Source organism: Abramis brama (genome assembly GCF_963993115.1).
Source record: "Abramis brama genome assembly, chromosome: 9".
Lineage (NCBI taxonomy): Eukaryota > Metazoa > Chordata > Actinopteri > Cypriniformes > Leuciscidae > Abramis > Abramis brama.
The window spans coordinates 15,269,731-15,406,486 of record NC_139971.1 but is presented as its reverse complement, the minus strand read 5'-3'; the positions used below and the strand labels follow the sequence as shown (position 1 = coordinate 15,406,486).

General features: G+C 40.4%; 1 protein-coding gene across 1 annotated transcript; it reads right to left on the bottom strand.

Annotated features, from left to right (window-relative positions):
- Positions 1-61,784: 61,784 nt before the first annotated feature.
- On the bottom strand, positions 61,785-135,144 carry mthfsd (methenyltetrahydrofolate synthetase domain containing; the record flags this gene model as incomplete). Its single annotated transcript, XM_084125136.1, has 8 exons — positions 61,785-62,087; positions 102,122-102,247; positions 122,455-122,567; positions 122,653-122,743; positions 122,826-122,939; positions 123,062-123,175; positions 132,466-132,571; positions 134,972-135,144. The coding sequence occupies 8 exons, from the start codon at positions 135,142-135,144 to the stop codon at positions 61,869-61,871; spliced, it is 1,056 nt and encodes a 351-aa protein (XP_083981262.1). The 3' UTR covers positions 61,785-61,868.
- Positions 135,145-136,756: the final 1,612 nt, after the last annotated feature.

Here is a 136,756-nt window from a genome sequence, read left to right as displayed (position 1 = left end):
ATAGTAAAACTGTAATACTGAGAAACATATATTACATATATTAACATGAATAATACTATAAAAACACAAACTAATATTCTCACCTGTGAAAGGTTATCCCATTTCTTCGGGAATTTAAATATTGGCGGTTTCACAACCAAATGCTGCGCAATGATTATTTTCAAAGTCCCTTAAAGTCTTTGTTCTTACTGTGAATGACGACACGCTGACCGTTCCAAGATGTCGGGTGCGCCGACGTGTCTGGAGCAGTCGAATGTGGTACCTACGTACACATTTCTATAGCGCGGCTTCAAATGTCTTCTTCTTTCGGGGCTGGTTTGGCGTTTTCCTCAGCTTAGGCACACAACGCCACCTGCTGTTCCTTTTCTAACATGGATATGTGTTTGTACCATAGACTGTAAAAAAGAGTTTGTTTTGTACAAACTAGAGTAGTAGTTAAATCACTAAAGATGACAAATCCTACGCATCTGATTGTGCATAACGATTATATAGAACAACAAACTTGCAAAAGAACACACACACACACACACACACACACACACACACACACACACACACACACAAAAACAAACACATTAAACAATAAAACAAAATAACTATAGATAAATAAAACCTAAAAAAACAATAATAATATTATATATATATATATATATATATATATATATATATATATATATATATATACAGAAGTGAAACAGCTTAAGGGCTTTTATGTCTTTAAAAAAGTTCAAAAAGTTGCTCAAGAGTTTAACCTCATTCTCCAAAGTTGAACTTTAAAATATCTGCACTTTGGAACTTAGGTAAAGTGGGCTGTTTAAGCTTTATTGAACTGTGCTCAATGGGTGTACATTTTCCAAGCACAACAATAGTTTTTAATTAAAGAGACTATTTCTTTAAATGATAAAATAGTTTTGGCTGATGTAATGACACTGTTGGGTGTGGCCAGATCTCAAGATAGAAAACCCATCTAATTTATAAGGTTGCTCACTAAATGCAAACACATATTATTGTGACAGTTCCTGTTTGGTTTGTTACTACAGTTAATAGGGAATGAAATTCAAATAATAATAATAATAATAAATAAAATTAGTTGCCTTGTAATGTGTTTAAATATTGCTGACCCACTTTGGCTAAACGTGAGAAAGTGGATGACCTTCAATCTTCAGTAACTATACCCAAATTCATTAAATAAACTGACATTCACTGGTTATTTTATAGTTTACGTGTGTAAATGAAGAAAGGAAGGTGGGGCATGAAGTCGAATCTGTGGAATGAAGAATGAAATAAGAGGAACAAAATATAGATGCAGAGCATAAATCTTTAAAATATGGACACAATTAAAATTAATTTAAAGTGTTCAGAGAAAACAGAAAAAAATGGTTAACATTTTAAATGTTCTAGTTTTTTTGTTAGCCTGTTTGTTGTTTGCATGTGTTATAGTCACATTTTTAATATGTTATAGAGTTCATTTTCATCAATATTATGATTTCTGAATTTTACACATGAATTGAGTAAACTTATTTTTACAGTAACAGGTACAGAAAGTGTGCTCCTTTATTTGAGAGTCACACTTGTGTTCTTTGTGGTCAAAAGTGGCCCCCTATTTTTGTTCAATAATATTAATAATTTATTATTATTCATAATTTTATTTAACTTTAATTTGAAAAAATATTTTGAGTCTGCGCAGTACGCTCAGCCATCAGGAAAGTGAGTGCTTCTAATTGACTTCACTTTTCTCCGTTGAATCCAATGGGGTCGCTGTGTCCATTTCTTTTACTGTCTATGATTTGTATACTTTCTGCCAAGGCAGGTTGCCATGGCAGAACTTTATGTGTCTTGTGTCAACACCATAGACATAATAAAAACATAGACACCCTATTCACCTTATTTTTAAACGGAAATTCGGACGTAGCCAGTTGACGGTGTTTTGTGTGAGACTTCCAGTCAGGCACTTCCGGTCACTGGTGAGCTAACTCACTTTTCACCGTAGCGGTTAATCAAACAAGTCTTCGTAACAGCTTACTCATCATTATGGCTTCGAGGAAGACCGGGATTGTTTGTGCAGTTAGAGGTTGTCATAATAACTGATACAAAAGAAAGATTTACTTGGAGCAGGAGTGTTTTAATCATCGAACGCGTACGAGAGCTGAATGTGGATGCGAGGTACCCTACGACCTTTACCCCCCGCTGAAGAATGAGGAATCCCTTCGCCTGTGGTTAAAAGCTTTAAATTTTAAGAAACCACCGAAGCGACCGTATGTTTGTTCTTTTCATTTCGTGAACACAAGACCTAAGTTACAGAAGACCACCCGATACCAGAAAAGTGGCTGGGCTACGAAGTCCCAATGAGACGTGGCAAGAGGTTAGCAGACACAGGTAAGTTAACAAATGTTTTATTGCTACGCAAGGTAATGTTAACTCTTGTTAGTTCTCAGTTTGTGTCCCTCTTGACAGTTAATATATGCTCTCACATAAAGCCAACTATCTTTTAAGTTTGGGTAACGCTTTGATTACAGCCTGGAAAGTACTGCGTAATTAAAGTAATTTTAGAGTGTAACTTTCGGTAATTATAGTGTACCTATGAAGTACTTCCATGTAAGTATAAGGGAACAACATGTAAAGTTTGGGGAGTAAAGGGGTAACAGTTCCCTTAGTTCTATAATACTTACAGTATACATTTTTTTTTCTTCATTTTTTTAAATAGTTACCTCCTTTATTCCCCAAACTTTGCATATTGTTCCCTTATACTTACATGGAAGTTCTTCATAGGTACACTATAATTACCGAAAGTTACGCTGTAAATTCGTCTTAATTATGCAGTACTTTCCGGGCTGTAATCTAAAGCGTTACCTAAGTTTGCTCTCTCTGTATATTTATTGATATATTTGTATTTTTTTCAGCCCTGCTAGCCCAGGGCATTTGTAAAAATTGGAAGCAATGTATGCAATATGATTATTTGAATGAGCACTAATACAGGTGTTGCTCTTATCTTGGTGTTAACGTAGTTTTAAGTAGTCTAGGTATGTTTTATGTTGTTTGCTAAACTGGTTGTGGGCTTATGTGGTCTTGTGTTTGGCAGATGACAGCCACTGTGATGAGGCGGCTGACCAGACCGTTCCACTGTCAGAGTCACCAATGCATAAAGATGCTGACACTCAGTGGGAGGTTCAGATCACACCTACATATTAGGAGAAAAGATGAAGGATGTATGCGACAGAGAAACACAATGTGGTGGAGAAGAACCCCTTGCCCATGCCATCCTGAAGAATGACACTAGCTGTGTGTTGTACACAGGCCTTTCTCTCAGTGGCTTTTTTGATCATGTTAAATATCTGGAACCGTTCTATAAAGCAAACTTTAAGATGCACGTAATGGATCAAATATTGATGACCATGATGAAACTTAAGTTGAATCTACTCCAGGGTGATCTTGCAGAACGCTTTGCTGTGTCCCAGGCAGTGTTGGTCAAGTTACTTGGAAATAGTAATTAGTTACTGATTACTGATTACTTCTCCAAGAAAGTAATCCAGTTACTTTACTGATTACTTATTTTCAAAAGTAATTAGTTACTTTACTAGTTACTTTACTAAGTTACTTTTCAAAAACATGATGCACGACCTGAATACGCTATAAAGCAATAGACCTTTCAGCCTAATTCTATTCTTTCTGCATATTCCATCATCTAAAATTTAATCAAATGAAACATTCTCTTTTTTAAAACTTGTTTTATTAGTTTCAATATTTTAACTTTATGCACATTGCATCAAGCAAAAATTTTATTAAATGCAACAGTCTGAGACTTGAAGAAAATTGTTGAACATTTAAACCTATTTTCTGCACATTCCACCATATTTTAATGAAATAAAGAAAGTCCTTCTTCTGTTAACTTATATTTCTGCATATTCCAGCATATAAAATAAAATGTTTTTTTGTAAAATCCTTCATTCGAATAGATGTAAATAAAATACAGCAATAAAATAATTAAAATTAAAGTCTCTCTTGACTGTATTTCAAATTATTAACATTTACGTCTTTTAACAGTAAAGTGCAGAGAGGCGTAAAAATGAGTTTACCAAAACAGAAAATGCTGTTGCATGCCACATTTAAGCTGTTAGTCCAGTCTCATTTTATGGCTACCCTGACAAGGCCCTATGTTTTTTTGTTTTCTTTCGGAGTGAAACAATGGTTATATCGCATCAGCAGAAGCTTCTCAAACCTCCTATCACACAGTCTGTTCCTTTTCGGGGAAAGCACCAATCCACCTAAACTGAACAGCCGTTCCACTGGTGCACTGGATGGAGTTGGAGTGTTGTATTTCATGTACATCTTTTTGAGGTTTGGGAACTGATTCAGAATCTCAAGCTCATACCCTGACCTTAAATAGTCAGTTACTTCATTTTCAGCTGAGAAGCTTTCTGTGGGCTGGTTCTCAAAATCAAAAAAGTCCATTTCAACTGGGCTGGCTGCCAGTTGGAACACATTAGCATTGTCAGTTGCAGGAGCAGTTTTACGACACTCTGTTGTCAGAAGCACCTTTAAATGCTCTCTCCTACGCTCATCTCTCAGCCATCGAAGTTTGAACTTGGGACAAGTGGCCGCTAAAAGAAGTTCTTCTTGGCTATCCAGTACAGCATCAAAACGAATCTTGATGGCCTGTAAAATACAATATGATATAACTAAGAATATATTTATTTTACCATATAAATTGGCTATTTTAACTATTTTGTGGGCTCTACTGACCTAAACCATCTCATGTGCTATCAATACTGTATGAGATTTAATTTTGGTTGAGGCTGTTTTGACCTCTTTATTTCAATCTTCTATTGATGTTAAGATTAATATTCATGATTAATGATGATCAATTTCCCTGATATTGAACAGGGGATGAATAATTGATCTTTTATTATATTCTATCATTTTAATAATTGTACTCACTGCTTAAAACAAACAAAGTGTACGATCTGCCCACCATGAATGGTATAATAAATTCAACAAATCCACCCAAATCAATTATCAAATAATAATCTTACCTTTACAATAACATCTGGAAGGCTGGCTGTCATTCTAGAGAGGTCATCTTTCAGGGCAAGTGTCTTTGACATCAGGCTTGTGAGTGTTGGTAGTAAAGCCCCATAGGTGCACTCATCCCCTTGTAAGATGTCTATTGCTACGGTCAGGGGCTTCATCATGGTGCAGTACTCTTGTAAGAATAGGTACTCCCTTTCATTAAGGCACTTTATTCATAGTTTTACGCACAGGGGATTCAGCTCATTCATCGGAATTGTGATGATTCTGGAAATGGCCTCGTACAGGGAATTCCACTTTGTGGATGTGGGTACCATTAGTTTCCTGCGGCTGACTTCCTCCACCTGTTCAGAGGCTAATGTTGATCAACTTGCTTTAGTCCAAAGAGCAGAGAATTTTGCAATACTACTCCTATATACAGCCTTGGTGTCTGCACTGGAATTTAGATGTTTGTCAACATCGCTTGTTAATGAGGTTAATTGTGTGTGATGCACACCTGTAGTGTGGAGGGAGGCTAAACTGTCCATCACCAGATGCGGTTGAAAGAGCTTCTATGACATCTGTAAAAGTCGGTTCCTCATCATCACCTTCTTCTTCATTTTCAGGTTCAGACTCCAAATTACAGGGCTGACACACTCTGAATGCTTTGGCAAAATTAGATGCATTATCAGTTACAGTGGCAACAACTTTGCCATGAAGTCCATATGATGAATGGATTTCTTCAATCTCTGCTCCAATTACATCATAGGTGTGCCTGCCTCTAATTCTCTTACATGCTAGGGCAGCCTTGTTGCGCTGTAAAGTGGAATTAATCCAGTGAACTGTTATACCCATAAAACTTTTGTTATTCACCGTCCAGATGTCAGCAGTGGTGGAAACAAAGTCTACTACATCTCCGAGTGCAGCCTTCAAATTAGCGTCCATTATTTCATATTCTCTCTCAAGGTATCCTGCAAATGACTTTCTCTGCGGCAGCTTGACACTGTGTTTGGTCTGTATTTTTTCTACAATGCGTCGGAACGATTCAGAGTCAACCGTGGAAATTGGCAGCATGTCCTCGACAATATAGCCAGCGACGAGCTTCTTCAGTTCAGCGGCACTAAGTCCTGTCGCTTTTAAGTCTATTTTCACCTGTTTAGCAGGAGAGGGGCCCTCGGAGGTTCACCCGGTGGAATTGGATGTAGCCGCAGCGGTCATGTCAGTTGGGGGTTCAGTAAGTTTCACATTCCTGTGCCGGCTTGCTAGGTGCTTGCTCAGATTTGAGGTGGAATTTTTTGCTGTAGATAAAAGTTTTCTTCCCACGCAGAGTGTACAGCGGACACTGATGTTTTTGTCACCTTTAACCGAGTCAAACTCAAAATAATGTCGGTACTTCCAAGCATTAAACGCTGCATGGTCCTGCTCTCTCCCGCGCTCCATGTTGTCTCTTGTTCAACACCACTCTGGCGTCGTGGGCGCGGCGCTCATACGTCATTGTCTCTTACGACTCACGTCACGTCACGACACAGTCTCACGAAACAAAATCACAGTTAACGCAGTAATGCAGCCTGCTTACGGGGAAGTAACAGTAATCTAATTACTGTTTTTGCAATTGTAATCCCTTACTTTACTCGTTACTTGAAAAAAGTAACCGGATTACAGTAACGCGTTACTTCTAACGCGTTACTGCCCATCAGTGGTCCCAGGGGTTAGTGAGCAGGATATTCTCCTACTGGATAGACACAATGGAGGAACACATGAGAATCTACATTCCTTGGCTGCCACAGGAGACAATCCGGAGCACAATGCCTCAGTGCTTCAGGGAGAAGTTCCCCAACACCACCTGCATCATTGACTGCACTGAGACCACCCTGCAGAAACCACACAACCTTGACTCCAGAGGCGAGTCATACAGCCATTATTATTCCAGCAATACTATAAAGTATTTAGTTGCTATTGCCCCATGTAGGCTTGTTATGTTTATTTCTCCTGCTTATGGAGGCAGGTGTAGTGACAAGTTCATCACTCAGGAGTCTGGCTTCCTGGAGTATCTTCGTCCCGGCGATGAAGTGATGGCAGACAGAGGCTTTACCATCAGAGATCTGCTGTTTGAGAGAAGGGTTAACCTTGTTTTACCAGCGTTCACTCATAAAGGAGGGCAGTTGTCTGATGAGGATATAACTGCCACAAGGAAGATTGCAAATGTGTGCATACATGTGGAAAGAGTCATCAGGAGGCTCAAAGTGTTCAAGACTGTACCCATCAACTTGGCACACAAAATGGACAAAATCCTCAGAATCTGTGCAGCCCTTGTAAACATGCAGGGGGAAATCATCCACAAGGATGCTGATTGAGCATGGAAGTTTACATGTCAAAAAGATCCTGATTTCCACTGTAACTTAATATTTGTAAATAATTATTTGACAGCCTGCAGTGCCTTGATTGTACTATCATTTGCACATATGATTTGTCTTTAACATTTTATTTTTCAGGTATCTCTATTCTGCACTGCTGATTAGTTATTTTACAGTGTAAACCAATGGAATTATAATGCACAAGAATGTGTTTTGGATCTCAGGTTTTATACTAAATAGTTCTTATGTTTGGCACCTTGATGTTTTTAATTTTGTAATGACTTTTCAATTTTGTAATAACTTTTCAAGTATTGTATAATATTAACTTATTTTTAGACTATTTAAATGTTTACAAATACAAAAACATGATATTTAACTTGTGTCCAACTAAAATATTATTATTAATATTATTAAAATGTTAATAATGTGTATTATTAAAATGTTCAATCTGTTTTAATTTTAATTTGTTGTATTTAGTCATATTTTGATCAAGTGGATGTTGTCCTAACCACATGTAAATAACTAAAAAAAAGTGTATTTTATGTACATACACTGGCAAGAAGATACAGTATTTCACTAATGGAATTTATTAACACGTCATTTGTTTACATTGAATGTAATTACAATTATTCACTTTTAAAATGGTAAAACATCACTAAATTTAAACATTTCACTTATGGCATTATTTGTAGGCCATTTAATTTATTATACATATTAATTATAATCACAATTACTATTAAAAAGGTAAAACATCACCTTCATGTGTAAAACTGAGCACTAGCTATAAAAAGAAAAACACCAAGGAACTAGCCTAACAAAGCTTCAGCGGAACAATTATTAACAGTTAGGTATCATCACACATCAACACAGACACAGGAAAGCTGGTGTCTGGCATGCCCATACAGCAGGTTAAAGAATAGAACCTGAGCCTATTTACACATATGTACATATTTATGGCACAGTATGAGTCTGTTTGACAGAAACTCATCTACAATCCTTGGCAGCATGTGACTAAAATAGAAGGACTTGAGTTTAGGTAGAACTTGTGAACAATACTCCAAATCAAATGGCACATCAATGACAACTTTCTCAGATGGAGCCCAGACAAGCAGCTTGCATCTCTCTAGTCCTGTACAAAACATACCTAGTTGGACTTGAAGGTAGTAACCACGGGATCCATTTGGTTGCAGCTGTGGAACCCCGTCCACCATCTTCACATCTGTGAGCTTGCTGGAAAACACTTCAGCCAGAGATGCACAGTTCTTGGTCAGAAGAGGACATTTAATCTCCAGCAGCTCTGTGGTGTTAACCACGCCATCTGGGCTTGCAGAAAGCCATGGTTCTGTGACACTTACTACAGTGCCTCTCTTCTCAACTATAAACCCACAGCTCTCCATCCATGCGTAGGCCACCTCCTCATTCTCCTGGCCATACCTGGTTGCAGTGTTCCCATGGAACATCGGAAACAGGTGCTCTCTAAGAAAATTATCTGGCTTAGTAGATGCATGCACAGGGACCTTTTTTGCAGAGCTAGCAGTTACTCTTAATTTACGTGCATCAAACCACAAGTGGGAGGCACTCTGCATTTTAGTGAACTTTTCCAAACTGGCACATTTATCCCCATCTAATTTAATGTACATATCATAAAATGACATGCATTTCTGGCACTGTATGTCCGTTCCATGTTCACTATGGGGCTGCTGGAGCTGTGTGGGAGCTGCTGGAATTTGATCTGGTTCAGCAGAGATGCATTTGTGCAGAAGGCTGCCCACTGGAACATTGGCGACTTCTAAGCTCATCATCAGTGCTTCATGTGAGCTGTAGCCAGGGGTTGGCGGTAGAGATGGAGAGATGGGCAGGATGTTCTCAGAGACATCAGAACTATCTTTGTGGTGCCTGAAACATATTGCTCAACCTTTTGGGGACTAAATTGCGCTGTGTCCCTGAGTTCCAGTGGCACTGCTCATCTGTGCAGGACAATCCAGTCAGACCTTTGGACACTGCAAACTGCACCTTTAACAAAGTTTAAATAGAACAGTTACATATTTTTTATGTATTACAGTCCTTGGTGTCACAATACTTATATAGAAAATATGGACAGTTTATGGTGACAACTATAAACTGTCCATATTTTTCAACTTACCTTGATGATAAATTTTATTTCACAAATGCCTTAGAAGCCAATGTTTTCATCAGCTCTTTAGCACTGATACCCAAACAGTACAAATAAAATAGAAATAAACTTGAAGCTTCAATGTAAATCTAGCTTAAATTTTAATGTAAAAAACTTGCATCAAGAGCTCTGTGAATACACATCAGATTGGTACAATGTGTCAAACTTCAAGCCTAAACATTATGAGGGAGGCAACAGTTCAGTTAACGTTTTGATATCAAATTTTGACGTTAGTTCAATCCCAAACATTTAGCATTGCTATCTATGTAAAATAAACTGACTAGCAATCTAATCTGCCCTACAAAGGCAAAAGACCTTAACTCGCTAGAGTGTGGAAGTGAGAAAAATGACTTTAAAGATTTTTAGTTGTCCCGCCAAATTAATTATAGGTAGGACACTGGAAATCTTGAGCTCAAACTTTTGAGACTTTTGACCACTATTTTAAAGTTACTGTACTCTGCCTACGTATTGTCAGCAAAAAGTGAGAAGTCATGCCAAGGCAAAAGGCAGTAACTTCCACATTTCTTCATATACTTAAATATTTGGTTGCTGATCACCATTAACAAAATCATTATAGTAACACCTGTTTAAAATCTAGTGATCATGGCATTTATTTTGTATGATTTACAATTATTTATAGCCATCTACTTATTGCTATCCTGTGGTTTGGTTGCATTCTGATGGCAATATTAATACATTTGATATGACAAAATACCTCCATAGATATATTAGTCCAGCGTTGGCTCGACCGTGTTTAGGGCGGTGCTGAAGGAGTGTTTCAACCAGCTCCGGTACCCAAACTGGGTGAGGCGGGGCTTTAGTTCTTTGTTGTATTCATCTGCTACGGCACGTGTAACATTTTTCTGTCAACTCTGCATAATCCTTCGCGATCGATTAGAGGGACTGATGGCAACTGTAGGCCTACAAAGTACACAGGCTACAAAAATATAAATAACTAATTTTCGACCAAAAACGAAGTTACGGTCTTTTGCCTTTGCAGTAATCACAACGAGGCAACAGCTAGTATGTTATGGCACTGAACCATAGACAGTATATAAAACAGACAACTGAACAGACAATTCATTAGCCTACCTTCCATAAGATCGCCGCTGCGTGACTGCAGGACTTCCCCTGACCTGCGACACAGGAGCACCCGGCCGTCTCAATAGTGCCGGTTGATGTAGTCAGGATCCATGCCGAGTGAACGTCAGACTTGCTTTGGCTTGGTTGGACATCAGCCTTCATGAATATCAGGTCATCGATGTTGTTATTGATTAACACCTTGCCAACTTTTCCACTGTGGAGGTACTGATACGCCTCTGTACTTTTGTAATTGCGCATTGTAGACCCATCCGCACCAAGTGACAACACAAAATAGTTAAATATGTCCTCGTACGTTACATGAGGCCACTTCTTTATGTCATCCTCCCACTCATGAATATATATCGAAATACCTGCCATTTCGATTGTTCAGCGATTTTTGGAAATGTTCCCACAACATAGTTCACCATTTTAGTTAAGCTAACGTTAATTAGCCCAGGGAAGCGAGGAAACGGAAGTGCCGCACAAAAACCAGAAATTGGACCCATATTTACTTCTGTGTTCGAAAATAAGGTGAATAGACCTTATGTTCCATTTTACACTGTGTGTCAGCGGAGCACTTCCGATTGCCTTTGAACTTCCGGTTTACGCGGCTAATCACCGGAAAATGCTAAGTAAGAGTTAGTTAGATGTGAGTGTTCTGTTATATTAATTTATTTTGCTATTCATTTCGGAAATGTCAAGTGTTATGTGTTCAGTTAGAGGGTGCCATAATAATTAGAAGAAACGAGGGAAGTTTTTAAAGCAGGAATGTTTTGAACATCAACCTCAACTATGATGTGATTGTACCTGTGGAGCCATGTACAACCTGCATCCACCTCCGAAGGAGAAAGAAGCGCTGCGACTCTGGTTGAAGGCTTTGAACCTGAAAACCCCACCCAAACGTGCTTTTGTTTGTTCCTTCCACTTTGTGGATGGAAAGCCAACTGAAGAACATCCCTACCCTGAAAAGTGGCTTGGCTATGAAGCTCTGTTGAAGAAGCCATGTCGGGTGCTAGTTAGGCAGTCAGGTACGTCGTAGTTATGTGTCGTTCACGAATGAGCTGGCTGGGGCGGGACTCTTTATTTGGATGGGCACACTATGTGGCCAATCACATGGGAATACAGACTAGGATCAAACCATTATGTGAAAGAACTGGGACACACACACGCTCCGAAGATAGTGAGTGCAGTGGTACAGGCCATGTACACAGAGCGACAGAGAAGGGGGGGGGGGGGGGGGGGGGGGGGGCGGATTTAAATGCTAATGTTAAGACTTTTGCCTTTATTTATTTGATTTGTTTGCTGTGGTTCTGCGTTTAATTGTTCAATTAAAGTTTTATTAAAATGTTAAATAATAGTAACTGTGTATTTTTTATTTATTTTTATTAAAAAATGCATAAAAATAAGGCTTTAATGAAAACACTGAAAAAAATATGGCTTACCAACATACAAATCATTCACAATTGCAAAATTGGTATAAAATTGAAGGCTCCGAGTGATACTAAATGAAGAGCCATTTTATTATTTTACTAGATGACAATGAAATACTCAGCATGGAGTATGAGGCCACTGATCTAGTGGATGTGCCACTGGATGACTCCCATAAAGATGTTGGGACCCAGTGGGAGGACCGCTCACTTGGTGACCATAACTACTGTTCAAGTCACCCCCTGATGCCTTTGACCACCACTACTGGCCAGGGAACACAATGTGTCAAACTTCTCCACAAGACTCTGCTTAGGACCGAAGCTCTCTCTTTGCTCCATACAGGCTTGTCACGTGCTGCCTTTTATTCAGTAGCTGAACACCTCATACCTCTCTACAAAGGTAACTTCCAGCTCGACCCAACAGACCAGCTTCTGTTGGCTTTGATGAAGCTGAAGCTTAATCTGCTCCAGGATGACTTGGCCGAAAGATTCAGTGTGTCCCAGAGCGTCGTCAGCCGAGTGTTAAGCTACTGGATTGACCTCATGGAAGAGAATATGAGGGAATACATTCCTTGGCTTCCAAAGGAAACAATATGTGCTACAATGCCCCAAACTACCCAGGCACAACATGCATCATAGACTGCTCTGAGACCCCCCTCCAAAGGGCCAGGAATCTTGATTCCCGTGCAGAGTCTTTTAGCCATTACTATGCCCAGAACACAATAAAATACCTAGTGGCAATTGCACCCTGTGGCCTAATAATGTTCATCTCCCCAGTTTATGGAGGTAGATGTAGTGACAAATTCATAACATGCAACTCAGGGTTCCTGGAGTACCTGCGTCCAGGAGATGAGGTCATGGCTGACCGAGGCTTCACCATCCGTGATCTACTGTCTGAAAGAAAGGTGAAGCTCACGATACCTACCTTTACTAAAAGAGGGGCACAGCTTTCTGAAGAAGACACCACCAGCACAAGGAGGATTGCTAATGTGCGAGCCCACGTGGAGCAGATAATATGCAGACTAAAGCACTTCAGAATTATTTCACAAGTTGTGCCAATCAACCTTGCTTCAAAATAGATACAATTCTGAGAATCTGTGCTGCCCTGTGTAACCTGCGAGGTGACATTATCCATGAAGATGCTGAGTGAGACAGATTGACGTTGTCAACAAAGCAACGTAATTGTAACGCTGCTGGCTGAATGATAGGAGGAAGCAGGATCCACATGCAGCAAACTTTATTTAATAAACCAAAAACTAGACAAACTCAGACTCGGGAAACAGGACACAGGAACCAAACAGCCAACATACACAAACAAGAACCCACAAACACTGAAACAAGATACAGGGTTTAAATACAGAGACTAACAAGCTAAACAAGATAACAAGGGGGCGTGGCTAATGAGAAACACCTGGGGAGACTAATCAACATAACGGGGAACTGCTAAACAAGGATGAGACAGGGGAACACAGACATGAATCGTGACATAGCCCCCCACTTAAGGAGCGGATTCCAGACGCTCCTCAGGATAACAGTTCAGGAGGGTGGTGGAGCGGAGGCGGGTCCGGGGGTGGGATGGAGGGCCAGGCCCGTGGAGCGGAAGCGGGCCTGGAAACTGCAGTAGGACGAGAGGCCAGGGCGGATCAGGCTGTGCAGGCGACCAGGGCGGATCAGGCTGTGCAGGCGACCAGGGCGGATCAGGCAGTGCAGGCGACCAGGGCGGATCAGGCAGTGCAGGCGACCAGGGCGGATCAGGCTGTGCAGGCGACCAGGGCAGAGCAGGCAATGCAGGCGACCAGGGCGGATCAGGCTGTGCAGGCGACCAGGGCAGAGCAGGCAGTGCATGCGACCAGGGCAGAGCAGGCAGTGCAGGCGACCAGGGCAGAGCAGGCAGTGCAGGCGACCAGGGCAGAGCAGGCAGTGCAGGCGACCCTTCGGGCGGCCAGGGCGGAGACGAGCCTTTGGGCGGCCAGGGCGGAGACGAGCCTTCGGGCGGCCAGGGCGGAGACGAGCCTTCGGGCGGCCAGGGCGGAGACGACCCTTCGGGCGGCCAGGGCGGAGACGACCCTTCAGGTGGCCAGGGCGGAGACGACCCCTCAGGCGGCCACGGCGGAGACGACCCTTCAGGCGGCCACGGCGGAGACGACCCCTCAGGCGGCCACGGCGGAGATGACCCTTCAGGCGGCCACGGCGGAGACGACCCTTCAGGCGGCCAGGGCGGAACAGGAGACCACCCCTCTGGCGGTCCTGGCGGATCGGGCTGGTCCGGAGGTGTATTGCCCCCCCCCAAAATTTTCTTGGGGAGGCTCCCCGGTAAAGAGTCCTGGACCAGCGATGAAGAGGGCTTTGAGCTGGGCAGGACCAGCGGCGAAGAGGGCACTGAGCTGGGCAGGACCAGCGGCGTAGAGGGCACTGAGCTGGGCAGGACCAGCGGCGAAGAGGGCTCTGAACTGGGCAGGACCAGCGGCGAAGAGGGCTCTGAACTGGGCAGGACCAGCGGCGAAGAGGGCTCTGAACTGGGCAGGACCAGCGGCGAAGAGGGCTTTGAGCTGGGCAGGACCAGCGGCGAAGAGGGCACTGAGCTGGGCAGGACCAGCGGCGAAGAGGGCACTGAGCTGGGCAGGACCAGCGGCGAAGAGGGCACTGAGCTGGGCAGGACCAGCGGCAAAGAGGGCACTGAACTGGGCAGGACCAGCGGCGAAGAGGGCTCTGAGCTGGCGTGAAGCTCTTGATCGGCAGAAGTGACGTGAACAGTCTCTAGATCAGCAGAAGTGACGTGAACAGTCTCTGGATCAGCAGAAGCGACGTGAACAGTCTCTGGATCAGCAGAAGCGACGTGAACAGTCTCTGGATCAGCAGAAGCGACGTGAACAGTCTCTGGATCAGCAGAAGCGACGTGAACAGTCTCTGGATCAGCAGAAGCGACGTGAACAGTCTCTGGATCAGCAGAAGCGACGTGAAGAAGCTCAGGTTCAGGAACAGGCTCAGACTCAGGAACAGATGCGGTCTCAGGAACAGACAGAGGCTCAGGAAGCGTGGCGGCGGCCATCCTTGGAACCAGAATCAGGCGTGGCCGCCTTCTTGGCTGGAGATTCTCAGACAACGTGGTGGCGGCCATCCTGGGAACCAGAATCAGACGTGGCCGCCATCTTGGCTGGAGACTCCCCAAAGCTGCTGCTGGATCCATTAAGTGGTGGGTTCTTCTGTAACGCTGCTGGCTGAATGATAGGAGGAAGCAGGATCCACATGCAGCAAACTTTATTTAATAAACCAAAAACTAGACAAACTCAGACTCGGGAAACAGGACACAGGAACCAAACAGCCAACATACACAAACAAGAACCCACAAACACTGAAACAAGATACAGGGTTTAAATACAGAGACTAACAAGCTAAACAAGATAACAAGGGGGCGTGGCTAATGAGAAACACCTGGGGAGACTAATCAACATAACGGGGAACTGCTAAACAAGGATGAGACAGGGGAACACAGACATGAATCGTGACAGTAATGCTTATGCGTAAAGTGGCAAGTAATGCCATTGGAAAGGTTTACTTGTGTTTTATACATAGGCCTAACAAGAAATGTACAATGAAATGTTCAATTGTAACAAAGTTTATTAAATATATTCATTTAAACAACATTACACAATAAAATTGCCTTTTTAAAATAGAACTAGCCATTTAAAGGGACAGTTCAACCAAAAATGAAAATTGTCATTTATTCACCCTCAGGTTGTTCCAAACCTGTATGAGTTACTTTCTTCTGCTGAACAGAAAAGAAGATATTTTAAATAAAGTTGATAACCAGACAGTCGACAGTCGACAGTCGCCATTGACTTCCATAGTATTTTTTTTCCTACTATGGAAGTCAATGGGGTCCATCCACTGTCTGGTTATCAACTTTCTTTAAAATATCTTATTTTCTTTTAAAATAATTCAATATCTTAGACCTGTTAATTTAAACTCTCCAGAGGTACAGACGACCCAGAGCACTGCATTGCATCCTAAATTATGAGAAGATTTCTAACTTTTACAAAGCTGCTTGTACCCATCACTTAATGACAACATGCCTGCCTGAAACTCATTGGCAATGTGAGGCAGCATGTATTTAAAATAAAAAGCCTTAAGCCTTAGCACAATGTCAGCACAGAAATCTGCATCATATTTAACATTGATCAAGGCTTGCTGGTATGGGGTCCAGATGAGCAGCTTCGAAGTGGTCAGTCCAGTACAGAACATGCCCAGCTGCACCTGCATGTAATAGTTACATGGACCATGTCGTTGAAGTTGATGTGCCCTGTAAGCTCATGCTCGATCGGCCCAAAACCGGCATCCGACCAGCGCGGAAGGTCTTTACGCGTTACTGTCTTTTCTCGAGGCAAAGTATTTTTTGATTAAATGCAATACATTTGAATATGTATTCTCTCGTTATTTCATCTGACTCCAAAAAATGAAGAGGTTTTAATGATATCTGTGCATCATTAAATGTGAGCGAATGTTTGACTATTCCTTTTAACTCTTTAATGAAAATAATGCCAAAGTCAGTTAGAATAATCAAATGTAACAATTTATTATGTCAGGTAAATGTATCATGCCAATTTCATAATCAATTCAAAGATAATCGATACAAAACATCAAATGCTCTGGAATAGAGAGAAGATGCAAACCCAACATTAAGATATACATGAGGCTGAGAGGTCTCACTCTCAGGCTCACGGGCTAATCTGAGGTACAGAAAGGCCCCAAATCCCCTGCTGCATTTCATTATATAGTCAGGACCTCTTTCACTTGGAAACATCTTTTAACAATGGAAATTTGCATTCAGAAGTTACACCTTTTGGGGGGGTAGGAAACCATTTGTCTAGAGACCACCTTTCTTTGTGTGTCAGTTATCCCTAAACTCTTAAAAACCTTATTACCTTTGGTTTTACTTATTTGGAAATGAGACATTTGTACCAGTCGCAATGAGACATTTCAAATGATACTAAATATGTATAATACTCGATGTTAATCATTCACATTAAACCATATATTCTTGGGCGAGTCCTTGGTGATCTTCGCATTGGGGGAGAAGGAGAGGGGGATGAGGGAAAGAGATGTAGATTAGGATGACTCTGAGTTGAGACTTTCGTCTCAATAGTGCACGAGGAGGAGTTCAAATGTTAATTTCCAGAGAGGTCCTTTGTCCTCTCAGGGTCTGGTCGCTCTTCAACCAGACTGTCTGGCATCTCCTAATTTCTCAATTCTTACAGCCCCATCCACTATCTTCACATCTGAGGTCTTGCTGCTGAATAGGTCTTCCAGAGACTCAAAAGATTTTCCCAAGATGGCTCTTCTGTGCTGACCACAGTACCTCTGTGAATGACAGAGTAGCCGCAGCCTTTGAGCCACTGGCAAGCTTTGAGCTCACTCTCGTTCCCATAGCGTGTAGCTGCATTTCCGTGGAACCTTGGGTAGAGATGCTCATTAAGGAACTTTTTAGGACTGGCTCTGACTGGAACCCTCTTGGCCAGAGCCGTCGCAATGGGGTAGGCAAGGTAGGCAGCTGCCTAGGGCCCCCAGCTGAAGGGGGCCCCCGAAGGCCGCACGGAGTTTAGGTTGTGTATCTGCCCTCGTCAAACAGTATCAACCACTGTAAACAAACCACCACAGTGAGACAGCGCTATCACTCTCCAGTACTGCTCCGTGAGAGGGGCCCCCCAAACTATAGGGATTCCCCCTATGCAACGACAAACACTATGAGTGCCCTAATCACTGTAATGTTGAAGTGACATCCACCGTCGTGCACCCCCCATCAGGTCCCCCACTAGCTGTCAGTGGAAGAGAAACTGTCGTTCCCACACTCAGCGCTACGCGGGCATTTAAATTTAAAAATGTCATCATGAAGCGCTCATAACCTTCAGGATTTTCTAAAAGACAGATAAAGAAAGAAGAAGAGGAAAAACGCCAAAGACACAGCGGTAAATAAACCATTATTATCTCCAAATACAACTGTCTTGACGTGTTTTCACATCTCTGCGAACATAAACCTTGACATCAGTGACCAAACACAACGGTAGATGTGAGCGTTGTTAGAGGGTGAAAAAGTTCAACTAACGTTAATAGTCATACACAACTTTGTTCTGTTTGCAGAATTTAAGCATACAATACACACTAGACAACTTCTCGCCCCTTCACTGTTGTAGCTACTAACTGTTACAGCGTTCGAAAACTTCCTTTGCGGTAAATCCTCTTGATGCAAAAGCTAGAGAAGTGTTGTCACTTAGGCTACTCTTGACGGCTGTCTGCCCGCAGCTGCGGTCGGTCACGGTAAAAACTTTGTCAATTCCAAACAAAATGAGTTGGTCCTATGACTTCCATGCAGTTAGGTCCAAACAAAATAATCCATCAAGTCCGGTTACATTTTAGGTGTAACGTTACGCAGGCTATCAGTTTCCGTTGGTGATGTTTCTATTCCATCTGAGAAAAATGCCCTTTTTCCTTCGCGTTTGTACTTCTATTCTTCTCCATCAACACATCTCAACACTTTGTACCATACGCAACAGGTAGTTTTGGGTATGACGTTACGTCTGTGGCATAATGGGAAGTGAAGTTCTTTTCCTGTAAAGTAAATATCGAATCCTCCAAACTTCACTTTCATGATATGCTATGAGAATAACAATAAACTCGGATGTAAACAACGGCATGGATTGCACTGTTTATGTACTACTGAACACATTTTACACTAATTTATGATGTCTAAACAATGGAAAAAAACACATGGAAGCTGCAAAATCATATAGAGAAGGACTTAGTAAGCAGGAAAGAGTGCGAAATTGACAAACTTAAGTTAATATGTGGTAAAGATCCGAACGAGCTAGCTTCTCTAGTCCTTACTGCAATTCTTCCTTCTATTTCTTATCCCGACATTGGCTACGTTCAGATTGTCAGTCCAAACAAAGCACATGAAATCCGTTTCAAGCTACATCCATATGTGGTTTGAAATCCTATTCAAATCACATATCAGGAAATCCACTTCAGTCTGAACGCTCTGATCGGATTTCGCGTAGTTTATGTGACTTTCTCACGCCACGTAAAATGTAAACATCAGACGTTGTTATAGGGAACATGCTGAAAGTTGCTGCCGAAACAAGGCTGTGTTGTTTCAAAGTGTCAGACGAGCAGAAAATTATTATTTTTTAAACGTATTTTGAAACCGGCGCGGAAAAAAGAGTTGTGCATACCAGCCTCCTACAGTTCTGCAGCAGGCTCAAGATGCAGTAGTCCAGCACGGTGGCTACACATTTCCATGTTGTAAAATGTAACCCCTCCATCAACGCAACGTCATTGCCGTATTGTCAAAGAGCGAAAGTCTTGCTTCAACCATGTAATCAAGGTTGGCAACCATGGCCATCACACTACTCATTGTTAGCATATGCATTTACACCATCAAAATTAATGATCACTTAAATAAGAGGAATTTAAACAATATGAAAAATACAATCGTGGCTTGCTGTCAGACAATACAGACTTCTAAGGGCATTTCATTACATATTTCACACAAAGAATGTTCTTGTTCCCATTTTTTTATCATGCCATTTTATCACATTTTATTTAGTTATTTAATTTAGTTAATATTATCATCTAACATTTCAAATTGTAAATATATTTTAACAATCATCAACAGTTTCAATTAAAACCAGTTGAACGAATGTAATTGAAAATATGAATTCAAATAAATGTGCATTCTTTATTGTCACTAAAGCATATACACAAGACATCAAAGTGAAAGTCTTGGATGCAATTATGTTGCAAAGTATTTTCATGATATACATTATTATACAAAATGCACAATTACAAATACAGAATACATATTTAAAATTCATTTACATTTTAAATGATGCAATGATCCTTTGAGCAGTTCCTGTTACAGTACAAGTAATAAAAAATGAGAATTCTCTCATCCTTTACTCACCTTCATGTCATCCCAGATGTATATGACTTTCTTTCTTCACTTAAACAAACAAGATTTTTAAGGAAATAATCCTTCTCTGTGAGTCCATATAATACAAGTGGATTGTAACCCATGTACCTATGACAGTTGGTCGGAAGTGATTTTTAATAGTTAAAACAGTTTACATTATTAGTATTTTTCTTATCTAGCCTATTGTTTCACTTCAGAAGGCATTGATTCATCCACTGAGGTCGCATGGACATCACGGCCACTATGTGTGGACTCGCAGAGATGGATTACTTTCCTTATAATCTTAATTCATGTTTATCTGTAGAAAGAAAGTAAAATGCATCTGGGACAGCATGAGGGTAAAATAAGTGAGAATTTTTATTTTTGGGTGAACTATCCCCTTAACATTCATATGCTGTTGGTATGCTAATCCAGCATAGACTAGAAAGAATAAAGTAAAACCTCTTGTGTACTTGTGAACTGTGTTTGTTTTAATTGATAGCTCCAAAGAAATTTAAATATTTGCTATTTTTTAATATTAAAATAAAATAAATCAGGTGTCTGAAGATCAAGATCTCAGTCATTCAAAGGTGATGCGTCTCAACAAAGTAAGATTTTTGTCTGATGGAGACAGTGGATCTCTAGTACTACCACTCCATCCTCTGTGTCAGCATCACAATTTTGTTTATAGAAAAGTTGCTCCACTCCCTGGAAAAATGAGAAAGGAAATGTATTATACTCTAACAATACAAACTGCTTTGAACTCCCACATACAGTTACACATTGTTGGCTCCACCTGAAAAAGCAAGTACTGTATTATAAATAGTATTAGTATAGTATATTAAAAATCAGACTTACCACGAGTATCCAGTATCCTGATAGCGACGATGACTATTGATAATGATATCATTCGTCTGTACTATTCCTTCTATAAGAAATCATCGCAACAATGTAGTATATCAGCAAATAAATAGAGATATAAACTTTATAGCAATAAATTAAAATAGAAAGCAGCGCTTACAGACGCTCACATCCACACATAAATATAACACTGACGTCTTCACTTCCAGGTCAAGAAGCTGTCAATCAAAAACTCAGTAGCCAATGAGAACACACTGCTGCTAGCCCCGCCCCCACGAGAGCTATGTGCCAGAACAGGGAACGAAAATTGTAAACGAAAACTTCAGAAGTGTAAATGAAAACTCTGGAAGCGCATTTGTAAGTTCAGATCGAAAGATGAAAGAAAGAAAGATGAGAAAACGGTTAGCAAAACGTGCATTTTATTAAAAACGAAGTAAAAAAAATTGCCTGCGATTTATTCTTTTTCAGTTTCAAAGATATTTTATTCAGTTTCAATTTATATTTTCATTAGTTTCTTGAAAAGTTACGTTCATTATTATTGGCACAAAAGTAATTCGATAAGCACCCGGTGATCGCCTGGATCTCACAACTCCGAAAATGTCAGATCAAATTTTTAAATAGGCCCTGTCTTAATAAATAAACCACAGATTTGAGCTTTAAACAACTACATTGTCGACTGAAAAACTCTTAAAACTACATTTCGTGACACAATAACAGTAGTATTTTAAAATTTCGCGGCCTTTCTCCTCTGAAAATAAAAATAGTAAATGAAATAGTGACTAGTACGTACCCGAAACGAGTACTTGTCATAAAAGTCGGTTTTAAGAAAATATAGATGAATATTTAGATTTCAGGAAATTTACTTTATAATATAAAATATAATGTAAGCTAAAACTATAATATAAATCATGTCAACTCATGTTACAACTTTCACAGCTAAGTTAACTAGCAACATCACTAGCTATTTAAGTCTGACTGACTCCGGAGCTGTTTTTGAAGAGGTAAAAAGGGTGTTGTTTTACACAACCAATGAGGAATTTTAACCAAAGTATGTTACAAACTTTACATGAAGACCCTAAAGAATCATATCAACTTGTGGATAATGGGCATCCGATGACCCCTTTAAAATCCAATTTTCCACCTTAAAATTTTCCACTTTAAAATCCACCACGCTATCCGGTGAGAGAAAATAAAATAAAACATGTAATTTTATAGCGTAACCACTAGATGCCTCTATAGCTCTCTTATAGAGAGGCTTGTGAATTCCCTATGAGTTTTTTTAATTTCAATCCCTTATTTCAGTCTTCTGACTCATTTTTGCTGGATGATAATAGACCTACCAGTTCATTTGTGTGTATAATTGTATGTGTGTGTGTGTGTGTGTGTGTGTGTGTGTGTGTGTGAATGAGTGTGTGTGTGTGTGTCTGTTTTGCACTCTTAATGTTTTAGAGTGTAACTCCTTCCTTGCTGTCCACTTTTTTACTGCATTGTGGTTGAATTATCGATTTTATTTTACATATTTGTTCTGCTACAGTCACACCAATTCATTGGTGTGTGTGTGAGTGAGTGAGTGGGTGAGTCTGCTTTGCACTCTTGATATTTTAGAGTTTCACCACTTCATTGCTGTTGTGCCTTTGCTTTCCAGCTAAAGACGTTGAATTTATTCAGAAACCAGACAGGTTTATCGTGAACTCAACTTGTGTCTTTACTCAGTTTTTCTTTCTCTACATAATGACGTCACACGCATTACGCTTAAGACATGACATCTCCCCTTTGTGTGGAATTAAACATGCCTTTGAGAAAATTGCATAGAAAAGATTGTAAACTTATTCAACTGTCATAATCAATATAACCTATCAACTTTCCACCAACAGAAGTGATAACTTAAGAACATGGACCTCTTTTTTTTTTTTTTTCAGTGTTAAACTTCCTTTTACATTTCCGTTGTAGACTGAGGACATATTGATTTTAAACATCTTTTAAATGTAAATGTAATGTGAACACAGTGAAAATATGTATATGCATAACATCTCAGTGCCTGCAATTTCATCAACAGGATCACTCAACAATACAGTCTTTAAATCTCTCCGGCAATCTGATTTGTCTCTGTGGTCTCATTTGTGGAGCCACCACACCACCTAGTGGCACACTCTGGGTATGCATTTTGTCAGACATCATTTGCCCAGTGTTCTCTGTCCCTGATTTGACTGGTTCTGTCTCTGCTTGGCTTTGCCGTTCTACTGGACTGTCACTTGCATTCCCGCTGAAGAATTTCTTCACAAACGTTGTGATCCTTTTATACTGTGCTCCCCCTGACTCTTCAATAGTCACAGAATTTCCCTTTTTTGACACGACAGTGTATGGGACTTTAACTGAATGCAGTTGTCAGTTTATCTGTCTTTTCTTGCCTCACCATAACCTGATCTCCCACATCCAGCTGTGAGCATTTTGCCCCTCTGCGGTGGTATGCGTAAAGCTTGGTTTTACCTTTTTGCTCGGCATCATGATCTCTTACATCCTGGTCATTTCGTGGGTAGTTCCCCCTGACATGCGTGGCATGACCTGACGTGCCTCTCTCTGCATCCTTATCCATGGCAGGCCACCACACTTTACTTCAAAGGTTCTGTTTGGTGCCTACCATGCCAAAATGTCCTTCGTGAGCTAGGTTTAAAGCTCTCGCTCTGAGTGACTGTGGTAATACGATGCGTGTACCCCTTAAAACTAATTGTCCGATCACACTTAACTAATTGACAATGACTTGCATTCATCAAAACTACCAGTTTGTATCAAGTTTCAAGTTTGTATTTATATAGCACATTTAAAAACAGCAAACAGAGCTGACCAAAGTGCTGAATAATACACAGGATACAGAACAAGGACATAACCACACATTCATGACAAAAGCTCACAATGAATTAAAAGCTAAAGAAAAAAAGTAGGTTTTAAGAGAGGATTTAAAAACAGTTAGAGATTGAGCCGCTCTGATGTAAACCGGAAGGCTGTTCCACAGCCTAGGGCCAGCAATCGCAAAGGCTCTGTCTCCTCTATTCTTCAACCATGATCTGGGGACCAGTGATGCGCGGGTTGATCCAAAATGAGCGGGTGCCTGCGGTCACCCGCGGTTACCCGCGGTTACGAGTCATCCAAAAATATTTTTAATGATATTCGGGTCGCAGTCGGTCGGGTCGTTTGAAATAAAGATGCCAATTAAACCTTTGTAATTTATATAGTACTAGACACAATTTTCTATGAAATACATAGGCCTACACTTTATTGGCTGAATAACTGGCGAGATGACGCACAAGCTCAGTCTGCAGGTAGAGATGGAGGCGGCAAGAGAAAAGGTGAAGACTGGGGAGTGGAAGCTCCGCAAATACACAAATAGAAAGAGCAAAGTGTAGGAGACATTTGCCGAAATAATGAAAGATGATGACCAAGTGCTGGCTTTGTCATGTGTACTTCTTGCGATGCTATTTACACATTTGATAGCCACAAAACTGGCACGACCAACCAGGCACGGCGCCAGGATTCCAGTTTTGGATGGGCCAGACCAATTGTGGGTGGGCTTTAAATTAAAAACGTAAAAAAAAAAAAAAAAAAAAAAAACGTTATCCAATCACTGCTTAACCTAATAACAAAATATTGACTAATATAGCCTATGTTATATTATCTGTGCGTATACATTTTGTTGCATAGTTAAAAGTTTCGGTGCATAGGACAGACCTATCCGCGATCGCTCTCCATGGTTCTGACCAAAGAAGAGCGCTTTGGAATCTTCATTACGCATCATACGCATCATACCTGGGCTGCATTTTCCGATAACATTGTCTCATAGTGCGCTACGAAGACTCTTAAGGTATAACTTAACTAAAGGTATACTCCCACTAAAGGTATATCATTGCTAGGCGTATTCAGGGCTATCATCCACTCGCGAGGCAGAGCCGCTGAAAGGCAGAGGCGCTGGCGCCCTCCTAGCAACGGCGCTGTTTTTGGTAAAACATGATTTTGACGACTTCATTAAGTTTTGTTTTATAGAAAACTCTTTTTAAAAGATTTTCGTTTTGTATAAATTGTATCTTAATTTTAATCAATGTTTTATCAATCAATTGCCCGTATTTAATAAATAAGAAGCAAATATATAGCAGACAATGTAATAAGGCGCCGGCACGATCACTTGCATTGCATGTGAACTGGAGGGCGCCGAAACTCAGCTTGTGCCTCACAGATTTGAGAAATATAGGCTATATATTACAGAAAGTTTGAAATGTCTACTTTTAAACGAAAATATTCAAACCAAAATAAATAGGCTACTCTCTGATTATGTAATCCATATGAAATGTGCATTTCTCTCTGGCGTTCATGGCGAGTCCGCATCGTCAACTTCATCTTTGCAGCGACACAGAAAACACCAGTTTATTACTAAACAATTAAATGTCTCCTTGCTAATTTAGACACATTCATAATCATTACTTTAACTGGTTCTTTGTGGCAAGCTTTATGCGTGCTGTCATAACGCTTATTATCCTGTAGGCTATAGCCTATTTAAGTAATTCAATTAATATAAAGGGGCGATTTGTCCATGAATGGCTTAAATGAACAACTACTAATCGACTAGGGGAAAAAAATTAGTCGGAGGCAGCCCTTATTCCACATATTTTCGAACCAGCAGGCCATTCTGGGTTGAGCGAGCGACCCTGCGGAATGAGCGAGCGGAGCGGAATATTCAGAAATGCGCTCTCCACTCACGAGCTCTGATCGGAACAAACCCGAACCTCACTGTCTGCTGAACTTGCGCAGAAACATCAAAATAGACATAGCCAGCTTTTTAAAATAGTTTTTAAAACTAAACATTTAGACTATTTTAGTACAAATTATGACCTTATTGACCCCTAGCTCCTACGTCTATGGTCCAATGACGCTACGATGAGCATTTACTACTTTTAAAAAATGCGGGTCAGGAAGCGGGTCGGGTACAATATTTTCTTTTTCTTTTTTTTGCGGTCCGAGTTGCGGGCGGGTTAGTTGAAAACGTCGGTCGGGTGCGGGTTGTTTATACATTGACCCGCGCATCACTGCTGGGGACAGACAAAAGTTTCTGATCACCAGACCTCAGGTTTCGTGTGGGATTGTGTGGACAGAGAAGCTCGGACGACCAGTTTGTATGGCCAAGCTAAATTTAGTTTTGATTGATTCACTTCTGTTGCAACGATCATTAGTTATTAACTTAGGGGCCGCTAACACAACACCGTTTTAACAGAAAACTCTTTAAAGGTACAATATGCAAGATTTTCTGCCACTAGAGGGCGCTACATTCCAAACAACAACAACGGCGTAGCTTGATGACGATGTGAAGGAGCGTGGAATGATGGGATCGTTTTCAACTCCACCGTGGATGTAAATCAGTCAGACGGGAATCGAAAAATCATGTTCATGGATGAGGTAAAGTTCTATTTTTATAAATGTTGCGTTTAATGACATGCTTTTTGTGGCGAGGGGGGTGTGGTTCAGGGCGGTCTATAACAGGAGAGAAAGAAACGAGACGAGTAAGTAGGTCAAGCGCAAATGACGAACACCTGTGTCTTATTGCAGTAAATGGCGTGGAGAGACCGCTTATAAGCCGCGCTGAAACGAGAGAGAGAGAGAGAGAGAGAGAGAGAGGGAGAGAGAGAGAGAGAGAGGGATGGATGGATGGATGGAACCGGTGGATCCGAGCTCTCATTTTTGAACTGTTTTGTGCCGTCGCGCTTGCCACGGTCAATGCGCGTTGTGCGCGACTTTTGTTTTGTTTTATATTAATAAAGTACGACCCCTGTCTTCTTCCTTCCTGACTCTTGAACCTCATCACACTTTTATTTCATTCAAATGAATTAACAGCAAGAAAAGTAAGGTTTAATACTAAATTGGTTATCATAGATGTTACTGTATTTGTCGAATTCATTGTTGTGATAACGCTGCGCAGTTTTACGTGTTTTAAACAATTGTTGTAAAAGTACATTCGAACATACCCACATCATTTGCCAAAATACTGATTAATCTTTATGTAAAACACATGCTATATTTATTTACATGGCCATAAACACCAGACTTGATAAACAATGTCAATAAACTAAACACAAACCTAAAGCAATAATACTTTCCTTACATAAACATAACTATTACCGAATGCTACATTTGGAAAATATAAAATTAAGCATGCTTTGTCGACAGAATCAGCTGCAATAAGTAAAGAATAATTGTGTTCCATAACGACTGCACGAAACAAGCTAACGTTTGTTGCTTGATAGACGCTACAACTACAACTTCCGCATTTGTCCAGGACTCCACGCAATACGAGCGGAAACCGAGGGTAACGCGGATATGACGCACTTGACTGGCAACTCCCAGCTCACCCCTGCTCACACGCCCCATTTCCTTGGTTAAAATCACAATTTTCTCACGATTTAAAAATAGTTGGAAACATTTGGGATATTGTAAGTAATTAACTTAACAAAATATATAACACTGGCCTTGAGACAGCTGTTAACCACTCCACACAGCTGGGACACCAGTTCTACCAGGAAGTTCTTGTGTGTCATGTGCTGAACCTGTTGTGTGTGGCTTATCTCACAGTGTAGGATGTAGGCATTTGTTTTAGCTATGTCCACAAAGTGCAGAAACATGGTACGGTACCAGCGAGCAGTTCTGCGATGGGTCGAGTAATACTGGAGAAGCTGGTCTGACAGGTCAACCCCTCCCATGTTCTTGTTGTAGGCAATGATGGGGGTAGGGCAGGGAAGGTCTTTTACTGCCCAGTGTCCAACTCCACCCTTCACTCTCCTCTGGACAGCCTCACCAGAAAACGCTGGATGGATTGTGGAGCACATCGACACCTCCCGTGTGTCCATCCACTTCACAAAGACCAGGGGGCCCTCTCTGATCCATCTTGCGCTGCCTCTCTTGGATTTTTTGTTGAGGGCATTTGCTCTGCTACTAGGACACCCTTTCCTGTTGTCCCTGTAGGTACCACAGGCTCCAAAGTTAATGTTAGCCAAACCAAGGAACAGTTTGGGGCTTGTGTAGAAGTTGTCCATATAAATATGGTATCCTGTCCCAAGATGTGATGGCTGAATAAGGTCCATGACAGCATCATACGACAGTCCATGTACGCTTGGTGTGTGTGATTTGCCCACATACAGGTTGAAGTTGAGTGTGTAGCCATTACTTGACTCTGCCAACACGAATAGCTTGATCCCCCATTTTGTTGGTTTTTCCTTCATATATTGGGTCATGCCAGTTTTTGCTTTGGTTGCCACCATTCTCTCATCGACTGCCAGTTCCTTCCTTGGGTGGTAATGAGCCTGGCAGGCATTCCGAATGTCATCCATCAGAGGTTGGATTCTGAACAGCTTGTCATGCTGTCGTGTTCACTTCTTCTGGTCATTTCTGACATCCTCCTCTGGATCACTGAGGTGGATGTTCCACGATAACGCCCTGAATCTGTCTCTTGTCATGACAGTGGCTGGCGGTGACACCAATGATGTGTACATGAGGAGACCTAGCTATTTGTATAGTTCCTCAACTTCAACATCAGTCCATTTGTACTTATTCCCCATTTCCTGTTTTTTTGCTGCCTGCTTATTGGTGATTTTGCAGAGTGTCCTCATGGTATCCGTGGCAAAGTACAGCTGGAACAGGTCCATTGGTGAGTGTACTGAATGCATATTCACCTAGGCTCCTGGTGTTCTGCGGGGCATGAACCTCCTGGTTTGTGGGGCAATATCAGGATCACTCTCGGTTTTCCAGGGCTCAGAGCTGTGGTGTGGCTGTCCTGACTTTGCTGGAGATCTTGATCTGGTTTGACTCTTCCTTCCACCCCCTCTCTGTGTAGGCCTCTGTCTGCTTGTTGTCGGAGTGGTAGATGGCCCAGGCTGCTCATGTCACGGTGTCAGGTTGTGTTCTCCAGGTGTCCACTAGATGTCCTCCTTCCTCACGGTGTCTGTCACATTTTTGAACTACATTCCCCACAATCCTTGTCTCATCATTGCACTCAGCTGTCCCTTTTCATTAATCATTGCACTCAGCCATTTCCCCATTAGCATTGTCATTTCCCTGTGTATTTAACCCTGTCTGTTTTAGTATGTGTCATGGAGTCCTTGTAACATATCACACCACTTCTGACGTTCGTTTCTGCCTGGTTCCTGTTTTGTTCTTGTTTTTGGATTGCCTTTATGGATTTTGACCTTTTGCCTGGACTGGTTTTGTGAGTACGGATTACCCCAATAAATACTGCAAATTGGATCTCTCTTGTTTCCTGTGTGTGTGTGGATCGTGACAGCTCATCATCTCTGTACATGTCAAGACACATGTAAAAAGATTAAAGATTGTACATCAAAGTTCAAGATGCTCATTGGCACTTATGCACAACAATTACAGTGAAGCAGTCACTGGCAATGAAATTCTTGTTCACACGCATACACACGCACAGACAGACAGACAGACAGACAGACAGACAGAGACACACACACACAGACACAGACACACACAGACACAGACAGACAGACCCACAATAAGCTAAAAGTTTGTCTCACCTCTCGTTGTGAACCACAAAAGCTGAGTCGTCAGTCTCATCATCGCCACTTTCTGATTCCGACAATGAACTGTAAACAACATCGTCCAGTTGATAGAACAAGACGAGGGCTTGTTCAACCAAAAACATTCGCTTCATTTTCCTTCCACAAAAAACTACCTATACTACCTAAACTATCTACACTACTCCTAAACTACTTTCAAAATCTACTCAAACTCTTCCAAAAACTAGCAATAATCTCTCTCTCTCTCTCTCTCTCTCTCTCTATATATATATATGTCTCTGTCTATTCCGTCAATCTCCCGCCTTTCAATTTAGCTTCTTTGCTCAGTTGGCTCCTCCTCCACTCCCTAAAATGTGCAGCCTGAAGAGCAGAGTCAGCAGATTCACACATTTTTCTCCGTTTTGTTTTATGACAAAAAACGACGAAGTTATTAGAATAAATGCAACGCCTGTCGCATCCCATCTTGCGTTCTTTTACGAACGTGTCAATATTTTCAATATTTTTTTATATAAAGTTTAAATGATTATATCTCCGTTTTTACTTGGTCTATCAACACAAAACCAAAAGTAGAATAGAGTTTCAAGCCAGCACTTTTGACAGAAGTGGACGGCAGCGCTCAACGTGACTTTGTTTTTATGCTTCGACGTCTTAAACTGGTCATGTGACTTGATCACGCTGGCGTGATCGGCGACTCGGAAGAGTTAAGGCCTCTCTGTATGCAATCGAGCTCTCCTTCCATGAAATGCGAAATACCTCTAGTTTTGTTTTCTTCCAGTTTCGCTCCATTTTTCTGGCTGCTCTCTTAAGGGCCTGAGTGTGCTCGTTGTACCACGGCGTTGGACTATTTTCTTTAATCTTCTTAAGCGCAACGGAGCAACAGTGTCTAAAGTCCTGGAAAAGAGAGAGTTAAAAGTTTCTGTCGCAATATCAAGTTCTTCTAAGCTACCTGGGATGCTGAGGAGATGAAACTGATCAGGAAGATTATTAATAAAGCAATCTTTAGGGGCAGAAGTGATAGGTCTAACATATTTGTAACACGGAGTCGGCTTTGTAGCCTTGGCTAAATTAAGTTTACACAAGACTAGATAATGATCTGAGATGTCATCGCTCTGCTGCAGAATTTCAACAGCATCAACATTTATTCCATGTGATAATATTAGATCTAGAGTATGATTACGACAATGAGTATGTCCTGACACATGTTGTCTAACTCCAATAGAGTTAAGAATGTCTTTAAATGCCAATCCCAATGCATCTTTTTCGTTATCTACATGTATATTAAAATCACAGACAATTAGGACTTTATCTGCAGCCAGTACTAACTCTGATAGAAAGTCAGCAAAATGAGCAAATAATGAGCAAATAAGGCAGTAACTTTTGTCTCTTTCTTTCTCCCTCTCTCTCTCTGTGTATGTGTGTGGGTGTGTGTTCACATTGTCGAACATTGTCAATTTTTCTTTTGTGGTGGTTCCGCATTTTGGACAATTTATTTGACAAATTATAAGAGAGCAGTTTTTATAGTCTCACAAATGTATTCCTCTGTGTGTGTGTGTGTGCATGCGTGTGTGAGGATGATAATTTTGCATTGTGAATGTTTTTAGTATTGTTAGAAGTGTGCCACTTTATTTCTGTGTGTGTTCAGTGTTGTTTCTGATTTTGATGATGAATTTTGTACGCTAACATAAAAACAGATATCATTACAATTTAATTTTGTAATGAGAGCCGTACAAAGTTTAATGCCATTTGGACAAAGATTTATTTTTATTTTTTTTAATTTAGTAAAAGTAATTTGCGGGTCAAAAAGACCCCGAAGAACGCTCAAGGGTTAAACCACCAGGGGGGTCTGAGATCGCGCCCTCTATCCAGACTGGTGCATCAGATCCTCCTGTGGTCCCAGGGGAAACTGTTGTCTCTCAGAGCAATGTATGTCCCAGGGAACCAGAATCGGGGAGCAGACATCCTGTCGAGGCAGGGGCTGAGGCCCGGCGAATGGAGACTTCACCCAGATGTGGTGGAGTCGATATGTGAGAGGTTCGGCCCAGTGGAAGTGGATCTGTTTGTGTCTCAAGAGACGACACACTGTCCACTGTGGTTTTCTCTCATGCATCCAGCCCCTCTGGGTTTGGATGCCATAGTGCAGGCGTGGCCGAGGCTGTGTCTGTATTCCTTTCCCCCGATTGCTCCTGGGAGTTCATGATATCACTCCTGGCAGGCCCCCCATGGGAGATTCCAATCAGGAGGGCCCTTGAGGGGGCACAGTACCTAGAGGCTGGCCTGTCAGCAGGAGTAGTCGAGACCATACTCAGCTCCAGAGCTCCGTCCACCAGAAAGCTGTACGGCCTAAAGTGGAATGTTTTCACCACTTGGTGTAGATGGACGGCGCGGCATGGACCCAGTTAACTGCCCGGTGGCTTCAGCGCTGGAGTTCCTCCAAGACCGCTTCTATGCTGGTCTTACCCCGACCACACTCAAGGTATACGTGGCTGCCATTGCGGCTTTCCACACTTCTCTGTGATGGGCCTCTGGGAAGACATCAGTTGGTCGCACGTTTCCTCTGTGGGGCCTGGAGGATGAGACCTGCATCTCGGACCAGAGTTCCCGCATGGGATCTGGCAGTGGTTCTCGAAGGTCTGGTTGAGGCCCCCTTCGAACCTCTGGAGTCGGCTGAGGCCAAGAACCAGTCGCTTAAGGTGGTCTTTCTCCTTGCCATCACCTCTCTTAAGAGAGTAGGAGATCTCCAGGCACTTTCCTTATCTCTGCAGTGCCTGGAGTTTGCTCCTGGGAGAATTAAGGCCATCTTGCACCCTAGACTGGGCTATGTCCCTAAGGTGCCGTCTAATATGGCGAGGTCGACGGTTCTGCAGGCATTTCATCCCCCACCTCATGTGATGGCTGAAGATGGGAGACTTCATTTACTCTGCCCTGTCAGAGCACTAAACATCTATGTTCAGAGGACTTCTCAGTGGAGGAAGGCTGACCAGTTGCTGGTGTGTTTCGGGTCGCCCAAGAAGGGGCTTCCCGCATCCAAACAGACCATCAATAACTGGATTGTTCAGGCTATTTCCCTGGCCTATCAGGTGCGCAGTTTGCCTTCACTTTTGCCGTGAGAGCTCACTCTACCAGAGGCATGGTGTCCTCTAGAGCCCTCCTTTCAGGGGCACCTATTCATGAGGTATGTGATGCGGCTGGCTGGGCCACTCCGCACACATTCATGAGATTTTATAGTCTGGACCTTCCCTCTACACACCGGCGCATGAGTGCTCTCATCCTAGTTGTGCCTGAGACAGCTTCACACTGGGACAGGCAGGTTTCATAGTGGGTATTTCATTCCCCATAGTGTCGTCATCGACACAATGCGAGTTCCCTCGAAAGGGAACGTCTCGGGTTAAGACTGTTACCCTTGTTCCCTGAGAAGGGAACAAGACACTGCGTCCCTTTGCCACGCCTCCTCCTGCCGGGAGCAGCTTGCTTCATTGAGAAGTTAACGCTGTTGTGTGCCAGTGTCCCTTTGTTGCTTCCGTGTATGCCGTCACACTCTACATCATCACGCAATGCCAAAATGATTGGATTAGTTTCATTCATGCTTCAGAAGCGTTACGCTAAGGGGCGTTCCCCATAGTGTCGTCATCGATGCAGTGTCTCGTTCCCTTCTCAGGGAACAAGAGTTACAGTCGTAACCCGAGACGTTTGTTCAACTATACATTTTATAACATACTCCATCTCTCCCATGAGTACCCTGTCAAGCACTAATGATTGCTCTTTTCAATTCAAACATGTTTAAAGGCAAGTCTAATGGATTTTCTGACATCTCATTTTTCTTTAAAATATTAGGGTATTTTCATTAAGGTTAAATTCCTACACTGCCTGGCGTCTTCTGAAAGATGATCCGGTTTATGAACTTTCTTAAATGTTTGTACCAGGAGTTCAGCCTTTTCTTGGTTGCTGACATCAATTTTATTCCCTCTGTTCATCACTGGCAATTCACAGTTCCTTCTGATTGTTTTTTTTTTTTAATTCAAAGAAAATGGCTGGTGATAGTTTTGTGGCGGCCAAGGAATACACATTTAAATGTAAGTATTGTGTTTTAATTTACTCAAATAGCTATCAAAACAAGTGTTACAAGCTAGGGGTCTTTCTTTCTTAAAAACTTGAACTTAACCCCTGTGTTACCACTGCACGGCTTCATTTGTTATGTAGTCTGAGGCAAAACTTGTTCAAATATTTCGTTTTGTTTTGGGAGCAAATAGCAGACAGTTGAGTTGCCTCAAAACTCGGTTGCCTAACTTGAGGTAAGGCAACGACCCATTTGTAATATTTCCACTTGGCTCTCTTGTGTATTATAACAATTAGGCCTTACCCACAACAATAAGAAAATCAGCAGATAAGACAATAATCTTTCACTTTTTTTTTTGTAGCGTTGTCACGCAAGCTATGTCTACAAATGTTTAAACCAAATTTTAGTATACAGAAATATGATTATTTTGTTTGTATGTACTGCTGTCATATTTTCAAATTTTCTTAAGATTGCACCTCTATTTTAATGTTTTTCATAAGTGTTTCCTTTTTATCTTGTTTCAGGACAATTCTGGAGAAAATGGGCCTGCTGCAAGCCAAAAAAAGGGGACAATTAAAAAAAAAAAAAAAAGTAAGCAAATTACTGACAGATCTTTGCTGAAATTTGTTGTGCGGTTGTTGTTGTTATATTCGTGGTTTATTTGCTCTGTCTTAGGATTGCAAGTGTCCTGAGTCCGGTGAGGAAGTGAGTGGGCCGTGGTGTGTCCTCATGCATGAGGTGTTGGGACAGAGGCATTCCAACAACCCCCTCTCCTAATTGCCTCCGTCCCTGAGGACACACCAGGGCCAAGTTCAGCAGTGGATGACACCAAGATGAGGAGGAGCCAGCGCCAGCGTAATTTGTAAATGAAACAAAAAAAGTATTTTCTGTGCTTTGTTTTGTAATGCAAATTTGTAAATGAAACCGAATTTGTTTTATAATTATTATTTTTTTGTAACACAAGTTATAATTTGTAAATGAAACAAAATAAATTGTTCTATACATTAATATTTGTCATGTCAATTATTTTGTAATGAAACAAAATAACTTATTGTATACATTTATTTTTCTCATGTCAATTAATTTGTAAATTGTAAATTAAATTGTTCAATACATTTTTACTTGCAGTACTTTTTTACAACTATTTACAAAATTACTTAAGTTTAAGATCAGAAAAACAAAATAAAAATGTAATTTAACAGTACATAAAACAGATTGAAAAAATAAATAAAAATAAAATGTTATATACAATTTTATTGAGCTGAGCAGGGAGACCCGGTGGTGATGCTGCTGGACTTGGATGGGCTGCCACAATAGAAACCCGGTCTTTGGCAGTGGGACATTATCTGGGATGAGTGCATATTTCCACTGTCCACTGTCCACTGACTCAGTAGACAGCTGCCATATCGCCAAGATGTTTTCAGAAAGCGGGAAGAATAAAAAAAAATGAACTCATCCTCAAAAATCAAACCGTAATATATTTTTAACATGCAAAACCATGCAGTCCTCCAGGACCATCACTGCCTGTCCCTGATCTACAAGACCATATTTTTAGTGTTTGTATTATATAGTGTTCATAATTTACAAAAAAAACAATATCTAAATCAAAATGTAATATCCATGTGTAAAAAGTCAGTTTTTCATAAAAAGTATAAAACAAGGTCAAGGTACCTTACTGGATTTGCTTATTAATCAGTTTTATCGACAATGGAACAAACTAATGTTTGTAGCGATTATGCATACATAACAGGACCCTGTATCTCCTACTAGAGTTCATCAGCACATACTCTGAACACAACACATATGAAGGGTCTGATAAAATCTTATTGGCATGCTGTGTCATAGACATGTCAAAAATATCTTGTAAGGTATTGAGTGTCTATATTCCCATAATTTTTCCTGCTACTCTAACCAAGCTACTTATTTGAGCTTTCATTTTCACCATTAGGCTCCCAAACCAAATGATGATTCCGTAGCGTAAGACAGATTCTATCGTGGCTCTGTCAGAAATTTGCATAATATTGCTACTGACTCATATAATCTTAATCTTCTTAAAAAATGTAGTCACTGATGGACTCTTGAACAAACACTTGACACATATGTGTGCCATTTAGGCTCACTGTCGATGTGGACTCCCAAATATTAGTAGGAAGCCACCTGTTTAATATCCTGTCCATGTATCACAACAGAGCTCCTATCGCCCACTGATCTGGGATCTTTCTATAATAACAGTTTTCTTGACATTGATCAGGAGGTGATGGACATCACACCAGCCCAGAAGCCTTTCCACAGCTGCTTTGTACTCATCAATGCTGGAATCCTTTGTTAACAGGTTCATACTGTATCGTCCAAAAATTTCAATACAATTTGATTTGGTTGATTACTAATACAGTCATTTGTGTATAAAGTAAATAGAAATGATGAACTAACACATCCTTGTGGGGCCCCTGTGCTGCTTACTGCAACATCAGACAGCACTTCAGACAGTTCATTTTTACTTGTTGCAACCTGTTTGTCAAAAAAGAATAATACCAATGTATCAAAGGAGGATTACCCTTTAAATTAACTAGTTTCCCCAGCAGCCTAGCATAGGCAACCGGACTTTCCAGATGTTTCAAAACATGGTGCATTAGCACCATCAGTACCGTGGTTACTCTTGTATGCAAACTGATAATGACCTAAGGACGGCTCCACTTGCCTTTGCAACTCTTCTATAATAAGTTTTTCCATTGATTTTATGACATTAGATGCCAGGGCCACAGGCCTGTAGTCATTATTATCCTGTGGATATGAATTTTTTGGAGTTGGAATTAGGGCTGTAGTACTCGAGTCCGGTCTTGGACTCGAGTCCGGACTCGAGACTGCTTTTCTATGGTCTCGGACTTGTCTCGGACTCGCTGGTATTCGGACTCGGACTTGTCTCGGTCTCGGCCACTGGTCTTGCCAAATATGGCTTTTGGTCTCTCGACCGAGTCCAGGTGTCTTTATTATGTTCCCAGTAATCACACATACGTCGCCGCGATATTAAAACAAAATATTATTGGAGGGAAAGTGAAACACTGGCCACCTAATAACTATGGGCATTTCGGCTCTTTTTCGTGAGCCGGTTCGTTTCACTCAGCTCAATGAAAAGAGCCGGCTCTTTTGACTCATAAACGGCTCTATAAAAAATAAATGTTTAAATTTTTAATTGTCCATAACACCCCGAAAACTAGCCTGCTTGCCTTGCACATCTAATTAATGGGCAAAGTTTTCCGACTTTTTTTCTTACCTTTCTTTCTTTGCCTATTCCACGAGTGGTAGGCTAAAATATTATTTTTCGTCACGTCATCCGCCCGATCCGCGGTTTATCCGCATCTCTTGTGTGTGTGTGTGTGTGTGTGTGTGTGTCTGTGAGTTGGCTCGGCCCTCCCTCATGCAGTTTAATTGGTTGACATCGCATGTTTGATTGACAGGAACAGAATGTAAGGCTGATCAGACAGTCGAAACGAATGTGTGTGCTCCTTTAGGCCTATATAATTATTATTTTTTTGTTGTTTATTTTAAATAAAATTAAAATTATTAATTATTTCATTATTACATGATTTAATTTCTATAGGCTAGCCTATATTTTTTTTAGCAGACTCCTTTTTTTTTTCCTGTCCTGGACTCGGTCTTGACTTGGACTCGACTAGTCCTGGTCTTGGACTTGTCTTGGACTCGACAAAGGTGGTCTTGACTACAGCCCTAGTTGGAATTATAATAGATTTTTTCCAAAGCTCTGGTACTCTATCAGGTACTCAAATCATTAGAAAGCTGAAAAAGGCTATGCTGGTGTGTTCACACCAGGTATTCTGCTGGTGTGAGTTCCTCAGCAAATGTCTTGACTCAGCAAAAGAAAACATGACATACCATCTGGCCCCATTTCTTTGTTGGATTGTAAAGTTTTAAAAACCCTTGTAACATCCCCTGAATCTATGAGTATTCTGTCATTACCACTATTATAATTTACTTTGCTTAATATTTCACGGCATTCATTAAAAGTATCAGTCTCAAATCTCGTATAAAAATTGTTTAGTTCATTTTCCCTATCGAATTCATTGCAGGCGAACACTGCTTTCCTTTTTTGGGGTAATGTTAGTCATTCCCCGAATTGAGTTTCACAGTCCTTTTGTATCTGATTTTGACAGATGTTGTTCAGCCCATTCTTTATTAAGTTCCTTTTGTGCTGACCTAAGTCAAACAATGTTCCCAGACTTGTAGGCTAATTTGGGAGGTCCATTTCTTCTTCTTTTTTTTTTATTGTTCTTTCTCTTGGATGACAGTTTTTAATTTTGGGAGATTAGATTTTATTTCTCTTAATGTAATAGGTTTAAGGGATACTGATAAAAGGTTTTGAAAAAGGTTACTGACACTTTTTCTTTTCATTAAACAGGGAGGCTCAAATTATTTTTGTTTCAAGAAACACAGTCTTTTGAAAATGACCTAAAGGTTTGGAAATCTCAGTGGGGTGATTCTGCATTTTTTTTTTTTTTTTTTTGTCATGGAACAAACCATTCTGCAGGGGTCGTTATTTTCCTAAATAAATTGAAAGAAGATATAGTGGAAACAGTTTATACTGGTGAAGGGGGATGGATTAAACAGACAATACAAAATGAATCATTTGCAATGTTTATGGACATAATAACTTTAAATGTATGTATGTTTAAGAAACTTAGTTTGATTCTCTTAAACCTAAAAAGTAAATACACAGATGCTTATTCATTGATAAGAGGAGACTTTAACGAAGCCCCCAATGACTCTGTGGATAGACTCCCCCCAAATAACAGTATATCTAAAGTATTTGAGTTGCTCTGCAAACATTTACAGGTTACTGATGTTTGGCATTTTTTACATGCACATGATAAGGATTATACTTGGACAAATAATGTTTTTACTTGTAAGTCACAAATTGACTTTTGGCTCTTATCTACTAATGCAGTTAAATTTGTCTCGGATACTTTGATTGGTTATTCATCTTTATCATATCACAAATTCAATTTCACTCAATTTCGTTAATTGGAAATACAGAACATTGTAAAAGAATTTGTGGTTATTGGAAATTTAACAATAAATTACTTTCGGATGCAAAATTTGTAGAATGTGTTAAAAAAACTGATTTTATACTGGAAGATGGATCAATGAGCCATGTCCAAAGATGGGATTTTTTATTTATTTAAAGTTAGACAACTGGCAATGTGTCGAGGTAAAGTGGCTAACTCCCAAAGATGTCAAGATCTTCTGATTAACCTTGACAAATTATTGTCTAAAGGAAATCTTAGCACAGAGGAGGAAGAATATCTATCTTTTTTTTTGCCAAAATATTTTTATTAAGATTTTCTTCATGTAAATACAATCACAATCTTGTTAATACAAATTTGTCCATGTGAACATAATGACTGCATTACATGAATTTAAACCCATTAAAGGCAAGAATTAAGCAGGAAAAAACTAATACAGTGAACAACGCTTCTCTCTTCAACATAGGTCATTAAGCATAGAAAATAAAAACATAGTATAACATATAATCTTATCTCAAAGTGTACATTCTTCCACTTTTATTTAAAGTGAATTTTAAACTTAAGCTTCAATTGTGGAACTACAGGTTTCCTTGTCTCAAAAGTCCAAAAAATCATCTGTCAAATCTAAGTCCTCAATAAAGTCTATGAAAGGTCCCCAAATCCTATCGAATAAATGTTGTTTAGATTTCCTAATGTATGTTATTCTCTCTAGAGGGAGGCTGGACATCATCTGCTTTAACCACTGGGTGGCGCTGGGTCTGTTCACATTCTTCCAAGACAAAGCTATACATTTCTTTGCAGACAACAAACTTATATTTATAAAAGTACATTCAGTTTTGCTATAATTATGTTTGTCTGGGTATAAAGCTAATAAAAACAATTTTGGGTCCAATACTATCTGTTTAGACGTAATTTTTTCAATTAAATTTTTTACCTCGTCCCAGAAGATATTTATTTGCCTACATTCCCACATGCAATGTATTAGAGTCCCTTTAGAGCCACACTTTATGCATACATCCGGTATATTATTATTATATTTATTTAGTTGTACAGGTGTAATATATACACGCATGAGCCATTTATATTGTAGCATTCTAAGACGGCTATTTATAGACATGGTATGGGTTTTAACACAAGCCCTTTCCCACTCCTGCTCTCCAAGCGATAATGACAGACCCACATTCCATGACATAAGTTTATCCCTCGAATTCTCTGCTACAGTGGAGATCAACAGATTATAGAAATCAGAAATAATGCCTTTTCTCAATTTATTTTTAACCAACAACTTTTCCAGCGATGTAAGGGGAGGTTTACTTAGATTACTATGATTTGCTTTCACAAAACTTCTCAACTGAAGGTATTTAAAATAGTGTTTTTTATCAAGCTTAAATTTGGATTGTAACTCTTCAAAGGACATAAATATATCAGACTCTGATGGATAAAGGTCATTAATTGTTTTAAGTCCTACAGATGCCCATCGTTTGAAAGTTGCATCTGCCCTTCCTGGTATAAAGAGCTGGTTGCCCCATATTGGGCTAAATTGTGACAAAATGTTTGATTCTTTGAACGATTTACTTACATCATACCAGACTTTAATCATATTTTTAAGTATTGGATTTCTAGTTTGTTTCCGTAGGTTTTTTGCCAGGTTATTTGTCAGAATACATGAATAATGGGAGAGATATTTAAAATCATGAGACTCCATTTCGACCCAATGTGGATTGTTTTTGCTTGAAAAGTAAAAGATGATAGTCCTTAACTGTGTGGCCCAATAGTAGAATTTAAAGTTGGGACACTTTAGCCCTCCACCATCGAATGTTAAATAGAGTAAGGAAAGACGAATCTTAGGCCTCCCATTATTCCATATAAAACCCACAGTAATTTTTTTCAACCATATAAAAAATTCAGGAGGAGGTGGCAGCGGAACGTTTTGAAAAAGTTAAAGTAATTTTGGCAGTACATTCATTTTTAGAATATTGACTCTTCCCATTACGGATATAGGCATGGTTGTCCATCTGTTAATTGAATCATTTATTGTTTTCATTAGATTCTCATTCTCATTCAATCTGATTCAATACAGGAAAAATCTGGACACCTAAATAGGTAAAATTTTCCACTACTTTAAATTGAGTAATCTCACAAATAGGATTGTTCCTTTCAGCTACATTTAATAAGAGAATGGAGGATTTAGTATTGTTTACTTTATAACCTGATATTTTCCCAAACTCCTGAATCACTTTCACCACTGACGTCTTGAGATTTGTCAAAAATAAGATGACATTATCCGCAAACAAAGAGATTATGTGCTCCGTGGGTCCCACTGTAACTCCCGAAATTTGTGGATGTATGCGAATGGCTGTTGCCAAAGGCTCTATTGCTAGCGTAAATAGCAAGGGAGAGAGCGGACATCCCTGCCTACAACCCTTTTTAATTTTAATTGGCTCTGAAAATAACTTGTTTGACATGATTTCCGCAGTCGGGTTATTATAAAGTATTTTAACCCATTTAATAAAGTTAGTTCCACATCCAAACCTTTCCAGAACATGAAGAAGATAGGGCCATTCAACCCTATCAAAGGCCTTTTCTGCGTCCAACGATAGGAGCGCAGTATCTTGGGTATTTTCCTTAGACCAAATAACATTCAAAACCCTTCTTACATTATGATAACCTTGTCTTCCAATTATAAATCCATTCTGATCCCTATTTATTATGTCCGGCAGGATTTTTTGAAGCCTTATTGCTAAAAGTTTACAAATGATCTTGAGATCAGAATTTAGTAAACATAGGTCTTAAATTTTCACATTTATCAGGGGGTTTACCAGGCTTTGGCAGCAAAGTAATTAGGGCATGATTCATGGAAGATGGAAGTTAGCCTTTTTCGAATGCCTCTGTAAACATATCTAATAGAGGTATTAGCAATTTATCTTTAAATTTTTTATAAAGACCAATGGGAATACCATCTGGTCCTGCTTGCTTACCAGAATTCATTCCATCAATTGCCTGTGATATTTCCACTTTATTTATTCCTATATTTAAATTAACCCTTGAATCATCTGAAATAACTGGAATATTTAGCGCATTAAAAAATTTTTTTAAGTCGTTACCATCATGATTACCTTGGGAATCATATAACTTCTGATAGTAGTCTTTAAATGCATTATTAATATCTCTAGGATCTGTGAGTGTTTTTTCCTGTGTTCTAATAGATGTAATTGGTGTTGATGATTCAAGTTGTTTAATTTGCCAGGCTAATAATTTTCCTGCTTTATCTCCTTGTTCATAAAATGACTGTTTTAATCTTAAAAGACTAGACGCAGCCCTAAAACTAGATTGTTTATCATATTCAGCTCTTAGTAACAGCAATTCTTTTTTCAAATCTGTGTCATTTGTTTGATAAACCCTTTTCTGAATGGTCCTGATTTTAGTTTCTAATTCCAACCTATCCCTTCTAGCTTTCTTAGATTTGTTGCCCGTGTAGCTAATAATATGTCCCCTATGAAACGCTTTAAAAGCATCCCATCTCACGCACGCTGACGTTTGATTTGTATTTATTTGAAAAAAATCTTCAATCTGTTGTCCAATATACTTAAACTCTTCATCCTGCAGCCATTTATGCTGGAAGCGCCATCTAGGTGGGTCACATGTAAGTTTGTCGTCTCTATATATAAGACAACAAGGTGCATGATCTGAGGCTACTATGCTGTCGTATAAACAATCTTGGATTTTGGATAGTAGTTCTGATGATATTAAGAAATAGTCTATTCTCGAGTATGTCTGAAATGTTGCTGAATAGCATGAATAGACTTTGGTTTGTTGGTGCAATTCCCTAAAGATGTCCAGCAATCTAAAATCTTTTATAAAGCTTTGTAAAGTCATCCTACAGTTGTTATGTGATTGGTCTGTTCCTGCGGATCTATCTATGCCTGGGTAAAGGGTACAATTAAAATCCCCTGCAATCACATAGCGCCCTGGTAGTGCTGAAAGTAAAAGGAATAAATCTTGATAAAACCCTGAGTCATCTAGATTAGGACCATATACATTAACCAAGTTTAAGTTCTCTAATAATAAAGATCCCTGAACTATTAAATATCTGCCCTTCTTATCTTTAATAACATTTTTTACATGAAATGGAATGGAATCATGGATCAGAGTCATAACTCCTCTTGCTCTAGATGTGAATGCTGCTGTAAATACACTACCCCGCCACCTCCTCCTAACCCTTCTCTCATCTTCCTCCACAAGGTGTGTTTCTTGCAGAAATATTATCTTAGAGTCCATATCTTTTAATTTAGTCATAACTTGTTTAATCTTCTTAACGCGTTGTAGGCCCCTGCAGTTCCACGTAACAAACTTCAGGTTCAGTGTTTGTGACATTTGAGATATATCAAAACTGTAAAATCAGGAAATAAGTATTTACCTCATAGGATAGAATTTTTTCATGGAGAAGCGTAACCAACCCGGATATGAGAACGCATATCCAACACCATAAACACGAACTACCCCTCGTTACTTCCCCGTATGGGTATCCCTCCCTCGACAGTATGTCTCCCGCTATCGCATACGACCACTCCACACACATTGAGGAGCAGCCTAACCACTCTTCTCTAGCCAATCTAGAACTCTTACTACCGATGCTGTTCACTCGTGCCGTCGCTGCTGTTGTAAAGGAATGAGTCTGACCCTCATAAGTCACCAATAGTTTGGCCGGGTGGGCCACTCCGTGCCGCAGTCCCAGTTTGCGTAACTCCGCTCGAACCGAATCAAACTGCTTCCGTAGTTGATGTAGTCCAGCTGCTGTGTCCGGATACATCCGTACCTGTTGATTTTGAAACCGAATGTCATTTTTTGCTCGTGCTGCTGCAAAAATCACCTGTTTATCCTTGTAGTTGAGGAATCTCATTATGAGAGTGCGAGGTGGTGTGTTGCTGTCCCTCTTAGGTCCAATTCGGTGCGCTCGTTCTATGACAACTGCCCCTGTGCCGAGCATCTCCGGTAACCACCTCTCTAAGAACACACATGGGTCCTGTCCTTCAGCTCCCTCCGGCAGATTGACCAGTCTTAAGTTGTTTCGTCTAGATCTTGCCTCGAGGTCCATAACTTTGTCTTCCAGTACTTTCTCATTGGATTCCAGTGTGTTCACTTTAGCACGTAGGGTTTCTATCACGTCTTCTGCATCAGAGATGCGGGTTTCCGTTTGTGATACTCGCCGGATACAGTCATTTATCTCTTTCCTCAAACCGTCAATGGACTCCACCACTTTGTCAAATCTAGAGGAAAAATCCATTTTCATGGAGTTGACAGTGGACAGTATTTCACCTAACTTGCTGTTTTGGGCTTTCTGTTTATCTTCTCCGCCGGACACCGCCATTAGAGCAGAGCTAGCATTAGAGCAAGGACTCGTGTTAGTATTAGCATTAGCCTTCTGCGCTTCACCACAAAGATGATAGTCCGTCAGCTTGGGTTGTTTTGATTTTTCGCTTGCTTCTTGGCTAGCTTTTGCTGCTTTAGGCATAATTCTGTCCACACGAGTGTATTAACGCGCCACTTTGTTGCAAAAGAGAGGGTCTTTTTTAAAGAAATTTTTGACAAGAACAGCAGAGCGGTACAAAACACGTCCTCTCACGTGGTCGCCATAACCGGAAGTCCCAGCATATCTATCTTATTTGCAAAATGAAATATTTGATATTTACTTAGACTTAGCTAAGTGCCTTTATAAGATCTAGGGCTAAATGGTTAGAATTGGGAGAGAAAAACACCAGTTATTTCTTTGCTTTGGAAAGGAAAAAAATAAAAATAAATTCTTTATTCTTTAACCCCTCTGAAATTAATTAAATATGCATATTATTTTAAAAAAAAAACTATATAGCTCAAATTATAATGGAAGTTATGTGAAATCCTTTCTACAAAAATTCAAACCTTACATTCTAGTGATCTTAAGTGAGTGTAAGTGTGTGTAAGTGTGTGTGTGTCTCCTGCCTGTTTGTATCGCTGAAGTTATATTTGTAAGTAAACACTTTGTATTGGAGCCTTCTGCCTACCTCGTCTTCTCTGCCTGCACACAACCTGACAGAAGAAGGGACCAAGAAAAATTAGTTGGGAACTCATGAGTTTTATCATCTCGCCGTCACCAGCACCCTAAATGATGAAGCTATCAAGGCCTGTTTTCGGAAGGGGGCAAGCTTCGTCGATCCGAGGGAGCTCCCAGATCTCTCCGGTCTGGACTGGAGAGAGGCGCTCTCCATTTGTCTGGAGAGCTTCATTCCTCAGTACGCCGTTCCACAGCCTGATCTTCACATCATATCTGCAGAGCCTGAAGAATTAAACTTAACTGACTTTAATTTTGATCCTGAGTTTCTTCACGTTATGTCAACCGAGCCTGAGAATCTTCACATCATATCTGCCGAGCCTGAGGGGTTACATTTAATTGACTTTGATATAGATCCTGAGTATCTTCACGTAATATCTGCCGAGCCTGCACTTCATACTCTTAATGCATTATAGTCCTTCACGTCTATTGCGATCTCAAAATTCCGGCCAGTTGATAATACCTAGAATATCAAAATTGACTGCTGGTGGTAGATCCTTCTCCTATTTAGCACCAAAACTTTGGAACAGTCTTCCTACCATTGTCCAGGAAGCAGACAACACTCTGTCAGTTCAAAGCTAGACTAAAAACACATCTCTTTGACCTAGCATACAGAACACATTATATACTTCTATAATTCAATGTTAGGCTGCATAGATCAGGTCAGCCGGAACCGGGAACACTTCCCATAAATCCTGATGTACTCGTTACATCATAAGAAGAATGGCATCTACGCTAATTTTAGTGTTTTTGTTTATCCCAAGGTTTTCCCGCAGCCTGCCGGATCCAGGCTATATCCAGATCTGATGAAGAACCTGCGCCTGGACCCGATGTCATAGCGGGGTGCTAAAGTGCCAACTAGTTTCTCCTTATGGAGGATCCCTTTACCACTCTACAGATAAAGCGTTGTCGGGAAAATTCGGTTCGCGTATCTACCCCGAAGTGATACAATTCTGTATCAAAAATGTTAAGGCCAGACAAGTAGTTTTTTACGGCTTGGTTTGTAGGGAATTACCGCTTTGTAACAATCTACATTGTTAAAAGCGCTATATAAATTAAGATGACTTGACACATCAGTCCTGCCGAGCCTGCACTTCACGTCAGTCCTGCCGAGACTGCGCATCACGTAATGCCCACCGAGCCAGAGACTGTACACGTAATGCCCGCCGAACCAGAGACTGTAAACGTAATGCCCGCCGAGCCAGAGACTGTAAACGTCATGCCCACCGAGCCTGAGACTGTTGACGTCATGCCCGCTGAGCCTTCTTCACCGCTGGTCCTGTCCAGCCCTGAGCCTTCACTGCTGGTCCCGTCCAGCCCAGAGCCTTTTTCACCGCTGGTCCCGTCCAGCCCAGAGCCTTTTTCACCACTGGTCCCGTCCAGCCCAGAGCCTTTTTCACCGCTGGTGCCGTCCAGTCCAGAGACTTTTTCATCGCTGGTCCTGTCCAGCCAGGAGCCCGCCTTGACACCAGAGCCTGAATTCCCACCCAGCCTCCCTCTCACATCTCCTCCCATCTGCCTCCTCTCTACCTTTCCTCCACCACTGCCTGGCAACCCCTCTGCTCCTGTATCCACCTTTGAGGAGGTGAAGTCGCCGAGGATCTGCCTGCCACCAACTCCTTCAGGGTCGGTGGATCCCCGGTCTCCACCTCAAACCTCCTCGACCAGAACTCCGCCTCAGCCCAACAGTCAATTGACGTTCCCTTGGCTCTTACCTCCTTCAGCTCCACCGTTGCCCATCAGTACACCAGTTCCGCAAGGCTCCCTCGTCCCCCCCCGGATCCACCTTGGTCGCTCGTCCACCTTCCCTCACCTCTGGAATACACTGCTCTGGCTTCACCTCGTCCCTTCATCCCCCGGCCCAGTTGGACTCAACACTCCCGTCAGTTCCTCCTTGGTCCTCACTCCCTCTGTCTTCACTTCAGTTGGTCCCTCCACGGCGCGAGGACGCACCTACCGGGAGGGTGGAGTACTGTAACAGTTGTGTTCCTGTTTAGTCTATTTAGTCACATGTCTTTTGTTTTCCCGCCACTTATCAGTTGCCATGTCTACCATAATTAGTTCATCATCATCACCTGTGTCTTGTCAATCACCTTCACCTGTGTCACCTGGTTTATGTTCATCAGAGTCTGTATTTAGTTCCCTCTGTTCAGTCAGTCTTTGTCCGTTCTCGTCTATGTAACCTTGTTACAAGTGTGTGTGTATCCTGCCTGTTTGTATCGTTGAAGTTATATTTGTAAGTAAACACTTTGTATTGGAGCCTTCTGACTACCTCGTCTTCTTCTGCCTGCACACACCCTGACATTATTAAACCGACCTAACACGACACCGTTTTAACAGAAAACCCTTAACGCGCTACGACCTCCTCATTCGCACAACAACAGTGCCCGGTGGCTCGAGAACGCAAACCTTGAAATAAGTTAAGAGGTACAAAGGTTATTTCTGCGCAAACTTCAAAAACTCAAACCTGTGAAAACGCTGCCGGTGTGCACTTGCGTTTAAGCGTTTAGTCTGTAGGTATGCGCGTTTGAATATATGCGCAGGCGTGTAGTCTTTCTTTACAAATTGACCTCGACAAATTACTTGTCTGGCCTTAATTTATAATACAGAATTTTTTATCGCTTCCGTGTAGCCATGTGAACTGGAACTATTTTGACAAAGTACAGAGGTAAAGGGAAAGGAAAGAGGCCTTCACAGGGGAGAGACTAGTTGACACTTCAGGGCTGCATTGTCGTCGTGTCTATTCAGGTCCTTCATCAGATCTGGATACCGCTTGGATCCGGCTGACTGCGGTAAACCTGGGGATAAACAGAGAGACTAATATTAGTGTAGACACCATTCTTCTTATGATGTAACGAGTACATTAGGATTTATGGGAAGTGTTCCCGGTTCCGTCTGACCTAATCTATGCAGCCTAACATTGAATTATAGAAGTTTATAATGTGTTATGTGTATGCTAGGTCAAAGAGATGTGTTTTTAGTCTAGCTTTGAACCGACAGAGTGTGTCTGCTTCCCGGTCAATGTTAGGAAGAATGTTCCAACGTTTTGGTGCTAAACAGGAAAATGATCTACCGCCAGCAGTCGATTTTGATATTCTAGGTATTATCAACTGGCCAGAATTTTGAGATCGCAATAGACGTGAAGGACTATAATGCGTTAAGAGCTCGCTCAAGTACTGGGGAGCTAAACCATTTAGTGCTTTTTAAGTAATCAGTAATATTTTAAAATGTATACAATGTTTAATAGGGAGCCAATGCAGTGTTGACAGAACTGGGCTAATATGGTCATACTTCCTGGTTCTGGTAAGAACTCTAGCTGCTGCGTTTTGGACCAGCTGTAGTTTATTAAGCGTGCAGGGCAACCACCCATAATAGCATTACAATAATCTAGCCTTGATGTCATAAATGCATAAACTACTCGATTACTATCGTAACCTCAGTTCCCTGAGAGAGGGAACGAGTATTGCGTAGCTTTACGCAGTGGGGAAACTCCTTTTCCTCGATTTACTGAAGCTTATATGTAAAACGCATTTGCAGCTCTGGCCTCAGAGCCTGCACGTCTGGCTCGCTCATAGGCTGTGCTGCAGCAACTGCACATCCAATGGCGCGGGCGCCTCTGACGTGCAACCAATGAGCTAGCCCTACGTCATTACACGTCAGAGCCCTCCAAGGGGACGTGGCCTTAGCCTATAATAGTCCCCCGAATTCGCCATTATAGCAGGTGACTGAAGCGACAACTCTCCAGGTTACTATAGTGCGGCCAGCTACGCAATACTCGTTCCCTCTCTCAGGGAACTGAGGTTACGATAGTAACCGTGTAGTTCCCTTTCGAACGGTCACTTCGTATTGCGTAGTTATACGCAGTGGGGACGCCATGCAAAACGCCGCACCATAAGTAACTGGTTGCCACTGTAACTCAAGACCCCTGAGCTCACAGAACAAGCCAGAAAACCCAGTATATATATATATATAACAGACTGGACACCGTCGGGTCTAGAATAATATATATGTGTCAGACACCATCGGGACTATTAGTATGGGAAAAAATAACCAGCCAAAGCGTGTTTTATATACATATGTGATTGTGCACAGTAGGCGAGGACCAGCCGGCCGCATCACAAATATCTTGAATGGGAAAGCCAGATGACCAAGCCCATGACGAAGCCATGCCTCTAGTCGAATGGGCCTTGATACCTATGGGGCAAACCTGACCCACTGAGTTATAAGCCATAGAAATGGCATCCACTATCCATCTAGACAGTCTCTGCTTAGTGACTGGACCACCCTTGGATCGGCCACCAAAGCAGACAAAAAGCTGTTCTGATTGTCTAAAAGACGCAGAACGCTCCAGATAGATTCTCAGCGCTCTGAAAGGGCAGAGAAAATTAACCTCCCCATCCTCAGCAGAAGGGGGAAGGGCTAATAATGTAATAACCTGTGCTCTGAACGGCATTGAGAGCACTTTGGGTACATAACCATGCCTGGGTTTGAGGATGACCCTAGAGTCATCTGGTCCAAACTCCAAACATGAAGGGCTCACTGAGAGAGCCTGCAGATCTCCCACCCGCTTGATAGATGCCAGTGCCAACAGGAGAGCAGTCTTTAGCGAGAGAGGTTTAAGATCAACCGACTGGAGCGGTTCAAAGGGCGGACCCTTCAGAGCCCCCAGGACCGTGGAGAGGTCCCAAGGAGGCACAGAAGGAGGTCTGGAGGGGTTAATCCTCCTAGCACCTTTTAGAAACCTTACCACCAGGTCATTTCTTCCTATTGATTGGCCAGCCACCAGAGCATGATGCGCTGCAATAGCTGCCACATACACTTTGAGCGTGGACGGGGAACGGCCCATGTCCAACAGCTCCTGCAGGAAGGAGAGCACCACAGACACCTCACATGACTCTGGGTCAAAACGATTTTGAGAGCACCAGCTGGAAAAACCCGACCACTTCAAAGCATAAAGGCGCAGAGTACACGGGGCCCTGGCTTCAGAGATAGTGCTTAAGACCTTCTCAGGAAGGTCCCTGGGTACCCGTTTAGGGGCGCGCGCTCTGGCCATACATGGAGGGCCCATAAGTCGGGCCAATATGGCTCTGGCCATACATGGAGGGCCCATAAGTCGGGTCGAGGATGCCATATTGTCCCGTTGGCCTGAGAGAGGAGGTCTTTCCTCATTGGAACTGGCCAAGGGACTGTGTCTGATAGCTGAACCAGCTCCGGAAACCACGGCCTGGATTTCCAGAGAGGGGCCAACAGAAGGACTGGGCATCCGCTCTCCCTGACCCGTTTGATGACTTGTGGAATCTTCGAGACAGGGGGAAAAGCGTAAAGCGGTTGGGACCAACGCGTCCCTGTTTTTCGAGAAGAACACTGTGAGTTCAGGGACCACTCGCCCAGGGGAGTGTTGCCCCGTGAGAGCATATCTGCACCCAGATTCTGAATGCCAGGGATATGCGTTGCTCTCAGAGAGCTCAGATTGGTCTGTGCCCATAAGAGGTGGTCTCTCGCCATGGCATGCAGGTTGCCTGACCTGATGCCACCGTGGCGATTTATGTAGGCCACCACTGATATGTTGTCCGTGCGGACTAAGACGTGGTGACCTTTTAGGTTTGACAGAAATGCTCTCAGGGCCAAACCAACTGCTTTCATTTCCAGACAGTTGATATGTAAGCTCTGCTCCGTGCTCGACCAGAGGCCGAAGGCAGGCTTGTCCTCGTGCAGCACTCCCCAACCCAGGTTGGAAGCATCTGTAAACACCACTTTCCTCCTGGAAATTACTCCCATGGTCACACCCTCGAGGTACCAGTTCTGAGCCCGCCAGGGAATCAGGGTTCTTAAACAACCGTGATTCACCATGATGAGCAGGCTGCCTGACTGCCATGCATGGGTTGGCACATGGCGTTTCAGCCAGTGCTGCAGCAGACGCATGCGCAGTAATCCCATACGGAGTACTGACGATGCTGCTGCCATGAGACCGAGAAGTTTCTGAAATTTCTTTAGGGGCGCGCGCTCTGAACAAGGCTGCTAGCGCCTGCACTGAGAGCGCACTCTCGTGTGAGCCGCGCTGTCATCGTCACAGAGTCTAAAACTGTGCCCAGAAAGACCACGCTCTGGCTGGGGGTCAGTTTGCTCTTGGTAACATTGATTGTGAGACCCAGGCATTCCAAATGGCCGAGAATCAAATCCCTGTGAGCTAGTAGCTCGGTTCTCGACTGTGCCAGCACCAGCCAGTCGTCGAGATAATTCAGCATGCGCACTCCCTGATGTCTCAGGGGAGAAAGCGCTGCATCCATACACTTCGTGAATGTACGGGGTGCTAGCGACAGACCGAAGTTGCTGCAGCACAGCCTATGAGCGAGCCAGACGCTCAATGTGCTAGCTGTTCAGCTGCAAATGCGTTTTACATATAAGCTTCAGTAAATCGAGGAAAACGAGTTTCCCCCATGCGTATAGCTACCCAATACGAAGTGACCATTCGAAAGGGAACTAATTGTTCCGCATTTGTCATTGAGAGCATATGACGTAATTTAGATATATTTTTAAGATGGAAAAATGCGGTTTTACAGATACCAGAAACGTGACTTTCAAATGAAAGATTGGTATCAAAGAGCACACCAAGGTTCCTAACCGACGACGAAGACTTGACAGAGCAGCCATCAAGTGTTAGACAGTATTCTAGGTTATTAAGTGAGGAAGTTTTTTGTCCAATAATTAGAATCTCTGTTTTTTCAGAATTAAGTAGTAGGAAATTACTAGTCATCCAGTTGTTTATATCAGCTATGCATTTCGTTCATTTTGTGAATTGGTAAGTTTCGTCAGGGCGTGAAGAAATATAGAGCTGAGTATCATCAGCAAAACAGTGAAAACTAATGCCATGCTTCCTAATGATATTGTCACGGTTCATCGATCCGTGTGTTCATTTTGTGTATCTGTTGGTTGTTGTGGATGTGGGGTCTGAGTGTGTAGTGCTTGTTTGTTGCTTAGTAACCAGCTGATCACTTAATCAGTCCGCAGCTGCAGCTAGTTACTTCTGTTGTTAGCTGCCTATATCTAGCGGGAGTAATTATTGCTTGGTGTCGGTTCGTCACTTTTGTTTGTGCTCTCTTACCCAGTTCCGGTGCCTGAGTTTCCTTACAGAGTTATTTCCTTGATCTGTGTTTCCAGACTTCTGGAGATCGTTTGGAGTTCTCTTCATCCAGTTCCAGTTTGGCATCCGTGTTGGATTTATCCATATCACTCATCCTCTCCTGTGTATTTGTATCCTGGTCGCCCACCTGCTATACGTGGTGTTTAGAGTATAATCACTGTTTCAACCTGTCTTCTATAAACTGCTTGCTTGCATTTGGATCTACGACTCTCATTCTGACAGAACGAACCGACCATCAATGGATCCAGCAAGCACGGCGGAATTGCAGAATGTACTGGCCAGGAGCGATGCTCGTCTCCAGCAACAGGAGGAACAGACTATGGCCACGGGTTGTGCTATACAGACGCTAGTCACCCAAGTTTCTGAACTAACGAAACAGGTACAGCAATTAAGTATTGAGGCTGCTGCTTCTCAACAACACACAATGGCAGATCCACCGACTCCAGTGATCCAGTCCATTCGTTCCACTGAACCCCACCTTCCGCCTCCTGTGTTCTACTCTGGTGAGTCCCAGTTGTGTCGTTCCTTTTTGGCCAAATGCTCATTATACATCTCGCTTCAACCTTCCGCGTTTCCAACGGAGGAATCCAAGGTGGCCTTTGTGATCACTTTACTCGCGGGAAGAGCGGGCAGCTGGGGAACGACTGTTTGGGAGCAGAGACTTCCGTGTTGTGCGTCCTTTCAAACTTTCTCTAATGAACTCAGAAAGGTTTTTGATCGCGCTGCTTCGGGCAGAGACGCGACGCATCTTCTTGCAGAGCTGCGACAGGGGGAACGTACGGTAACAGACTATTATATTAAATTTCGTACGTTGGCGGCAGAGTGTGGCTAGAATGCCGAAGCTCAATGGGACATGTTTTTACACGGACTTTCTGAGTACATAAAGGACGAGATTTACGTCTTGTAATTACCCGCCGGGGTGGATAAATTGATTGATCTGGCGGTTCAAGTGGACACCAGACTACATTGACGAGGTCGTCGGTCGTTATGAGTCAGTACCAACGTTACATCTACACCTAATCCTACTTTTAATTCTCCTGACGAAACTACAGCATTTCTTCCTGATCCTGAGCCCATGCAACTGGGCAGGTCTCGTTTATCATCACGGGAGAAACAGAGGAGGAGAGAGTGGGGATTATGTTTGTATTGTGGAAACGCCGGTCACATTGCTCTGCAGTGTCCAGTAAAAGACAGCACCCGTTAGTAGGTAAGAGGTTACTGACGGGTGGGATTGCACGGACTGAATCCTCTTTTTCTGCCACTCATCTTCCAGTAAGTTTAAGACTGCAGACTCAGAATTTCGACTGTGAGGCTCTAGTAGATTCAGGAGCTGAGGATAATTTTTTGGATATTGATCTGGTACACAGATTCCAGATACCAGTGGTGACGCTCTCCAAGCCCATTTCTGTGGTTGCACTTAATGGTCAACTTCTACCCTCTGTCACACACTCTACGGTCACCTTAAAACTGATCACTTCTGGTAATCATTCAGAGAACATTGACTTTCTATTGATTGACACTCCTTCTACTCCTGTGGTGCTTGGTCATCCCTGGCTGGCACTCCATAACCCGCATATTAACTGGCGCAGGAATTCTGTTTTCTCCTGGAGTGAATTTTGTCATGCTTCTTGTTTAATGTCTGCGTGTTCTTCTGTGTCTTATTCTGTGTTTCAGGATGAACACGCGGATTTATCTAACGTGCCAAGTGAGTATCTTGACCTGAAGGAAGTGTTCAGTAAGTCCCGGGCTGCTTCTCTCCCTCCGCATCGTCCCTATGACTGTGCTATAGATTTATTGCCAGGTATGTCTCCGCCTAAAGGCAAGTTATACTCACTTTCTGCTCCAGAAAGGGAGGCCATGGAGAAATACATTTCTGATTCTCTGGCATCAGGGTTCATTCGCCCTTCCTCTTCTCCAGCGGGGGCAGGGTTCTTTTTTGTGGGGAAGAAGGATGGTTCTCTGCGACCATGTATTGACTACCGAGGGTTGAACAACATCACGGTAAAGAATACCTATCCTTTGCCGTTGATGTCTTCAGCCTTCGAGCAGTTGCAGGGAGCATCCGTCTTCACAAAATTGGACTTACGTAATGCTTATCATTTGGTTCGCATAAGGAAGGGGGATGAATGGAAAACTGCTTTTAACACCCCCAGGGGGCACTTTGAATATTTGTTCATGCCTTTCGGGCTGTCTAACTCCCCTGCAGTTTTCCAGGCACTCGTGAATGACGTGCTGAGAGATATGGTAGATCAGTTCATATATGTTTACCTGGATGACATATTGATATTTTCTTCTTCTCTCCAGGAACACGTTCAGCACGTCAGACGAGTGCTCCAGAGGCTGTTAGAGAATGGGCTTTTTGTCAAGGCGGAGAAATGTTCGTTCCATGCACAGTCGGTTCCATTTCTGGGTTATATCATCTCCTCCGAGGGTGTGCGCATGGATCCTGACAAGGTTAAGGCTGTGGTGGATTGGCCAATTCCAGATTCCCGTAAGGCCCTACAGAGGTATGTATGTCTTGGACACTCGGGTGAAGAGAGGGGCGGAGCTGTCAACTGATCGGAGCTGTGGCCGTAAGGTCTCCGGTGCCTGTCGAGGCGGCAATCCCCGAACCCGGTGGTGGACACCGGAAGTAAGGTATGCCGTCAAGCTGATGAAGGAGTCCTATCGGGCCTGGCTGGCTTGTGGGACTCCTGAGGCAGCTGATGGGTACCGACGGGCCAAGCGGACTGCAGCCCGGGTGGTTGTGGAGGCAAAAACTCGGGCCTGCCCGCCGCCGAGGGCGCCCTCCCGCGGCTCCCGCCCCTCCCGCACGGCCCCAGCAGCAGCCTTCATCTGGGCCGCGTCGTGGAGGAAGCCGCAGGAAGGCGCCACAGCCCTCTCCGGCCCCGCGGCCCGCTTAATGCCAGGCCAAGCGGCGCCCCTGAGTCGGGCTGCTCAGAATTGGCGCTCAATTCTGTTCAGGAGCTGGTAGCAGGGCCACTCCTTCCCCCGGTGGAGGGCCGGGGGAGAATCTTTTCCACTCTCCGCTGCTTGTCCAACGACGAGCAGTACCCTAATGTGGTTAAAGACAGAATTGAACTCCCCAATCCTGAGCCGACAGAGTCCGAGGGCCGCAGTGCGCGCCACCCTCGGGTCCCGCCACTGCCGCCCTCCTCTGTCCCAGAGGTGCGGGATGACAGCACGCGCCGCCCACAGGCCACGCTCCTCTCATCCCCCTCTGTCGCCAGACCCCTGCCAGAGCACGCCCCCGTGGGACGCGCGCCCTCCCCTGGCCTCCTCTGGCAGGACGCGGTTAATGACCGTGCCCCCGCACAGGGCCGCTATGCCACCCTCGCCGGTGCCGGTCATTCCGCCTCGCTGCCCCACCGACGGTACGCAACAGTAGCGTACATCAACCATCAGGGTGGTCTACGCTCCCGCCGTATGTCGCAACTCGCTCACCACCTCCTCATTTGGAGTCAGAAGCATCTGAGGTCGCTTCGAGCCATTTATATCCCGGGACACCTGAACCAGGCGGCCGACGAGCTGTCTCGAGTTCGGCCTCTCGCTGGAGAATGGCGACTCCATCCCCAGACGGTCCAGCTGATTTGGGATCAGTTTGGCGACGCACAGGTAGACCTGTTTGCCTCCCGCGACTCGTCCCACTGCGACCTGTACTATTCCCTGACCGAGGGCACGCTCGGCACGGATGCACTGGCGCACAGCTGGCCGCGGGGCCTACGCAAGTATGCGTTTCCCCCAGTGAGCCTTCTTGCGCAGACCTTGCGCAAGATCAGGGAGAACGAGGAGCAGGTCATTTTGGTTGCCCCGTATTGGCACAACCGGACCGGGTTCTCCAAACTAGTACTCCTCGCGACAGCACCTCCCTGGCCAATTCCTCTGAGGAAGGACCTCCTTTCTCAGGGACGGGGCACCCTTTGGCACCCTCGTCCCGATCTTTGGAACCTCCACGTGTGGCTCCTGGACGGGACGAGGCAGGTTTGAGTACCCTACCACCAGCGGTGGTGGCTACCATCACTTCCGCTAGAGCATCGTCCACGAGACATGCCTACGCGTTGAAGTGGAACCTCTTCGTCAACTGGTGTTCTTCTAAACATCAAGAATCCACGAAATGCCCCATCAGTGTCGTGCTTTCCTTCCTGCAAGAAGGGTTGGAGCGAAGGCTGTCTCCCTCCACCCTGAAAGTGTATGTTGCCGCCATTGCCGCACATCACGACGCAGTTGATGGTAAGTCTCTGGGAAAGCACGACCTGATCGTCAGGTTCCTGAGGGGAGCGAGAAGACTGAATCCTCCTCGTCCTCCCCTCGTACCCTCTTGGGACCTCTCAGTGGTTCTAACTGCCCTGCAGAGTGCTCCATTTGAGCCTTTGCAATCAGTAGAGCTTAAGTTCCTGTCTATGAAGACAGCGCTCCTGGTTGCATTGGCCTCCATCAAGAGGGTAGGGGACCTGCAGGCATTTTCGGTTGACGAAGCGTGCCTGGAATTCGGGCCGGCTAACTCTCACGTGATCCTGAGACCCCGGCCTGGATACGTGCCCAAGGTTCCTACCACACCCTTTCGAGACCAGGTAGTGAACCTGCAAGCGCTGCCCTTGGAGGAGGCAGACCCAGCCTTGGCACTGCTCTGTCCAGTACGCGCCCTTCGTGCTTACGTAGACAGGACGCAGTGTTTCAGGACCTCAGACCAGCTCTTTGTCTGTTATGGTGGGAAGCTGAAGGGAAAGGCTCTCTCAAAGCAAAGGTTATCTCACTGGATAGTGGATACCATTGCTTTGGCATACCAGCAGCAAGGTCGTCAATGCCCCCTTGGTGTGAAAGCCCACTCCACTCGTAGTGTGGCTTCCTCTTGGGCTCTAGCGCATGGCGCCTCGCTAACAGACATTTGTAGAGCTGCAGGCTGGGCGACACCAAACACATTTGCGAGATTCTATAATCTCCGAGTAGAGCCAGTTTCTTCTCATATACTCGCTTCATCCAGCCGGTACTAGATTCTGCTCAGGTGTCTTCGCTTGCTCGCCATTCCTCTCCACGGACGGGATACGTGCGATTATCTTCTCAGGTGAGTCTGATAAGCTCTGAGTTTCCTCCAGCACTGGTTACGTCAACGCCTGAGTTATGCCAATCTGCCATAACGCAGCTTTTGCGCTTGACTAGGTGCCTCCATGTGCATGGTCCCTCCTCTAGCGACCCCCACATGTGTATTCCACTGTAAGTCTCTTTTGAGCGTGTGTCTTTCCCTTGGCAAGCCACCTTGCCACCCCTGGGGTTTAAATATTCCACCTGCGGCTGGACACCTCAGTGATACTCCATGATACCCCAATCGTCGTCATCCGACGTAACGTCTCCGTTCCCTACTCAGGGAACGAGGGTTACATCCGTAACCGAGACGTTTCTGTCGAACTGAAACGCTTCCCACTGGTTGTCGCAACGCTGTTTAATAATAGTGTCCGGGACCGGGAGTAAACACAACTATTTGTTGTTACTGTACTGACCGAGAAACCACTTCAGATGATTCAGCGATGGAGCGGTCCGAATGAATCCGAATAGTTTTAGACCGTTACTGACCGGCCACTTTGACGCTCTCGCCGGCGGCGGTGTGAACGCACATGCAAGCGCGTTTAGAAAGAATCGAACCAAAAGAATGATTCATTCACGAATGATTGGTATCGCTGGTTCAGTCGACATAAATTCGGGACACATAAAATAACTGCTGAAATATTCGCACGTAAAACGTTTCTCAGGTTAATCGGAGCGAGTATCAAACTAAATTAGCAGCACCGGCAGGAAAAGAGGAGGAGGGAGGTTGGTGCCGTCGGGCCGGATGGAGATGATTGGCGGGCCGCATTTGGCCCGCGGGCCGCCAATTGAATAGCCCGGCCCAATACCGACTAAGCTACTGAAAGAGATGCTTCCAGAGGTCATAGATCCTCTTCTAAATATCATTAATTCATCTTTGTCATTAGGATACGTACCAAAACCTTTTAAGCTGGCTATGATTAAACCGCTTGTTGAAAAACACAACTTGATCGTGCAGAATTAGTCAATTACAGGCTGATCTCGAATCTACCTTTTCTGTCAAAGATACTAGAAAAGGCGGTATCCTCACAACTATGTTTCTTTTTAGAAAGAAATGATATCTGCGAGGGTTTTCAGTCAGGAGTTAGACCGTACCATAGTACTGAGACTGCTCTCATTAGAGTCACAAAGGATTTTCTCTAATCATCCGATCATGGTTGTATCTCTCTATTAGTGTTACTCGATCTTAGTGCTGCATTTGATACTATTGACCACAACATTCTTTTAAATAGACTCGAAAATTATGTTGGCATTAGTGGAATTGCATTAGCATGGTTTAAATCATACTTGTCTGACCGTTATCAGTTAGCAGTAAATGAAGAGATGTCTCATCGATCACAAGTTCAGTATGGCGTACCACAAGGCTCAGTACTAGGACCATTGCTTTTCACTCTGGTACATGCTTCCTTTGGGAGATATCATTAGGAAGCATGGAATTAGTTTTCACTGTTATGCTGATGATACTCAGCTCTATATTTCTTCACGCCCTGACGAAACTTACCAATTCACAAAATTAACGGAATGCATAGCTGATATAAAAAATTGGATGACTAGTAATTTCCTACTACTAAATTCTGAAAAAACAGAGATTCTAATTATTGGACAAAAAACTTCCTCACGTAATAACCTAGAATACTGTCTAACACTTGATGGCTGCTCTGTCAAGTCTTTATCGTCGGTTAGGAACCTGGGTGTGCTCTTTGATACCAACCTCTCATTTGAAAGTCACGTGTCTAGTATCTGTAAAACCGCATTTTTCCATCCTAAAAATGTATCTAAATTAAGTCATATGCTGTCATTGACAAATGCGGAACAATTAGTTCATGCGTTCATGGCATCAAGGCTAGATTATTGTAATGCTATTAAGGGTGGTTGCCCTGCACGCTTAATAAACAAATTACAGTTGGTCCAAAACGCAGCAGCTCGAGTTCTTACCAGAACCAGGAAGTATGACCATATTAGCCCAGTTCTGTCAACACTGCATTGGCTCCCTATTAAACATCATATAAATTTTTCAATATTGCTGTCTACTTACAAAGCACTAAATGATTTAGCTCCGCAGTACTTGTGTAACGGAGGCCAGCTAGTAGTCGCTGTGCGAGTAAACCTCACTCCTCTGATCTAGAGGCTGCAGTCTTTAGCCTCCTTGTTAGAGCGCCTAACTCTCATGCCGGAGACCCGGGTTCGAGACCCGCACGGAGCAGGGTGAGAAGGACCCGGGTGGAGGGGTTACATTGGTACCGTGACCCGGATGGGAGTGAGGTTTAGGGGGGTGAGTGTAACGGAGGCCAGCTAGTAGTCGCTGTGCGAGTAAACCTCACTCCTCTGATCTCAATAGGCGCTCTAGCGACAGATGCTAGAGGCTGCAGTCTTTAGCCTCCTTGTTAGAGCGCCTAACTCTCATGCCGGAGACCCGGGTTCGAGACCCGCACGGAGCGGGGTGAGAAGGACCCGGGTGGAGGGGTTACACTTGAGCGAGCTCTAAACGCATTATAGTCCTTCACATCTATTGCAATCTCAAAATTCCAGCCAGTTGATAATACCTAGAATATCAAAATCGACTACTGCCGGTAGATCCTTTTCCTATTTAGTACCAAAACTTTTGAACAGTCTTCCTAACACTCTGTCAGTTCAAAGCTAGACTAAAAACACATCTCTTTGACCTAGCATACACATAACACGTTATAGACTTCTATAATTCAATGTTAGGTTGCATTGATTAGGTCAGCCGGAACCGGGAACACTTTCCATAAATCCTGATGTACTCGTTACATCATCATAAGAATGGCGTCTACGCTAATATTAGTCTTGGCTAAATTAAGTTTACACGAGACTAGATAATGATCTGAGATGTCATCACTCTGCTGCAGAATTTCAACGGCATCAACATTGATTCCGTGTGATATTAAATCTAGAGTATGATTACGACAATGAGTAGGTCCTGACACATGTTGTCTAACTCCAATAGAGTTCAGAATGTCTTTAAATGCCAATCCCAATGCATCTTTTTCGTTATCTACATGTATATTAAAATCACCAACAATTAGGACTTTATCTGCAGCCAGTACTAACTCTGATAGAAAGTCAGCAAATTCTTTGATAAAGTCTGTATGGTGCCCTGGTGGCCTGTATACAGTAGCCAGCACAAATATCAAGCTTGATTTATCATTTACACTATATATTGCTATATTAAGCACCAACACTTCAAAATAATTATATTTGAAACTAGACTTCTTAGTAATTCTAAAAATATTACTATAAATTACAGCAACATTACCTTTGCCTTTCAGACGAGGTTTATGTTTATAACTATAAATACATTTTTATAACAATAATCTTGCGGGGTGGACTCATTTAAAGTAATGTAATCATTTGGTTCTAGCCAGGTTTCTGTCAAACACAGGACATCTAGATTATAATCTGTAATCATTTCATTAACAATAAGTGCTTTTGAAGTAAGGGATCTAATATTCAGCAACCCAAGCTTTATCATTTGCTCATTTGTATTATATTTGTTTTTTATTTGTTGAACATCAATTAAATTTTTACCCTTAGATGGGTTTGGAAGTTTTTTGTATGTCCTAATTCGGGGAGCAGACACAGTCTCTATATGATGATATCTAGGTGAAAGAGTCTCTATGTGATGGGATTTATCTGACCTTGGTGACGTGAGACAGTCTGTCTGCCAGTCTGTCTGCTTCCTGACCTGAGCCCAAATTCATGCTTGAGCTCTAAGACAATGTGCCATATTACTAGAGAGAAGAGCAGCACCATCCCAGGAGGGATGAATACCATCTCTTTTCAACAGGTCAGGTCTGCCCCAAAAACTTTTCCAATTGTCTATGAATTCTATATAATTTTGCGGACACCACTTAGACAACCAGCCATTGAGTGAGGACAATCTACTAAGTATCTCATCACTCCTGCGAACAGGAAGGGGGCCAGAGCAAATTACAGTGCCTGACATCATACTTGTGAGTTCACACACCTCTTTAACATTAATTTGAGTGATCTCCGACTGGCGGAGTCGAAACGGAAGAGCAGTGTTTTGTCCCGCGACTACAGCGCCTCACCGCCACCCAATTGCCCTGCTGCACGGGCTCTACTTCAGCCAGAACCGAACAATGTACAGAGTTCACTAAGCTAGTCGCATCCAAAGCAGTATCTAAAGCCCTTGCACTCTTACAATTAACCTCGATTAAAGCCTGGATGCGTGTCTCTAGTTCTGAAATCTTCCCCGTCAGCTTGACTATCTCCCTGCATTTATCACATGTAAATCCTATGCTGACAGAGAAGGATATGCTAAACATGTTGCATGAGGTGCAAGTAACAATAAGAGAAGATGACATGACTCACCATGTTTGTTGACTGATCCTACTCACCCAAGTTGTTTGATGGACTCGTAAAAGGCGCGAGCGCGCGCAATAAAAATAAAGAAATAAAGAGTGCACGGATGGCACGCTAACAGGCTAGCGAATTACTAGCATGTTGTGCTAGCAATAACGATTTAGATTGAAGCTAGCGATGTCAGGTTAACGTGTGATGTTGAATAAGTTATATTTAGCAGTATAAACAACAAGGAATGATAGTAAATAATGATTCAAAACAGAAAGATATACGGAGCTTAGGCAAACCAACGCAACAGCAGCAGAAGCTACGAGGCAGACAGGAGCAATCGATCAGACAGGCCAATGAAGTATTCAACAGCCCTGTAGTATAAAAGTACTTATACCGTATACTGTATATTTCAGCACTTCATGAACAGACAGCGATTCTAGCACTCAAAGCTTGTACACGTAGTTTCATGTTAAATGCATTTTTGGGAAAAGCAAAATTCATTTGATTTGTAATATTATTAAGAACCATTTCAATTAAATTAATATAAACTCATAGACATACCTTATAGAAGAGCTGGTATCATAAAACTTATTGACACTGTTTAACTAAACAATAAATACATAAGAATAGAGACGTTTAGCATAACACTTTATTATTCTCAGGCCTTGTGATTTCAGCCGAAACTCACATTTTCATGACCTGTTTTTCAAGACCCTTAGATTGGAAGGTCACACTTGTCACCTTCAGAGGCTAAACATTCACATTGAAGCTCAGATTTAGGATAACAATCAGGTTGCCATTTTAGCTCTTTGGATTTCTTGGTTCCATCTGTTCCAGCAGGTGTTGTCTTTAAAGCAACATCTTTCCCAGCTTCCTGCTCCAGTGTTCTTAGTGTCTTCAGAATTGGTATTTTCTTCAGTGCTTCTGTGTGTAACTGAAAGCATTAGTAAGTTGTAATAGTTTAGTTAATTTGAAGGGACCATCTGAATAGAGCTTATTTTTTATTGTTAGATAAGGTTGTTAAGGTATTTCTCAGGAATTTCATGATCTCAGGTCACATTGAAAAACTCAACACGAAACATCTTGGTTACATATGTAACCTTGGTTCTCTGAATAGGGAACAAGATGCTGCATCTGTAGATGATGCTACGTTCCCTGTTCCACATCATGTGATCACGTGTCCACATGTGCTACATTTTGTTATGTCCACATGTGATCACATGTGGACATAAGTGATCACATGTGGAAAACATGTTACCAACATGTAGAGCAGATGTGTAAAATGTTTCCACATTGTAATGGCTTTTTAACATGTGGATCACAAATACATGATATATTATAAATATAGTTGTAGTAGCCTACCTTGTAGTTTTCCTTGTTAATTAGTTAGTTGACATGTAGTTGGAAAGTTAGTAGAATTTCTAAAATGGGCCATCACAAGAAAGTGTAACCAAAGACTGTTGTTTTGAAATTATGATGATTACTACGTTTTAAAAATTCATACAGTATTTTACGTTTAATTACTTAAGATTTATTTTAATGATATATCAAAAATTGTAGTGTTTATACACTTTTTTTATATGTGTATATAATTGTGTTTATATATATATATATATATATATATATATATATATATATATATATATATATATATATATATATATATATATGTGTATGTATGCATGTATGTATGCATGTATGTATATATATATATATATATATATATATATATATATATATATGTATGTATGTATATATATATATGTGTGTGTGTGTGTGTGTGTGTGTGTGTGTATATATATATATAAATTATTTATAATCAAGTTATTAATAAATCATAAATAATCAATATTTTTCCTTCTACATATTAAATGGTTTGAATGACTTCTTCAAGCGTCATCACCTCTCAGTGAGAGAAAGAACATGTTATCTGTATGTTTTGGGAATTTCAACCTCTTCGAGGCTGGATCTGGTGTAGCTGTGTCTGTGTGCGTGTTAGTATTCTTTGTTAGAGAGATGGAATGACTTGTGTCTCAGTGTCACTGTACACTTAGCAAAAGGTGAGCAAAAACATTTTTTTTTGTGGTTTTTACACATTTGATGTTAAAAACCTGTTAAGCTTCACCAGTGCGCGGACGCACTGAAGCGTTTTTTTTTATAAATAGTTCAAAGTTACTATCAGATTTAATGTTATTACCTTGACAAACTATACATCATTAAAAAGATATAAGACTATTGATATAAATACAGAAATATTGTTATATTCTCATAGGTTTACATCAAATTTATATAGACAGGAATAATATTGATTGAATTTATACCCAAATGCGTCGATGTAATCATTATGAGCACTGGTTACTCTGATGTACTGTGTTTTCAATCCATACCAGCAGCCTGAGGGCGCCCTATGTGCACAGTATAGTCCATATATGGATCATATGAAGAAGTGCCATAATCATGTGACATTCCAGGAAGTCCCTGACACACACAAAGCTAACAGAGATCGCTGTAACATGCAGATAAAGACGTTTTGAAGACAATAAACATGATTGCAATGATATTTGATTTACCTGTGTTCTTCGAGCCATGTCAGGTATTTTCATAATAATAGATTATATTTATAATGTAATGCTAATCGATATAGACTTTATCATCATGCAGAATACTATAAAATAATATATTTTCTGTCAGATTTTTTTTATCTGAAGCCAAATTAGATCACAGACGATTATTTAAAACACTCGACTTGCGCTATAAAGTAAGTTTGGAGCACAAACATGGTTTTAATCTCATAAATTGTTGTGTATTGATGGTGTGCTAAGCTAACATGCTAGCTAGCTCTAGGTGCACCTGCCACCTAGCAGTTATTATTTTATGATTTTTTTCTAAATAGGAATGCTTACTGAAATGTTTCTTTATTCAAGAAGGGCATTTGATACAGTTTCAAATGTGAAATGAGAACTTTGATAAAAGAAATGAGGGATTGAAACAGTGTGCCAGTTGTTAGTAATTATAATGCAGACAAAAGAAATGCATATTTAGAGCCATAACCAGGCTGGAGAGGTGTGAATGTGTGCTGGAGAGACTGAGACTGAATGGGGCTCGTTTGCACCACAAAACAATAGAGACATTAGATGAATAGATGCTTTAGAAGATGACATAAACATCAGTTGCATTTTAGAGTCTAATCAAAATAAAGTCATATGACTTGATCTTGAAAAACATTTAACTAAATACAGAGTTTTAGACTTATCTTCAGATTTTAAATATAACATGGTCAGACATGTGGCTTTAGCTGCAGTGCATTTCTAGATTGATACAATGCCAACTTCAATTTTATTTTCATGAAGATGTTTCATAAAAATAAATTTCTAATAACTTCACAAAAATTTTAAGCTATTTATAAATATTTTTTTCATTATGACAATAATTAATTCTACATTAACAATAAACTGCCAGGTGTCAGCTTTCAAATGAGATCATACTTGTGCTTTTAATACAAAAGGTTCATGAACTGTATCTGTTTCAGTTTGGGTATGCCATTTCTGTGGATTTTTCAAAAGTGGCGTTGCAGCTTAACAGGTTAAATGTTAGTTTTTGTTGTTGTAATGTTTTATATTTTAAAGCATTTAAAACTTTTCTGCTTCATAAGTAACTTATCCTGTTTTGCGCACCTGTCAATGACAGGAAAATTCTGAGGTAAATGTTGGAGATTTTCTAAAATGTTGGACAACTAGATGTTCGGTCATCTCGACTGGAAATGATTCAGTTAAGGTGCGGTTACATTCACCGTTGTTCAGCGAATTGGTTTGAAAGTGACGTCTGTGTGAGCTGTACTTCATACTTGGCATACATTTAAGTGCGGTTAAGTGCATACAAGTCCACGGTTAAGTGCGGCTTCCAAGATGGCGCCAGTGTGTGTGGCAGGACGTCTGCTGCTCCCGGTTGTATGGATGTTTGTCTTGTTTTTATTGACTGTTTTAAATACTGCAAACTCTCTACTGGTGTACGATCGCCAAACTCTTCTTGGCATTAGATTGGCTATGGATAATACGTTGATCTATATGGTTAATCACGGTGGAACAAACAACTCGCCCCCTCCACCGCTCCTGCATGGACTACCTGCCTATCTATGCCAGACCCCATGCTCTCTCGGGAGGAAGAAGCGATTCAGACGCCGTGGCAAACGAGGTGATCTGTTGGTTAAAATAAAGACTTTAAGGGCTTTGTTCCCAAATGCTGGATTTTGGGAGATCTTGACGTGGATTGTCGTCAGTACGTGCTTCAACGCTTTTGAGATCCTGCGTATAAGTTGCTGGTACCTGTGATTAATGTGGATAAGCCTCCGGTCATCATACGACCACCCCGTCTTAGAAGAGGTGGTGTGGACGCTTCTCTCCTTCGGTCTTTTAACCGTGAATGTCGAAAGACTCAACTCCAGTGAGGATACTGTTGGTGAATGCTAGATCACTAGCAAACAAGTCCTTTATCTTGAATGACTTTTTTACTTCCAAGGACTTGGGCATGTTGTGTGTGACTGAGACCTAGATCGGTGTTGGTGCAGTCAAGTGTTTTTTCAGAAGTTTTACCACTGAACTGTACCTATTTTAACTCTCCACGGCTTACGGGACGAGGAGGTGGAGTAGCAATTATTTTTAAAGAACATTTAAACTGTCGGCGTCTTCCATCTTACTCCTATTCCAGCTTTGAACTCAGTGTTTTTGAACTTAGTCCTCAGTTATCCGGTGCTGTGCGCTGTTGTTTATCACCCAACTAAATATAACAAGGACTTTATCAATGAATTTTCAGATTTTTTGGCCGGAATCATGACTAAATATGATCGTGTCTTAATTGTGGGGGATCTTAATATCCATGTGTGCTTTCCCGCCAAGCCTTTGGCTAAAGCTTTTTTAAATCTTGTGGAGTCTTCTAACTTAACTCAGTTTATCACTAGTCCCACACATATATGTGGACACACACTAGATTTGGTTTTAACATGTGGCTTGCCTATTGGTAATATCGAAGTCTGTGATGCCATTTTCTCTGATCATTTGCCTGTTTTATTTGAGATATGTATTTCGTGTGATTCTAAAGTGACTGTTCCAAACCGTCGCTGTCGGACGATTAATCCTTCAACTGCCCAATTATTTTTTGAGGCTTTTAATGGCATTGAGGATGATTATTCAATGTCCTCATATGGCCTTAACACCGATGACTTAACCTCATTGTTCTTTTTAACCTGTCAAAGTATTTTGGATATAGTGGCCCCCTTTAGGGCTTGAATGCAGAAGGGCAGAACGCCGCTGGAAGAAGGATAAATTACAGATCTCACTTGACATTTTAAAGGAGAATTTGTCTAAATAAATTTGTCTGAGGTGTTTTTGGGGTCCTTGAGATGTTTTGACATGCCCTGACATTTGTGCTATTTTCAGTTGCTTATAAACATATTAATGGCAAAGGTATAATTACACTCTATTTACCACAAACAGGGCTACCATAATATGTGAGCAACATGTATGTACATGTTTGTATTTTTGGGAGAATAATGTTTATGCATGGTTATTGAAAAAACTAAAAATGAAAGTTTCTGAAATAAGGCCACAAAACACATAGTAAATATGTGTCCACAAGACTTCTGAATAATGCATTTTGTCGCCTAGAGTTTTTTCTTCATGTGAAAATCATCCTGCCTAATCATTCACATAAAACAATACATTGATTTAAATTTTGTAAGACACTTTTTGTTGGAAAGGCAATATGCGTAATGAGCCTTTCATTCAGGTGTGTCACTGAGCCACAAGAAAGAATGCAAGGACTATATATGTGTATGTATATATATATATATATATATATATATATATATATATATATATATATATATATATATATACACACACAAAATTGGTTCACAGTTGGAAACACAGTTGTTTTTTTCCACAAATTGTGCTTGCAAATTGTATAATATCCAAGGTAAACATTTCTAGTAATTGTGCAGTTAATTGTTCTCATACTGTATTTTCAGAAAGTTTTGGAATATATTCTCTACCCAAATGTGTCACTAATAAAACACAATAAAAATAATTTAAAGAGAAGGCTTATATTGACCTTTTAAGATTGTGTTTACATCTATCCTTGTACAGTGAGGAAAATAAGTATTTGAACACCCTGCTATTTTGCAAGTTCTCCCACTTGGAAATCATGGAGGGGTCTGAAATTGTCATCGTAGGTGCATGTCCACTGTGAGAGACATAATCTAAAAAAAAAAATCCAGAAATCACAATGTATGATTTTTTAACTATTTATTTGTATGATACAGCTGCAAATAAGTATTTGAACACCTGTCTATCAGCTAGAATTCTGACCCTCAAAGACCTGTTAGTCTGCCTTTAAAATGTCCACCTCCACTCCATTTATTATCCTAAATTAGATGCACCTGTTTGAGGTCGTTAGCTGCATAAAGACACCTGTCCACCCCATACAATCAGTAAGAATCCAACTACTAACATGGCCAAGACCAAAGAGCTGTCCAAAGACACTAGAGACAAAATTGTAAACCTCCACAAGGCTGGAAAGGGCTACGGGGAAATTACCAAGCAGCTTGGTGAAAAAAGGTCCACTGTTGGAGCAATCATTAGAAAATGGAAGAAGCTAAACATGACTGTCAATCTCCCTCGGACTGGGGCTCCATGCAAGATCTCACCTCGTGGGGTCTCAATGATCCTAAGAAAGGTGAGAAATCAGCCCAGAACTACACGGGAGGAGCTGGTCAATAACCTGAAAAGAGCTGGGACCACCGTTTCCAAGGTTACTGTTGGTAATACACTAAGACGTCATGGTTTGAAATCATGCATGGCACGGAAGGTTCCCCTGCTTAAACCAGCACATGTCAAGGCCCGTCTTAAGTTTGCCAATGACCATTTGGATGATCCAGAGGAGTCATGGGAGAAAGTCATGTGGTCAGATGAGACCAAAATAGAACTTTTTGGTCATAATTCCACTAAACGTGTTTGGAGGAAGAAGAATGATGAGTACCATCCCAAGAACACCATCCCTACTGTGAAGCATGGGGGTGGTAGCATCATGCTTTGGGGGTGTTTTTCTGCACATGGGACAGGGCGACTGCACTGTATTAAGGAGAGGATGACCGGGGCCATGTATTGCGAGATTTTGGGGAACAACCTCCTTCCCTCAGTTAGAGCATTGAAGATGGGTCGAGGCTGGGTCTTCCAACATGACAATGACCCGAAGCACACAGCCAGGATAACCAAGGAGTGGCTCTGTAAGAAGCATATCAAGGTTCTGGTGTGGCCTAGCCAGTCTCCAGACCTAAACCCAATAGAGAATCTTTGGAGGGAGCTCAAACTCTGTGTTTCTCAGCGACAGCCCAGAAACCTGACTGATCTAGAGAAGATCTATGTGGAGGAGTGGGCCAAAATCCCTCCTGCAGTGTGTGCAAACCTGGTGAAAAACTACAGGAAACGTTTGACCTCTGTAATTGCAAACAAAGGCTACTGTACCAAATATTAACATTGATTTTCTCAGGTGTTCAAATACTTATTTGCAGCTGTATCATACAAATAAATAGTTAAAAAATCATACATTGTGATTTCTGGATTTTTTTTTTAGATTATGTCTCTCACAGTGGACATGCACCTACGATGACAATTACAGACCCCTCCATGATTTCTAAGTGGGAGAACTTGCAAAATAGCAGGGTGTTCAAATACTTATTTTCCTCACTGTATATATATATTTTGCTATTTTATTAAAAAGGTTATACAATTACAACAACAATTAAAATTTTAACAATATTTCCAGTGTAATCTTTCTTTGTAAAAACTAAAGTATACATTTTAAGTTAAGGATTTATTAGTTTGAATATAGCCTACATTGGAACAAACACTATAATAACATCTTAGTTGATGACTTTATTTTTGACAAAACATAATATAGCCTAATACATATGTGTGTGTATATATATATATATATATATATATATATATATATATATATATATATATATATATATATATATATATATATATATATTTAACATATGAGCAGAAATTGGCAACATTATAAGCTTATTTGATGTGGCAGTATTTTACAGTAAAAACTTTATAATCTACCGATTTTTGTAGTCGATTTTTACTCATCTCAGTATAGCAATAGAGTTTGGTAAAAGCTGTTCATTCATTCACACAAAAACGCGATTCATTTTCAAACAGTATTTGTGCCAGCTGTAGTAGCTACACAACAGCGCGCATCTGTGCGTTCATTCATTCACACACAGAAACGCGATTCATATTTAAACAGTCTTTTTGCGTGTACAGGCACTTGCGATTAGAACAAAGAAAATATAGAACTGACCTATTCCTCAGCTGGATCCGTTGCTCCTCGAAATGAAACTTCCAGCACTTCTGAGGTTATTATTATTAAGATAGTATTATTCCTCACAGCGTCGTAAAGTACATGACTGATTACTCGCGGTGTGTTTTATCCAGCTGATGTGGGCGTTCACAGGTTTGCATGGATGCCTCAGATCATTTGCGTTTGAATAGCGCGCACTCTCCGTGGGCGGGGTCCAGTGGTGGACGAAATACACATACCATGTACTTGAGTTAAAGCAACACTAAGTAGGATTTTTTACTTTCAAATAATGTTTCCAAAATCGTTTCAGTGGTTCATCAAGTCGTGACAGGGTGAAAGGCACTTATGCCACCGCTTTGCAATCCTTTATCTGGTATATCCACGCTATGTAAGATTGCCAGATCGGCCGCGTTTCTGTAGTTCTAATGAGACATAAAAAAACCTGACTTGCTTTACGGCAAGCGCTACAATTGCCGATAGGTGGAGCATACTGCCGGTGCTGGATAAACAGCGAGCGTGCGCGTGCGACAGTAGGATGCGGTAGGCTAAATTATTTACGACAGCGATAATGGACAATTCCGCTTCCAACCTGTAGGGCGACCGCAGAGGAAAAGTTCCTTGGTGTTGCTTTAAAGTAGAGATACCCAAGGTAAAATATTACTTTACAAGGTAAAAGTGTTGCCTTTAAACATTCACTTGAGTAAAAGTACAAAAGTATTTGCCTTCAAATGTACTCAAGTATCCAAGTACTATGATTTTTTTATGGCTATAATGTCCTATTATCATTTTTGTCACAAGACTTTTGCTTAACTCAGTCTACGTGAGGACTCTAATGTTACTTTTGGCACACCAATCTATTAATTTAAATGACATTATTTTCAGCATAGTCTTAGTTAGATCACAGTCTTTGGAAGCTGAACTTTTGAAAATAATCTGTTAATAAGGAGCACTCCACTCTACCAGTCAACTGTTTTAGCATCATACATGCACCAATGCAATTTTTTTTATAATGTAATCATTATGTTCCCAACTTGTAATAATTACTTTAATTAGCTCATTGTTTCCTTCTTTAAATGAATACATGATGTTAGCTAATAACAGTATGATTTGTATTATCTTAGAACTGTACATTTCTGACATAGATATCTTGGACGAAGTCTCTGATAACAGATCCCACTAAATTGTAATGTAGACACATACTTTGTTCTTTAAAGCTGCTTTGAAACTATATGTATTGTGAAAAACGCTAATACAAATAAATGTGAATTGAATACGCTGCATGTAAAACAAGTCAAAATATAATTTATATTCCAACATAAAATGTTAACATCGATTGATTGCCATCTCACGATATTCACAGAGCACTCAGCTTAAAAAGTTTCAAATACTATGAACTATGAAATACGGTGAAACAGCTAAGTTAACTTTAACTGACGACAACGTATAATGTTCATGGTAACGTCACATAGTCTATATTTTAACATGCACAATGAAACAGTTTTCTGCAAGCTACTGTTAGATTTCTCATTTAAAAAATGAGTGAAATGAAAATGGCTTACCTCTACGTGTTTCCAGATTGGAAGGAAAATTACTGTAAGATGAAATTGTACAGGGCCGAGGCAGGCAGAGAATTAAGGCACTTAAAAAACGAAGGACTCGTTCTTCTTTTGAACTAACGTTACTTCAAAAAAAATCACGTAACTAAGGCCATGGGAGTTGTGGCAAGTTAGAGTCAGTAGTTTCTTCCATCAATTATTAAAACATTGGCACTCAAAATGTTTTGCTGTTGCACTGATGTGATGTCACGTTGAACCTTATGTTCGCACTAAGTAGATACCGCCAAGGCGCTAACAGGGGCAAACAAAACAAGTTCAAAACAAAACGCACGCTGTGCTGTGGCTCGTTTGACCAGTTACATTTTTATCCACTCATAAATAAAAAGGAACGACTGATTTTGAAAATGTAGTAGAGTAAAAAGTAAGATATTTGACTTTGAAATGTAGTGGAGTTAAAGTAAAAGTCTCCCCAAATTGAAATACTTCAGGAAAGTACAGATACACAAAAAAGCTACTTAAGTACAGTAACGAATTACATTTACTTCGTTACTGTCCACCACTGGCGGGGTCACATTAAAACTTAATGAGCTGAGATGAGAACGACTGACATCTCTCTCTTTTCATACATATTACATAAACTGAGAATATTTGTTTTTTTTTTATATAAATTACTTAATTTAAAAGAAGATAATTCAAGCTTCATGCCTGTGTGTCTGTATGCCTGTTTGACTGAGTATTCGCTGAGTTATAGTTTATTTTCGGACGCATTTCAGAATGGACTTCACTGACAGAGAGAAGGCAGAACTCGCATCATGTTTATTTATTTTTATTTGGCAAAAAGCACAACACTTTGTTTTTATTGTGAGTATACACACAAAAAAATACACACTTAACAGGATCGAATGATGCATGAAACTTGTATGTAAGATCAAATTCAACAGAGTATTTTGAGTCTCTTTTGCATTGATAAGAAAAAAGCGAGCCTATCGTGCCGGCGCGATAGTCGACCCCAGGGGGTTAATAGTAGCCTGGTCTCGGGAGTACCTAAGTCTTTTAAACATGCAGCAGTGGAACTGGTAATCAAGAAATCTAATCTGGATTCATCAGCCTTTGCTAATTTTAGACCTATCTTGAAACTTCCGTTTCTGTCTAAACTATTGGAGAAGGTCGTATTTGGACAACTGAATTCATTTCTAGATCTACATGGTATTCATGAAATATTTCAGTCTGATTTTAAATCCTTACATAGTACAGACACTGCTCTGTTGAAGGTTTTCAATGATTTGTTATTACTACTGACTCAGGGAACTGTGCAATTTTAATTTTACTAGACCTTTCGGCTGCATTCGATACTGTGGACCATAATATCTTGATTACACGCTTAGAACAATGTGTTGGTATTCGTCTTGGAGACTTTACCTCCTCAACGGCTTCTTTCATGTGTGGGGTCCCCCGGGGCTGCATTTTGTGGCCTATTTTGTTCTCCCTGTATATACTCCCCTTAGGACATATTTTTAGGAAATCTGGTATTTCTTTTCATTGTTATGCAGACGATACGCAAATTTATCTGCCTTTGAAAATAAATGATACTCGCACTTTAACACCTCTATTGCAGTGTCTTGAGGAAATTAAGGCCTGGATGGCACTAAATATCCTTAGCTTTAATGAAAATAAATCAGAAGTTATGCTGTTTACGCCGGGAGGCACTTATGAATCAATACATTTGGACCTTGGTGAATTGAATCCACTTGTGAAGCCCTATGTAAAAAATGTAGGTGTTATTATGGATTGTGATTTTAAACTGGACAAACAGATTAACTCGATAGTTAAAACTAGTTTTTTTCCAATTGAGACAACTAACCAAGGTGAAATCTTTCCTGTCTTTAAAAGACTTTGAAAAATTTGTTCATATTTTCATTTCATCTCGTCTGGATTATTGTAATGGCCTCTATATAGGCATTAGTCGGGCCTCTCTCTCCAGACTGCAGATGGTCCAGAATGCAGCAGCCCGCCTGTTGACTTTGACTACATTGGCAAAGTATGGCAAAATAATCACAATATACATTTAACCAAATCATGCAGCCATGTACTGTAAATGCATAATTTTACATGCTTACTAAAAACATTTTATGTTTACCTGCACGTCAAGTTACTATTAACCAACATCAAAGAACCGTACATGTTGTTTAATTATTGAAATATTAATTAAATCTCAGGGAGTACTACAAGAAAATATTTTGTGTCAAAGGGGGTTTGGCTGACACATTTTTTTTGGGAACCTCTGGGGTAGACTATTGAAATGGACCGTTTTTTGCCCGCATAATTTTGCTAATGCGACTGCACCTTTATTGCTCAAGGTGGTGAGATTGCATGTCACGGTTCATGAATTCACTGTCTCTCTGTCTGCCTGTATGTCAGTGTGTGTGTGTGTGTGTGTGTGTGTGTCAGGGTGATTGCCAATCACCGTATTTATTAGCGGAAGCTGTTTATTTAGCTGTTTAATTATTAGCAGCCGTGCCTATATGTTCATTGCTTGGTGTCTTGTGTTGTCAGATCGTTGTGAGAATTCCCAGTGTCCTGTCCTGTTTCCAGTTCTCTTTGCTACCTTGCCTGTGCTTGTCTCTCATTCCTGTTGTTCTGCATTCTGCCCTGGGATTACTGTTCATCTGGAGTTATTGCTGCATACTGGATTCTCGTGGATTTTCTCTGCACTTCTGACATCACCGAGCGGGTTGCCTGTCGACGTCCCTGCGCCACTCAGAGCGGCCATCCCTGCACCAGACTGCACTCACTTCATTTACAAATAAACTGTTGTTACTTGCATCTTGTATCCTCTATTTATTATCATGACACTGCATGGCTACATATAGAATTAACAATTATTTATATGATTATTTTGAAGCAATATTCGCGGGGCTCCCGTATGGATTTGGCTGACGAGCGAGAGACGGGTCCTTCCCTATCACTCGCTTGTTCACCAGATCCACATGTCCCTTTGTGTGATCTCGAAGCGTGCTCCAGCGCTTCATCGGGTCATGCGGGGGACGATGAATCTCTTGGGTCTGTGGACTTCGAGCGGCCAACCTCTGAGCGTTCCTCACGTGATGATAAATCCGTCGAGGAATTACTCGAGGAGGTAACTCGCCAGATTACGTTGCGTCCAATCTTAGATCTTCAAGGCTTAAACCGTACAGTCAAAGCGCTCAAGTTCAAGATGGTAACTGTCAAGATGATCGTGTCGCAAATTCAACATCATGATTGGTTCGTCACGATTGATCTCAAGGATGCATACTTTCATATAGAAATATTACCACAATACAGGAAATTTCTGAGGTTCACTTTCGGGGGCGAAGTGTACCAATTTCGGGTTCTGCCGTTCGGCCTAGCCTTGTCACCCCACACATACACAAGATGCACCGATGTAGCACTGGCTCCATTGCGAATCCAGGGCATTCGCATTTTGAATTACATAGACGAATGGCTAATACTAGCACAATCGCAAGAGCTGGCACTTCAACACAGAAATATTGCGTCATCTAGTTTCTCTGGGGTTGAGACTCAGCGCCAAGAAAAGCGTTCTCTCTCCTGCCCAGAGAATGACTTATTTGGGGATCGTATGGGATTTGATCACGATGAGGGCACAACTGTCTTCCACTCGAATCAAGACCATTCAGCATACCCTGAGCAAAGTCAGGCTAGTGAAAGGTAGGTGAAACATATCTGGTCAAGATTTTACGAAGCAGAGGTGGACCTCTTCGCCTCCCAACAGACAGTGCAATGTCCCCTCTACTTCTCTCTAAGTCACCGAGCCCTCCTGGGTCTGGACGCCATGGCGCACACATGGCCCAAAATGCGCCTGTATGCGTTTCCTCCGGTTTCTCTGCTCCCGGGAGTTCTAGCCAGAGTTCGCCAACAAGGGTCTTGCCTCTTACTGATAGCGCCGTGTTGGCCGAACAGAGTGTGGTTCTCAGAAATAATATCTCTCCTTGACGGCTCGCCCTGGGCGATAGCGGAGAGGAGGGACCTTCTGTCTCAAGTGTAGGGGACGATATTTCATCCCCGGCCCGACCTGTGGAACCTTCATGTTTGGCCCCTGATGGGTACCAACTGAGGGACACTGGGCTTTCACCTGAAGTTATTGAGACCATTCTAAGTGCTAGGGCTCCCTCCACTAGAATAAGTTATGCCAACAAATGGGGTGTTTTTGAAAGGTGATGCACTGCACATAATGCAGATCCAGTCAACTGCCAGATTGCTTCAGTCCTGGACTTCCTGCAGGAAAAATTCTCAGCAAGCACATGCCCCGCCACTCTCCCCGCCACTGTGGCCGCTCTTTCGGCTTGTCACTCCTTGGTTGACGGGGTGCCACTCGGGAAACATCCTCTGCTTGCCCGCTATATTCGTGGGGCCAGGCGACTGAGGCATCCCGTAAGAACCAAGATCCCTTCATGGGACTTAGTTATAGTCCTCAAAGGTCTGGTTAAGACTCACTCTACCAGGGGGGTCGCTTCCTCTAAAGCACTTGGCGGGGGGTGCCCCCATGCAGCATGTTTGTAATGCGGCAGGCTGGTCCTCTCCGCACACATTCATAAGATTCTATAGTTTGGATGTTCATGCCACTCCAGGCTCACACGTCCTTGAGTCGACATCACAAGCTCATGCCTGAGACCTTCTTGCGTTCTTGTGAGCACAGACTACACAACCGTAAAGGGGTCCAGACACCTCCAAGCACGGCGGCGTGGGTATTCTCGTTCCCATTGCGCTGATCAGCACAGCATCGATTGTTTCATCTCGGGTTACTTGACTAACCCTGTTCCCTGAAAAAGCGGAATGAGATGCTGCGCTGCATTGCCATGCTGAAGATATCCCAGGACTGCTCTTCAAACAAAATATCCTGTCGATGCAGCTGTGGCTCATCTATTTATATAGCCTCACGGCACACGTGCGCACTCCAATGACGTCACCGCCCGATGCTATAAAAGTTCCGGGTCAATTTCATTGATGTTTTGCACACATATTCACAGCTGGTCATGTTAAAGACGTTCCCAATGCACTGATCAGCGCAGCATCTTGTTCCGCTTTTTCAGGGAACAGGGCTACAGTCAAGTAACCTGAGACGTTCTTTATGCCCTTCCTGTGTGTCTGTTTTTTTTTTTTAACCTGACCGGTGAGTGTCCTTGAATAATTGACAGTACCACTATGTATTTCTTCAAAATACTAACTTGTTTTCATTTTCAGTCAATTAAGCCATGTAGTGTGTTGTTTGAAAAGGGGTTTGATTGGTTTTACTTGACCTTCAGGCCCTCAACTAACTCCGAACTATTCAAATTTTAATAATTATTCTCATTTCTTACAGACCATGGGTGCTTCTCAATATCCCTCCTCGTCTCCTCGCTCCTCCGTCCTCCATCCTATGACCCGGAAACCGATCGAGCTCAGCCATCTTGAAGGACATCTCAATTCTCTAATTGCACCGCGAGGAGTCAAGGATCGAGGAGTTAGGAGGCTTCCTGAGGAGTCATGAGCGAGGATACACAGGTGTATCCTATGCGGAAGAGTTTTATCGACTTAAACGTGACGCACGTCTAAATTCTCCTCCCCCTTCACATCGGTCACAATCATTTTAATTTATACTTTACCTTTGCAGTTTATATAAACCACACATCTCACATATTTCAACAGGGTATCTTGCTTTATTATTATTTATTATGAATTTCTTAAATAAACAAACTTCAACAACATAAGGGCAGATCCTTTGAGCGCTGCTGATGACGCGATGAAGTGACGCTCGAGTGATCAAGTATTCCAATGTATAAAAAAAAGTTACATTCGAATCCTCCATCCTCGCGTCTTTTCCTTGCAGCCTTCCCTCGCATCCTACAGGGGGCGGAGCTGAGACGCGAGGAAAGGAAGCGAGGAAAGGAAACGAGGATGCACAAATAAGAAATGAGAAGCACCCCATGTCAAGTTCACACAGTCATTGGAGACATTGAGATCAAGGCCTGCATGGCACAAAAATGAAAAGATCTCAGAAGATGAACAGAAAGGTTAACCCATTTATACTGTATATCAAGGGTGCCCAATCCTGATCTACCTTCCTGCAAAGTTCAGCCCAATCAAACACACCTAATCCAGCTAATTAACCCCCTGGGGTCGGCGGTATCGCCGACGATACCAGCTCGCATTTTTCCTTATCAGTGCAATAGAGACTCTAAATACAAAGTTGACTTTGATCTTCCATACACGTTTCATACATCAATCGGTCCTGTTAAGTGTGTATTATTTTTGTGTATACTCACAATAAAAACAAAGTGTTGTGCTTTTTGCCAAATAAAGAAAAATAAACATGATGTGAGTTCTGCTTTCTCTCTGTCAGTGTAGTCCATTCTGAAACGCGTCCAAAAATGAACTGTTACTCAGCGAATTCTCAGTCAAACAGGCATACAGACACACAGGCATGAAGCTTGAATTCTCTTCTTTTAAATGAAGTCATTTTTATATAAAAAAAATATTCACAGTTTATGTAATATGTATGAAAAGAGAGAGATGTCAGTCGTTCTTATCTCAGCTCATTAAGTTTTTATGTGACTCCGCCCACGGAGAGCGCGCGCTATTCAAACACAAATGATCTGAGAGCAATCCATGCAAACCTGTGAAACGCCCACATCAGCTGGATAACACACACAGCGAGTTCACTTTCAGACTCATGTACTTTACGACGCTGTGAGGAATAATACTATCTTGATAATAATCATGGAAAATTTACCTCAGAAGTGCTGGAAGTTTCATTTCGAGGAGCAAATGGATCCGGCTGAGAAATAGGTCAGTTCTATTTGCTTTGTTCTAATCGCAAGTGTCTGTACACGCAAAAGACTGTTTTATGAATCGCGTTTCTGAGTGTGAATGATGCGTGCTGTTGTGTAGCTACTACAGCTGGCAAAAATACTGTTTAAAAATGAATCGCGTTTCTTTGTGTGAATGAATGAACAGCTTTTACCAAACTCTATTGCTATACTGAGATGAGTAAAAATCAGATAGATTATAAAGTTTTTACTGTAAAATACTGTCACATCAAATAAGCTTATAATGTTGCCAATTTCTGCTCATATGAATTGAATTACGTGTGATAAAATGTATACTTTAGTTTTTACAAAGAAATATTACACTGGAAATACAATTTTAATTGTTGTTGTAATTGTATAACCTTTTTAATAAAATAGCAAAAAAAAAAAAAAAAAAAAACAACAAAAAAATTATATAATATATATATACATACATACAAGGATAGATGTAAACAAAATCTTAAAAGGTCAATATAAGCCTTCTCTTTAAATAATTTTATTATGCTTTATTAGTGACACATTTGGGTAGAGAATATATTCCAAATCTGAAAATACAGTATGAGAACAATTAACTGCACAATTACTAGAAATGTTTACCTTGGATATTATACAATTTGCAAGCACAATTTGTGGAAAAAACAACAACAACTGTGAACCAATTATATATATATATATTGTCCTTGCATTTTTTCTTGTGGCTCAGTCACACACCTGAATGAAAGGCTCATTAAGTATGCAGCCTCATTATGCGGGGGCCCATTGTCTCCTCAGGTGTGAATCACGCCCACCCGCATATTGCCTTTCCAAACAAAAAGTGTCTTACAAAACTTAGATCAATGTATTGTTTTATGTGAATGATTAGGCAGGATGATTTTCACATCATTTTGAAGAAAAAACCCTAGGCGACAAATTGCATTATTCAGAAGTCTTATGGACACATATTTAGTATGTGTTTTGTGGCCTTATTAGCCCTGTTTGTGCTAAATAGAGTGTAATTACACCTTTGCCATTAATATGTTTATAAGCAACTGAAAAAAGCACAAATGTAAGAGCATGTCAGAACATCTCAAGGACCCCAAAAACACCTTAGACCCCAGAGGGTTAAGATCTAAAGAAACACTTTGTGACACTGCCACATAAGGGACATGTTTTTTTACCACTCTGTATATAACACTACATTACAAAGTACAACTCAGTATCAGAGTTTTAAATGGTTTTACAAGTTTCCTTGTCCATTTTAACTCATTTTAAGGAAAGTGTATTTGTCTTTAAGGAATGGGAAGGAAGTAGGTAGCAGCCTCTCACGTGCTAAGTATAAAAGGTACAGCATGGCCTAACATCAAGTCCTTGATATAGAGGAGGTTTTGGGGGCTGGTGTGTAGAGCTGCGCTGCTGGAGGAGGAAGTGTGTTATGTTCAGTAAACAGAATCACTAGTTGGTTTGTTTGAACGTCAGAAAGATTTGGATGAAAGAATTGTGGAAGGAGTTTTGGATGGGTCAATAATTAATGAAAAAAGTACATTTTAGTAAGTATATCAAAGGAAAAACATTCCAAAACTATAAAATTCAGGATCTACAAAGGACTTGGAAGTTAGCAAGGATGTGATGCCGGCAGTTCAAACAGTGAGTAAAAAGAAAAAGAAAAAGAAAAAGGGAAAATAGTGTAGGAAAATCAGAATAGTGTAGGAGATGGAAATACATCAACTGAAGAACTGAATATGTATAAAGTGATGATAACTTTTGAGAAATTATCAGGAAAACACATGAATCCGATAGGATTGACAAAGGACACAAATAAAGCAGTTGGTGCTGTGAGAATGGCTCAATGTTTGGAACAGGCAAGAGTACTAATAATTGTTAAAGATGTTGCACAATGGAATAAATTGTAAAGGCTTCAAGATTTAAATGGGGAGAAGATATCAGCTCGAGAGATTGGTGTTTCTAGCGTAGTAAAAGGTGTTATCACTGGAATTCCATCTGATATATCAACGGAAGAAATTACAGAAATTATAAGAGGAGGAAAGTAATAAATGCAAGAAGATTGTTCACAAACAAAGAGGGGCAGAGACATGCAAGTATGTCTACTCTACTGACCTTTGAATGAAGTCTTCCAGAGACGCTGAAATCGCTGTATTGGCTACCTGTGCATTTTAGAATTGAGTTTAAATTTTTTCTCTTTCTTCTTAAATAATCTGGCACCGAGCTTTTTGTCTGAGCTACTCTGTCCATACAATCCCACACGAATAGACTTTTTCTATTCTATGGTGATAAGAGACTTTTATCTTTCCCCAGATCACGATTAAATGGAGGAGATATAGCCTTTGCTATTGCTGGCCCTAGGCTGTGGAACAGCCTTCCAGTTTACATCAGATGGGCACAGTCTTTAACTGTTTTTAAATCTTCTCTTAAAACCTACTTTTTTTTCTTTAGCTTTTAATTCATTGTAAGCTTCTATCATGAATGTGTGGTTTGCCCTTGTCTCTTTATCTTGTTTTGTTCAGCACTTTGGTCAGCCATGTTTGCTGTTTTTAAATGTGCTATATAAATAAAAACAAACTTGAAACTTCTCATCTGGCAAAACACCGGTGTATCATAATTTTCACGTTTTACTCTGAGATTTTTCCATGGTGATTAGCATATTCTGTCATGATACTCTATAAAATGGCTCGTGTGGGAACTGTTATAAGATGCCTACAGAGTGACATGCTATTGCATTTGTATTACGTACTTTATTGCATGTGAAAAGACTGATGCAACAGCTTGAGCAGACTCACAAATGTGCTCTACTACAACAACTCTTCCTCTTCTAAACAGGGGCGGGGTTTATGTAAATTTTAGGGTTAAAAATAAAATACTGATGTGATCAGTAATACTACTGGGAGTGATCACTTTCTAATAATTTGCACAATATAAAACAGATTATTATCTGCAGAGGAAATGGTTATATGAAAAAGCGGACTGTAAATCTTTTAAAAATTATTGTGAGAAGAATATAAATCTAGTAAATGAGCAAACGGTAGACACTTTTTGTGGATCTCTTTCTAATATGATATTAGATAGCAATATAATACATATTATCCCTCAAAGAAAAGCGGGTCAGAAAATCATTTTCCAAATCTTTTGGAATACAAGAGAGCTAGAGTAAATGCAAGAATTATAAATAATGCAAAACAAGTAGGTTGGAGAAACAACTGTTCAAGCCAGGGAAAGATCCAAACTTACCTGGAAGTTATCACCCAATAGCGTTAACTTTAAACCATATGTAAATTAATGGAAAAATTAGTTTAGCCAGTGTTGCCAGATTGGGTGGGTTCCCACTTTTATGCACACACTTTTAGCCAATCAGCTAAAAATGTGCTAGACGGCACCAGACGTGATTTAGAGCAATAACTTGTAGCTGTATATTTAAGTGATCACTAATGCCATAGTGGCATAAATATACAGTAAGTTGTATCTACAGTAAAGAGTGAGATAGAGCAACTCTAAAAACATGGATTACAACTGTGGTTGTCACGGTTCATGGGTTCACTGTCTCGCCCTCGCTGTCTGTCAGTGTTGTGTGTATTAGTGTGTGGGCGTGTCTCGTTATCCCGGCTGATCAGTGCCAGCTGATCCTTATTGAGCACCCTATTTAATGTGTGTGATTCCATCCTGTCTTTGTCAGATCGTTGTGAGGCTTCACTAAGAGCACTGAGCACCGTTCACTCCTGTTCCACTGGTCTTCCTCGTGTGGATCGCCTTCCCGGATCTACCGCATCCTGTCTGGATACTGCCTGGATATTTCTGCCCATTGCGTCCCTGCGTTGCCAGTGCCTCTTCCTGTCTGTCGATCTTCACTGACCAGCTTCATAGCTTTTCCTGTTTTCAATAAACATTGCTGTTTTCTCGCAATTGGATTCTACTCTCGTGTGACAGTGGTGGGAGATGACTCGATGGCTCTTAATAAATATATCTAACTCTGAGAGCACAATTGAATGAATTGAATTGAAATCGAATATGGTACGACTCCTGTCCATGTGCACACTGCCTAACCAGACATCTGCAACTTTTACACCGTCCAGACTGCACTCTACTCATCCCTGACAACTGCTGAAGAAGGTTTGATTCAACGATGAATCAGTTTTGACTGCTAAATTCTGCGTTATGTTCTGCATGTGTACATCCGAGGGTTAAAGTCATTGGTTAATTTCTTGATTGCCATTTTGATAGTGTCCACTTGTCTGCTTCCCGGACAATGTTAGGGAGACTGTTCCAGAGTTTAGATGCTAAATAGGAAAAGGATCTACCGCCAGCAGTCGATTTTTATATTCTAGGTATTATCAACTGGCCAGAATTTTGAGATTGCAATAAACGTGAAGGACTGTAATGCGTTAAGAGCTCGCTCAAGTACTGGGGAGCTAAGCCATTTAGTGCTTTGTAAGTAATCAGCAATATTTTAAAATGTATATGATGTTTAATAGGGAGCCAATGCAGTTTTGACAGAACCGGGCTAATATTGTCATAATTCCTGGTTCTAGTAAGAACTCTAGCTGCTGCGTTTTGGACCAGCTGTAGTTTGTTTATTATGCTATGCATGCAGGGCAACCACCCATAAGAGCATTACAATAATCTAGCCTTGAGGACATAAAACGCACCAACTAAGTGTTCCGCATTTTTATTTGAAAGCATATGTCGTAATTTAGATATATTTTTAAGATGGAACAATGCGGTTTTAAAGATGCTAGAAACGTGGCTTTCAAATGAAAGATTGGTATCAAAGAGCACACCCAGGTTCCTAAACGACGACGAAGACTTGAGAGAGCAGCCGTCTATTGTTAGACAGTATTCTAGGTTAGTACGTGCAGAGGTTTTTGGTCCAATCATTAGAAACTCTGTTTTTTCAGAATTAAGTAATAGGAAATTACTATCATCCAAATTTTTATATCAGCTATGCATTCCGTTAATTTCTTGAATTGTCAAGTTTCGTCAGGGCGCAAAGAGATATATAAGTGAGTATCATCGTCATAACAGTAAAAACTAATCTCATGCTTCCTAATGATATCTCCCAAGGGTAGCATGTACAGAGTGAACAGCAATGGTCCTAGTACTGAGCCTTGTGGTAACTGAACTAGTGGTCAATAAGACATCTCTTCATTTACTGATACAAGCTGATAAAGGTCAGATAAGTATGATTTAAACCATGCTAATGCAATTCCGTTAATGCCAACATAATTTTTTTGTCTATTTAAAAGAATGTTAAATAGTAACTTTACTTAATTAGTAAATACTAACTGGAAATCCTCGCAGATTCCATTTCTTTCTAAAAAGGAACATAGTTGTGAAGATACTGCCTTTTCTAGTATCTTTGACAAAAAGGGTAGATTTGAGATCGGCCTTTAATTGACATTCTCTAGGATCAAGTTGCTTTTTTTAATAAGAGGTTTAATAATAGCCAGCTTAAAAGTTTTTGGTACATCCTAGTGACAAAGATAAATTAATGATATTAAGAAGTGTATCTATCACCTCTGGAAGCATTTCTTTCAGTAGCTTAGTCGGTATAGGGTCTAACATACATGTTGATTTAGATGATTTAATGAGTTTAGACAATTCTTCCTCTCCTATTGCAACGAATGAATGGAATTTTTCCTCAGGGACACTACAATGCACTGCCTGATGCGATACTGTAGTAGATGGTTGCATAGTTATAATTTTCTCTCTAATATTATCAATCTTGTAAGTAAAGAAGTTCATAAACTCATTACTGCTATGATGTTTGGAAACCAGAAGTAGAAGCTTTATTTCTTGTTAATTTAGCCACTATATCAAATAAATACCTATAGGGTTGTGTTTGTTTTCTTCTAAGAGAATCAAAAAATAAGCAGATCTAGCAGTTTTTAACCCTCTGGGGTCTAAGGTGTTTTTGGGGTCCTTGAGATGTTTTGACATGCCCTGACATTTGTGCTTTTTTCAGTTGCTTAACATATTAATGGCAAAGGTGTAATTACACTCTATTTAGCACAAACAGGGCTACCATTATATGTGAGCAACATGTGTGTAAATATTTGTATTTTTGAGAGAATAATGTTTATGCATGGTTATTGAAAAAACTAAAAATTAAAGTTTCTGAAATAAGGCCAAAAAACACATACTAAATATGTGTCCACAAGACTTTCGAATAATGGATGTTGTCACCTAGAGTTTTTGCCTCAAAATGATCTGAAAATCATCCACATAAAACAATACATTGATTTAAACTTTGTAAGACACATTTTGTTTGGAAAGGCAGTATGCGTGGGGGTGTGATTCACACCTGAGAAGACAATGACCCGCATAATGAGCTGCATAATGAGCCGCGCAATGAGCCTTTCAGTCAGGTGTATCACTGAGAGGGTATACCACAAGTAAAGAATGTGAGGACTTATTTTGTATGCATGCAAATTGCATAATATCCAAGGTAAACATTTCTAGTAACTATGCAGTTAATTCTCATACTGTATTTTCAGAAAGTTTTGGAATATATCCTCTCCCCAAATGTGTCACTAATAAAAAACTATAATAAATAATTTAATGTTTATATTGACCTATTAAGATGTTACTTACATCTACCTTGTGAATGTTTTGCTATTTTATTAAACAGTTTTCACATATAATTCAACATTTGATTTTATCATACGTATTTCAAAGTTAAGGATTCATTAGTTTGAATATTGGAACAAACACTATAATAACATCTTAGTTGATAATTCAATATACAGTGAGGAAAATAAGTATTTGAACACCCTGCTATTTTGCAAGTTCTCCCACTTGGAAATCATGGAGGGGTCTGAAATTGTCATCGTAGGTGCATGTCCACTGTGAGAGACATAATCTAAAAAAAAAATCCAGAAATCACAATATATGATTTTTTAACTATTTATTTGTATGATACAGCTGCAAATAAGTATTTGAACACCTGTCTATCAGCTAGAATTCTGACCCTCAAAGACCTGTTAGTCTGCCTTTAAAATGTCCACCTCCACTCCATTTATTATCCTAAATTAGATGCACCTGTTTGAGGTTGTTAGCTGCATAAAGACACCTGTCCACCCCATACAATCAGTAAGAATCCAACTACTAACATGGCCAAGACCAAAGAGCTGTCCAAAGACACTAGAGACAAAATTGTACACCTCCACAAGGCTGGAAAGGGCTACGGGGAAATTGCCAAGCAGCTTGGTGAAAAAAGGTCCACTGTTGGAGCAATCATTAGAAAATGGAAGAAGCTAAACATGACTGTCAATCTCCCTCGGACTGGGGCTCCATGCAAGATCTCACCTCGTGGGGTCTCAATGATCCTAAGAAAGGTGAGAAATCAGCCCAGAACTACACGGGAGGAGCTGGTCAATGACCTGAAAAGAGCTGGGACCACCGTTTCCAAGGTTACTGTTGGTAATACACTAAGACGTCATGGTTTGAAATCATGCATGGCACGGAAGGTTCCCCTGCTTAAACCAGCACATGTCAAGGCCCGTCTTAAGTTTGCCAATGACCATTTGGATGATCCAGAGGAGTCATGGGAGAAAGTCATGTAGTCAGATGAGACCAAAATAGAATTTTTTGGTCATAATTCCACTAAACGTGTTTGGAGGAAGAAGAATGATGAGTACCATCCCAAGAACACCATCCCTACTGTGAAGCATGGGGGTGGTAGCATCATGCTTTGGGGGTGTTTTTCTGCACATGGGACAGGGCGACTGCACTGTATTAAGGAGAGGATGACCGGGGCCATGTATTGCGAGATTTTGGGGAACAACCTCCTTCCCTCAGTTAGAGCATTGAAGATGGGTCGAGGCTGGGTCTTCCAACATGACAATGACCCGAAGCACACAGCCAGGATAACCAAGGAGTGGCTCTGTAAGAAGCATATCAAGGTTCTGGCGTGGCCTAGCCAGTCTCCAGACCTAAACCCAATAGAGAATCTTTGGAGGGAGCTCAAACTCCGTGTTTCTCAGCGACAGCCCAGAAACCTGACTGATCTAGAGAAGATCTGTGTGGAGGAGTGGGCCAAAATCCCTCCTGCAGTGTGTGCAAACCTGGTGAAAAACTACAGGAAACGTTTGACCTCTGTAATTGCAAACAAAGGCTACTGTACCAAATATTAACATTGATTTTCTCAGGTGTTCAAATACTTATTTGCAGCTCTATCATACAAATAAATAGTTAAAAAATCATACATTGTGATTTCTGGATTTTTTTTTTTTAGATTATGTCTCTCACAGTGGACATGCACCTACAATAACAATTTCAGACCCCTCCATGATTTCTAAGTGGGAGAACTTGCAAAATAGCAGGGTGTTCAAATACTTATTTTCCTCACTGTACCTACTTTATTTTTAACAAAACATCACTATATATTTAACATATGAGCAGAAATTGGCAAACAAAAGCTTATTTCATGTGACAGTAGTCTTTTTACAGTAAAAAAAACTTTATAATCTATTCAAAATTCAACGAAATCTTGTCTAAACATATTTTGTCTGTAACATCGTTTTTATGATATATTTGCATATACATGTTAATTTGCAGTTTAATACCTTGCTTATACAAAGACATTTTATGCTCTGCATGGGCGTGGTCACATTAACACTTGATGAGATGAAATGAGAACGACTGACATCTCTCTCTTTTCATACAGATTACATAAACTGAGAATATTAGTTTTTTATATAAATTACTTCATTTAAAAGAAGAGAATTCAAGCTTCATGCCTGTGTGTCTGTATGCCTGTTTGACCGAGTATTCACTGAGTTACAGTTCATTTGTTCATTTGGGGTTGGACTCATTTAAAGTAATGTAATCGTCGGGTTTTAGCAAGGTTTCTGTCAAACACAACACGTCAAGGTTATAATCTGTAATTATATCATTAACAATAAGTGCTTTTGAAGTAAGGGATCGAATATTCAGCAACCCAAGCTTTATCATTTGTTCATCTGTATTTTATCTATTTTTTATTTGTTGAACATCACTTTAATTTTTACCCGTAAAGGGGTTTGTGAGTTTTTTGTATTTCCTAATTCGGGGAACAGTCACAGTCTCTAGATGATGATATCTAGGTGAAAGAGTCTCTATGTAATGGGATTTATCTGACCACAGTGACGTGAGACAGCTAGCAGACGGTCGGTTTAGCCAGTCTGTCTGCCTCCTGACCTGAGCCCCAAATTGTCATGTTTGAGCTCTAAGACTATGTGCCATATTACTAGAGAGAAGAGCAGCATCATCCCAGGAGGGATGAATACCATCTCTTTTCAACAGGTCAGGTCTGCCCCAAAAACTTTTCCAATTGTCTATGAACCCTATATTATTTTGCGGACACCACTTACACAGCCAGCCATTGAGTGAGGACAGTCTACTAAGTATTTCATCACTCCAGCGAACAGGAAGGGGGTCAAAACACCTCGCAGGTCAACTCTTGCATGCAGGCAGCCATTAAAAAGGTGGAACAGTGGACTATAGACCGGAGATTTAAAATGTCAACAAGTATATCATGTTGTATGTTCTATACTTGCAAAAGAATGTTATGATTTAAAATTCTATGATAAAGCTTTAGAGTGAAAACATTTAAATATCTAGGTGTCTGGTTTGATAGCAGATATACATGGAAAAAACACAGATGAAATTGCTACATGTTAAAAATCATTAAATGTGATGAGGGCGATATCTGGCAAAGAGTGGGGAGCAGAACGACTAGGATTGCTAATTATATATCAAGCTATGATTAGATCTGTGTTCGATTATGGCTGTATGATATATGGTGCTGCATCAATAACATTATTAAATCGATTGGATAGAATACAGTATAGAGCTCTAAGGATATGCTTAGGAGCAACAAAATCAACACCAATTAATGCTCTAAAGGTTGAGGCAAATGGAATGCCACTGAATTTGCATGAAGTTATCACTGATATACTGGAAATATATGAAGAGTTATATTGGAAATCATATTACTACTGATGTATTAAATAATTGCTAGGAATATGTAAACAAAAAAAAGGGGATTTGGATGGAGCATAAGCCCCTTAACAGAAAAATATAAGATTGCAGAGATTGAGTGTAATGTCACCTATATGGGGAGAGGTACCAGCATGGACTTTCCCTAAGGTTGAAATTTAACTAGAAATATTAGAAAAGATAAGGGATTGGGAGGATATGGGCATGATTAAATCGAATGTAAAAAAAAAAAAAAAAAAAAAAAAAAAACGTTCAGGGGAAATTTTGTGCAAGTCTACAAATATATACAGATGGATCAAAAGATCCAACCACATGAATTACAGGAATAAGAGTGAATATTCCAATATTAATTGTAGAAATGTCAAAAAGATTAACGGCTAATTTTTCTATATATTATGTAGAGATAACTGCCATCATAATTGGGTTAACATGGGTAGAGGAAATAAGACCTGACAGAGTAGTTATATGTTCTGAATCTGCGTCAGTAATAACATAATTTGCTACCCGAAGATCATCCAGAGAAGAGTCAGATTCTGTTGGGTACCAGCACATAAAGGGATTCATGGAAATGAAGCTGCTGATGAGTTAGTGTGAGACGTTGTCATGCTCCACTTCACAGACGATGAGTGGAAGGAGAATTTTAAAATGACAGAGTAATTTATGACACTATATTCAACAACAAAAGCTCATTTAATTGTTGTTTCTAATACAGTGGTTGTTGGTAAAATGTAAAATTTTCTCTCTTCTGACTGCCGTTTTTTCCCTCTTTTTGAAAGTTGTGAAAGCTATCGTAGAGTTATTCTTTTATTTGAGCAAATGGGAACACAAAAAATTAATGTAGTCTCTCATTTACTGCTATAGAAGTTTACCCAACTATGACGACTTCTGCTTCCGAGAAACCCTGAAATGTGAAAAGGGTCAATGAATTTTTTATTGGATTTGGCCAATTCATTCAATTAATTTTCACGTTACATGTGACATTTATTTCAACTGTGCTACTAGTCCAATTACAATTGGATTATTAGGATCCATGTAAGCACAGCTAATGCTCTAAAACGTGCTTATGACTGCACATGCGCATTGGCTAGTCTAGTCTGAAAAATACACTTTTTTATGCTATTTGAACATAAGAAACAAAATTTATGAGACAGTTGTCAGATTGCATTGATGACTTCAAATATGAAATTTAATCAGAAGCTTGGTGAACAGCTTTGGAGAATCTGATGTTTCCCCATTCAAAGACACAGGAGCTGTACTTGACTACATGACTGAAAAGCTGAGAGAGGCGTTTGAAAGATGGCCGCCGAGTAATTTGGTAATTTGGGACTTTGGTAATTCTTAGAATTTATTTTTGGGTGGCTTCTAGAGGGCATGCTGTGGATCTGCATATGATCTGCTTGTTTTTATTTTTGACAACTCTCAATATACATATATCATCTGATCATGGTTGTGCCTTAGTGCTGCATTTGACACTATCGACCACAACATTCTTTTGAATAGACTCGAAAATTACGTTGGCATTAGTGGAACTTCATTAGCATGGTTTAAAATCATACTTATCTGACCGTTATCAGTTTGTAGCAGTAAATGAAGAGATGTCATATCGATCACAAGTTCAGTATGGAGTAACACAAGGCCCAGTACTAGGACCGTTGCTATTCACTCTGACATGCTACCCTTGGGAGATATTATTAGGAAGCATGTCAATAGTTTTCACTTTGGAATAGTCTTCCTAGGATTGTTCGAGAAGCAGACACACTCTGTCAGTTTAAATCTAGACTTAAAACATATCTCTTTAACCTGGCATTCGCATAGAACATTATACATTCCTATTATTCAAATCAGTTAAATCAGTGGTCGGGAACCTATGGGTCTTTGGCAAAAATCATGTGGCTCGCGAGGTCTCTTACCCTTTACCAACAAACGATCGATAAAAAAAAAAAAAAGACACATCAACAGAGATCGGCTCTCTGCAGAAAAAGCAGCCAATTACAATTCCCTTGTTGTAGCCTACAGCCTACCGAAGTTAATGAAACGTTTATGATAATAATAATAATATTCAAGTTGTACCGGAAAAAGTGCGTGTTCATGAGTGTCACGAGTCACCACAGCAATCAACTAACCACTTACGTTTCTGTGGTAACCTACAGCTCCTGCACTGGATTCAAGCAGCTGTAGCTTGTTTAAAGTAATGACGAAAACATTTTTTAGAACAGCAGCGAAAATTTAAAAGTAGGCTATATAAACTTTAATATATCCTTTTATTGAAATGGGTGCTTTGCTATGCAAAGAGACAATTCGAAACATTTCACCCGATGGTACTTTCACTTTTGCCGCAGAGACCCTTTATGTTCTCGTATTTTTGATAATCCGCACAGATTTCAGTTGATTCTGTTTAAAGGTGCCCTAGAATGTGAAATTGAATTTATCTTGGCATAGTTAAATAACAAGAGTTTAGTACATGGACATGACATACAGTGAGTCTCAAACACCATAGTTTTCTCTTTCTTATTTAAATCTCATTTTTGAAAAACACCCCTGAAAAACAGGCGAAACTCCACATAACACCGACTGTGACGCAACAGTCGGGATCATTAATATGTACGCCTCCAAAAATTTGCATATGCCAGCCCATGCTCAGTGCCAGGCGGAACTGCGGAGCCGAATCATCGGAAGTTCTGCAGGTGAAGAAAAAACAAGCAGGAGGAGGATTATAGGGAAAATGGCAGATCTATCTATAATCTATCTATCTATCTATAATCGGATACCGCTACAGTTTAATTCAAAGTTGTTAGTTGCTCTGCCCATTTCACCACGGACTGTTTTTCTAACCTGGAACAATATCAAGCAGCCAGGCTTCTCTCAGCGTCTCATACTGACGAAGGGGGCAATTTCAACTAACGTTATATTCCCACAAGCGGTAAGTAGTGATTTTATTAACGATAATTTACACTGTGTTATCTAGATCCAGCGCGATATTGTTTTTTCCTCGAGAGACATCATGGCTTGCAAACGAGCGAACGAAGCATGGCAGTTGCTCAGTGTTTGGATGTACAAATGAACACAAAAGTATTTTTTTAGTTCCTTCATCCGAGCCTCTGGAGAACCATGAGTTATGTGAATTTCTGATGTGTAATTGTTCAAGTTCAGACAGATAATCTTTCTCTCAAAGTCGTTCAATACTGTTTATGCATCAGTAAATCAAGCCAGTGACTAAACGCTCAACTTCACGTCGTTTCTCGCAGAAACTGCGTATAAAAGCTGTAATAGTAAAAGTTTTCCAGATAGCTCTACATGTAATACCAGATATTTCATATGCAAGCATGTCAGCCAATCACAGCAGTGGGCAACAACACTGCAGTCTTACAGCAGACACGCCCCTTCAAACAGAGTGTTCAGATCAAAGGATGAAATCAGGCTAGGAAATATGCCTTTTATTTCTAAATTATAACAAATTTTGATCTAAAAAACATACTAACATTATAAGGGCACCCCAGGAAACATTATAAAATAATAAAATAATCCATTCTAGGGCACCTTTAAAGTTATTAATAATAAAACATGAATGAATGAGAAAGAAAATAGCAGGATATGCTTTATATTGAAAATAAATATTAAAAGCGCGATAAGTCGCGAAAGAGAACTGAATTCTACTGACAGGATGCTGTGCGCGCGCTCCAAGCGCAACACGGACAAGCATAGTAGGCCTAGCCTTTTTCTTTGCTCACGCACCTAAACGGCCAAATAAACACAGAAATATATCAAAATGCAATTCTATTGCTATTCTATTACGTATTCACGTAAACACAGTAGATGTAAGTACTGTGTGCATTCACTCTCTCTCTCTCACGCACACTAAAGAGGATTTATGCTCATCAGTTGGTAACTCAACCTCACAGTGAAAGCCCTGCACAATTAATTCCATATTGCAACTTATTTATTATTTGCTGAATATTTGTTTGTTTTTAGTTGTCTATGGACCTAATAATTACTACTGTTGAAATTTTATTGGAAAAAAAGCACGCCTTTAATAATAATATATATATTTTTTTTTTACTGTGGATCTTTTGGAAAAATGCATTAACCAAAAATGAAAAAATGGCTCTTTGGTCAAAAAAGGTTCCCGACCCCTGAGTTAAATGATTATTAGGCTGCATAAATTAGGTCAGCCGGAACCGGGAACACTTTCTATAACTCCCAATGTACTAATTACATCATAAGAAGATTTAAAGGTGCCATTGCATGGATTATTTTATTATTTTAGAATGTTTCCTGGGGTGCCCTTATAATGTTAGTATGTTTTTTAGATCAAAATTTGTTATAATTTAGAAATAAAAGACATTTTTCCTAGCCTGATTTTAGCCTCTGATTTGAACACTCTGTTTGAAGGGGCGTGTCTGCTGTGAGACTTCAGTGTAAACGTCCACTGCTGTGATTGGCTGCTGTGAGACTTCAGTGTAAGCCTGTTGATCACGTGAATGAAGATCTTATCATTGCAACGCAGTTTCTGCACTCTCACTAATGATTTCACCAAATGCAAACATGATGTACGTACAGTAAGAGCTTCGTTGTGCAGTGTAACAGCGTCATTGATTTCATAACAAGTTTTGGCAAGTGTCCAGATAAACTTACGCTGTGTGATTGTGTGATTGACAGCTTGAGCGACTGTAAAGGGATTGTTCTTTGATCGCTATCTGTATATTAATCACAGTTTAAGTAAGATTATTTTCATCCTACCAAGAGAAACGATGTGAAGTTGATCGTTTAGTCACTGGCTTGATTTACTGATACATAAATAGTATTGAACGACTTTGAGAGAAAGATTATCTGTCTGAACTTGAACAATTACACATCAGAAATTCACATAACCCACTGGTTCTTCAGAGGCTTGGATGAAGGAACTAAAAAAATACCTTTGTGTTCATTTGTACATCCAAACACTGAGCAACTGCCATGCTTCGCTCGTTTGCAAGATGATTCGGACGATGATTCGGCTGCGCAGTTCCGCCTGGCCTTGAACATGGGCTGGCATATGCAAATTTTTGGAGGCGTACATATTAATGATCTCGACTGTTGCGTCACAGTCGGTGTTATGAGGAGATTCGCCTATTTTTCAGGGGTGTTTTTCAAAAACGAGATTTAAATAAGAAGGAGAAAACAATGGTGTTTGAGTACTGAACTCTTGTTATTTAACTATGCCAAGATAAATTAAATTTCAAATTCTAGGGCACCTTTAAGAGATCCTCTTCTTAATATCATTAATTCATCTTTGTCATTAGTATACGTACCAAAAACTTTTAAGCTGGCTATGATTAAACCGCTTGTTAAAAAAACGCAACTTGATCCTACAGAATTAGTCAATTACAGGCCGATCTCGAATCTACCTTTTCTGTCAAAGATACTAGAAAAAGCAGTATCCTCACAATTATGTTCTTTTTTTAGAAAGAAATGGTATCTGAGAGGAATTTCAGTCAGGATTTAGACCATACCATAGTACTGAGACAGCTCTCATTAGAGTCACAAATGATTTGCTCTTATCATCCGATCGTGGTTGTATCTCTCTATTTTCGTAAATGAAAGAAAATAAACATGATGCGTGTTGTGCCGTCTCTCTCAGTGTGAAGTTCATTCTGAAACGAATGGATGACAGAAAATGAACTAACTCAGCGAATGCTTGCCACACATACATGAGACATATGTCTTTGCAAAGCATGAAGTCTCTATTTTTAAATGATGATAAATCATATCAAAACCAAATATCCTCTGTTTAAGTGATCCGTATGAAAGCAACGAGAGGTACAGTTTCTCAAGTGCGTCCTATTACAAAGAATCACACTTCATTGGAAGACACATTGTGTTTGTGATGTGCTGTGCTGTTTACCTTGGATTTACCAATCAATTAGGAGAACACAAAATGAAGATAAAGATTTTTAAGGTAAGAAATTCCCACTCATAATAGTAAGCGTGCCAGAGCCGCTCGCGGAGCTACAAACATCAGCGCGAGTTTAAATGCTCAAACCCAGAGCCGCTCGCGGAGCTACAAACATCAGTGTGAGTTTAAACGCTCAAACCCAGAGCCGCTCGCGGAGCTACAAACATCAGCGCGAGTTTAAAACGCTCAAACCCAGAGCCGCTCGCGGAGCTACAAATTCAAAGGTGCTTGGATCCACGTGAACATTCACTCGCGCGACGCGTCTGTCTGACGGGAATCTGACGGTGGAGCTACGGTGGAAACTGCTGCAGTCTTACCAGGAAATACGACGACAGCCGGTCTGGGAGCTGGAGTAGCCTGGCGCGGGGGAGATGCGAGCTTGGTGAGCTGAACTTAGTCAAACAGAAGCTGCGTGCTAATGGATGCCTGTGTGTCTCTACCTGGATAATTGACAGTACATTGCATTGAAGTAAGTGCAAGCCACTCTGGAACAAGGTCCTTTTGCTGACTTTTTGACTTTTTCTGTTCTCTGTTGAACCATGGATACACTCAAACTATTTTTCATTTTCTCCGCACTTTTCTCATATTTCTCAGTACCTTGCGTTACTCTATGTGCAATCAAACAACATGACCATGCTCATTTAGGCAGTAAAACAGACAAAGTATATTCATTTGATAGAGACTCTGCCTCTTTAATGATACTACAGACTTTTGGGTTAATGCCGGACAGATTTTCTGTCACTCTGGCTCTATTGTCATGTTTTATTATGAGAACGCTCATTAAAATTATTGCATTACCTAACAAACTGCATACAACTGTATTGTCAAAACAACATTACTGTAGTGCCTCAGATGTGCTCTGTCGTGCCTTGATTATATTACTGCTTATGATCTCTGGTAATGTTCATGTCCACCCTGGCCCTTCTTCTGATGTTCTTTCTGGTGTTGTTTTTCCTACGGATTGTGTGGCCTCAAATAACATTTGTTTTGATGATTTTTGTAACCGCAATAACCTTGGGTTTTTGCATGTAAATGCAAGAAGCATATTACCTAAACTGGACCAGCTTAAAGTTTGGGTTGAGAGTTCTAATCCTGACGTTTTAGTGATCACTGAGACATGGTAACTCTATTCCCTACCCTGACCTGTATTTATCTGGTTACAACCTGTTTCGCCAGGATAGGTCATCTAAGGGTGGGGGGGTGGCAATTTTCACAAAAGAACATCTTCAATGTAGTATAACTCTGGGAAAGTCTATACCCAAACAGTATGATCTTCTTGTTCTTAACATGAAACTATCAAACAGCTTTTCTTTATCTGTGGCTGGCTGCTATCGCCCTCCATCTGCACCAGCATGTACCCTAGAGGCCTTAAGCAATGCTCTTGCGCCTTTCACCAGGTCTGAGTTGATCATACTTGGTGACCTAAACTGGGACATGCTTAAGCCCCCTGAGAAAGTTGTACAACAATTTGACTGTCTAAACCTTCATCAAATCGTAAATCTACCTACCAGATACAACCCAAAAAGTTGTGACAAGGCCACATTGATAGATGTTGTGTTTACAAACGCACCACTCATGTACCTATCGGGTGTTTTTTGCAATGATCTCAGCGACCACTGTTTCATTGCCTGTGTTAGAAAACACCTTTCTGTTAAACAGCCTGTCGTAATCACTACTAAACGTAGTTTGAAATATTTTGATGCTCAAGCTTTCTTACGTGATCTGGCCCATGTAAACTGGTATAGAGTCAACCTGATTCCCACTGTTAATGATGCATGGTTGTTGTTTAAAGATTTTTTTACTGCTGTGATCAACAAACATGCCCCAAACAAAAAGGTACGCATAAAAAAACGCAATAGCCCATGGATTAATCGTGATCTAGCTGTTCTGCTTCAGCAAAAAAATATAGCCTGGCGCAAAGCACGCAAGTCACATTCTGCCAAAGACAATCTTTTATTTCGTCAAATCAGGAACAAGGCCACACAAGCGGTGAGGGAGGCTAAAGCTGGCTTCTTTAAAGAGCAGTTCACACTCTGTGGTGCAAACCCAAAAGCATTTTGGAATACAGTAAAAAAACTTGAAAACAAACCCCGGACCATACCATTGTCCATAAAAATGGATGACATAATTGTTACTAATAAAAATTCCATGGCTGAAGCTTTCAATCACCACTTCATAAATTCTGGTTTTGTTTCCAAGGCATTAAACCCTATTGCTATAGCCCCTGCAGCCTCTAATACCTGCAGCCTTGCAGCACCTCCTCACAGTTTTTCCATCCGGCCTGTTTTAGTGGGGGAAGTTCTAAAGGAATTGACTGCTCTGGACCCCAATAAAGCAGCTGGGTCTGATGATCTTGCCGCTTTTTTTATTAAAATTGCTGCCCCTGTCATTGCAGCTCCTCTAACAGCCCTCATTAATCTCTCCCTTCATACAGCCGAGATTCCAGCTGCTTGGAAAGAAGCTGTTGTGCTTCCTCTGTATAAGGGCGGTGATCAGGCTGACCTAAACAATTACAGGCCAATCTCCATCTTGCCGTGTGTGTCTAAAATTATGGAAAAACTTGTCAATAAACAACTAATCAGTCATCTCAATGTGAACAGTATCATCTCCAGGGCACAGTCTGGCTTCCGATGAGGGTATGGTTGTGTTACAGCTACCACTAAAGTGCTTAATGACATTACATCCACGTTAGATACTAAACAACACTGCGCTGCTATATTCATTGACCTTGCAAAGGCTTTTGACTCTGTGGATCACAACACACTCATCCACAGACTTAGCAGCATTGGTGTCACTGATCACTCACTGGTTTGGTTTTCAAATTATCTCTCTCACCGGGTTCAACGTATCAAATTTGAAAACCTTTTCTCCCACTCCCTCTCGGTCACCAGGGGTGTCCCCCAAGGCTCCATCCTTGGCCCTACACTTTTCTCAATTTACATTAATAACATTCCCCAGGCAGTTGGTAATTCTCTCATTCACTTATATGCTGATGATACAATCCTTTATGCCACAGGCTCCTCCCCAGATGCTGTTCAGGCTATCCTGCAAGATAGCTTTTTCCAACTACAGCAGTCCTTTACACAACTCAAACTCACTCTCAATACCTCCAAAACAAAAATCATGTGGTTTTACCGTAAGGGTACTACGCCACCTCCTGCTCTTAACATCACCACCTGCAATGGGACTATTTTAGAACAAGTCACTGCATATAAGTACTTGGGCATCTGGTTGGAAACTTCACTTTCTTTCTCCATCCACATATCAAAGCTGCAATCTAAGGTCAAGGCCAAGCTTGGTTTCCTTTACAGAAACCGCTCTTCTTTCACTACTTCGGCCAAACTTACTCTTATTCAAATGACTATTCTACCCATGTTAGACTATGGAGACACTATATATAGGGTTGCTTGCAAGTCCACTCTATCAAAACTTGACACTCTTTACCATTTCGCTATCAGGTTTGCTACAAATGCTCCTTTCAATACACACCACTGCGCACTATATTCTTCTGTTAACTGGCCCTCCCTTCACAATCGCCGAAAAATTCATTGGTTCACCTTAATTTACAAGACCCTTCTCGGCCGTTCACCTCCTTACTTAGGTCACCTGCTGCAGCCAAAGCCTGTCACATATAATACTAGATCTTCAATTCATCTTCAATTATGCGTTCCCAAAACCAACTCTGCCTTTGGTCTAGCATCTTTTCAATCTGCTGCCGCTCGCGATTGGAACACTCTGCAAAATATTCTCAAACTAGAGACATTCATTTCAATTGCATCATTCAAAACTATTATATCATCCTTGTTCACGGATATATGCAGTTGCTTCTCTACATAGTTATTATTTTTTATCATCCATTATCACTTCTATGTACCTGTACACTTAGCTGGTTATAAGTGTCTGTTGTCTACTGTGTTTTAAACTGTATCTTGTATGTATTTAATGTATTTATTTTAGCCCTCTTTCCCTTTCCCTAAGTGGTTATTCCACTTGTCAGGCCGCCATTGTAAATAAGAACTTGTTCTTAATGACTTGCCTGTAAAAATAAAGGTTAAAAAAAAAAAAAAAAAAAAAAAAAAAAAAAAAAAGTGTTATTGTTGCATAAACTTCACAATGTAGCTACTAATTAAACTGGTGCCAGACTAAAATGTATGAAATAGACAGAAACATGAAATATGAACTATAGACAGCTAGGCAACCTTTCAATGCTAAATTTATTTACATGTACGACACAAGGATGTTTTTATGTTCGATAATAAATAGCATTATATAAAAGTAGGCTAGTATGAGTGTTTACACTAATATGGTCAATATTATAATGTTTAGACCCGTATTTACTGTTAAATACTGTGTTCGTGGATATTTGCTCAAACGTAGATATTTATTACCAGATCCATTGTGGAAGTGGCTGGACCCTAACACTCCCTCTAGTGGCTTAGTTTCTAAGATCTATAATTCAATTATTTTATTGCAATACACTTATATTCCAGCTGTCCACTCATGGAAATAGGATGGTTTAGCTAAACCTGACTGGGATGTGGTATGGGCCAGATGTTTCACTGCATCTAAGAACCTGGCTCACCAGATGATTCATTATAAATGTACTAATAGGGCTTATATTACCTCTAGTGTATTGTATAAGATGAAGGTTAGATCTGATCCATACTGTCATCTATGCAACACATCTACAGTAGGTTCTTATTTGCACATTCCTTATTTGGGAATGCCCAACGGTGGTTCCTTTTTGGACTTTGTAAGTACTGTTCTTTCGGATATTCTGATATACCTCAAGACCCTTTGCTATTTCTACTTTTAGATGACTCTGCTCTCCAGTTGAATGCTCAACAAAAAAGGACCTTATTGGCAGCAAGCACTGCTGCCAAAAAGACTATTTTAAAGCTATGGATACAACCATCCATACCTACAACTTTCATCTTATTTTAGATACATTGTATTGCTGGAAGGTACCACTGCCAAGGTCAACGGTGCAAAGGACAAGACTATTCAGAGCTGGATAAAAATCGCGGACAATCTGTTAGATAAGCGGAGATGTTGACATCCTACATTTCCCTCTCTCCCTTTTGAAAAGCAAAACGCGCCAAACATTAGGCTTCATGTTTTTACTCCAATGTCATTTCATAACGCCATGTGCCAAGCTTGTGCCTTGTCTTTCCATTCACCAAAAATCCCCTGATTCCAACTGGTTCTCTCCCATCAAAACCACATCAGCAAAGATCAACTGGAGCCTCAACAAATTGCATCAGGACAGTTCAATTCAAATGGGCGAGACATGCAAGTATCAAACTTAGTCTCATTATTTGATACATTAAGTATCCTTACCCCTTTTAAAGAAGGGCGTGTTAGAACTAAACTGATGGTTTGCTCAAGGCTGTTGATCTGCCGAATTCCAAATAATGCTATAACTTCTTGCTTTCCTGTATTCTGCTTCAGCTCTCTTTCCCTTGGAAAACTGTATGCATGTATGTATCCGTATGTTAGAGTAGTTTAAAGAGTTTAGTTAATACAGTCTTTTTCATGTCACACGTAAAGTTGTCTGTGTCTCAAGCTCATAACTGGAGTCACTAATCATAGTTTTTGTCTACTTGCTCTTAGTAGTACTGTAAATTAAGAAAGACAGTTCCCATGCCCCGGAAATGTACATTTCTTAGAGTTAATAAACAATTAACACAGTGTTCACGGGACAAACAGGTTAATTGATTGTAATATTAATTTACGACATTAAGTTAATTATATTAACTGATCCAAATATTTCTAATCAATTATAACCAGTTATTATTGATTAATTAATTTGCTACACAGCCCTACAAGTATATGCCTACAATGCACAACAAACCTGGTGTTCCTCATATATATATATATTTTTTGTAAATTTTAAATCACAATTTTAAATATCAACAATTTCTTCCCAAAATCGTTCAACCCTATAGTCTATCTTGATATCAGCATGGTCACAGTTGTTTTTTTTTGTTTTTTTTTACAGGGTGAAAACCAGACCAGATGCCACTGATGAATCCTGCTGACTTAAACATTCACATGAGTCTCTGTACATGAACATGGTAAAATGAAAAATTTTACCATGTAAAATTCAAAACACCTTGGAAATGACAGGTATGTACTATGTTCCAGGAATGGCACAAATGTGTATGACTGTTCAAGTCTCTGTCTTTAGAGTTCAATAATGTGTTTTTTTGTCCTTTGTTATGTATCTTTGGATAATGTTATGTTGTAAATAAATCCAAACAATCAAAAAGCCATTCTGTTAAACTCTCCTCATTCTTTGTTCTACTTCCCTCACAGTCCCACCTGATAGAGCCATTAGGGGAGGGTCTTTGTCTTTCCAGGTGTAAAATACATCAATATTCATGAAGATTCACACTTCCTCGCATAGAGCTTTCTTACACAAAACATGTCTTACAAATTTAAAATCAATATATTGTTTTATCTGAATGAGTGGGCAGGATTATTTTCACATAGTTTTGAAACAAATATTCTAGGCTACGTGATACAATTTTCAAAAGTCTTGTGAAGAAATAATCAGTATGGGTTTCCTGACCTTATTTCAGTGACAATTTTGTTTTTGTTTTTTCACAAACCACGCATAAATGTCATTTTCTCAAAACTACGAACTTTTACATACATGCTGCTCACATATTATTGTAGCAGAGTTTGTGCCGAATACAGTGTAATCAGACTTTAGCCATGGAAGTTTTACAAGTTACTGAAATAAGCTCAAATGTCAGAGCATGTCAGAACACCTCCAGGGCCCAGAAAACACCTCAGACCCTAGTGGGTTAAGCTGGACTATGATGCTATTTTCTTCTAGGCACAAACTTTGTTGCATAATCCTGAAATCCAGAAAGAAAAGTAATGAAACTTTACTTTATCAGGATCGACTGGTTTTTGTACTGATCTAATCTGTTTTTAAGGAAGCCTTCTGAAGGTACACACCCTCTACATCTGCATTTTATAGGAATTTTTAATATTTGCTTTTGCTTTGCATGTTTTAAATTTGTATCACTTGTTTGGTAAGGTATTTAGGGGGCATTTTTCTACTTTGTATTGACTGCTTGCATTTGCATTGCATGTTTTGAAATAAAAGCTCAATTTGAATCAGTTATATTTGTTTTAATGTTGGGAAACGGCTGTAGGCCCTAAGAACATGGTACCGTTTGCTGTGGTAAATTTACTCGATGTGACTTGTTAGATGTGCCTTGTGCCTAAGTCACAGCATAGCTCCTCTACTGTTTCACATGTGATCTCATGGGTTTCACATTGGAAATTTACATATGTTTCACATGGGAATTTACATGCGTTTCACATGTGATCTCATGGATTTCACATGGGAATTAAAACAGTTTTGTACCTCTGCATGAAACAGACTGTTGTGTGCGGGACTCGAAGTGGTTCAACAACATCCTCTGTGGGGGTGTTGTCCTTTTTCTGACAAACAGATCAGGAATGGCACTCCTGAGACAAAAACCAAGCAGGTTTCGACATAAGGTCAATGCACCTGCGTGGGCACTGAGCTGCTGTACAAGGTTGTGCACCTCAGCCTCTGTGAGGGGACAGACTGCATCACTACTCCCTTAGTCCCCTTGAGGATGTTGGTGAGAGTTGGAGCAAGAACGGCTTACAGAAACTGCTGTTACGCTTCTCAACGACAGCATTAACCATGTTACCAAAAAGCCCAGACTGAGAAATGGGTGCAAGCAGCTCATCTAAATTAGACTGCGTTTCTCACTGGTGAAATGTGGTTCACATGCTCTGGTGTATGTGAGTGAGTGAGTGAGTGAGTGAGTGAGTGAGTGAGTGTGTGAGTGTGTGTGTGTGTGTGTGTGTGTGTGTGTGTGTGTGTGTGTGTGTGTGTGTGTGTGTGTGAGAGAGAGAGAGAGAGAGAGAGAGAGAGAGAGAGAGAGAGAGAGAGAGAATTCTGTCTCTTCACTCTACATTGCCTGAAGCTAACATCAGACACCCATGGCTCTGCCTTTTGAACTGAACACATATTCAACCCTGATGCCCTAAAACTGGAGTAGTGGTCAGTATTTTTTAACATTTTAACAAATTAATTTACTCTCTTGGTCTCTTGGAGTTCATTTTCAAAGCTTGTTAAAATGGGCTAAGGAATTCAGTGAAGATAACCAAACTGAGCATAAACCCTACACCAGCTTGATTTCAGAGATCTAATTGACTTTGAATTACTATTACTAGGAAAAAAGTCATTAAAAAGCATTAAAAAAGTTACAACAGACATAAATGACTTTGACACTGTAGATATAAATACCTTAGACCAAATGATGCCTTGTGGTTTGGGGTGTTTACATTTAGTCTTGATGATTCTTGTTGGAGTTAGAATGAAGTCAACTGTGAGGTCATGACTTTCAATGAGTTCCTCTGGAATGTCCATGACCTAAACACAGAAATAAGGCCAAAACATAAATAATAATCCTAAATAGATAGCAGAAATGATCATGCAAATCAGATCTTAGAATCTCATGAACAAAAGTGCAGCTTTGAATTTGACTACAGTACGTCTCATCCTTATGGTCTGCATAAGATTTTCCAGTTCTTCCTTTTCTCTGATGTACCTGATAACACTGAGAATAAGCCACTTTATTGTGACTGCATGTTGTCTGCCATCAATCCCCCCCCCAAATCTCTAATCTTCGCTGTAATGCACTCCATATTTGCCACTTCGTAGACAGGACCCAATTCCCTCTCGTAGAAAAAAAGAATGCTCAGGACTAAATCCAATGTGTGTGTGGATAATTCCGATGTAGCGGACCCTGCAAATGAGCAGGACTTACGCTAGGAAAATATACATTATTCTCTGGAAAAAGTTGCTTAAACCTTTTCAGATGCAGTTCAATCATTGATTTTTGTCTTGACAGATTTTAGATAAGATAAAAACAGGGGCAAAAATTATCTGAACTCTCAATTAAAGAACAAAGTGAACATTAATTTTTCTCTATACTGTTTAACAAAAAAGGCATGATCTTCAACAAAATTAGCATTTGACCAGAAAAGTACTGACACTGATAGAACAGGGTTTGTCCCTTATGTCTATTCGTGAAAAAGGTCTGCAAGGCTGAATTGTACATGTCCAATTCCATCTGTCCAGAAAGAACAATGTTTTTATTTTATTTTATTTTTTACACATTTAATTTCCATGGGTGCAATACCCTCAAGTTAGCTTTGCATTCTAATTGGTTAGATTTAGGGATGCACCGATACCACTTTTTCCAGAATGAGTCCGACACAATACTTTAATTTTTGGTACTTGAAACTCCCATTGAAGAAATCAGGACAGAAGTGGTCGAAAGTGGACAAAAGAGACAGATTGAAACACCAGGTGTAAATGGGAATGTGTCTCCCTTGTCTACTTGTGATTAGGGCTGCACGATTAATCACAATTAACATGAAATCACACTTAAACCGATTTGGCTTATTGCGATTATTTTTTATGCGCAGCTTTGTCAGTGACATACGCCTCTGATCAGTAGTAAATGCTGCTCCATCTGAAAGCACTGCAAGTTTGAGTCGCTTATGTGCAACTTCCGTCGCTGTTAAGACGGAAATCAATGATCGGAATTATCCACACATTTGAAAAAGCAACACGCATCAAACATCTTTCCAAACATGAGAAGCATTATACAAAAGACAACATTTAAAAAAATCAATCAAAGCGTTTCGATCTACTTTTTATTCAGCTACAGCGATAGTATGATAGTTTTTCTTGAAATGACTGTGTTGTCGTCTTCTCACTGTTGCCAGATCGGAAATATCCAAGTATCGTACCAGAAGCTCAAAATTATTGTATTTGGAAGAAAATTATCGTACACGAGTCAAACGTACCAGAATATAGCTATTTATCTAGACCAACATCTTTTTTGACACGACCTGCAAATTACTTTATTGCTAAACTATTGACTTCAGCTTGGACACAACCTAAGCGCCGCGGCAGGTATTAACTTTTGTTTTTTTCTTACTTTTTTTTCTCTTGCAAAACATACAGAGATGACACGTTTATGATATACAACTTTGTATACAATATAAAAAAGAGCGTTAACTTGTGCTCGTGGGAGAGAATCAGTCTCCACGATGATTGGCTGAGGAGACGTAACGTGAGATGAGATGGAAGACGTGCACGTTCACGTTCTCCTCATGATGGTAGATGTAGAATCCACAGTTAGATCAATGAGTATAGAAGCCCTATGATTACAACAACCATCATTTGAGTATCACAAAATTCTGAAATTATCGTACATTATGGGATTTTTTTCATTATTGATCGTACATCGTACAGAGATCAAAGTTATCGTACAAATACGATAATTATCATACATCTGGCAACACTGCTTCTTCTCCAGCAGGGTATATTTGGAGGGTCTGCAGGAGAGCGCCCTCTGGCTTTCAGATGGAGCAGCATTTACTACTGATCACAGAGTCATGCTGCACTGACAACTGACAAGCCCTACTTGTGATCTCATCGATCAAAACAAATCTTAACCCTCTCGGGTCTGAGATGTTTTTCAGGAGGTGTTTTGACATGCCCTGACATTTGTGCTTATTTCTGTTACTTGTAACATTTTCATGGCTAGAGTCTAATTACACTGTATTCAGCACAAACTCTGCTACAATAATATGTGAGCAGCATGTATGTAAAAGTTTGTAGTTCCAAGAAAATTAAGTTTATGCGTGGTCACTGAAATCCATAAAATGCCATTTTTACGACCCGTGAGGTCTGTTTGCGTGTTTTGTTGCTGTGGGTGACTTCTGTCTCTCTTCTGCAGGTGTCCCGTGTCTTGAGTCCGGCGCGGTGAGAATCCCGCAGCTGAAGCGGATCAGTGGCAATTAGTAGGGTGTATAAGTTGAGCCAGTGAAGTGCTCTTGAGTCTCTCACTTTTCCTGGGCGGCTCGCGTCAGACTGTGCGAACTACTGTGTGGATTACTGTGTGGTTTGTAGCGCGATCTGCTAGGTGCTGATCTTAGCTTCTCCCCGCGCCATCTGTCAAGTGACTCTGTGGAGGCAGCTGTCGGACCGGGGTTCCCGATCAGCTGGAAGTCGGCGTGGTGAGCGGCGGGCAATCGTGTGGTGGGAGCCGTGGAGACTGTATATTGTGTTGCACTTTTTTATTGAGTATTCTTGTAGTTTACTTTAGGCTACATAAGGCTGAAATAAATAAATACATGAACTTGACGCATGTTTTTGAGTCATCCTTGGTTTTTCCACCCTGGGTATATATCTGTTTGTTAGTCCCACACCTCTAGACAAGCCGGGGACTTAACAGCCATACAATCCATAATGAATATTTGATCACAAGACTTTTGAAAATTGTATCATGTAGCCTAGAATTTTTGCTTTAAAACGATGTGAAAATCATCTTGCCCACTCATTCACATAAAACAATATATTGATTTAAAATTTGTAATACATGTTTTGTGTCAGAAAGCTGAATGCAGGGAGGGCATTAATCATCATGAATATTGATGTGTTTCACACATGGGAAGACAAAGACCCTCCCCTAATGGCCCTATCAGGTGGGACTGTGAGGGAACTAGAACAAAGAATGTGGAAAGATTAAAATAATGGCTTTTTGATTGTTTGGATTTATTTACAACACAACATAATTCAAAGGATGGGTTTTTGGACTGTTTGGATTTATTTACAACACAAGATAATTCAAAGATACATAATGAAGGACAAAAAAAAAAGCACATTATTAACCCTCTGGGGTCGGCAAACGCACCGGCGCGTTTTGCTCGATTTTTTTCACATAGCAGCAACATAGACTTAAAATACTCCGTCATTTTTGGTCATACAGACTTAAGAAATATGAAAAAAGAAACTGTTAAATGTCTTCATTTTTATGTGTCCACTTACAATCGAAATAAAACATTGTGCTTTTGTAAAATAAAGAAAATAAACAGGGTGTGCTTTCTGGCTCTCCGTCACTTTTTTTTTGGAGCACGTCTCTAAACTTAAACAAAACTCTGCGAATACTATTTACTTAGGCATGAGCTATATATCTTTATAATCATTTAAGTGTGTACTTTTAAATGATCTAATTTATAACAAAAACAAATATTCTCTGTTTATGTAATCTATATGAAAAGAGAGAGATGTCAGTCGTTCTCATTTCAGCTCATTATAGCTTATTATCTTTTAATGTGACCCCGCCAACAGAGAGCGCGTATTCAAACGCAAATGATCTAAGGCGATCCATGCAAACGTGTCAACGCTCACATCAACTCGATAAAACACACCAAGTTTAATCAGATTACATTTTTTTTACATTGTCTTGCGAGGCTGTGAGGAATAATCCTGGGAAAAGTGCTGGTTTAGTTTAATTTCGAGGAGCAATGGATGGATCCATCTGAGGATTGTGAATAGTAAGTTTTTTTATTATTAAGTGCTTTGTTCTAATCGCGATATGGAATAGTGTATGCAAACCGCAAAAAGACTGTTTAAATATGAATCGCGTGTCTGAGTGTGAATGAATGAACAGCTTTTACCAAACTATATTGCTATACTGAGATGAGTAAAAATCGACTGAAATATGTTGAAATAAAATGTCTTTGTATAAGCAACGTATTAAACTGCAAATTAACATTTATATGCCCTAATATATCATAAAAATGATAGGCCTATGTTACAGACGAAATATGAAAGACAACATTTCGTTGACTAGTTTTGGATAGATTATAAAGTTTTTACTGTGAAATAGACTACTGCCACATCAAATAAGCTTTTGTTTGCCAATTTCTGCTCATATGTATATATTATGTTTTGTCAAAAATAAAGTCATCAACAAAGATGTTATTATAGTGTTTGTTCCAATGTAGACTTTATTCAAACTAATGAATCCTTAACTTTGAAATACGAATGATAAAATGTATACTTTATTTTTTACAAAGAAAGATTACACTTGAAATATTGTTAAAATTTTATCTTTACGAGGGGGAGCGCAACTCGCCACACTCTGCTTTTGACTCTGCTATCTCAATAGAAATAATACTTGCATGGATCTTTGGTGCTGAGCAAGAATGTGTGTGTGTGAGTGTCCGTCCTCGGTGTGTCCGTTAGTTTGAAGCGTTCTTTCGGTTCTTCCGGAGCACGTGCCGTTTGTGGGAAGTTCAAACGGTTTACTTGTAAGCAAAGTTGCCGAAAATTCAGGACATTTCACTCGTAGATAGCGGAGATAAGACTAAGACAAAAAGCTAAGAAAACAAAGGTAAGACACAAAACAAAACTCGGAGTGACAAAACAAACTTGGAGAGAGAGGACTTCAAGAGAAGAGAGATGATGAGCCACCTTCATCATCCTTTAAGGGCATCTTAGTCCAAACCTTTTCTGGGTGAACCAACCAATAAAACTCAGAAAACTTTGAACGGGAGAGAGTCTCTTTGTCTCCTCTTGACAGCCTAATTTGCATGGCTTATGATGGTGTTAGAATTCGTCGTTTCTACTCCAAAGGATGGTAAACATAGTATAATACATTTTACTGTAACCTACTATATATATTTAGCTTAGGCAAACCGAGAGGTTTAATTCGGTACCAAGATAGATATTTCTGGAAGAAACAGCAGTAGAGATACATTCTTATTCTTGAATATAAGTTCAGCTACACAACTAGAAAGTCATAACCAGGCTAATATTAGGTGGGAAACATACATACAGGAATATATCATATACCTTTTGGAATTACTTATATTCTGAGTTAAATGCAAAGAATGTTTGTGTATAGCTTAGCTTAACGATCTGTTTGAAGCTCATGAAGGAGCTTGGAGGTGTTTCTGTTTAATTTCTACCATGACACTAACGTGTCAATGGAGCAATTTGATCCAGACTCATTGGCGCTAGGCCGGTGATTTATATGAAGGAGTCCAATAGGTTAAAAGCTTTCTGAAACTTAGAATGAATAAGTCATCGTGATTTCGTCCGGACGCTACAATAGCCAGACAATATATTAATACAAGCATCTGATTTATCATATTATCATTTAATTTCTCAGCAATAAATACAGCCAAATATCAATCAGACAAGCAAACACGGTCTGGATGACAGCTATGGTGTGTATAGCGCAGTACCAGCCTGACCCGCTGCTGAAAATGCATCTGATAATGCGATCCCAGGGGAGAGATAGCCCGCGAGCGCCTCTCCGATCTGAGGCAGCATCATATAATCGCATGCCTTCGCACCCGCGATAGTTGAATGGGACATCGTTGAGGGCACAAAGACACACGATGTGTGTGTGATATGAGATATATATGTATGCACGGCCTATAACTATAAATCATTAGAAATGAATACTTCAGTACACTACACTGCAGAAAAATATATGGATTATCATGTTAGTTCAAATGTTTTCATTCGTTATGAAATGAGATTGGAGTAAAAACACAGCCTAATGTTTGGCGTGTTTTGCTTTTCAAATGCACAGTGCTAGTGGCAGAGAACATTTACTGAAGCAAACACCAGCGTATTCCAGGTCCTGCCAATATCCAGCAACTTCACACAGCCATTGAAAAGGAGTGGACCAACATTCCACAGGCCAATACAGTAACACTGCACATTTTAGAGTGGCCTTTTATTGTGGCCAGCCTAAGGCACAGCTGTGCAATAATCATGCTGTCTAATCAACATCTTGATATGCTACACCTGTGAGGTGGATGGATTATCTCGGCAAAGGAGAAGTGCTCACTAACACAGATTTAGACAGATTTGTGAACAATATTTGAGAGAAATAGGCCTTTTGTGTACATATACAAAGTCTTAGATCTATGAGTTCAGCTCATGAAAAATGGGAGCAAAAACAAGTGTTGCGTTTGTAGTACAATGTGAAGTTTATGCAACAATAACACACTACCTAGTATAAGTGAGAATACATTTCTTACCTTAAAATCTTCTGGGGTAGGCCTAAATCCAAAGTAAACTCACAGCGTGTCTTCCAAACTTGATGAAAACCAGAGGAAAGATCAAGTTTGATGTTTTATTTTGAGGTGACGTTTCACAGGGATGATTAGCATATTAATTACTTGTGCACTCATTGCTGTAGTCACATTACGGATATCGAGCAGACGCTTAAGAAACTGTACCTCTCGTTGGTTTCATACGGATGACAAACAGAGAATATTTGTGTTTAATATAGGGTGACCATACGTCCTCTTTTTCCAGGACATGTCCGGCCGGGATTTCGAGATCGCCCAAAATATCCAGGATTCGGCTTTTGCTTTCTCGTCGCCATTCATTTTGTTTACATGGACACCTTTTGATTCAATAGGACTGAATTAATTCTGATTGGTGAATCTGAATGTAGTGTTTACATGAACGCTAAACAAGTGATCGGTTGATGTGCGTTTTAGCATTGCTAAGAAAATTCCTGTGTTTTCGTCTCGATCGGGATCCGTGTGAAGCAGAATGCATGACCTGCAAAGCTGGCACGTAACTTACGTGTCAGTGTCAAATAATGTAATAATTTAAACATAATGAATGGTGACTGTAGAAAGCAAAAGCCAAATCCCGGGCATTTTGGGGCGATCTCGAAATCCTGGCCAGACACGTCCTGGTTAAACAGGACGTATGGTCACCCTAGTTTAATATGAATTACTTAATTTAAAAAATAGACACTTCAAGCTTTCTAAAGACATTTCTCATGTCTGTTTGGCAAGTATTCGTTGAGTTACAGTTTTTCTGTTGCATTTCAGAATGGATTTCACTGAGACACGGCAGAATGCGCATCATGTTTATATTCTTTATTTTACAGAAGCACAACATTTTGTTTTATTGTGAGTGTACACAAATAAAAGTAGTTTCAAATGATGTATAACACTTACAACAAAGTTATTTGAGTCTCTTTCGCACTGATAAGAAAAAAAAGCAACCACCAACCCCTGGGGGTTAACACCAGGTGAAAACAGGGCCTTGGTTTTAATCCAAATGTGTGCTGAGTGAGCGATCAGCAATCAAGAGCCTCAAGAGCATGCAACAGAAGTGTGCACTCTCTCTCCCTCTCTTTACTATCAGTTAACGTTAGAAATATGTGCCGTATTTTACCTTCTTTGCAAATTTTACAAATTTTCCAGCGATGTCTGTGAAAAAGGGATGCACTCGATAAGCTTGTGCATATGTGCCGCTGCACGCTCAATCCACTCTGTGTGTTTCACTTATCAGCTTGCACACATCAGCTATATACTGTAGGTGTGAATATTTATTTTGTTTAAGATTCCTATTTATTATTTATTTATAATTATTTATCCTATTTATTAATTCAATACATATACTTCATTGACATCCTTCACTGATATACCCATTCTGCTCTATGTTTGATCTGTTGTCTGTGATTCTTTGTCACAAGCACTGTACTGTACATGCTGCGTGGTATCGGTTGTTAGTAATGTGGTTCAACTGAGTGGTGCACTCTGCTGAACCACAGGCCCCAAACCTTTCAGGTTGTGGATTCAACTCCCATGTGGCACATGCCCAGACCGCAAGAGGTACTGTGGCCAGAAGTGGTGCAAAAGATTCTTCTCTTTCAGACAGTGTGTCGTTTTATGAATAATCTAATATGAATTGATCAAATATGACATGCAGTGCATTTATATACAAAATCTTCGATTTTAAATTCATCCTCACATCATCTACAGAAGATCGACAGCTAAGTGAAAGCATGTCATCCGAGTGGCACACAGTGATAAGCAGCAAGCATGTGCTCTAAAGAATGTAGGTTCCATTTCTGCCTGGTACAACTTTATAAACGTGTGAGATGTTGTGTCACTTCGATTCCTTAATTATTTGGGTAAGCATTGTACTAAACTTACTTTCTTTTGGATTAAAAATGTTTTTTATTCATTCTGTAACATTTTTTATTGTTACTTCTGTCCCAGTAGCTTTCTGTACATGCTGAGACAAACTAAATCCAGAAGAACTGCGTGAACGTCTCCAAGATGCTTGAAGAAACCTTCCTGCAAAGCTACAGTACTGTGAAAAGTACTGGCACTTGTGTTAAAATGCAGATGCCCATCTTTATGCAAATGAATTCCATTGAACGCGACGCGACTATCCAATAGAAGTAGAGCATATGGAGACGGGGGGGGAAGCAGGTTTTAAATAAGCAACATTTCCCGCTCGGTCAAAACCACGGCCATAGCGTGTATACAGATCCACTTTTGCGACACGACTGTCACGTGGTGTCGCAACGCCTCCCCACATTTGTATGTTGATGGGCGTTCCTTAGTTTACCGCTATGGGCGTGGTTTTGACCGAGCGGGAAATGTTGCGTATTTAAAACCTGCGAGAGACTTCCCCCCATCTCCATATGCTCTACTTCTATTGGATCGCGTCACGTTCAATGGAACTCATTTGCATAAAGATGGGCATCGGCCAGCTTTATGATGTGCAACATTTTTCCAAATGAAGCGCCGCCTTCCTGGAATGCTTTGCGGGCGCGCCAAAGTCGCTTGACGTCACCCATAGGAATAAAGTGGAGTGCGGCGCGACAGAAGTATCGCACGGACAAGTGGATCCGTACCTTAGTCGTGCCTGCCACTTATCAGCCAATCAAAAAAAAATAAAGGGGCTACACAATAGCCATCTGGGTAAGATTTAAGATTTAAGTCATGATCTCCTGTTTTAATGTTTACAAATTCACAACTTGTTTGACACAATTAGTGACAACTTGACTGCTGTTAGAGAATGTTTCCCAGATAATTAGCATCAGTTTTTCATGAGTGTCTGTAACTTAGCCAACAGTTTTACTAACAACACCTGCTCAGAACAAGTAATCTAGGCCTAGTCATATTTTCGTTATCACACGATGACTGACATATTGTCACATTATAAACATCTCTCACTCCAAATAGGCTTAATCATTTTATTAGCACTAAATAAATTAAAGTGTATTGCATAGTTGATGTTATAGGTCACTTTTAAAATCATGTCTTTTATAATTATATCCTGGCCATGGATGCATTAATCATTGCATCTGTCTTTCTCTTTCAAAGATGTCAGGAAAAAAGCAATTAAGCATCCTCTCATTCGCCCTGAGAGGAAAGTCCCCTAAAAAGGCCAGGTTAGAGGATGCTGGCCCAGAGAAGGTGGCGAAAAGGGTAGGCCCATTAGAGGAGGAGCACAGAGGAGGAGACAGTGCAGGTGGAAGGCAACAAGTCCAAAAAGGCAACAAACACTTACAATAAACAACACCATTCTCTCATTCTCTCTCTCTCTCTCTCTCTCTCTCTCTCTCTCTCTCTCTCACACACACACACGCACATGCGGATATTGAATATTTTTTTGTATTTGTTATATGAGCAATTATTAATAACAACAACAAAAACACTAATAATAATATTATTAATGAAACACCCCCATTCCCGCGACCCGTCCAACACGCCACCCCTTTGACCTACTGACGGGGGCAATGTCATTCTTGTCTGTCTTCAAAATTTGAGAGCCCTGTTACTGGCCAATGCTAATGTTTGTTTGTTCCCTGTTTTGAGGAACTTGTGGTTCCTGAACTCAGATGTCAATACTATTGTCAGTACTTTGTTTGTATGTATGATGTTTAGTAAGGTTTATGTTAATATGTTATTGGTAAATGTGTTAATGGGCAGCACGAAGCACTAGGGATGAAGCACTGAGGCTTTCCCCTGATTGTTCCGGGAATAGATTCAAAGCTTTGAGAGTGTTGAAAACAGCGCCATCTGGTGTTTAGCAAAAATAAAAACAGCCAAAACCCTGTGAAAGAAACTTCCTGGGACGTAGCAGCCACCACGTATTTCCTAGATAGTTTCATGTGATATGCACAAATAAAAGCCTAATAAAAGTGTGTGTGTTAAATTTCTCTGTGATTAATTAATTTACCCATTAAGCTGTGGCATTTAATGCTAGTATGAATATCATTATGACGTAATAGAAGAATAATGTACAGATATGGCAAATATTTTATTTCCCTGAAATAATTTGTGTTCTATATATTGCTCGTATGAAAATTGAATAAGTCTGAATGAAAACTTACTCGTAAAGTAAGATCTGGGGGTTTGATCATTACGGCACGCAAAATTAATCATGCAAGTGATTGGACAGAAAGTGAGGCTTTGTTTGTCATTGGTCACATGATTTCTAGGTTAAACAACTTTTTAATTTTAAAATATCTAATTTAAACTTTTGAGATTATGCTTTTAAATAAATTCAGTGCAAATAAAACTGTGGAAGTAGTATGCTCTGGAAAGCAGACTAACTTTACAAATGCTGTGACATTGTGCACAGACAGAGCCTCATTTGGTCTGTAACTCCTCCAGTCTCTGTGAGGGCCTGAAGCATTCATTTGACAGTGTAGTTTATCCCTGGGAGGATCTGGGAGTTGTTTGTTTATAACAACTTAAACTATTTGCTTTTTGTATTGGTTTTTATTTTATTTTTTATCATTGCATAAAGAACTGCTTCAGCTCTCTGAAAATATAAGGTGTTTTTATATTTATTTATTTTTATAACTAAAATGGTTTAAATTAATTTTTGTAACATATATGTTAATAATCATTGAGTTATATATTTTATTTATAATCATTTAATTTAAAATATGATAAGTTCCTTTTATAGACCCGGTGTGTGTGTGTGTTCAGGTATTCCCTAACGTTGTGTGGACAAAATGTGGTCGAAAGGATAGTAATACCACAATTTTTTTGCCCTGAGAAAAAATGTCCCATGAGCAAAACAGCATATAAATTATATTTATTTATATTTTTTGAAAACGTTATTCGCATTGATTTTAATAGACAACAGCCTGATTAACTTTCTAACTTATGGAGAAACATCTACAACAAAACTTTATCAACAAATTATTTTTATAACTAAAACTGTTTAAATTGTTTTAATAAATTTTGACTCGCTAGTAAATAGCAAAACATTTATTTAAAAATTAAAAATCAAAAATGTAAATATTTAATGTTTTATCTCTGTTTATTGATCAATTTATGTCTATTACATGCTCTGTCATGTAATTTTAGGTAAGCTTACAGTTCATTTAATCCAATACTGAAAAGTATAAAGCTTTACTATATTTCTAAACCATATGAAGATAAATCAAACCGTATTGAGCCATTTACTCATCACTATTAACTTATTAAATAATAAACTATTAAATAATAGAATAATATCAAAGAGATTTTATATTTCTACTTATTGCATTTTTGTAAATCAGTTATGGTCATTGCTGTGTAAGGAGCTCTTTTCCTGCTCTCTGAAAAATGTAGGTGCTTTTTATATATTAATTTAGCTAAAACTATTGTAATTGGTTCAGTAAATTTAAGTAAGATGTTTATTTTTACATTATTTTATTTATAATAATTTCATTTAAAATATATTTTATATTTTACTCAACCATTTGAAATGTTGTGTGTGTATTTCATATTTCACGCTTTAGTATATCTGTGAAAACCATCTGAAAATAAAACAAACAGTATTGAGCCATTTACTCATCACTATTAACTAATTAAATAAACTATTAAATAATATAATAAGATCAAAGAGAGGGAAGGAAGATTTAGCTTTTCATAAGAATCAATGAACCTGGTGTATATAAAATTTAGCTTCCTGACCATGTGTTTTGACGCCTGACTGTTTCCTGAAGACGCAGGAATGAATATCTTATTCTATTGATCTTACAGTGAATAAGTCACTGACACATTGGTCAGTGTTGAGGTGTCAAATTGATCACATTTTGGGTTCTCCCAGACAGGATGGGAGACAGTTGTCTGGGGATGTTTACATTTGAACACTCAATAATAAAACTTAAAAAGTGGCCATCCTGCCTTTTAATTGTTTGATAATTCTAGCAACATATGGCAAACCAAATACACAACACCACACAGAGAGGAAGGGGACGGTGCCCCTGCCAAGCTGGAAACAATCCTCATTTTCAGTTTAGCAAATGGACTGCATGCATCTCAATTCAACTCTGGTAAGTTCTCATACACTTCAACTCATGCTGAAAAGCTTAAAACCTAACTTTAAAATACTTATACTATACATCTATAGTATAAGTAGTACATTATACATATATTTCATACATCTACTATTTTATCTGCTTTATTTATCATCAATACTTATTATTTCTTAAAACACATTTGTATTGTTTCATTCACACACACATTATAGACGGTTGCTGTGCATTCTGAAAACAAATCCCCCTGACATCTCTCTTCTGTGGGCGTTAAACCAGCTAGAGACAAAAAAGGATGCCTGGAAAAACAATCACTTACTGATCACACAACATATGGTATCATAAATGCACTCAAACAGTCAGGAAACGGAGGTCAAAAGGTGACCACCTGTAGCTCATAAGTCTTGTCATAAAAGTTCATAATTCATAGGTTATGAGTAATTTTTACAAACTCCCTTATAAACTACTAGCACGCCTTCCAGACCGACAAAATAAAGTGAAACTGGATTTGAAAGGCAGTGATGCCTGGAATCACTTTGATCATGTATACAGATAAGTACAAAATGTGTAGCGCCAATCTGTCATATGCATAGCATTATGAGAACACGATTGTAATAGATTAAAATGTTGTAAATTCTTAAGTGGCTTTAGTTGCCTGTGTATCAGCACGGTGTTAAGGGAATCCACAACGACAGTTATAGCAGACTAGCGTGGTCAAGTTCACGTGCGTATTTGTGTCCTTTTGTGCAGATGTAAGTTGCAAAATTACTTTTATTTGGTCTATCTGATTAACCTCATGTAGGACGTGTTTGGTTGAGTCTATTAACCAGCTAGCAAAGCGCTGCAGTTTACCAGTTTTATTTAAAGTTGTTTCTCGTTAGGCTTCGAAAAATGCGCAGTGATGACTGTAATCACTTTGATCATAAAAAATTTAATTAAGTGCAAGATGTGCCCTATACATTGCATTATAATGAGAACAAGATTGTAATAGAATGTTGTAAATTCTTTCTGCTTTATTGCCCGTGTATCAGCGAGGTTATTAAGGGAAGAGTGAATCCACAACGGGAGTTACCCTTTCAAACTGTCATGTTCACGTGCGCATTGGAGTCCTTTTGTGCAGATGTAAGTTGTAATAATAGGTATATACCTGATTAATCTAATATAGAATGCATTTGGCTGAGTTTATTAACCCTCTAGCAAATCGCTGCAGGGTGGTGTTTATTCAGAGTTTCAGCTCAAATCCAAGGCCGGATATTATTGACTGGGTTTTTGAAGACGGTCAGTTTCTTTTCATAATCTAGCTCATGATATAGCAGTGTTATTTTTTCTAGTCATATGTTCATGTTTTAATATACATGTTTTCATGTAATTTTTATTTGTCAACATTAATTTTCGTAACAGTCTTAAAGGTCCCGTATTATGCCCCTTTTCACAAGATGTAAAATATGTCTCTGATGTCCCCAGAGTGTGTATGTGAAGTTTCAGCTCAAAATACCCAACAGATCATTTTTTACAGCATGTTTAAATTGTCATTTTTTGGGGCACAGAAAAACGCGCTGTTTTAGTGTGTGCCCTTTAAATGCAAATAAGCTGCTGTTGGACGGCCCAGAGGGCAGAGCTTCATGAGCTTGTGCTCAGTCTGTCAGGACAATTTCATCTCACGGAATGATGATAATATCAGAAATTCTCAGTAACGGTGTTCATTTCGAGTCGGACAATAATGCCTACAGAGTCAGAGTGCTGTATAGAGATGAAACAGGTATAGTTTAGTAGTTTAATTACGGTTATTATAACGTATTTGTCATCTGCTTGTATGTATCCATTATTTATTAATAGCCTACAAGTCTGCTGTCTGAATGATGATCAAACATATACTGATGAGTTTAATAAAGTTTATTGTACATCACACAAAAGATGAAGCGTCAGTTTTACTTCAGAAAATCACCATAAGAGCTGAGTAAACACATTAAGTTATAAGAAGTGCGCAAGTACATAAACGAATTTCGGTAGAGTTGAGGGAGCATTCCTGTGGGCGGAGGTTAGTCAAAAAACGGTTCTAGTGACGTCATTAAAGAAGGAAGTAGAGGGATGTAGTCCAAACGGCGACTTCTGTTAAATAAAATATCTCGCTTGGCATTGAACTTTGAGCTTTATAATTTTACAGATATTATTTATGCTCTAACAGCAACATTACACACTAACTAAAGTTTGAAACATGGGATCACGAAGAACGGGACCTTTAAAATATTTTCATTATCTCCATGACAGACACGCCCCGCCCCCGAGTACTCGTTTTTTTTTTTTTTTTACCTATCAATGATCGAAATGAGAAATTGAAAAAAAAAATGCCCATCCCTAGTTGACACGACAGCGGACATTGTTACATGAATGTAACCATTTAAAAGAAAAAGAGGTTATAATCACTTTTGTAACATGGGCAGTACTAAATTCTGTGACGTCACAGGGTTGGCTGTGTTGCCTGAGCTCAACAGATACAATGGTAGAGAAACAGTGAAAGACAGACAGTGGAGGACAGTGAAAGATAAAGACAGAGACAGGGAAAGATGGAAACTGAAAAGCCACAGGGCATCAGAAGAAAAAAAGGAGGCCACTATTGCAGTGTTCCTGGATATAAAAATTAATTTCACAGTGTTAATGCAAAGGACAAAAGAGTAAATTTTCCTAAACTGCGCTGAAACTGAGAACAGTATGCTTTGCTTCCTCACACATTCAGACACAAGTCTCACTGCCTCAAGATATACTTGGAATGTTGTAAATACAATGTGTTGCCAAAATGACAAACAAGAAATTAAAATGAGCCACAACCATTATAAACACCCGTTTATCATTCTACAACATACAGAGACCAAGCTGATGCAAACATCAAAATAAATATTTCTTATTGAAATAATCAAAGATATTTGAAAATGAACAAAGACATTTGCTTTACTGTTTTCAACCTCCTCTTTTTTACCACAAGGGCCATTTGGAATTCTTAAAGGCACAAAGGTTTTGATAGTGATCAAGGCCTGTAGGCAAAATGTTTGTACATCGGGGGTCAACGAATTGTCAAACCTTAGTGGGGTAAGTTGTAATTATCTGATTGGTCCATTTGAATATCCCACATTTGTGTTTCAGTCACATGGTCAAGGAATGGATAAAAGGGTCTCTTTTCCTCTGGGTCTCTTTCTTGGGGGACTCTTTCTTTGCCTGCCTCTCTCTCTAACATTCTGCAAGTTTTTATCATCTCATACATCTATTTTGTAACTATTTTAAATGTAACCATAACCAGATATTGTCATTAAACTTTTTTTTTATTTTTATTACAAGTACTTAAACTTTTGTCATTAAACCTTTTTTTTTATTACAACTAGTTTTGATTAGGTATTAACTTTGAAGTGCTACGTATTGCAGTACAATATTGTCTGACTATAGCAACGCTCTCTCACATATTTTGCTATTGTAATTGCGCTCATTTCCATCGTTGGTATAACTAGCAGTTGGTGATAATAGACAAGAAATGTACAGTTCCCTTGGGATCACGCTTAGAGAGCCTGTCATCTTAGAGTATTGTTAAAAACGAGCCAATGTACATTGGCGTGCGTGAATTGCATCACACGCTCCACCCCGCAGCGAGGGTATAAATACAGAAGTGGATGCAGCACCAGTTCTCTTTCGCTTCGGAGCCGATCGGGTCTTCTGATGTCTCTGAAGAGTGTTGTTTTCTACAACGAGCGAGTGTGCCGGTGTTCTTCTGGAAGACTCTCCCAGTGCTGGTGTGTTACAGCAAGTAAAGCGGTGATCGCAAGCTACGGAAGCTCTCAACTGCTGTTTTAACAGCATTTTTAAAAAGTGTGTTTGTTGATGGCCGGTTGAGAGCGGGAATAGTGAGTGCTTCACTGAAAAGTGTTGCCGCAGTTGTTCCCCTGTGTGCTCCGGCACTGGTGATGGGTCCCATTTCCTGAAAGAGCAACACGGGTGTGTTTTGGGTCTTTTTCAAGATGTCATTCCATCTGTGCATTTCTGGGTGCGGTAGGGCTCTGTCCCCCTCTGACGGTCACAATAGGTGCATCACGTGTTTGGGCTTACAGCACGCTGAAGCAGCTCTCATGGATGATTCATGTTCTCACTGTGGGAACATGGTCATCTCGGTGTTGCGATCGAGACTCGCCTTCGTTAAACGCGAAGGTGGGGTCCCTACTCCCATGCCCCGCTCTAGTGTTTCTTCTGGGCCAACTTCCCAGAAGAAGGCTGGAGTGCTGCATGGGTTGGGTGATCTGAGGATTACAGTGAGGGGTAATCCGCCCGGCAAAGCCCCGTGGATACCTTACTCCTCCCTCCCTGAGGAATGCGCTGGTCCCTCTGTAGTGGACCGACCAGCCGTTTCGTTCAGGGCCCCTCCAGAGGACAGGATGTTCATCGCAGCATCGGAGGGAGAGCTGGGCTCTGGAGATGACGACTCTGCTCCGCTGCCTCCCTCTGATGCAACTGTGTCCGGCGACTGCTACCTCATGGAAGGGGGATCCTCGTCTCCCCTCTAAGGCCTGTAAGTTCTCGTCCGTCCTCACAGGCAAGGCCTTGCTTCAGGTCCACCAAGCCCAAGCACTCATGAATATGCAGGAGGGTAGCCCAGACCGTGAGCTCATGGGTGAGCTCCGCACTGCAACCGACCTCGCCCTCCGAGGCACGAAGGTTGCAGCTCACGCGATCAGTCTGGCGATGTCCACCTTAGTGGTCCAGGAGCGCCATCTCTGGCTCAACCTGGCGGATTTGAGGGATGCGGACAAGGTTTGATTCCTGGACTCCCCCATTTCACAGGTTGGGTTATTCGGCGACGCAGTGGAGAACTTCGCACAACAGTTCTCTGCTGCCCAGGCGGCCTGCTGCTGCCTCCACCCGTCCGCCTGGGGCAGATCCTCCGCCTGCTCGTCACCGAGGGTGTCCCTCAGCTCCCGCTGAGCTATCACAGCAGACTCCACCCAGGCCTCAGCGTGGACCCGCTCCAGCCGCTACCAAGCCAGGTGGTAAGCAAGCGCTCTTGAGCGGGCCACCCAGGGATGAAGAAGAGAGCTCTTAGAGATGGTCACCGATCCACTCCCTCCCCCAGTGGAGGGCCGGGAGGAGTCTTTGTTTGTGTATGTCTGTTCTGGTTCTGGTTCCCATAAAAGCGGAGCCAGCAGTATTTTCAAAGAAAGAGCAATTTTCTCTGTTCCTGGGTCCCAAGAGGGGCAGACTGCTGGTGTGCAACCCTGTAAAGCCTTGCACCCCTCAGATACCTCTTGTATCGCCAGCCGGCAGTTGAGCCGGCAGTTAAAGGACACATATTCTACCACAGATCTCTACCCTTCCGCAACCCAGGCCCATGCCTGTGCCCTTGCGTTGAGGGGTCGAAGTCTCAGTACAAGTCCCTCCCTTCGAGTGCTTCATAGCCAGTTGGGTCTTCAGGTCAACTGGAGAGGAGTAAACTCGTCTACGGACTGAGGTTCTCTTTTCCGGTTTGGAGGTGTACTTGGTCTACACGTTCCTCACCAGGAACGTGTCCAGTTGGTGCTACATAGAAGTGAGAAAGGGTCCCACTGAAACTTTCAGAGGCTCCTGGGGCATATGGTAGACGCAGCCGCATTTAACCGGCTTCCTCCATATAATGACCGATTCAGCACTAGCTTCATGGCCGAGTCCCAAGGTGGCGTGGCAGAACGGCACGCTCCATGTGTTAACAACACCCGGCCTGCCACCAAACTCTTAGCCGTGTTCAGAAATTTTGCTTCTCCGGGCCAAAACGCTCCTAGAACAAGTGTCTGCTAAACACCAGCTGAGGAGCCACGTATAACGGGCATGCAGTAACGGGGGTCTGGGCGAACCTCCCACTGCATGCGAGTTCCTTGACAAAGGCGGACGAGACGTTCTGCTGGATCCATATTGGCAAAGTCTTCTGTCACGAACTGCTCTGAGACACGAATTTTGAGAATCCAAATACAGTATTTATTGAACAGGGTAATCCAAAGACGTAATCCAAAGTACAGGCAAGGTCAAACACAGGCAGGCAGTCCATACAAACAAACACAACAAGGCAGAGAACACGAGCAAAAGAGTAATCCACAGAACAGGCAAGAAATCCAAAAACCAAGAGACATGAAACCAGGGAGAATGCTCGGAATTGCAGTGTAAAACTAAACAAGACTTCGCCGGGAATGACAGAAAGAACCAGGCTTATATAGGTGAGCAAACAAGAAGATGAGACACAGGTGAAAACAATGAGTGCTAATGAGTCCAGGCAGAGAATTATGGGAGATGTAGTTTGTGAGGGAATGACAATAGTCTGATGTGGAGTGCCCCCTGGTGGCTCTCAAGGGCACTCCAGCTGGTGACCGTTACAATAGGCCTAGATCGCGGCCTATTTCTCCTTCCGTTTTTTTTTTTTAAACACCAAACTTATCGACGGCACTTCTTGAAATTAACTTTTGCATTTTTTGCGATTAGATTCTGTCTTGAACTGAACGCGACATGTCTTACATTTACATTTATGCATTTGGCAGACGCTTTCATCCAAAGCGACTTGCATTGCATTTCAAGGTACATATTTACATTCTTATCAGTTCTTGTTTCCCCCTTGGAAATTCACATGTCTTGTGTGCGATAGCTGTGAGTTGTCCTAGCTGCATGACTCCCTTGTCACCGGACGAGAAGAGCAGTGCCGCACCACATCTTCAAACACATTTTTTCTATGAGTGTACACATACTGGCGGCACCACTCTACATCTCTCCGTGCCCGCGTCTGTGTTTGGACTGCTGTCTTGAACTGAAAGTGACGTGTCCGGTGTGCAATACCTGTGAGTTGGTAGACGCCGCACGTGTTGACACTTCTCACGCAGGACTTGAAATGCCCGCACATGCATTCAAAGCAAAGCGATAAAGCATCAATTTAAAGGGATAGTCAACTCGTTATAACATGCGGTTATAATTTTTTTTTGTTACAACTACTCTGGTGTACTTCCATGGCCTGTATTTGATTTGTTGCAACCTCAGCTGCCCTGCTTATATCAATGGCTTTGCCTAATATGAGTTTCCCTCAGAAGCGGCTCTTTCATCCTAAGATCTAGTACACTGAATTTTTTTTTCTTATTTTTTTTTTCTGATCATATAATTTTTAGGCTCACCAAATTCACAGTGTTTACACTTCTGGTGAATTTCTGTTACAAATCTGTCAATTCTGACCATGCTATGACACTCAAAAAAAAAAAAAAAAAAAAAATTACGATACTCTCAGAATGCACGAATGATCTGTTGGACTTTCTTCATCTGCAAATGTTACTTTGACATACTTTGACAACTTTGACTCTCTCCTCTTTGTCATCTGATTCATATTTACTAGATATTTCACAGTAAAATATTTAGAATTGAAACAGTTTATCTTAAACTGTTTATCTTAGTATATCTGAAACTTTGTAGTGTGATAAAGGTTTATTCAAATACACACAAAAAAAAAAACAACAACACAAAGATCTTCACCTATCTTTATCCTACAAAATGTAAATCTTGTCCTTTTGTGGTTTATTGAGGATATTTTAAGAGTTATATAAGTTTTTTTCAGTTTTCATTTCAAGCCTTAATTTTGCATTTCCATTTGATTTACCACAATGAGCAAAATCTGACAGTGATCACAGGCTACATTACTAACCTGGCAATCATGAACAATGGTGACGACCGTAGTGGATTCACTCACGGCTCCTATATATGCCATCAGAGCATATTCCAAGTCAGTAAAGCCTTCACCTTTTCCGATTCTGTAGCCTAATGGAATTGCATATTGTTAGTTCATTGTATTATGAGAAGAAAATAAAAGATACTCAAATCATCCTAAGGTGCAGAGTTTTACCTTTTCCAGATACAGCCACAGATCCAACTATGACAAGATCCACTTGAACTTTGTCATCTAAACCAATCGGGACACTGAAATCTTTAATACCCTTTAGGAAAGAATGTTTTAATTGAAACATGTGAGGGAGCACAATGCAACAATGCATAACTTAAGAATATGAATGATGTCACCTGAGAAGTAGAACAAACACGCAGTTCTTGTTTGGTTGCACCTTTTGGTGGAATGATCCTGTTAAATAATCCAGTTCTTAGCCGAGGTGTTGGAACAAGCAATGTTTTTCTTGCCTTTATTCAAAAATAAAATGGGACATGAATTATGTAATTAAATTCAAAGTGTTAAACGATTATATTTACAACCCAGAATACCCCACAGGTTGATAATGGTACCAGAAATCTAAATAATATACCTGCAGAGCAGTTAATCGAACCCCCTCCAGTGGTTTATCAGGACCCACCTTGACTGCAGCAGTTTTGGTGAAGACCTCTAAGAGTGACACCTTACCACATGCCTCCAGTGCACCCTGAAAATTGGATTAGGACTGGATTAGATATCACTTCAGTGGAACTTGATTCTAAAATAATGAAGCATGCATGTTCCTAAGGTATGTCTGGATTCACTTTGATCGCTCTGCTGGATCTAAATTCTGTTACAGGCATGAGCTGCTTCCTGAACAAATAGTCCACAGAATCCTTATATTACAGAGAGGTTTACTTTTCATTGTTGTTGTTGCTCATTAATTATTTAATTAATAATTTTTTTGCTGAAAAGCCAGCAAACAGTGCAAGAGGCTCATGAAAGAGCACATTCTGGCTGTATGACACTTTCATTTAAGCACAATATCTCAATGGAGATTGCCAAACTTCAGCTTACTTGTTTGTCAGTTCTCAGTGTATATAGAGTGTGTGCACAAGTAAAACACCAGGCTGAAATGTATTCTTTTTGTATCCGGAAAAGCTCTAACTGGGTGATTTAAACTCTTGACATCTGGCAAACAGACAAACAAACATGAAAGCTTGTTGTTAGAGGCTTGTACAGTGAGCAGTCTGTAATATTTTGTCTCTTTTTTTTTCAACAAAGATATTGCATGTTGATATTGTGATGGATTTTTAATAGATAAGGTAGTGAACTATCTTTTAAACTAACCATGATTCTAACATCTAAACCTTACTTCCCTTTTTCAGGCCTAACATTCTAACATTTGAACAAAATGTACCAAAATGTTCTCTGAATATTGTGTCCATGGAAAATTTTGAAATGCTGACCATGACAACATCAAAAATATACTGTCTAGAATAGTCTAATGACATATTGAGTAATCAAATGAACTTCTAACCCTTTTCTATTTTTTCTAATGAATTGAGATCTAATTTTGCTCCTACCTAGTAACAGAAGGGTTTGCATATGAAGAACCAATCAAATTGTAGGGAAATTATGTAATGTTTCATGTCATGAGATCCTATGGCCGTGATTAAAGCATATTCGAAGGCATTGTCTGAAGTCTGTCGGTTATTATTGCTGCGCAGCAAGTGAGAGTTAGGGAACTCGGCCGACGTCCATGAGGAGACGCGCTAGAGCAGTGGTTCCCAAACCTGTCCTTTGAGTACCCCCAACACTGCACGTTTTCTTTGTCTCTCTAATCAAACACACCTGATTCAACTCATCAGCTCATTATCACATGGGTTAATGAGCTGATGAGTTGAATCAGATGCGTTTGATTTTGGAGACAAAGAAAACATGCAGTGTTTGGGGTACTCCAGGACAGGTTTGGGAACCACTGCGCTAGAGTATAAATATTAATGAATGGGGACGTCGATTGTAGACAAGACCCAGATACAGGAAACTAACGTCGATTGTAGACATTCGGGGACGTCGATTGTAGACGAGATCCAGATAAACTAACGTCGACTGTAGATGTTCAACTGCAACTGTAGGTCTATACAATTATTTAAAGTGTTTAATCTATTTGATTTTGAAAGTTAGGTTTACGTTCACTGTGTTAAACTCAAACACATGGCGACTGCATCGGACAATTGAAAATTGATATCCTAACGTTTAGACACTGTCGCAAGGGTAATCAAATCAAATCAAATCAAGTATATTTGTATAGCGCTTTTCACAATACAGATTGTATCAAAGCAGCTTCACAGTATTAAAATAAAATAATACAACAAAGTTTGTTTCTAGTGGAATTTATTGATTGATAGAATAAAATTTAATATCCCCAAAATATCCCCAACTGAGCAAGCCAAAGGCAACAGTGGCAAGGAACCGAAAAACTCCATCAAGTGACCTAATGGTGTCCTAAAACTCCATCAGGTGACCTAATGGAGAAAAAAAAACCTTGGGAGAACCCAGGCTCAGTCGGGGGCCAGTTCTCCTCTGGCATTTATGAACTAGAGGCCGGATTGTAGTTTGAAACTGTGAGATTAACAATATTATATGAATGCCTGGCTGAAAAGATGCGTCTTTAATCTAGTTTTAAACTGGGAGAGTGAGTCCGAGCAACGAACAGTATCAGGAAGGCTATTCCAGAGTTTTGGAGCCAAATGTGAAAATGCTCTCCCTCCTTTGGTTGATCTGGATATCCTAGGTATGACCAAAAGCCTTGAATTTATTGATCTTAAAGAGCGCGATGGATTATAGGGTGATAGAAGATCCGTTAAATAGACTGGAGCTAAGCCGTTTAGGGCTTTATAAGTCAGTAGCAATACCTTATAATTAATACGGAACTTTATAGGTAGCCAATGTAGTGATGATAAAATCGGTGTTATATGATCATATTTTCTTGATCTAGTAAGAACTCTAGCAGCGGCATTTTGGACTAACTGTAGCTTGTTTATTGAGGATGCAGGACAACCGGCTAATAAAGCATTACAGTAATCTAGTCTCGAGGTCATGAATGCATGAACTAACTTTTCTGCATCAGAAACTGATAGCATATTACGTAGCTTAGCAATGTTTCTAAGGTGGAAAAAGGCTGTTTTTGTAACATACGAAATATGATTTTCAAAAGACAGGTTACAATCGAGTATAACACCCAGGTCTTTTACTGTAGAGGATAAAGTAACAGGACATCCTACAATGTCAAAGTTGTATTGTGAGAGGTTCTGTGGGCGGTTTTTTGAACCGATAAGTATTACCTCTGTCTTGTCTGGATTTAATAAACGAAAATTACGCGTCATCCAATCTTTTATATCTTTAACACACTCTGTCAATTTGGATAATTTAGCGTTTTCATCCGGCCGTGATGAAATATATATTTGAGTGTCATCAGCATAACAATGGAAACTAATTCCATGTTTCCTTATAATATTTCCAAGTGGCAGCATATATATTGAGAATAACAGAGGGCCCAACACAGATCCCTGCGGCACTCCATAGTTTACTGGAATTATGATCGATTTTTCTCCATTTAAATAGACAAAATGGTAGCGGTCTGATAAGTATGATCTAAACCAGCTTAATGCTTGTCCTTGAACACCAGTATAATTTTGTAGTCGATCTAAGAGTATTGTATGATCTATAGTATCGAACGCAGCACTTAGATCAAGTAAAACTAGTATTGAGATGCAGCCTTGGTCAGAAGCTAAGAGTAAATCATTTGTGATTTTAACGAGCGCAGTTTCAGTGCTATGATGCGGTCTGAATCCTGACTGAAACTTTTCATAGATATCATTTTCTTGCAAGAAAGAGCCCAGTTGAGTGGACACAACTTTTTCTAGTATTTTAGACATAAAAGGTAGATTTGAAATGGGTCTATAATTTGCTAGATTATTATGATCTAATTGTGGTTTCTTAATGAGAGGTTTTATAACTGCCAGTTTAAATGTTCTTGGAACATGACCTAAAGATAAAGACGAGTTAATAATATTGAGGAGAGGCTCTTCCACTACAGGTAACACTTCCTTCAGTAGTTTAGTTGGTATAGGATCTAATAAACATGTTGTTGTTTTAGATGAAGTGATAAGTTTATTTAACTCTTTTTGTTCTATAGTTGTAAAGCACTGTAATTGTTCTTGCGGGGGGATAATTGAGGCTGAATTATAAGGTGCGATTGAGGATTGAACGTTTACAATTGTGGTTCTGATGTTTTCTATTTTCTCAGTGAAGAAGTTCATGAAATCATTACTACTAAACTGTAACGGGATATTTTGTTCGGGTGACGTCTGTTTATTTGTTAGTCTAGCCACGGTGTTAAATAAAAACCTAGGATTGTTTTGGTTGTTTTCTATTAGTTTGCGGAGGTGCTCAGCCCTGGCCGCTTTTAGGGCCTTTTTATAACGTGACATACTGTCTTTCCACGCGATTCTAAAGACCTCTAAATTAGTTTGTTTCCATTTACGCTCTAAATTACGGGTTTCTCTCTTTAGAACATGCGTAGTATTATTGTACCATGGTGCTTTAATTTTCTCTCTGACCTTTTTTAATCTAATGGGTGCAACAACATCCAATGTTCTAGAGAGAATGGTGCTCATAGTGCTAGTTAGTTCTTCTAGTTCATCTGTTTGTTTGGGTTCAGGCAGCAGCTGAGACAGATTAGATAAGCAATTTGAGAAATTATCTATGGTGGATGGAAGGATTGTTCTGCCTGGTCGATAACACGGCGCCGCATGACATATTACAGCAGTACGTAATATGCAAGTTACCAAGTAATGGTCAGTGACATCATCACTTTGTGGAATGATATATCGGTTGGATCGGTTCCATATGATATAATTAAATCGAGTGTGTGATTAAGACGATGAGTTGGTCCGGTGACGTTTTGCTTGACCCCAAATGAATTTAATAAATCTATAAACGCAGCCCCTAACGCATCATTTGAATTATCTACGTGTATGTTAAAATCTCCAACAATTAATGCTTTATCTACATTGACCAATAGATCTGAGAGAAAATCTGCAAACTCTTTTAGGAAATCAGCGTAAGGCCCAGGCGGTCTATATATGGTAGCCAAGGCTAGAGATAATATGGATTTTTTTCTAACATCTAAGAGCGTAACATTTAGTACAAGTATTTCAAACGAAATAAACTTATAACCCGTTTTCTGAGTAACATTGAGAATATCTCTATAGACCGCTGCAACACCGCCGCCACGACCAATCAGACGGGGTTCGTGCTTATAGGAGTATCCTGATGGAGTAGACTCATTTAGACTGAAATAATCATTAGGTTTAAGCCAAGTTTCAGTAAGGCAAAGTACATCGAAGCTATTATCTGTGACTATTTCATTTACAATAACTGCCTTAGGTGTGAGTGATCTAATGTTTAGAAGACCTAGCTTTAGAAATTGTTTTTGATTACTAATAGCAACATTTTCTGGTTTAATAACAATTCGATTTTTTCTAGATCCTGCAGTAGATTTATTATTTGATCTCACTAAACGAGGAATAGACACAGTTTCTATGCAATGTTCTACACTATTTATATCAGTTAATTTGGTGCAGCAGAGACTATGATTTGGACTTTTGGTTACTAGTCAAAAGGTATTTAACATTTTGGAGATGTTATCTGACAGAAGATCCGATCCGAATCTGCTTGGGTGTAAGCCATCAGCACGGTAAAGCCTAGGACGCTCCCAAAACAGATTCCAATTATTTACAAAGAGCAGTTTCTGCTCATTGCACCATGATATTAACCATTCATTTAGCGCGAATAATCTACTAAACTTTTCATGACCTAGTCGGTACGTGGGAAGCGGTCCTGACACAATGATCGTTATATCAGGCGATGTGCTGCGTACCGTATCGATCAGATTCCTGAAGTCTTTCTTCAGAACCTCTGTCTGGCGCAGCCTGATGTCGGCCCCTCCCGCGTGCAGGACCACAGTTCCGACGCGCTCGTTCAGAATCTCGGGAACGTGAGCAGCGATTTCAGAAACACGAGCACCAGGAAAGCAGTGACTATGCACCTTACTTTTATTTAACGTAGCGTGTACGTGTCGAACGATGGAATCACCGATGATCACAGCATCGCGTTCTGTTTCGCGAAGAGGGGAGAAGCGGTTTTGTGTGGATATCTCGAAAACCGGGAGGGTCGGAGAGAGTTTTCTTGGTCTAGACCTGACTCGCGTCTTCCGCTGCGGAAATATCCAGGCTTCGTGGTGGCATGTTGGAGCCGGCGTAAACGAGACCATAGCTGATCGCGGCCTCGACGCTCGTGACCGATGCTGAGTAACGCACGGAGTAGACGAGGTCGGAGTCAGCGGGTTAGTAACGTTAATCACTGATTTGTGTGCATCGGCGCGTGATGTTTCAAGAGCTAACCGCCGATCTATCAGCTCGGCCTGTCTCACTAAAAGGTCGTGGATCTGTTTCTCAACAGCTTCCAGCTCAGACTGTACCGCGTGTAGCTCAAATGTGTCCTCACCTGCACCAAAAGGTAGATTACTTACATCTGATATATTCGCCATTTTAACAGATGGACAGTAAGTTAAGTTAGCAACGACGCTACCAGTGATGCTATCAATATTAATACTAATTTATGGCTTAAGTCTTGGATATAATCCGTCTTTTTAGTGGTACGGGTGTGGAGTAGACGCACGATAGGCGAAAAAAAATGTTTGTTTATAAATGAGTGTGGAGAAGACGCGTTCAGCCGTGATCCACGGACGTAACCTGTAAGAGTATCCAGCGTTGGATCACTAGGCTTGAGACACGTCTGCTCAACAGTCCGCGTTGTAACTATGAGGTGAGGAAAAATAGAAAATGTTCGTTGTAAGTGAGTTTAAAGAGAAATCAAGAATTATAAATCAATCGATGGAGCTCCAAAGACAACAGCGCGTTCAGACGCGACGCATGCGCATTCGAAAACTAGTGTTGAAAACTAGTGTTGAAGTCTTTTTTTATAATGCCACAGTGTGTCTACGTTCAGTAGCTTCTGTCGTCGTCAAAGTTGTTACCGTTCAGATTTGGTGGTATTCCACCCCAAATAATATACATGTTCCCCATTCAATTCATAAACAGCTAAGGCAGACAAAAAAGTATGATTCTCTGGCCAGAGAGGGGTGTGAAAGTGTGTGAAAATGAGTGTGTGAAAGATGGTGTTCTGAGAGACACCAAGACAAATAAATGATGTCAATCAAAACAACTGTAACTAAATGTATTAAGTGGGCCCACAGGGTAAAATATGCCCAATAAATAATGGCCATGGATGAATTTGGCTAACTATCCTGGCTTGGGTTATTGTTGTGGCAAAAAGAAACAATGCCACACCTGCGCAGCACATAACTTGGGAAGGCAGAGAGCAATCAAGCTTGCCCTGTCCACCCCACATTAACTTTTTCCTTTTGCAGGATGTCATGATGGATCCCATCGAACATAACTGATACTCTTCCAAATGTATAAAATATTGTCTCGTTATTGTTTAACATGAGTAAAGTTGTTTTGTTGATTGTTTTGGCTTTACAGCAGCTCTAGGATAAAGTTATTGTCCAGCTAAAGTTAGTTTTGATTGATTGATTCACATCCGTTGCGAAGTTCATTAGTTATTAACTTAGGGGCCGCCAACACGACACCGTTCTAACAGTAAACCCTCGGCGCGCTCCGGCCGCCTATCTGCACAAAACAGTGCCTGGTGGCTCGAGAACGCACTCCTGGAAATAGATTCCAAGGTGCAAATGATTATCAGTTATCTCTGCGCAAACCTACACCGACGTCACGCACATGTGCATCACGTGTTCAGTCCATAGGTATGCGCGTTTGAATATATATGTGCGCAGGCGTGTAGTCCTTCTTTACAAATCAACCATTAACAAACTACTTGTCTGGCCTTAAAAATGTATAATGCAGAATTATTTATCACGTCCACGTAGCCACGTGGTGACTCTGTACAGATAAAACGACAACGTTTTATCTGTTCAGAGGTAAAGGGAAGGGAAGGAGGCCTTCACAGGGGAGAGCCTAGTTGACACTTCAGGACTGTGTTGTCATCGTGTCCAGGCGCAGGTCCCATACGGCCTGGATACGGCGGACTGCGGTAAACCTCGGGATAAACAGAGAGACTAATATTAGCGTAGACACCATCCTTCTTATGATGTAACAAGTACATCAGGATTTATGGGAAGGGTTCCTGGTTCCGGCTGACCTAAACTATGCAGCCTAACATTGAATTATAGAAGTCTATAATGTGTTATGTGTATACTGGGCCAAAGATATGTTTTTATAGTCTAGATTTGAACTGACATAGTGTGTCTACTTCCCGGACAATGTTATCAGGAAGACTGTTCCAAAGTTTTGGTGCTAAATAGGAAAAGGATCTACCACCAACTGACCGGAATTCTGAGATCGCAATAGACGTGAAGGACTATACCGGGGAGCTAAACCATTTAGTGCTTTGTAAGTAATCAGCAATATTTTAAAAATTATATGATGTTTAAAGGTGCTCTAAGCGATGTCACGCATTTTTTAGGCCAAAACATTTGTTGTCACATACAGCAAACATCTCCTCACTATCCGCTAGCTACCTGTCTCCTGAACACACTGTAAAAAAAAACACGGTCTCTGTAGACAGCCCAGGCTCCACAAACGGCAAGAAAAACAAACTGGGCTAACCCGCACCACGAAACATAACAAACTGTTCCAGCCAATAACCGACAAGAAGGATTTGGGGGGTTAGTGTGCGGATGAGGAGGAGGGAGAGTCTAGCTAGCCTCCGTTTTGTTTGACAATACTTCAAATGTCAACAAGAAGTGACATCACACAACATCACTTAGAGCACCTTTAATAGGGAGCCAATGCAGTGTTGACAGAACCGGGCTAATATGGTCATACTTCCTGGTTCTGGTAAGAACTCTAGCTGCTGCATTTTGGACCAGCTGTAGTTTATTTATTAAGCGTGCAGGGCAACCACCCATAATAGCATTACAATAATCTAGCCTTGATGTCATGAACGCATGAACTAATTGTTCTGCATTTGTCATTGAGAGCATATGACGTAATTTAGATATATTTTTAAGATGATGCAATTCCACTAATGCCAACATCATTTTCGAGTCTATTTAAAAGAATGTTGTGGTCGACAGTATCAAATACAGCACTAAGATCGAGTAACACTAATAGAGAGATACAACCACAATCGGATGATAAGAGCAAATCATTTGTGACTCTAATGAGAGCTGTCTCAGGACTATTGTACTGTCTAAATCCTGACTGAAACTCCTTGCAGATATCATTTCTTTCTAAAAAGGAATATAGTTGTGAGGATACTGCCTTTTCTAGTAACTATGACAGAAAAGGTAATTCAAGATCGGCCTGTAATTGACTAATTCTGTACGATCAAGTTGTGTTTTTTTTTAACAAGCGGTTTAATCATAGCCATCTTAAAAGTTTTTGGTACGTATCCTAATGACAAAGATGAATTAATGATATTAAGAAGAGGATCTATGACCTCTGGAAGCATCTCTTTCAATAGCTTAGTTGGTATAGGGTCTAACATACATGTTGTCGATTTAGATGATTTAGCGAGTTTAGTAAATTCTTCCTCATCTATAGCAATGAATGAATCAAATTTTTCCTCAAGGAGACTACAATGCGCTGCTTGATGCAATACTGTAGTAGACTGTTTCATAGTTATAATTTTCTCCCTGATATTATCAATCTTGTAAGTAAAGAAGTTCATAAAGTCATTACTGCTGAACTGCTTGGAAACTTCTGGGCTTGAAGCTTTATTTTTCGTTAGTTTAGCCACTGTTTCAAATAAATACCTAGGGTTGTGTTTATTTTCTTCTAATAGGGTTGAAAAATAAGCAGATCTAGCAGCTTTTAAGCCCTCTCTGTATGCAATCGTGCTCTCTTTCCATGAAATGCGAAATACCTCTAGTTTTGTTTTCTTCCAGTTGCGCTCTATTTTTCTGGCTGCTGTCTTAAGGGCCTGAGTGTGCTCGTTGTACCACGGCGTTGGACTATTTCTTCTTAATCTTCTTTAAGCGCAAAGGATCAACTGTGTCTAAAGTGCTGGAAAAGAGAAAGTTAAATGCTGAGATGATGAAACTGAGCAGGAAGATTATTAATAAAGCAATCTTAGTGGCAGAAGTGATAGGTCTAACATATTTGTAACACGGAGTCGGCTTTGCAGCCTTGGCTAAATGAAGTATACACAAGACTAGATAATGATCTGAGATGTCATTGCTCTGCTGCAGAATTTCAACGGCATCAACATTGATTCCATGTGATAATATTAGATCTAGAGTATGATTACGACAATGAGTAGGTCCTGGCACGTGTTGTTTAACTCCAATAGAGTTCAGAATGTCTTTAAATGCCAGTAAGAATAATAAGAATAAATTTGAAATATCATCCACAAGGTGGATAAATAGTGTTCAAGCCCTGCTCATTGTATTGATAACAATTAAAGATTAAGAGCCCAAAAAGGAGCCAGGACAGCCCTCAGCCCACATGAAATTTCACAGGTCTCACCAAAAAGGACAACCGGCCAGACAAGCAGATGAGTTAATACATGTTGTCACTAACAAAAATACTTAAGGTCTCCATTCACAGGTGAAAGCAGCCAGGAAATGGTTCACTCCACAAACAAGGTCCAGTGGGGTGCGATTGTGATCCCAGGGAAAAATCTTGCAACTTACAACAAGGTTGGAGATTGTGACACCTGGGTCCAAGCCTCTCACCTTAAACTACACCAACTAGCCTCAGCAAACCCCACACGCCTTTATTTGGTTTAATCAAACTATAGGGCTGAGTATTGAGATAGATCTCATGATTTGATTAATGACTGATTCATTTGAAACTATTTCAGGTACACATAAATTGAGAAGAGGAAAGTCTCTTAATTTGGTGGACTATAGGGACATTACTAGGCACATTACTGTAAAAATAATAAATAATCTAGGGACTATTACTGAAGAAACTTGAGGGTTTTAAAATTCGAATGCAGATATCATAGATGCTAAAAAAATGTAATAGTTGCAATAGTTGTTCTCCAATAAGCACAGCCGCGTTAACTAGTTTTTGGTCATTTAATGTGATAAATGTACATAAATGTTTTTTTTATGAAAATTGAAAAGACTTTACAGGATTTAAGATGCTGATGACTGTTAAAACCTGTCATCAGAGTCTGTAAAAAAAGATCAGAATTTTCTTGTGCAATCCGATTAAAGCTCGCAATGCAGGGCGAATAGAAAATTGGACTAATCCTAAAAATCTGTAAAGTATGCTATTGGATGCAGAAAAGAAAATCCGTATTTGTAGAAACGTATTTGTAAGATTATAAAACGACTTGCAAATTCAAATAGAAGATTGATTTGTAAGGGGAACATATTTAATTTCTGGATTATTATTAGTTGAAGAGCTTTATAGTATAACCAAATTTCCAACATATTACTAAAGATTTTAATGTTTTAATGAAGCCCAGAGCATGAATTAAAACAAATTATGTAGGGGGCACAAAGTTAAAACCTAGACCAAGAACAATGTGACCCAAACATGTTAAATTTAAACTAAAATGAATCTAAACAGTTTAGACATTTCAGCGAAATAGAGTAGTTGCTCATACAGCAAAATTCTGAAAAGCTTTCTTAATTCACAATGAAGTTACAGATTCAATGATCTGGATCAATGGATCCATTATGAAGTATTCCGCATTGCCAAAAAATAGAGGCAGGATATGTTATGTCCATCAGTTAATTCTGGAAAATAGGATGGTAGGAAGATAGGTAGTTAAAGATTAAATGGCATGTCAGCAGCTAAGGCTATTATCATGGCAAGAGCTGGGTTAACCAAAAGTGGACAAGTGATATTTTTTTTTTATTATTATTATTTTGCTCAATGCAAAGAAATGGCTGTTTGTCTCATCTGTCAAGAAACCATGAAAAACCAAGAAAACCGCTTGTATAAAGAATACAACCTGCGCCGACACTATGAAACCTGCCACAGACACAAGTATGCAAGCTTACAAGGCCAAATGAGAGCAGACAAAGTGGAGAAACTAAAAAGTGGACTATCAGCTTAGCTGAATACATTTGTACGGCAAGCCCAGTTGAACCAGTCATCCATTCGAGCTAGCTTTCAGGTAGCTAAACTGATTGCAACCAGCAGTAGGCCATTCAATGATGGTGAATTCATCAAGAAATGTTTGAATGCTGTTGCGGAGGAGGTGTGCCCCGATAAGAAAGACGTCTTAAATGCGGTGAGTCTGTCCGCAAGTACAAATCACCAGACAAACTGAAGAAATGGGGTATAATGTATATGCCCAGCTGAAGGAGAAAGTGAAAGAATTATAATTTTTTGCATTAGCACTGGATGAGAACAATGACGTGCAGGACACAGCACAGCTGCTCATTTTTCTTCGCAGAGTTAGCTCAGACTTTGAAGTGTCAGAGGTGCTGGCAGCCTTAAAGGTACAACGACGGGAGGATATTTTTGGTAAAGTGTGCCAAACGATGGGAGAGTTGGATCTAGACTGGTCTAAGCTGTCTGGTATCACGACTGATGGGGCTCCTAGTATGGTTGGCATGTTGAGGGGGCTAATAGGATGCATGAATAGAGAAATGGATGAAAGAGGTCTGACACACTTTCTTCTGACAAAGGGCAAAACTGTCCCAGAACTGATTGACACAGAATGGAAAATGGGACCTCGCCGCCGGGGCAGAGTTGAGAGGCGTTTTTACGAGCTGCTGCCTGAGATCAACGCCTTTCTTCTGACAAAGGGCAAAACTGTCCCAGAACTGATCGACACAGAATGGAAAATGGGACCTCGCCTTTTTAACAGATGTGACAGAAATGTTGAACGGCCTCTACTTGCAGCAAGGGGAAACTAATATGTGACATGTATTCCCACATAAAAACATTTGAGGATGAAACTAGCGCTGCTTGTGGGACAAGTGCAAAAGCAAGAATTCACTCATCTCTCTGTTACCCAAAGCCTCTCAATTGAAAAACCAGCAGCCCCATTCCCAGCTGAAAAGTCAGTGGAAGCACTGGAAATGCTGAAGGCAGAGTTTGACATGCGATTCTGTGAGCTACATGTCCATGTTAAAGAAATCCACCTTTTTCAGAACCCCTTTGCTGCCGACATTGACGATGCCCTGCCTTCTTATCAGTTTGAGTTGGCTTAGCTACACAACTGTGATGTTCTGAAAGACACATTTAAGCCCAACAGTCTCATTGAATTCTATGCTGCCCTACGAGACCTACCCAAACATAAAAAGTAATGCAACGAAGATGTCCACTTTTTGGCAGCACATATATCTGTGAGCAAACCTTTTCACGCATGAAACTGATGAAAAATCCGATGAGATCAAGACTCACTGATAAACATTTGCATCAGTCTTTGAGACTGGCTGTGACCTAGGGGTGGGAATCTCTAGGCATCTTACGATTCGATTACGATTCAGAGAGCTGCGATGCGATGCTAAAACGATTATCAATGCATCTTTTTTTTTTGTTTGACTACTTGGTACTTTTAAAGCAAAGTATTTATAATGACCCATAACGAATTTACTACCCAATACTTCCTATATTAATTTTATTAATAAAACAAATGGAAGTGATTTGGCAAGTCAAATGTAAAGTTACATTTGCCAGCATATGTCCCAACATTGCAAAGAACCAACAGGAAAATAAATGTGTGCCTGTACTAGCAGCATACTTGTAGTAAATGAATACAAACTTCAGCATATTCTGAATCTCTAGCATTTAATAATATACTTCTAACCAACATCCTCCTGTTATGTGCAATGAGCAATATAATCCTTCAGAAAACAAAACAAAAACAAATACACATTTTGCTGTAGAAAGATCGCAAACAGCTTTCGTTAAAAAAATATAGAATTATGTACCAGCAGCTCTCATACAAAAATAATGCTTGTGGACTTGCGTATATTCTGAATAATTAGTAACATACAAAGCTGCTCTTATACACAACTAAATAATAAAGAGTTATGACTTGAAATTTTTGCTGTATACCACAATCAAAAACAACTTATACAAAAAAAAATAAAAGAACATCTGCAGAGAGCAGTCAGAATGTAACTTTTTGTGACTGGCATTGCACTGATACACACTGTGACTGTGGTGGGCAGTACAGTTAACCTATGTATAACCTACGTATAACAGATTGGTTTACAGCATATTGATATGAAAACTAAACA